Raw genomic sequence first — 144179 nt, 5'->3', positions numbered from 1 at the left:
ATCACTAGCATCACACATAATTTCAAAGGGTAAATTCCAATCAGGTGGCTGAACAATAGGTGCAGAAATCAATGCTTTCTTAAGTATTTCAAATGCTTCTACACAATCATCATCAAAGACAAATGGTATATCCTTTTGTAATAAATTAGTTAGAGGCCGAGAATTTTTTGAGAAGTCCTTAATGAACCTCCTATAAAATCCAGCATGACCCAGGAAACTTCTTATACCTTTGATGTCCTTGGGACATGGCATCTTTTCAATAGCATCAACTTTAGCTTTATCAACTTCAATACCTCTTTCAGAAATTTTATGCCCCAAGACAATACCTTCATTAACCATAAAGTGGCACTTCTCCCAATTCAAGACAAGGTTAGTTTCTTCACATCTCTGCAAAACTCGATCAAGGTTTCTTAAGCAATCATCAAAAGAGGATCCATAAATAGAGAAATCGTCCATGAAAACCTCACAAATCTTTTCACAAAAGTCAGAGAATATAGCCATCATGCATCTTTGAAAGGTAGCAGGTGCATTACATAAACCAAAAGGCATACGTCTATAAGCAAAAGTACCGAAAGGGCAGGTAAAAGTGGTCTTAGCTTGATCATCAGCTGACACAGGTATTTGAGAGAAACCAGAATAACCATCTAGAAAGCAAAAATATGTATGTTTGGATAATCTTTCTAGCATTTGATCAATAAAACGTAAGGGGTAATGATCCTTTTTAGTAGCTTTATTTAATTTGCGGAAATCAATTACCATCCTATAACCTATAATAATTCTTTGCGGAATCAATTCATCTTTATCATTAGGAACGACAGTAATACCTCCCTTCTTAGGGACACAATGGACAAGACTTACCCACTGATTATCAGCAACAGGATAGATTATACCTGCATCAAGGAGCTTTAGTATTTCCTTTCTTACCACTTCTTTCATTTTAGGATTCAGCCGTCGTTGGTGATCAATAACTGGTTTGGCATCTTTCTCCAAATTTATTTTATGTTGACATAGAGTGGGACTAATGCCCTTAAGATCATCAAGAGTATATCCAATAGCATCACAGTGCTTCTTCAGAGTTTTCAATAATTTTTCTTCCTCCTTCTCTGAAAGGTTAGCACTAATAATAACAGGATATATCTTCTTTTCATCAAGATAAGCATATTTAAGAGTATCGGGCAATGGTTTAAGCTCAAACACGGGATCACCCTTGGGTGGAGGAGGATCCCCTAGGATTTCAACAGGAAAGTTGTGTTTTAGAATAGGTCCCTGTTTAAACAACACTTCATCTATTTCCCTTCTTTCATTCATAAACATATCATTTTCATGGTCTAGCAAATATTGTTCTAAAGGATCACTAGGAGGTACGGCAATAGAAGCAAGACCAATGATTTCATCTTTACTAGGCAATTCCTCTTCACGATGTTGTCTACGAAATTTAGAAAAGTTGAACTCATGAGACATATCACCCAAACCAATAGTAACAACATCTTTTTTGCAGTCTATCCTAGCATTAACAGTGTTCAAGAAGGGTCTACCAAATATAATGGGACAAAAGCTATCTTGTGGGGAACCAAGAACAAGAAAATCAGTAGGATATTTAGTTTTCCCACACAAGACTTCTACATCTCTAATAATTCCAATGGGTGAAATAGTATCTCTATTGGCAAGCTTAATAGTGACATCAATATCTTCTAACTCAGCAGGTGCAATATCATGCATAATTTCTTTGTATAAGTCAATAGGTATTGCACTAGCACTAGCACCAGCATCACATAAGCCATGATAACAATGATCTCCTATTTTAACAGAAATAACAGGCATGCCTACCACAGGTCTATGTTCATCTTTAGCACAAGGTTTAGCAATTCTAGCAGTCTCATTACAGAAATAAATAACATGCCCATCAATATTATCAGCCAAGAGATCTTTAACAATAGCAATATTAGGTTCAACTTTAACTTGCTCGGGAGGTGTATAAGTTCTAATATTGCTTTTACGAACCACAGTTGAAGCTTTAGCATGATCCTTTATTCTAACAGGAAAAGGTGGTTTCTCTACATAAGCAGTAGGAATAATAGGATCATTATAAGTGATAGTCTTTTCTTCAACTTTAATAGGTGCAGCTACTTTTACTTCTATGGGAGGATGATATTTAAACCACTTCTCCTTAGGGAGATCAACATGAGTAGCAAAGGATTCATAGAAAGAAGCTACTATCTCAGAGTCAAGTCCATATTTAGTGATAAATTTGCGGAAAACATCGGTATCCATAAAAGATTTAACACAATCAAACTTAGGTGTCATACCTGACTCCTTACCTTCGTCGAGGTCCCAATCTTCAGAGTTGCGTTTAATTATTTCCAATAAATCCCATTTGAATTCAATAGTCTTCATCATAAAAGAGCCAGCACAAGAAGTGTCGAGCATGGTGCGATTGTTATCAGAAAGCCGAGCATAAAATTTTTGAATAATCATTTCTCTTGAGAGCTTATGATGGGGGCATGAATATAACATTGATTTAAGCCTCCCCCAAGCTTGAGCGATGCTTTCTCCTTCGCGAGGCCAAAAATTATATATATAATTGCGATCACGATGAACAAGATGCATAGGATAAAACTTCTGATGAAATTCCAATTTCAATCGTTTGTAGTTCCATGATCCCATATCATCACATTGACTATACCATGTCAATGCATCTCCCTTCAAAGATAAAGGGAAGACCTTCTTCTTGATAACATCATCGGGCATACCTGCAAGCTTAAATAATCCACAAACTTCATCCACATATATTAGGTGTTCATCAGGATGTAATGTTCCATCTCCTATAAAAGGATTAGCAAGCAGTTTTTCTACCATACCCGAAGGAATTTCAAAGTAGACATTTTCATTTTCAGTAGGTTCAGTAGGCAACTCTTTGCTCTACTGGTCGGGGTGAAGATACCCTGAATAAGCCCCTCAGAGGATTACTTTCCATAGTAACGAGTGACAGTAAATTTCAGCACACTATATAAATTTCTCCTTACCAAATTCCACCTACCAAAGGCGCTTCACTCCCCGGCAACTATGCCAAAAAAGAGTCTTGATGACCCACAAGTATAGGGGATCTATCGTAGTCCTTTCCATAAGTAAGAGTGTCGAACCCAACGAGGAGCAGAAGGAAATGATAAGCGGTTTTCAGCAAGGTATTCTCTGCAAGCACTGAAATTATAGGTAACAGATAGTTTTGTGATAAGATAATTTGTAATGAGAAACAAGTAACAAAAGTAAATAAAGTGCAGCAAGGTGGCCCAATCCTTTTTGTAGCAAAGGACAAGCCTGGACAAACTCTTATATAGAGAAAAGCGCTCCCGAGGACACATGGGAATTATCGTCAAGCTAGTTTTCATCACGTTCATATGATTCGCGTTCGGTACTTTGATAATTTGATATGTGGGTGGACCGGTGCTTGGGTGCTGTTCTTACTTGAACAAGCATCCCACTTATGATTAACCCCTATTGCAAGCATCTGCAACTACAAAAGAAGTATTAAGGTAAACCTAACCATAGCATGAAACATATGGATCCAAATCAGCCCCTTACGAAGCAACGCATAAACTATGGTTTAAGCTTCTGTCACTCTAGCAACCCATCATCGACTTATTACTTCCCAATGCCTTCCTCTAGGCCCAAACAATGGTGAAGTGTCATGTAGTCGACGTTCACATAACACCACTAGAGGAAAGACAACATACATCTCATCAAAATATCGAACGAATACCAAATTCACATGAGTACTAATAGCAAGACTTCTCCCATGTCCTCGGGAACAAACGTAACTACTCACAAAGCATATTCATGTTCATAATCAGAGGAGTATTAATATGCATAAAGGATCTGAACATATGATCTTCCACCAAATAAACCAACTAGCATCAACTACAAGGAGTAATCAACACTACTAGCAACCTACAGGTACCAATCCCAGACTTAGAGACAAGAATTGGATACAAGAGATGAACTAGGGTTTGAGAGGAGATGGTGCTGCTGAAGATGTTGATGGAGATTGGCCCCCTCCCGATGAGAGGAGCGTTGGTGATGACGATGGCGATGATTTCCCCCTCCCGGAGGGAAGTGTCCCCGGCAGAACAGCTCTGCCGGAGCCCTAGATTGGTTCCGCCTCATGGCGGCGGAGTCTCGTCCTGAAAGCTTGCTTATGATTTTTCTTCGGACGAAAGACTTCATATAGCAGAAGATGGGCACCGGAGGGCCAACAGGGGGCCCACGAGGCAGGGGGCGCGCCCAGGGGGTAGGGCGCGCCCCCACCCTCGTGGCCAGGGGGTGGGCCCCCTCTGGTGTTTCTTCCGCTCAGTATTTTTTATTATTTCCAAAAACAACTTTCGTGGAGTTTCAGGAGTTTTGGAGTTGTGTAGAATAGGTCTCTAATATTTGCTCCTTTTCCAGCCCAGAATTCCAGCTGCCGACATTCTCCCTCCTTATGTAAACCTTGTAAAATAAGAGAGAATAGGCATAAATATTGTGACATAATGTGTGATAACAACCCATAATGCAATAAATATCGATATAAAAGCATGATGCAAAATGGACATATCACGCCGCCACCACCCGCGCACCACCCCGGCGCCATCGCGGCCCCATCGCCCCCGCCTCCCAGCCAGCTCGGCGCCGCCGCTCACCACCCCCCCTGAGCTCCACCGCGCCGGAGCCCTGCGGCCCCCGTCGCCACCGCCACCCTGCCGCTGCGAAACCCAGGCCCCCATCTACTCCGGTGTGTTATGTTTTTTCTGTTTTTTCTTTTTTTGCTGTTTAATTGTTAGTGTTAGATTTAGTGCTAGATATGTGTTAGTGTTAGATTTAATGTTAGATGTAGTGTTAAATTCAGTTTAGTTTTAGTGCTAGAATATGTAGAAGGGGAAGAAGAAGAACAAGAAGAGGAGGGGAGAAGGGAGGAAGAGGAGGAGGGAGAAGAAGAAAGAAAAGAAGAGGAAACCCTAAACCCTAGTTTTAGTTATAGTTTTACTTTAGTTTTATTTTTCAGTTTAGTTTTAGTTTTATTTTTAGTTTAGTTTATTTGAGATTAGTTTTAGTTTTGGTTCAGAAGAAGAAGAAGAGTAGAAGGAGGAGGAGGAGGGAGGAAGAGGAGGAGGGAGAAGAAGAAAGAAAAGAAGAAGAAGAAGAAGAAGAAGAAGAAGAAGAAGAAGAATAAGAAGAAGAAGAAGAAGAAGAAGAAGAAGAAAGAAGAGGAAGAGGAGGAGGAGGAGGGAGGAAGAGGAGGAGAAGAAGAAGAAGAAAAGAAGAAGAAGAGGAAAAAGGAGAAGAAGAAGAAGAAGAAGAAGAAGAAGAAAAGAAGAAAAGAAGAAGAAGAGAAGAAGAAAAGGAAAAAGAGGAAAGAAGAAGAAGAAGAAGAAAAAGGCACCCTGACACCCCGACCCAGACAACCCGACACCCTGACACCCCGACACCGTGACACCACACCCCGACCCCGACCCCGACACGCCACCCCGACACCCCGGCACGACACCCCGACCCCCGACCCCCGACACCCTGACACCACACCCCGACCCCGACCCCGACACCCCGACCCCGAAACAGCACCCCGACCCCGACACGACACCCCGACCCCGACACGACACCCACAACACAGAGGCCGACGGGGTCATATATTTGTGAATTTTGAGTTAGGTCATATATTTTTCGATTTTGTTATAAAAAACATCATATATAATTGTGTTGATCGGGTAGATTTAAACATCATATATATTTTTTGATTTTGTTATGAAAAACATCATATATTATTATTCATGTCGGTATTTTTTATGTTGTAGTAATTTCGTTTACTCTTTGTCATGGCAGGTGTTGAAAGATGGTGGGCGCTGGTCTGGAGCGCTCCGAGGCCCCTTCTTCGTCGGCGCGTGGTGGGAGGTCTTCCATTCCACCCGCACAAATCTGCCGAGCGTTGCTGGACAGTATGGCGACACCGCCAGGCCCTTCTTTGTCGACCGTGGTGCCCAGCAGGGGACGAGGTAAGGGAGGGAAGAAGAGAGGAGTTGGAGCACGTGGTCGCGGGAAAGGAGGTAGGGTCATTGCTAGGGTGCCTTCCTCGCCGCCACCCCCAGCTGTTTCACCCGAGCATGTGACTGCTAGGGTGTCTTCATCACTGCCACCACCAGCTGTTTCACCCGAGCACGTGACTGCTAGGGTGGACTCGTCCGAGGAGGAGGCTACATGGACTCCGGTCCACGAGCCTCGGGTCCACGGGCCTTCGGCCCACGAGACCCCGGACGAGCACACGTCTGGATGGGGTACCTGGCCGGATCAGCCTGAGGGGCCGAGTGGCCATGCTGATGATGGCGGGGAGCCAACTAATATTGAGGAGGAGGGGGGCACCGTCTACCAGCGTGGTTGTACACGGCTCCCGTCCGCGCCGGCGACCCGCGAGCAGAGGTGGTTGATTTTCCCTGATGGGGAGAGGTAAGTGCATTTAATCTTTTTGTACCTTCTGCATTCACGTTTCTTCAAATATCTAATGCATTGGCCTTGTCATGCTACAGGGGTTGGGACCACCATGAGAAGGTCTGTCGGCCCAACTCCGTCCTTGGAGTGCTTTGCCGGCAAAACTTCCCGGGGTTTGTCATGTTTCCTGGTGAGGGTCGGCTTCCAGAGCTTGGATTGAGCTGGGAGCACTACTTGGCTGCCCCGGCCCCGCCAGGTGAGATTATCGACGGTGTCTTGTGCGACACGAGGGCAGACGTGGTGATCAGAAAGTTCTGGGTAATTTCTCCTTTACACAATTAAAAATCTTCAACTAGCTAGTTATTAATTGTACTAATCAATTTTGTCTCATTTGATTGCAGACATTCTACAGGTGTGAGGAGGGATACGAGGAGGCGGCGGCAAATGTTATCGAGAACGTCTCCGAGCGCCTACTACAGAACTTACGGCACGAGGCTCGGGTGCAGGCTGTTCGAGACTACTACGCCTTGCATGGTATCAAGAAGCCCAAGCCGGCATGCCGCGAGAAGTTCCTGAGTAATGAGTAGTACATGAAGGTAATTCTTAAGGCCTTGTACTTACTTCCTTCATTTAGTAATTCATAGCTGTAGCGCTCAAGTTTCTATTTGCTAACTTAGGCGCCTCCGAGATGGTGTGCGGATCGGATGGATTGTTGGGAGGTGTTGGTCAATGAGTGGTGCTCAAAAGAATGGCTAGCCGTCCACAACGCGGCCAAGGACAAATGTGCCCAAATGGAAGGTGTGCCACACCATCAAGGCAGCTCCAACTTATATTAGTTCGGGCGGAACTGGGTATGTGGTTTGCTTCATGATTCATGCAATTCATTCATCATGCTAGCTTGAGCCCTTTAATTACTAATTTACTTTGTTTCTCTCTTTCAGGCACGCTACAATAAGGCGGATAAGGTGCCAGAGGTGTACGACCTCTATGCCATGGCCCATACTGCCTCTTACAAGAAAGTCAAGGCATTCTCTCCGTCTGACCTCGATGATGCAAACAACTTCACCAACATCTCCTCCCACGACAAGCTCGTGAAATATAGAGATCAGGGGAAGGTGAGGAAAGGGGAGGACTTTAACCCGAGCCAGGGTCCCATTGATCCAGAGCTGGTGATGATAGCTGGTGGCGGGAGGTCCCATGGCTCGATAGCCATTGGAGATGGACTTATCCGTTGTCCTAGCACTCTCCCGGAGATCAAGGCACGCCAGTCGAGATCCGCTCCTGAGATAAGGCCTCGTGAACGGCCAGTCCAACTCACCTTCAAGTTTAGTTATACGTACTCAGCTATCTTTCTCCATTACATTGTGTGCGCTTCCATCAATGATTAGAAATGCTAACGAGGAGTGGTGTTGCAGGCTGCTATACAGAGTGAGAGAGATAGAACGGAGAAACTTCTGGCGGAGGCGGCAGAGAGGCAGCGGGAGTTGGAGGAGAGGATGACAAAGATGTTGGAGGAGGAGAGGGAACGTAATGACATGCAGGCAAGGGCCATGTACAAGCTCCTTCTGGTAAGTTTCTTCTGCTCATTAGCCAAAACATTCATGTAGTGTTTGTCTCATTACTAACTAGTATGACTGAGTCGTCAAAACCAAATGTGCAGTCTGTGTGCGAGAAGTCCGGTCAGACCGCTCCGCCGATGCTAGAGATTGCTCCTGGGACCATGGTGAGTTTAATTTGAATGGACATTACTTGCTAGTCTTAACATTTGAGTGTCATCATGCTAACGAGACATTGGAAATGATCTTTGGTGCCGCGTAACTCTAGACAAGCATCGCACGATCCTTCTCTAGCTACTGGCACGAGCCAGCCCGCTCCCACACCTCCATGATCACGGCAAGTTTCTCTAGTGTTTTGCTTAACAAATGCATAAAGACCTAGACTTAGCTTTATTTCCTCCAAAATGACTTAATAAGCTTACTGACCTCCAAAACCATCCATTTTACCTAAGTTAGCTCTAAAACGATCTATACTTAGCTTTGTTTCCTCCAAAATGACCAAAGTTAGCTCTAATATGCTTAGTTAACTAGGTTTGCTCAATAATGACATGTACTTAGCTTACTTATGTCAAAAATGGCATAATTAGCTTAGTTAGCTCATAAACGATCCATTTTACCTAAGTTAGCTCTAAGATGATCCATTTTACCTTAGTTAGCTCATAAACGATCCATTTTACCTAAGTTAGCTCTAAAATGACCCATTTTACCTTAGTTAGCTCATAAATGATCCATTTTACCCAAGTTAGCTCTAAAATGACCCATTTTACCTAGGTTAGCTCCAAAACGATCCATTTTACCGAGGTTAGCTCTAAAATGACCCATTTTACCTAGGTTAGCTCCAAAATGACCCATCTTACCTAGGTTAGCTCTAAAATGATGCATTTTACCTAAGTAAGCTCATAAACGATCCATTTCACCTAGGTTAGCTCATAAACGATCCATTTCACCTAAGTTAGCTCATAAACGATCCATTTCACCTAGGTTAGCTCATAAACGATCCATTTCACCTAAGTTAGCTCACAAACGATCCATTTCACCTGGGTTAGCTCATAAACGATCCATTTCACCTAAGTTAGCTCATAAATGACCCATTTCACCTTAGTTAGCTCATAAACGATCCATTTCAACTAAGTTAGCTCATAAATGATCCATTTCACCTTAGTTATCTCATAAACGATCCATTTCAACTAAGTTAGCTCATAAATGATCCATTTCACCTAAGTTATCCATTTCACCTATGTTAGCTCATAAATGACATATATTTCTTCTGCTAGTCTTCTTCTTCTAGTCACCTTTTTCTAACTTTCTTATTTGCCATTTTGCAGATTTCATTCACTTCACGGAAGCTAGCTTGCTATGATGGAGTGCTTGTTTTTTCTTTCATTCTCTTCTAGTATTCTTCTAGCTAGCTTGCTATGATGTGTATGTGCAACTTGCTATGTATGAATGGATGAAACTATATATGTATGAACTTGCTATGTACTTGCTATGTATGAACTTGCTATGTACAATGAAACTTATGTGCTGGATATGTCATATGTTTGCTGCGAAATAGCCCTGTGAAATATATATAAACTTGTCATATATATTTGCTGTGAAAATTGTTTAATTTAAAAAAACAGAAAAAAGAGGCAATGCAGGCTCTTTGTCGTCTGCCACCGACGGCAACGGGCTCTTTGTCGTCCGCCGCGGACGGCAAAGAAGCCACGTGGCAGCCACCTGTGTTTCCTTTGAAGCTGACCCATTTGGTCAGTTTGCCAACAGTGGCAGACGGCAAAGGATCACCGCATTTGCCTACAGCGGCGGACGGCAAAGCCTTGGAGGGCCTGATACTCTTTGCCGTCAGTCGCGGACGGCAAAGATTACCGTTAGCCACCTAATGGACTAACAACGAATTTATTGTCGTCGGCTTTCTTTGCCGTCAGCCGCTGATGGCGAAGGCCCCTTTGCCGTCCGCTGCAGAAAGTAGACGGCAAAGAAGGTCTTTACCGATCCAATCTTTGCCGGCAACTGTCCAAACCCAAACCTTCCTGGGCTTTGGCCTTTCATTAAATTTGACTCTTTCCCTAGCCCACCTGAAGAAGCTTGGGCTGAGGGAACCCTTGAGGCCTGGTTCCACTGTATTGGGCCGGCAGCACCAATTAGGCAGGTTTCGTCATTTAAGGAGCTAGTCAAGGACCATTTCCCAAATTTCCAACCGAGACCATCGCTTGCCTCCTCGCATTCCACTGCACCTTCCAAATCTGCTACTTCCTCTGCTCCCACCTTGACAAGCTCGCTTGGTTCCTCCTCGTCGCCAGTGAGAGCTGTGGTAGCCGCCTCGTCGGTGGATGATCTGATGGCCAACATTCCCATCGACCCGCTCCCGTTTGTGCCAGAAGGTTTTTAGATACAAGAAATTGAGGGAAGAACTGGGGTTTCTCGTGCCATTCTTCCTCACCGCCCTCGAAGACACGAAGATTGGGTGATAGCTTCCATCCATCCACACCCTGATGAGGTATTTTCCCCTAATGTCCGAGAGGTTCTAGAGGAATTTCTTCAAGAGGATGCTCATGTTGGGTTCAGAGAGATCCAACCCTGCCCCTTTGGAGAGGCTTACGTCCAGTTCTTGCATGTGAGAGATAGAGACAGGCTCATTAGGCAGAGCCCGCATGCATTTGGAGATGTGTTTATCTCTTTTACTAAGCACAATGAGGGCAGAAACTGGCGTAGGTTCAATTTCAATAGGATTTGTTGGCTGCTGTTCATCGGTGTTCCTTTCGATTTCTGCAATACTGAAGACATTGCTGCTGCCATTTCCAAATGGGGGAGAATCATCAGCTGGGAAAGGGAGGATGCTTTGAGGGGGGAAATTCTGGTTAAAGCAAGGGTGATAGAGCTCATTGATGTACCAAAAATTATCAGGTGGTCTGAGGGAGAGAGATTTGAAGAAGAATCATGGACCAGTTTTGTTGAAGTCCTTCTGGAGGAGATGCTAGGTGGTGGGCCAGCAGATGAGGACCCTATCCCGTCGGATGGTGTGGACCCACACCCAGTTCCTCAACATGCAAATGACTTCCCAGGTTTTCAGCCTCTCCCAGTGCACAATGTTCACATTCAGAATGAGGGTTGGGATGCTTGGGAGGAACCTGTTGAGCAGGATGATCAGGAGCAGCATTGGGCTTTTCCACAGCAAGATCCAGTGGCACCATAGCAGCAGCAGGTTGAGCTTCCTGTTCAGTAGGATGATGGACACCCTAATAGCAGCATTACTACAACTATCTCTCTGTCAGATGGTCTGCTGTCTCTCACTCATTCTGCAAGTGAAGAGGTCAGTCAGGCCATGCATATTCAGCCAATGGACATGGGACTGCTGAATGTTTCTTTGGCATACCATGCTGAAGATGAAGAAGAAGATCTGTAGATGGATAACAATCTGCAGCTAAATGATGAGGAACAAAATATCTTTGAAGGACAAGTGGTTGGCTCTGTTGCTATTAACCAATCTGCTGAGATGATACCCACTGTCAAGGAAGGGGGAGAGCCATCTGCTGTGAATCAGCATAACCAGCTGCAACAGACTCAGTCAAATGAGGGGACTGCTCTTGCTCCCTTTGAACAAACTTCTGTCCCTGCTATTAACACTGTTGCTGAAGAAACACTCACATCTCCCACACAGCCATTGTCTGCATTAGATAAAGGGAAAGAAGATGTGCCAATCCCTCAGGGGGGAACATCCTCCAATTTCAGCAACAAAGGTATTTCTGGGAATAACTTAAGCTTAGTATCTTCAACTATGTTTGATTTGCACTCAATTGCTGAGAAACATGCTCTGGATATTATTGATGGTTCTCACCTAATTTCTAAAGAAGGTCTGGACCTCTGGATTCAAAACTTTGCTCCAGCAACTCAAGGAGAGAAAAAACCTTTCAAGATTGAAATACATGTAAGTTGGTTCAACTTCATAATACATCTGCTACTGACACCAGATAAGTTTGGTTGGACAATGCATCTGCTTAAGTCTGATTTATGGAAACTGCTTACTGATAACTGTGACAATGAAGAGACTATCGTCTTCCATATTCCTGATGGCTGCATAAATTCACAGGCTCCAACATGTAAGGAGATCTTCTAGGGTGTGGGCAAAGAAAATGAAGGGATAAGCCCAGCTGCACACTCTTCAAGTGGAGCTGGTAGCCCCCTGCAGCATGCGTCTCCCAACAAAATCATTCTGCTGCCCCCTGGAGAAGCCACATCTAAGAAAAGAAGAGAGAAAGAGCCACTGGTTGAAACTCAGGTAAGAAGAAGTGATAGAATTAAGATGGATAACAATGGTTATAGGAGGAAAATTTGTGATACTCAATCTTGCTTACCATGCGATGCCATTCCTCCAGTTATTCAAAATAAAGTGGTTAAGAACCTAACCAAATCTTTCTTTAAGGTGGCTGAAGATGAACTCCGAGAGAAGTTATCCAAGAGGCCCAAGAAGAAGGAGCAAGAGGAGGTGGCCAAGGTGCCCAAGGCCACTGGATCTGGAACTCAACCAAACTTTGCATGATGATAGGGTGCTTTAATAGTTATAGGCCCTGCTGCTACATAATGCTGTGTTATTATCTTCAGACTGTCTGTGCTATGTGTAATGGGTTTAGCAGCTTTTGTAATCTGGTGAACCATGGCCCTGTGAGGCAACTTTTGTTTGAACCTGAGTTATGCCACTTCAGTAAAACTGCTGGGATTAAGCTACTTGAGAGAATTGCTATGATATCCTTCCTAGTTATGTTGAAATGGTTGCTAATGATCTCTCATTTATGGATGTTGCATACTCAAGTTCTCTGCACTCTTGCTACACAACTATGCTTACAAACTCCATGCACTATTCAGGAGGTTATCAAGGGATGGACCTTGATACAACACTATAAATTCTTACAGTTTAATAATGAATAACACCAGATCCTGGAACATTCTTAATTGGAATATTAGAGGTATTAATGCACAAGACAAATGGCTGGCTATTAGGCAAAAAGTGGAGGAAAGTGCTGCTGGAGTAGTGTGTATCCAAGAAACAAAGAGAGAGAATTTTGATCTTGCCTACATTCACAACTTTTGCCCTCAAAGATTCAATAAATTTGAATTCCTGCCTTCTATTGGGGCCTCTGGTGGCATTCTGACTGCCTGGAATGGTTCTATGTTCACAGGAGAACTACTTTTTCAGAACAAATTCTCTCTTTCAATTCAATTCACCTGTAATATTTCTGCAAACAAGTGGATTCTCTCAAACATATATGGGCCTTGCAGACATGAGGAAAAGATTGAATTTATTGACTGGTTTAGCAATATTCAAATGCCAAATGAAGTGGATTGGATAGTCATGGGTGATTTTAATTTCATCAGGTCACCAGAGAATAGAAACAAACCAGGAGGAGATGTCAATGAGATGCTTTTATTTAATGAGGCAATCAGTAACCTGGGATTGATTGAATTACCTTTGAAAGGAAGACAGTACAGCTGGAGCAACATGCAGGACTCCCCTCTCCTTGAAAAGTTGGATTGGTTCTTCACCTCTGCGGCCTGGATGACTAGTTACCCTAACTCCATGGCCCTTCCCCTGGCAAAACCTATCTCTGATCACCTTCCATGCATGATCAAGATTTGCACAAATATTCCAAAGTCCAAGGTATTCAGATTTGAAAACTTTTGGTTAAAACACAGCTCTTTTAAACAAGTGGTACAATCAGCTTGGAATATTCCAGTGGGTTTTACTGATCAGGCTAAAAAGATTAATGCCAAATTAAAAAACCTCAGAAGAGCTCTGAAGTTGTGGGCTAGAAGTCTATCTTGCTTGAAAAAACAAATTGAGGAACTCAATGCCTGCATATTTTTTTGGGACTTGATTGAAGAATTCAGGAACCTTTCTTTATTTGAGGCCAACTACAGAACTATGCTTAAGGAGTACTTATTGACTGTTCTTAATAATCAGAAGATTTATTGGAAGCAGAGAGGGAAAATTAAAGGTGTTAAGTTTGGGGATGAAAACACCAAGTTTTTCCACACAAATGCTTCCATTAATCATAGGCATAATAAAATTGCAATGTTGTTGAATAAGGACCAAGTGGAAGTTACAGATCATGAAGGAAAAGCTGCAATTTTATGGGAAGCTTTCAGAGACAGATTGGGGCAATCTACTGGACACACAATGCATTTTGATCTCCATGATCTTTATGATCACACAATTGATCCTCAAGTTTTTATTCAATTAGAGGAACAGTTCACCAAGGAGGAGATTGAGGAGGTGGTCAAAAATCTACCAATTGATAAGTCCCCAGGTCCAGATGGTTTCAACAATGAGTTCATTAAAGCTTGCTGGGATATTATTAAGGAAGATGTTATTGATCTAATCATGGCCTTCCATGCTGGTACTGTGAACCTAGAGAGTATAAATACTTCCTACATTACACTAATTCCAAAAAAAGAAGTTCCTCTCACACCAAATGATTTCAGGCCTATCTCTTTGTTAAATGGGGTGCTTAAGATCATCACAAAACTGCTGGCCAACAGACTACAAAAAATAATTCTGAAATTGGTTCACATCAACCAATATGGTTTCCTCAAGGACAAAGTGATTCAAGACTTCCTAGGATGGGCATATGAATATATACACCAATGCCATAGAGGAAATGTTGGTAATTAAGCTGGATTTTGAAAAGGCTTTTGAAACAATTGAACATCAAGCAATCATTGAGATTTTCAGAGCAAAAGGGTTTGGGGATAAATGGATTTCATGGATGCAGATGCTCTTTTCTACTGCCTCTTCTGCTGTCATGTTAAATGGAGTGCCTGGGAAGAAATTTTACATTAAGAGAGGAGTGAGACACGGAGATCCTTACTCTCCCCTAATCTTTGTTCTTGCTGCTGACTTGCTACAGACTATTTTGAACAGGGCCATGAGACTAAATCTTATTACATCTCCACTACATGTCACCTCTTGCCCAGATTTCCCAATTGTTCAGTATGCTGATGATACTTTGGTCATCATGCAAGCAAATGCCAGACACTTGATTTGTCTTAAAGCTCTTTTAAATACATTTGCCTCAGCAACCGGTCTTAAGGTCAATTATGCAAAATCTGTAATGGTACCTACGAACATTGAGGAAGACAGAGTGGACATTTTCACTAACACACTGCATTGTGCTAGGGGACAATTCCCTTTTACATACTTGGGGCTACCTTTGGGTATTCATAAACCAACAGTGGAGCAGTGTCTTCCACTAGTTAACAGAATTACAAAAAGACTTGCAGGCCTTTCTATCTTCATGACACAAGCAGGGAAAGTTCTTTTAGTCAAATCAATGCTTTCTTCCTTATCTGTCTTCTTCATGAGCTGTTTGGACATCCCTGTAACAATTAAGAAGCAGATCATCAAATATTTGAGGCACTGTCTATGGAGGAGCTCTGAGATGGAGGATAGAAGACCAGCTTTGGTGGCTTGGCACACAGTTTGCAGACCAAAAAATCAGGGAGGACTGGGCATACTGGATACATACACTCACAACAAAACCCTTCTAATGAAGAACCTGCACAAATTCTTCAAAAGACATGATATACCTTGGGTACAATTAATTTGGGAAACTTATTATTCTGATGGGTAACTTCCAGGAAATAACATGATTGGCTCTTTCTGGTGGAAATCAAACCTGGCTCTTATGGATCAATACAAAGCAATGGCAAGATGTAATGTGGGAGATGGTAGGACAGCTTTTTTCTGGGATGACCTGTGGCACACATCCATTTTCAAACATACATACCACCACCTCACTCCTTTGTCAGAAATCCACATGTTACTGTCCAAGCAGTAATCAACACTGAATACTTACAGGACTTGTTTCATTTACCACTCACAACTGAAGCTTATGAGGAATTCTTGCAAGTGGAAGACATATGCATCCAAACAAGGCAATATGAACATATAGGTTCTCTGGACACCTGGAGTTACATTTGGGGAAATGAATTCTATTCATCAATCAAGGCATACAAAGTACTGATTGGACACAAGCAAGTCCCACCACACTTCAATTGGGTTTGGAATTGCTCCTGTCAGCCAAAGCATAAGGTGTTCTTTTGGAAATTACTTCATGATAGAGTAAATACAAGGAACCTACTCAGGAGAAAAAACTTTGTGCTGGAAGTTTACAATTGTGCTGTTAGAGACTGTCAACAGGAAGAAACTCTACATCATCTTTTTTGGGGCTGTCCTTTTGCACAGCAATGCTGGGATTACATCTGTCCTACTAGAACTCCAAATTTATCAGTCCTCGAAGCTTTTCAAGATCTTAAGAATAAGCTGCATTTTCCATTCTTTACGGAGATCATCATTCTTGGATCATGGGCCATTTGGATAACCAGAAATAACAAGATATTTGAGAATATTGCTCCAACTTTCCAGGGATGGAAGTTCATATATCTAGAGGAGCTCAAACTACTGAAATATAGAATGAAGCTAAAGCATGAGAGAATGTTCTCTACCTGGTTGGATTCTTTGTTGTAATCTCCTTTCCTTTTTTCCTGCTATAGGGTTTTTTGCTAGTTTCTCTTAATGTTTTCTCTCTTTTATTTCTTCTTCTGTTTGTTCTAGGGCTTACCTCAAGCCCTTAAGACTACTATGCTTAGTTTATTTTAATAAAAGTTGCAGTGGGGTGTTTATGCTACGGTTTATAGTCAAAAAAAAAATCTTTGCCGGCGCCTTTTGCCGTCCGCGGCAGACGGCAAAGGCCTTTGTCGTCCGCCATCCATGCCTTTGCCGTCTGCCTTGGCGGATGGCAAAGTAGCTGATTCCTGTAGTGTAAGTTTGATTGTGTTAAATCTTTTATGGATACCGATGCTTCCGTGAATTTAGCACTAAATATGGACTTGACTCTGAGATAGTAGCTTCTTTCTGTGAATCATTTGCTACTCATGTTGATCTCCCTAAGGAGAAGTGGTTTAAATATAATCCTCCCATTGAAGTAAAAATAGTCGCACATATTAAAGTTGAAGAAAAGACTATCACTTATAATGATCCTATTGTTCCTACAGCTTATGTTGAGAAACCACCTTTCCCTATTAGAATAAAGGATCATGCTAAAGCTTCAACTATAGTCAACAAATGTAACATTAGGACACCCAAACCCCCTGAACAAATTAAAGTTGAAGCTAATATTGCTATGGTTAAAGATCTCTTGGCTAATAATATTGATGGGCATGTTATTTATTTCTGTGAGGAAACTGCTAGAATTGCTGAACCTGATGCTAAAGATAAACATAGACCCGTTGTAGGCATGCCTGTTATTTCTGTTAAAATAGGAGATCATTGTTATCATGGCTTATGTGATATGGGTGCTAGTGCTAGTGCAATACCTCATTCTTTATACGACGAAATTATGCATGATATTGCGCCCGCTGAGTTAGAAGGCATTGATGTTACAATTAAGCTTGCCAATAGAGATACTATATCACCGATTGGGATTGTTAGAGATGTTGAAGTCTTGTGTGGGAAGGTTAAATATCCTGCTGATTTTCTTGTTCTTGGTTCCCCACAATATAGCTTTTGTCCCATTATATTTGGTAGACCCTTCTTGAACACTGTTAATGCTAGGATAGACTGCGAAAAGGATGTTGTTACTATTGGTTTAGGGGATATTACTCATGAGTTTACTTTTGCTAAATTTCGTAGACAACCCCGTGATGAGGAATTGCCTAGTAAGGATGAAATTATAGGTCTTGCTTCTATTGTCGTGCCTCCTAATGATCCTTTAGAACAATATTTGCTCGACTATGAAAATGATATGTTTATGAATGAAAGACGGGAAATACATGAAGTATTCTTTAAACAGGGACCTATTCTGAAACACAACTTGCCTGTTGAAATCCTAGGGGATCCTCCTCCACCCAAGGGTGATCCCGTGTTTGAGCTTAAACCATCACCTGATACTCTTAAATATGCTTATCTTGATGAAAAGAAGATATATCATGTTATTATTAGTGCTAACCTTTCAGAGAAGGAGGAAGAGAAATTGTTGAAAACTCTCAAGAAGCACCGTGCTGCTATTGGATATACTCTTGATGATCTTAAGGGCATTAGTCCCACTCTCTGTCAACACAAAATAAATTTGGAGAAAGACGCCAAACCAGTTATTGATCACCAACGACGGCTAAATCGTAAGATGAAAGAAGTGGTAAGAAAGGAAATATTAAACCTCCTTGAGGCAGGTATAATTTATCCCGTTGCTGATAGTCAGTGGGTAAGTCATGTCCTTTGTGTCCCTAAGAAGGGAGCTATTATTGTCGTTCCTAATGATAAAGATGAATTGATCCCACAAAGAATTGTTACAGGTTATAGGATGGTAATTGATTTCCGCAAACTAAATAAGGCTACTAAAAAGATCATTACCCTTTGCCTTTTATTGATCAAATGCTAGAAAGATTATCCAAACATACACATTTTTGCTTTCTAGATGGTTAGTCTGGTTTCTCTCAAATACCTGTGTCAACTGAGGATCAAGAAAAGACCACTTTTACTTGCCCTTTCGGTACTTTTGCTTACAGACGTATGCCTTTTGGTTTATGTAATGCACCTGCTACCTTTCAAAGATGCATGATGGCTATATTCTCTGACTTCTGTGAAAAGATTTGTGAGGTTTTCATGGATGATTTCTCCGTTTATGGATCCTCTTTTGAAGATTGCTTGAGCAACCTTGATCGAGTTTTGCAGAGATGTGAAGAAACTAATCTTGTCTTAAATTGGGAGAAATGCCACTTTATGGTTAACGAAGGCATTGTCTTGGGGCATAAATTTTTTGAAAGAGGTATTGAAGTTGATAAAGCTAAATTTGATGCTATTGAAAAGATGCCATGTCCCAAGGACATCAAAGGTATAAGAAGTTTTCTTGGTCATGCCGGTTTTTATAGGAGGTTCATTAAGGACTTCTCAAAAATTTCTCGGCCTCTGACTAATCTATTACAAAAAGATATACCTTTTGTCTTTGATGATGATTGTGTAGAAGCATTTGAAATACTTAAGAAAGCTTTGATTTCTGCACCTATCGTTTAGCCACCTGATTGGAATTTACCCTTCGAAATTATGTGTGATGCTAGCGATTATGCTGTAGGTGCTGTCCTAGGAAAAAGAGTTGATAAGATGCTAAATGTTATCCAATATGCTAGTAAAACTCTAGATGGTGCCCAGAGAAATTATGCTACTACTGAAAAAGAATTTTTAGCAGTTGTATTTGCTTGTGATAAGTTCATACCTTATATTGTTGATTCTAAAGTAACTATTCACACTAATCATGCTGCTATTAAATATCTTATGGAAAAGAAAGATGCTAAACCTAGACTAATTAGATGGGTTCTCCTACTACAAGAATTTGATTTGCATATTATTGATAGAAAGGGAGCTGAGAACCCCGTTGCAGACAACTTGTCTAGGTTAGAGAATGTTCTTGATGACCCACTACCTATTGATGATAGCTTTCCTGATGAACAATTAGCTGTCATAAATGCTTCTCGTACTGCTCCATGGTATGCTGATTATGCTAATTACATTGTTGCTAAATTTATACCGCCTAGTTTTACATACCAGCAAAAGGAAAAGTTTTTCTATGATTTGAGACATTACTTCTGGGATGACCCACACCTTTATAAAGAAGTAGTAGATTGTGTTATTAGGCGTTGTATACCTGAGCATGAACAGGAACAGATCCTACACAAGTGTCACCCTGAGGCTTATGGAGAGCACCACGCTGGAGATAGAACTGCACATAAGGTATTGCAATCCGGTTTTTATTGGCCTACTCTCTTTAAGGATGCTCGTAAGTTTGTCTTGTCTTGTGATGAATGTCAAAGAATCGGTAATATTAGTAGACGTTAGGAAATGCCCATGAATTATTCACTTGTTATTGAACCATTTGATGTTTGGGGCTTTGATTATATGGGACCGTTTCCTTCCTCTAATGGATATACGCATACTTTAGTTGCTGTTGATTACGTTACTAAGTGGGTAGAAGCTATTCCAACTAGTAGTGCTGATCATAACACCTCTATTAAGATGCTTAAATAAGTTATTTTTCCGAGGTTTGGAGTCCCTAGATATTTGATGACTGATGGTGGTTCACATTTTATTCATGGTGCCTTTCGTAAAATGCTTGCTAAGTATGATGTTAATCATAGAATTGCATCTCCATATCACCCACAATCGAGTGGCCAAGTAGAATTCAGTAATAGAGAGCTCAAATTAATTTTTCAAAAGACTATTAATAGATCTAGAAAGAATTGGTCCAAGAAACTTGATGATGCATTATGGGCCTATAGAACTGCATATAAAAATCCTATGGGTATGTCTCCATATAAAATGGTTTATGGAAAGGCATGTCACTTACCTCTAGAACTAGAACATAAGGCATATTGGGCTATTAAAGAGCCCAATTATGATTTCAAACTTGCCGGTGAGAAGAGGCTTTTTGACATTAGCCCACTTGATGAATGGAGAACCCAGGCCTATGAGAATGCCAAATTGTTTAAGGAAAAAGTTAAAATATGGCATGACAAAAGGATACAAAAGCGTGAGTTTAATGTAGGTGATTATGTGTTGCTATTCAACTATCGTTTAAGATTTTTTGCAGTAAAACTTCTCTCAAAATGGGAAGGTCCTTACGTTATCGAGGAGGTCTATCGTTCCGGTGACATAAAAATCAACAACTTCGAAGGCACAAATCCGAAGGTGGTGAACGGTCAAAGAATCAAACATTATATCTCAGGTAATCCTATAAATGTCGAAACTAATGTTATTGAAACCGTAACCCCGGAGGAATACATAAGGGACACTTTCCAGAATGTTTCAGACTCCGAAAAGGAATAGGTATGTGGTACGGTAAGTAAACCGACTCCAAAACAGTTCTAATGGCAATTTTTCTCCGTTTTGGAATATTTAAGAAAATAGGAAATTAAGAAGTAGTCCGGGAAGAACACGAGGCTTCCACGAGGGTGGAGGGCGCGCCCCCTGCCTCGTGGGCACCTCGTGTGCTCTCCGGACTCTGTTTTCTTGCACGATATTCTTTTGGTCGGTAAAAAATCATTATATAATCTCCCGAAGGTTTTGACCACCGTATCATGCAAATACCCTCTGTTTTTGTTTAGAGCTGTTTCTGTTGCAGATTTAGAGCAAGATGTCATCTCAGGACTCCGACGGAGAGAGCTATGTCTCACATCTCATTGCTGACCCAAAGACCTATGGGGGTCTATCTCCTTGTGGTCGAACTACGGATGATGAGGAGGATGCTCATTCGAGGAGGATCAAAGATTCAAGTTCATAGGAGGAGGATGTTCCTCTACCTCAACCCGGGGATATGCACGTGAAGTTCAAGAAGTCTAGTCTCCCTAAGAGGGCTAAACTGTCTAACAACCGATCTATTCCTTCTCGTTTTCGGTAGAAAAGCAAAGGGATTTATGTGACAAGATTTTGAAGCTGGAATCTGAGGTCGATGATTTGAAGGAGGTAATTTCTCTTCTCAATTACAATATGAAAAAGCTAAAGGCACAGTTATCTTCATCATCAACAACCCCATCACCACCACTTCCGAGGAAGGATACATAATCACATGGGTATGGGCACTCCCCTTGGCAGCTGCCAAGCTTGGGGGAGGTGCCCCGATATCGTATCACCATCACACTCCTGACTTTACTGTATTTCTTAGTTCGATCCTTTTAGTAATATCTTGATCTAGTAGAATAATTTTAGTATGATCTAGTTGTGAGTTTTGCTTTATGATCCTTCTGTGTAATCGAGTCCGTGACCTATATATAATAAAGATTAGTGTTGAGTCAAGGGCTTGATTATCTTGCTATGATATTGAGTGAATAAAATAAAAAGAAACAATAAAAAGAAACAAAGAGATCATATTGATCTTATGAAGAGTAATGACTTCACATATAAAGAGTATGATGCATAAAAGTTGTTGAAAGTTGACAAACATAGCTTTGGTCATCGTTGCAATTAATAGGAAGTAATAAAGAAAGAGAGGTTCCACATATAAATATACTATCTTGGACATCTTTTATGATTGTGAGCACTCATTAAAATATGACATGCTAAAGAGTTGATGTTGGACAAGGAAGACAACTTAATGGCTTATGTTTTCTTATATCCGAAATAAAGTATATTGTCATGGATCATCCAACATGTTGAGCTTGCCTTTCCCTCTCATGCTAGCCAAATTCTTTGCACCAAGTACAAATACTACTTGTGCTTCCAAATATCCTCAAACCCAGTTTTGCCATGAGAGTCCACCATACCTACCTATGGATTGAGTAAGATCCTTCAAGTAAGTTGTCATCGATGCATGCAATAAAAATTGCTCTCTAAATATGTATGATTTATTAGTGGGGAGAAAATAAGCTTTATACGATCTTGTGATATGGAAGAAATAAAAGCACGAACTGCATAATAAAGGTCCATATCACAAGTGGCAATATAAAGTGACGTTCTTTTGCATTAAGATTTCGTGCATCCAACCATGAAAGTGCATGAAAACCTCTACTTCCCTCTGCGAAGGGCTTATCTTTTACTTTTTTCTTATTCCTTATGCAAGAGTCATGTTGATCTTCACCTTTCCTTTTTACATTTTATCCTTTGGCAAGCACATTGTGCTGGAAAGATGCTGATATATATATCCAATTGGATATTGATACATCTCCAACGTATCTATAATTTTTGATTGTTCCATGCTATATTATATTCTGTTTTGGATGTTTAATGGGCTTTATTATACACTTTTATATTATTTTTGGGACTAACCTATTAACCGGAGGCCCAGCCCGAATTGCTATTTTTTTTGCCTATTTCAGTGTTTCGAAGGAAAGAAATATCAAACGGAGTCCAAACGGCATGAAACCTTCGGGAACGTGATTTTCTGAACAAACGTGATCCAGAGGACTTGGAGTGGACGTCAAGCAACCGACGAGGAAGCCACGAGGCAGGGGGGCACGCCTACCCCCTGGGCGCGCCCTCCACCCTCGTGGGCCCCTCGTAGGTCCCCTGACCGACCTCCTTCGCCTATATATACTCATATACCCAGGAAACATCAGAGACGGAGGAAAAACTCTATTTCCACGACCGCAACCTTCTGTACCCGTGAGATCCCATCTTGGGGCCTTTTCCGGCGCTCCGCCGGAGGGGTCATTGATCACGGAGGGCTTCTACATCAACACCATAGCCTCTCCGGTGATGTGTGAGTAGTTTACTTCAGACCTTCGGGTTCATAGTAATTAGCTAGATGGCTTCTTCTCTCTCTTTGGATCTCAATACAAAGTTCTCCTCGATTCTCTTGGAGATCTATTTGATGTAACTCTTCTTTTTGCGGTGTGTTTGTCGAGATCCGATGAATTGTGGGTTTATGATCAAGATTATCTATGAACAATATTTGAGTCTCCTCTGAATTCTTTTATGTATGATTGGTTATCTTTGCAAGTCTCTTCGAATTATCAGTTTGGTTTGGCCTACTAGATTGATCTTTCTTGCAATAGGAGAAGTGCTTACCTTTGGGTTCAATCTTGCGGTGCTCGATCCCAGTGACAGTAGGGGAAACAACACGTATTGTATTGTTGCCATCGAGGATAAAAAGATGGGGTTTATATCATATTGCATGAGTTTATCCCTCTACATCATGTCATCTTGCTTAAAGCGTTACTCTGTTCTTATGAACATAATACTCTAGATGCATGCTTGATAGCGGTCGATCTGTGGAGTAATAGTAGTAAATGCAGGCAGGAGTCGGTCTACTTGTCACGGACGTGATGCCTATATACATGATCATACCTAGATATTCTCATAACTATGCTCAATTCTATCAATTGCTTGACAGTAATTTGTTTACCCACCGTAATACTTATGCTATCTTGAGAGAAGTCACTAGTGAAATCTATGCCCCCCGGGTCTATTTTCCATCATATTAATCGTCCGTTAACTAGCTATTTCTTTTACTATTTATTTTGCTTTCTTTACTTTTACTCTTTATCACAAAAATACCAAAAATATTATCTTATCATCTCTATCAGATCTCACTCTCGTAAGTGACCGTGAAGGGATTGACAACCCCTTTATCGCGTTGGTTGCGAGGTTCTTATTTGTTTGTGTAGGTGCGTGGGACTCGAGCGTGGTCTCCTACTGGATTGATACCTTGGTTCTCAAAACCTGAGGGAAATACTTACGCTACTTTACTGCATCACCCTTTCCTCTTCAAGGGAAAACCAACACAGTGCTCAAGAGGTAGCAAGAAGGATTTCTGGCGCCGTTGCCTGGGAGTCTACGCACAAGTCAAGACATACCAAGTACCCATCACAAACTCTTATCCCTCGCATTACATTATTTGCCATTTGCCTCTTGTTTTCCTCTCCCCCACTTCACCCCTGCCGTTTTATTCGCCTCTTTTTTGCTTGCCTCTTGTTTGCTTCTGTGTTGGATTGCTTGCTTGTCACGATGGCTCAAGACAATACTAAATTGTGTGACTTTACCAATACCAACAACAATGATTTTCTTAGCACTCCGATTGCTCCTATTACCGATGCTGAATTTTGTGAAATTAATGCTGCCTTGCTGAATCTTGTCATGAAAGATCAATTCGCCGGCCTTCCTAGTGAAGATGTCGCTACCCATCTAAATAGCTTTGTTGATTTGTGTGATATGCAAAAGAAGAAAGATGTGGACAATGATATTGTTAAATTGAAGCTATTTCCTTTTTCGCTTAGAGATCGTGCCAAAACTTGGTTTTCGTCTTTGCCTAACAATAGTATTGATTCATGGAATAAATGCAAAGATGCTTTTATCTCTAAGTATTTTCCTCCCGCTAAGATCATCTCTCTTAGAAACGATATTATGAATTTTAAGCAACTTGATCATGAACATGTTGCACAAGCTTGGGAGAGGATGAAATTAATGATATGTAATTGCCCTACTCATGGTTTGAATTTGTGGATGATTATACAAAAAATTTATGCCGGATTGAATTTTGCTTCTAGAAATCTTTTAGATTCGGCCGCGGGAGGCACTTTTATGGAAACCACTTTAGGAGAATCTACTCAACTCCTAGATAATATTATGGTTAATTATTCTCAATGGCATACCGAAAGATCTACTAGTAAAAAAGTGCATGCGATAGAAGAAATTAATGTTTTGAGTGGAAAGATGGATGAACTTATGAAATTGTTTGCTAATAAGAGTGTTCCTTCCGAGCCTAATGATATGCCTTTGTCTACCTTGATTGAGAATAATAATGAATCTATGGATGTGAATTTTGTTGGTAGGAATAATTTTGGTAACAACGCTTATAGAGGAAACTTTAATCCTAGGCCGTTCCCTAGTAATTCCTCTAATAAATATGGTAATTCCTACAACAATTCTTATGGAAATTTTAATAAGTTGCCCTCTGATTTTGAGACTAGAGTTAAAGAGTTTATGAATTCGCAAAAGAATTTCAATACTTTGCTTGAAGAAAAATTTCTTAAAGTTGACGAATTGGCTAAGAACCACTAGGACGCGTGCTAAGAAAGATTGCTTTGTAAAAGCGTGTTCTTCTAATTTCTACGAGAATAAAGATGAAGATCTAAAAGTTATTGATGTGTCCCCTATTAAATCTTTGTTTTGCAATATGAATCTTGATAATGATGGGACTGGAGATGAGTCAACTTTAGTTAGAAGGCGTCCCAAAAATTCGGAGTTTTTAGATCTTGATGCAAAATTTGGTAAAAGTGGGATTGAAGAGGTCAAAACTTTAGATATCAATGAACCCACTATCTTGGATTTCAAGGAATTTAATTATGATAATTGCTCTTTGATAGATTGTATTTCCTTGTTGCAATCCATGCTAAATTCTCCTCATGCTTATAGCCAAAATAAAGCTTTTACTAAACATATCATTGATGCTTTGATGCAATCTTATGAAGAAAAACTTGAGTTGGAAGTTTCTATCCCTAGAATACTTTATGATGAATGGGAACCTACAATTAAAATTAAAATTAAAGATCATGAATGCTATGCTTTGCGTGATTTGGGTGCTAGTGTTTCCACGATTCCAAAAACTTTATGTGATTTGTTAGGTTTCCGCGAAATTGATGATTGTTCTCTAAACTTGCACCTTGAAAATTCCACTATTAAGAAACCTATGGGAAGAATTGATGATGTTCCTATTGTTTCAAATAGGAACTATGTGCCCGTAGATTTCATTGTTCTTGATATAGATTGCAATCCTTCATGTCCTATTATTCTTGGTAGACCTTTCCTTAGAACGATTGGTGCAATTATTGATATGAAGGAAGGAAATATTAGATTCCAATTTCCATTAAGGAAAGGTATGGAACACTTTCCTAGAAAGAAAATAAAATTACCTTATGAATCTATTATGACAGCCACTTATGGATTGCCTCCCAAAGATGGCAATACCTAGATCTATCCTTGCTTTTACGCCTAGCTAAGGGCGTTAAACGATAGCGCTCGTTGGGAGGCAACCCAATTTTATTTTAGTTTTTTGCTTTTTTACTTCTGTTTAGGATTAAATCTTTGATCTAGCTTCTGGTTAGATGTGTTTTTATGTTTTAATTAGTGTTTGTGCCAAGTAAAACCTATAGGATCTTCTTGGATGATAGTTATTTGATCTTGCTGAAAATTCCAGAAAGTTTCTGTTCACGAAAACAATTGTTACAAATCACAAGAACGTGATAAAATACTGATTCCAATTGAAGAATATCAATAAACAAATTATCTAGGTCTTCCTATTTTGGTGGAATTTTTGGAGTTCCAGAAGTTTGCGTTAGTTACAGATTACTACAGACTGTTCTGTTTTTGACAGATTCTGTTTTTCGTGTGTTGTTTGCTTATTTTGATGAATCTATGGCTAGTAAAAGAGTTTATAAACCATAGAGAAGTTGGAATACAGTAGGTTTAACACCAATATAAATAATGAATGAGTTCAACACAGTACCTTGAAGTGGTGTTTTGTTTTCTTTCGCTAACGGAGCTCACGAGATTTTCTGCTAAGTTTTGTGTTGTGAAGTTTTCAAGTTTTGGGTAAGGATTTGATGGATTATGGAACAAGGAGTGGCAAGAGCCTAAGCTTGGGGATGCCCAAGGCACCCCAAGTAAATCCAAGGACACCAAAAAGCCAAAGCTTGGGGATGCCCCGGAAGGCATCCCCTCTTTCGTCTTCGTCCATCGGTAACTTCTATATTTTTATTCACCACATGATATGTGTTTTGCTTGGAGCGTCTTGTATGATTTGAGTCTTTGCTTTTAGTTTACCACAATCATCCTCGCTGTACACACCTTTTGAGAGACACACACATGATTCGGAATTTATTAGAATACTCTATGTGCTTCACTTATATCTTTTGAGCTATATAGTTTTTGCTCTAGTACTTCACTTATATTTTTTAGAGCACGGCGGTGGTTTGTTTTATAGAAACTATTGTTCTCTCATGCTTCACTTATATTATTTTGAGAGTCCTACAAAACAGCATGGTAATTTGCTTTAATTTTGAAATTAGTCCTAATTTGATAGGCATCCAAGATTAGTAAAAACTTTCTTATAAGTGCGTTGAAAACTAAGAGAAGTTTGATGCTTGATAATCATTTTGAGATATGAAGATGGTGATATTAGAGTCATGCTAGTTGAGTGGTTATGAATTTTAGAAATACTTGTGTTAAAGTTTGTGATTCCCGTAGCATGCACGATGGTGAACCGTTATGTGATGAAGTTGGAGCATGATTTATTTATTGATTGTCTTCCTTATGAGTGGCGGTCGGGGACGAGCGATGGTCTTTTCCTACCAATATATCCCCCTGGGAGCATGCGCGTAATACTTTGTTTTGATAACTAATAGATTTTTGCAACAAGTATATGATTTCTTTTGACTAATGTTGAGTCCATGGATTATACGCACTCTCTCCCTTCCACCATTGCTAGCCTCTCTAATACCGCGCACCTTTTCGCCGGTATCATACACCACCATATACCTTCCCCAAAACAGCCACCATACCTACCTATCATGGCATTTCCATAGTCATTCCGAGATATATTGCCATGCAACTAACCAACGTTCCGTTTACTATGACAGGCTCCGTCATTGTCATATTGCTTTGCATGATCATGTAGTTGACATCGTATTTGTGGCAAAGCCACCGTTCATAATTTTCATACATGTCACTCTTGATTCATTGCATATCCCGGTACACCGCCGGAGGCATTCACATAGAGTCATATTTTGTTCTAAGTATTGAGTTGTAATACTTGAGTTGTAAGTAAATAAAAGTATGATGATCATCATTATTAGAGCATTGTCCCAAGTGAGGAAAGGATGATGGAGACTATGATTCCCCCATAAGTCGGGATGAGACTCTGGACTAAATAAAAAAAAGAGGCCATAAAAAAGAAAGAGAAAAGGCCCAACTAAAAAAAGAGAGAAAAGAGAGAACGGACAATGCTACTATCCTTTTTCCACACTTGTGCTTCAAAGTAGCACCATGATCTTTATGATAGAGAGTCTCTTGATTTGTCACTTTCATTTAGTAGTGGGAATTTTTCATTATAGATTGATGTGAGACTATCTTCTCCTTTTTGTCTTCTCCACAACCACCATTCTATTCCACATATAGTGCTATGTCCATGGGTCACGCTCATGTATTGCGTGAAGATTGAAAAAGTTTGAGAACACAAAAAGTATGAAACAATTGCTTGGCTTGTCATCGGGGTTGTGCATGATTAAAATATTTTGTGTGGTGAAGATAGAGCATAGCCAGACTATATGATTTTGTAGGGATAACTTTCTTTGGCCATGTTATTCTGAGAAGACATGATTCCTTTATTAGTACGCTTGAAGTATTATTACTTTTATGTCAATATTAAACTTTTATCTTGAATCTTTCGGATCTGAATATTCATACCACAAATAAGAGAATTACATTGAAAATTATGCTAAGTAGCATTCCACATCAAAAATTCTGTTTTTATCATTTACCTACTCAAGGACGAGCAGGAATTAAGCTTGGGGATGCTTGATACGTCTCCAACGTATCTATAATTTTTTATCGTTCCATGCTATATTATATTCTGTTTTGGATGTTTAATGGGCTTTATTATACACTTTTATATTATTTTTGGGACTAACCTATTAACAGGAGGCCCAGCCCAAATTGCTGTTTTTTTGCCTATTTTAGTGTTTCGAAGGAAAGGAATATCAAACAGAGTCCAAACGGAATGAAACCTTCGGGAACGTGATTTTCTGAAAAAACGTGATCTAGAGGACTTGGAGTGGATGTCAAGCAACCGACGAGGAAGCCACGAGGTAGGGTGGCGCGCCCTCCACCCTCGTGGGCCCCTCGTAGCTCCCCTGACCGACCTCCTTCGCCTATATATACTCATATACCCTGGAAACATTAGAGACGGAGCAAAAACCCTATTTCCACCGCTGCAACCTTCTGTACCCGTGAGATCCGATCTTGGGGCCTTTTCCGGCGCTCCGCGGGAGGGGGCATTCATCACGGAGGGCTTCTACATCAACACCATAGCCTCTCCGATGATGTGTGAGTAGTTTACTTCAGACCTTTGGGTCCATAGTTATTAGCTAGATGGCTTCTTCTCTCTCTTTGGATCTCAATACAAAGTTCTCCTCGATTCTCTTGGAGATCTATTTGATGTAACTCTTCTTTTTGGGGTGTGTTTGTCGAGATCCGATGAATTGTGGGTTTATGATCAAGATTATCTATGAACAATATTTGAATCTCCTCTGAATTCTTTTATGTATGATTGGTTATCTTTGCAAGTCTCTTCGAATTATCAGTTTGGTTTGGCCTATTAGATTGATCTTTCTTGCAATGGGAGAAGTGCTTAGCTTTGGGTTCAATCTTGCGGTGCTCGATCCCAGTGACAGTAGGGGAAACGACACGTATTGTATTGTTGCCATCGAGGATAAAAAGATGGGGTTTATATCATATTGCATGAGTTTATCCCTCTACATCATGTCATCTTGCTTAAAGCGTTACTCTATTATTATGAACTTAATACTCTAGATGCATGCTGGATAGCGGTCGATGTGTGGAGTAATAGTAGTAGATGCTCGCAGGAGTCGGTCTACTTGTCACGGACGTGATGCCTATATACATGATCATACCTAGATATTCTGATAACTATGCTCAATTCTATCAATTGCTCGACAGTAATTTGTTTACCCACCGTAATACTTATGCTATCTTGAGAGAAGCCACTAGTGAAACCTATGGCCCCCGGGTCTATTTTCCATCATATTAATCTTCCGTCAACTAGCTATTTCTTTTACCGTTTATTTTGCTTTCTTTACTTTTACTCTTTATCAGAAAAATACCAAAAATATTATCTTATCATCTCTATCAGATCTCACTCTCGTAAGTGACCGTGAAGGGATTGACAACCCCTTTATCGCGTTGGTTGCGAGGTTCTTATTTGTTTGTGTAGGTGCGTGGGACTCGAGCGTGGTCTCCTACTGGATTGATACCTTGGTTCTCAAAAACTGAGGGAAATACTTACGCTACTTTACTGCATCACCCTTTCCTCTTCAAGGGAAAACCAACGCAGTGCTCAAGAGGTAGCAGATATAAGTTAGTATGAGCTATTATTGTTGACATTACACTTGAGGTAAAAGGTTGGGAGGCGAAACTATAAGCCCCTATCTTTCTCTGTGTCCGATTAAAACTCTGTAACCACAAGTATTGCGTGAGTGTTAGCAATTGTGAAAGACTAAATGATAGTTGAGTATGTGGACTTGCTGAAAAGCTATTATATTGACTCTTTCCGATGTTATGATAAATTGCAACTGCTTCAATGACTGAGATTATAGTTTGTTGGTTTTCAATGAAGTTTCTGATTCATACTTGACATTGTGAATAGATTATTACTTGAGCATAAGAAATCATATGACAATATCCATATATGTTGCTGTTATAAGAATGATCATGATGCCCTCATGTCCGTATTTTATTTTATCGACACCTCTGTCTCTAAACATGTGGACATATTTATCGTTATCGGCTTCCGCTTGAGGACAAGCGAGGTCTAAGCTTGGGGGAGTTGATACGTCCATTTTGCATCATGCTTTTATATCAATATTTATTGCATTATGGGCTGTTATTACATGTTATGTCACAATACTGATGCCTATTCTCTCTTATTTTACAAGGTTTACATGAAGAGGGAGAATGCCGGCAGCTGGAATTCTGGGCTGGAAAAGGAGCAAATATTAGAGACCTATTCTGCGCAACTCCAAAAGTCCTGAAACTTCACGGAAGCAGTTTTTGGAATTAATAAAAAATACTGAGCGAAGAAAGTACCAGAGGGGCCCACACCCTGGCCACGAGGGTGGGGGGCGCGCCCCCTGCCTCGTGGGCCCCCTGGTAGGCCTCCGGTGCCCATCTTTGGCTATATGGTGTCTTCTACCTGGAAAAAATCATAAGCAACCTTGCGGGAGGAAACATCGCCGCCACGAGGCGGAACCTTGGCGAAACCAATCTAGGGCTCCGGCAGAGCTGTTCTGCCGGGGAAACTTCCCTCCGGGAGGGGGAAATCATCGCCATCGTCATCACCAACGATCCTCTCATAGGGAGGGGGTCAATCTCCATCAACATCTTCACCAGCACCATCTCCTTTAAAACCCTAGTTCATCTCTTGTATCCAATCTTTGTATCCAAACCTCAGATTGGTACCTGTGCGTTACTAGTAGTGTTGATTACTCCTTGTAGTTGATGCTAGTTGGTTTATTTGGTGGAAGATCATATGTTCAGATCTATTATGCATATTAATACCCCTCTGATTATGCACATGAATATGATTTGTGAGTAGTTACGTTTGTTCCTGAGGACATGGGAGAAGTCTCGCTATAAGTAGTCATGTGAATTTGGTATTCGTTCGATATTTTGATGAGATGTATGTTGTCTTTCCTCTAGTGGTGTTATGTGAACATCGGCTACATGACACTTCACCATTGTTTGGGCCTAGAGGAAGGCATTGGGAAGTAATAAGTAGATGATGGGTTGCTAGAGTGACAGAAGCTTAAACCCTAGTTTATGCGTTGCTTCGTAAGGGGCTGATTTGGATCCATATGTTTCATGCTATGGTTAGGTTTACCTTAATACTTCTTTTGTAGTTGCGGATGCTTGCAATAGGGGTTAATCATAAGTGGGATGCTTGTCCAAGTAAGGGCAGCGCCCAAGCACCGGTCCACCCACATATCAAATTATCAAAGTAACGAACGTGAATCATATGAGCGTGATGAAAACTAGCTTGACGATAATTCCCATGTGTCCCCGGGAGCGTTTTCCTTCATATAAGAGTTTGTCCAGGCTTGTCCTTTGCTACAAAAAGGATTGGGCCATATTGCTGCACCTTATTTAATTTCATTACTTGTTACCCGTTACAAATTACCTTATCACAAAACTATCTGCTACCGATAATTTTAGTGCTTGCAGAGAATACCTTACTGAAAACCGCTTGTCATTTCCTTCTGCTCCTCGTTGGGTTCGAAACTCTTACTTATCGAAAGGACTACGATAGATCCCCTATACTTGTGGGTCATTAATATCATTCTTAGCGTGTTGGTTCTCGAATCACTATTCTAGGATTGATCGTGCTACCTTGTCCTTATTTCTGGTGCACTCTTAGATCTTTGAGTTAGGATTGAGTCCCTTGCTCTTCTGATCATGTCGTCTTGCCTTGAATAGCAAGATTGTTCTCGAGCTTAGAGACATATCGGTGGTTCATGATTTTTCGGATATCTTCACGGAAGTATCACCAGGTCGTCCCCTGACCGATATGTTGAGTTCGTGATCAAGTTGGTTTTCCAATAAACCACTCTTTCTCCAAGAATCTGTGTTGGATATCCCTGAGCTAGTTGGTTAAGCTAAACAACAACTTGGAGAGTTGGCAGATAAAGCTTTATCTGACTTAGTTCATTCCAAAGGTATATGTTGTGTGTGTGTGTATTGAAGAAAGACGATATCTTCATCAATTGGTCCTCGTGAACAGTTGTTGGGCGTCTTACCCAATCTTTGATTTGAGGATGGGCTATCGTCAAATCAAATCAGAACCAACGATGTTCGTAATGTTGTCTTACTCGTGGTTGATTCCTTGAGCATACACCGTTATATCTTTTGGGTCTGACCAATGCTATCAGCGTGTTCAATTAATTGTGGAATTCCATTTATATGGAAGCCTGGATGGATTGTTCTTGAGCCCAAGCAGCATATTTATCATCTCCGTGATTATGTTGAACATTAAAGCTAGTGTTGGAAACTTTTGTAAGCATTATCTTCATGTCCCGTTCATGAAGTATATGCTTGGTGTAAGAAGTGATTTTCTCCAAGTTCACGTGCATTACGTGCAAGTTCCCGCCGTGAATTCGAGAAAGCTTGTTTTGTTTTGCTTCTTCTGGAATCATCCCAAGTCAGTCATGCATATGTGTGCGAAGTATTCTGCGGTTTGGATACTTGCAACCTTCATTCTACAAGTATCCCTAGCACACCAAGCCTCTGATTGATTTGTCAAGGAGAAGAAGTTCCTTCTTAAGAGCATGCCTTATGTAAGGACTTCGATATCCTCGTTGATGGTTCCCAAACGGAACTCGGTAGTGTTTTATTGTAAGACTACTAGGTGGTCATGCTTGTCTTGGACAACGTGTTCACATGTATGTAGCAGAACCAGCTCATGTTTTGGAGCTTGCTATCGTAGCTCATCTCCCGAGAATCTCGCAACGCCATCTCGTCTATTTGTGTTGCAATCTTTCATTTTTCTCTCTAGACTGGATGAGTCTGGAATATCCTGGCACCAACGAGATCTGAATCTCAGGCAGATATGATGGTTGGAACGTTTCCCAAGAACTATAATATTGGTCTCTCTGTAACCCGGTGAAGTGGATGTCGTGGCCAACACACCCAGCCGGAAGACCTATTATCGTAGTATCTTGATTGAGGAAGTTGGCCACCTCCCCATAAGGATTCCGGAGGATTTACTTCCATAGTTATTCCTTATGGATTCTTGTGCTCCCGAAGTTCGACCTTTTACTTGATGTTCTAGATACCAAACCATATCTATAAATGGGTTACGCTAGCACATCAAGGAGAACATTAGAAGCGGAGTGCTAAATGTCTCTCGGTCGATCATCCAGATTTTGTTTCCTTGGCCTCACTAAGGTGAAATATGAGAAGGTGCTATCTCCCTTTGCATCTGCATCCTCCACCGATATTCATCATGGTAGTACGAGGTGTCACCAACATCTTGGCACAGATGTGGGCAAACCTTGATGGATATGGAAATGCTCAAGTTCTTGAGAGCACGCGCAAGCAAAATCATCCCTTGCGTTGTCTTCAACAAGGTAGTCCACATCCTCCATTCTAGTCTGGGTATGCCATACCTTCTGACTCCGCCAAACGATTGTTGTGAATTTCCTCAGGCTGTTATAGAGAGTTCCAATGATCTTTGTATCAAAAGTAATTCTTTTTGCCACTTAAGGGAATATTTCTACGAGCCACCTCTTCTAACGTGCCCCGTTATGGAATCATGGCAATTATCTCCTCGCTACTTTGAAACCATGCACCATCATACTCAAGCGTGGAATTGTTGCCTACCAAATTGAACCCTTGTCATCTGTTTCCTTTCACCCCTGATGTATGATTTGTGTCTCAGCTCAAGAGATGTTTCAACGTCTCACTCCATGAGTTGATCCTGAGTGCTCAACCTTCGATGAGATCGATTCCTGTAGAGTTTATTTCTTTCGTCGTCGTGTTGGATGAAGTTCTCGAAAGCAAAGACGTCAAGATCAATTTGAAGCAATGAATCAACATCTTCGAGAGATGCGATGGATCGTGAAGATTGTGTCAGTTCCGTGCCCCCTCTGTCTTCTTACCTCACGTCTTGAATCTCGGGACGAGATTCTTGTTTAGTGGGGGTGAGCTGTCACAGCCCTAGCTTTAGCCTTGTTGTGGACTAGTCTTGGTTGTTGCATCATGTTTAAATTTTGGCAAAACTTGAAATGGGGATGTTCAAACCCTAGCACCAAATGAAATCCAACTAGGATCAAAATGAAATATTTTCAATGAACCCAAAATGCCCTTTGGAAATGTTCATCATTTCCGATAAAGTTAAAAACCTCTGCCAAAAATGATGAACATATTTCTAGGTCATTTCTGGAATTTTGAATTAACTCATATTGTATTTGAATTGGGGCATTTAAATACTATAAATATTTAAATGCTCTAATAATTCTGAAACTAGTTGAGGGCTGTTGGGAATAATTTCAACAGTGCCACAAATATTTTCAGGAGTTTTCAAAATGGTTTAGTTTTAGAACTAAATCAAAACAGAGGAAAATAAATAGAAAACAGAACAGAATTAGAAAAGAGAGAGAGAAACTTACCTGGACCTACCTGCCTGTGCAGCCCACTTGGCAGGCCAGCCAACTGGCCCAGCCCACCACCGCAGCCCCCTCTGTCGTCTTCCTCCCCGCGCCAGTAGGCAGGGAGCGTGGCCGCCGCGCGCGCGCCAGCTCCTGCTTCCACCGCGACACCCCAGCTCTTCTGAACACGCCACGGAGACGCCCGAGACCTTCTCCCCCTACCCCCCCCCCCCCCGCAGCTCTCTCTTTCCCCTCCTCTGTTTCTCTCGCGCACAGTCACCCGAGAGTCGCTGTCGCCGCCGCTCGCCGTTGCCGCGCCTTGAGCCACCGCCTCGCCTCCCCGACGTATCCCTCGTCTCCGCCACGTCGTCCTGAAGCTCCATGCCTACTCCCGCAAGCCAGGGAGCACTGCTACATTGCCAGCGTCGTCGTGTTCACCGTCGGGCGCCAGAGATCATCGTCATCAATTCGTCGTCCACAGCGCATCCCCGAGCTCTCTGGTGACTCCTTCGGATCCGCTGTGAGCCACTGCGTCAATCCCCCCTCTCCCCTAGCTCGTTTCCTTCCTCTAATGCCGATGCCTGCCGGAGCCGCGAGCTCTTCGCCGCTGTTCATGTCGCCGCCGTGGCCACTGTCACCTAGGGCCGCGACCGAGCACACGACCGTGCTCAGTGCAACGCCATGACCCCAAAACCGTCACATGTTGCTCCTGCCGTGCACCGCAGCACCAAAACCGCCAACTCCCGAACTCCGGCGGCCGCAACCGAGCTCGCTGCCGTCGACTCCGGCCACCCCAGGCCAAACCACGGCCATCAATAGATGCGTCGTTGCGCCAGCTACCCGTAGAGCCCAATGACGCCTCGAACGGTGCCCCGTGGAGGAATCCCGAGCCCCTCCGCCGTCTCTGGCTCCGCATGCGACGAGCCGCCGGTCAACGCTGGCGATTTGACGCAGTTTGACCAGGGATTTGACCCCCCTGGGTCACTGACGTGTGGGCCCAGGCCCTTAACTAATCTAGTTAGGATTAGTTAGTGCTAATTAACTTACGTTAGTTAAGTTAGTCACTGACAGGCGGGCCCCACTGGTCAGGTCTGACCTGGACCACCTCTGTTGACTCACTGACGTCACAGTGACGCAATGCTGACGTAGTAAAGCATTTTCTGGACTTAAGTTTATTCAGGAAATTCCAGAAAATGCTACAAATGTCAAAAAATCATAGAAATTAATCTGTAACTCCAAATGCAAAGATTTATATATGAAAAATGATCAAAAAATCTAATCTATCCATCTGTACTGGTTTCATGCATGTTAAAGCAACTTAACCCTTCTGTTTATATCAAAATAATGATAAAGCACTATTTAAATTCATAAGATGAGTTTGGGGTTGAACCTTTGGTTCAAAATGGCTCAAACCCATCTGGTTTTAGTTCCATTAGCCCAACACACTCGTTTTGCCATGTCATGTGCATGCATCATATTGTTGCATATCGCCATTGTGTTACCGGTGTAATCTCCGTGGTAGGTTCTGCTCCCGAGGATTTTCACGAGTATCCAGTTGAAGGGCAGTACCCCTCGACCACTCTGTCAGGCAAGCAAAACCCCCCTTGTTCATTCCGATACAATCCCACTCTCTCGCTCCTGCTCTCTTTATTTGCATTAGGACAATAGCGATTCATCTGTTACATGCTGCGGTAGTTGAACCCCTTTTCCTCTACATGACCTGTCATTGCCACAGTAAATAGATGAAACCCACTAGCATGAGTAGGAGTTGTTTGAGCCCTGATGTGCCTACTCATTCATGCTTGTTTGTCATGCCTGCTACTGCATAGAGTTGAGTCAGGTCTGATTCATCGGGGATGAATTAGAATGGTGATGAACATGTCCTACTGTGTGTGAGCTAAGTGTGTGAACATGATTTGGTAAAGGTAGCGGTGAGAGGCCATGTAGGAGTACATGGTGGGTTGTCTCATTGAAACCGTCCTCAGGAACTGAGTTCTGTGTTTGTGATCCATGAACAGCTACTACCACGCGTTGGGCCCGAAACCAATGGACCCTCTCGACTTATTAACCGCAGGTAGTTTCTGGTGTTTGTAGTATGCTGGAGGCCGTGCGCAGCGCTGACCCGAGGGGTGGGCTGTGCTGCGGTAGGCACGTGGCACGGTGTACCGGGTGCCCGTTTGGTGTCTCGGGAACCCTGCACACATCGTTCGGGGCCGTATGTGGAAACCTCGGCCGACTCCCTGCGGATGGAACCTGAATAGGCGATAAACCTGGACTAGGGACTTGTGTGGTTAGGTAGGTCGTGGCCGACACCCTCGCTGGGCTTCCGCTGGAAGGTTGCCGAGTACATGTCGTGTAAACGGCGATAAGTGGTGAGAGCGTGTGTGAAGAAGTACACCCCTGCAGGGTTAACATCATCTATTCGAATAGCCGCGTCCGGGGTAAAGGACCTCTGGGTTGCCTATACAGTTCATAGACAAGTGAAAGTGGATACTCTAAAATGCGCAAGATAAGCGTGAGTGCTATGGATGGCGTTCTTGTAGGGAGACGGGAGCGGATCCATAGTGTTGTATTGATATGGTGAATATGTGGACTCGTGTGCGCCACCTCAAAAGGGTTACTTGTAGTCGTAGTTCAGGATAGCCACCGAGTCAAAGCTGGCTTGCTGCAGTTAAACTCCGCCACCCCCTTTGTTGATACTGATGCATATGTAGATAGTTCTGATGTAAGTCTTGCTGGGTACATTTGTACTCACGTTTGCTTAATTTATGTTTTTGCAGAGAGACTTCAGTCTCGCTAGTAGTTCCGCGTGGACTTCGATGTTTAGCTTGTTACCTCAGCTATGATATTGTGCCTTCGGCAGGATCTTGTAGATAGTCAGGCTTCTCAGCCTTTTTCATTTGTAGTTGTCTGTACTCAGACAAGTTAAGCTTCCGCATGTGCTTATTGCTTGTATGCTCTGTATGTGGGGTCATGAGACCCATGTTTGTAATACTTGGCTCCTCGGAGCCTAATGAATAAATACTTGTCGTAGAGTTTTGTTGTGATGCCATGTTGTATTTACACATATCGAGCATATTGTGTGTATGATTGAAATGCTTGGTATGTGTGGGATCCGACAACCTAGTTGTCTATCCTTGGTAGCCTCTCTTATGGGGAAATGTAGTCTGGTGCTTCCACTGAGCCATGGTAGTCTGCTACAGCCCGGTTTACCGGAGTCCTGTTAGCCCAGTTGCTACTGCTCCGGAACACTTAGACTGGCCGGCATTTGTCCTTCTTCGATCCTGTGTCTGTCCCTTCGGGGAAATGTCACGCGGTGTCTTTCGGAGTCCTGTTAGCCTGCTATAGCCCGGAATCCCGGAGTCCTGCTAGCCCAGTTCCTACAGCCCGAACTCACTCGCTGATGGCCGACACGTTCGTTGCTGGGTCATGTATGCCTGTCCCTGTAAGTTAGTGCCACTTTGGGTTCACGACTAGTCATGTCGGCCCGGGTTCTTTGTCATATGGATGCTAGCGACACTATCATATACGTGAGCCAAAAGGCGCAAACGGTCCCGGGCCAGGTAAGGTGGCACCCGTGGGAATACCGTGCGTGAGGCCGCAAAGCGATATGATGTGTTACATGCTAGATCGATGTGGCTTAGGATCGGGTCCTGACACTGACCTTTGTCTTTTCTTCCATCTGTGAGTCCATCCTCGACTAGTAACTGGGACCCTACTTATTTTTGTCCTAGTTGCAAGTCCACAGTCAGCTCGCAGCTGGGGCTCCAACCTTTTTTTGTTCCAATTGCAAGTCTACCCTCAACTCGCAACTAGGGTTTGACATTTTTTCTCCAGTTGCAATCCCACCCTTGACTCGCAATTCGGCCTAATTTTCTTTGTCCTAATTGCAAGTCCACCCTTGACTTGCAACTGGGGTCCGACCTTTTTTCCCCAGTTGCAAGTCCACCCTCGACTCATAATTGGGGCCCGACCTTTTCTTTGTCCTAGTTGCAAGTCACTCTCGACTCACAACTAGAGCCTGACTTTTTTTGTCTGAGTTGCAAGTGCACTCTCGACTCGCAACTAGGGCCTACCTTTTTTTGTCCGGGTTGCAAGTTTACCCTCGACTCACAATTGGGGTCCAAACTTTTTTAGTAGTTTCAAGTCCACCATACTCGCAACTGGGCCTGGCTTTTTTTCCAAGTTGCGAGTCCACTCTCGACTCGCAACTAGGGCCCGACCTTTTTTCTGTATCAGTTGCAAGTCCACCCTCGACTTGCAACTCGGGCCCAACTTTTTTTGTCCTAGTTGCAAGTCTGAACTCGACACTGAGCAAACCACACATGAGCTGGCCCTAGTAGTTAGGATACATTTTTTTGTTTTTTCTTCAGGATTTTCTTTTTTTTCATTTTTTCTTCACGAGTTTTCCTCTCCTTTTAGTTTTTCTATTTTGCAAAAGTTGATCTCATTTTTCATTATTATTTTATTTTTCATCCGTTCTGATTCTTTTTCATAAATTCACAAGTTTCAAAAAGTCCCAAAATTCATAATGTTTTTTTCCAAAAAATTCGTGTTTATATAAAAATGAAAATTTCAAAATGTGTTCATTTTTTCAAAACAAATTCGCATGTTATAAAAATGTTCATGTTTTTTCAAACAAGTATAAATGTTTGAAGCAATGTTCACGTTCCAAAATTTATTTGCAAATTCAAAAAAGTTCAACTTTTTGAAAAAGTGTACGCATTTTCAAAAAATTGTTCACATTTCCAGAAAATGTTTTGAAGTTTGTAGAAATATTCTTCTTTCCTAAAAAAAATTCTCAATTTTAATAATTTGTTCTCATTTTTGCAAAAACATATCTCCACAGTTTCAAGAAATGTTTGAAAAAATTCTGAATTGTTCGATCTGCCGCATTTTGGTGTTTCACAGTGACAAGCAGTCACTAACGTCCAATAGCTCTAGTGGCTAACTACGGGCGTGCCTTTGTACGAGGCCTTGTGTTCGATAAGCGCCGCATTTTGATTTTTGGAATGTTTACGCTGCAATATACAGAGCCAGCCCAGTCAGGGCTCCCTATGCGGCGTGTGACAGCACACAACGCCTGGCAACTACTACGTCTAAAACTCCAACAAGATTGTTTTTCTCTCGTCCCTGGTGGTTGGAACACTACCCGCCGTCAGGAGAGGCCAATCTTGTGCCGAACTCCGGCTGCTCCCCTCTGCCGGCGACCCCGGTCGTCAGCGATGAGGGGGGTCACCGGATCCACACATGTGGACTATTTTTACTCCCTCGCAGTCTAGGTTTTAGGCCGTTCATCGTCTTGGCTTCAGTGACGATGATGATGGCGCTGAATAAAGATTTTTCGGATCCTTCCTTGATGAGGTCATCGGTCCTATGGTTGGGGATGGATTTGAAAACATATCTGTTCAAGCAAGGATGGCGTGGCGGCAACGGCATCCTCGTGGTGGACCTGTGTCCTCGGACTCCGCCGTTGCGACGACGTTTGCTCCAGCGTCGACGCAGAGCTTGGGAGGTAGGTCCAGAAGCGGATACAGATTGTGGTCTGCATCGACGACATCTGGAAGACCGAACGTGTGCTGGGTTTGTGGTTCGTGGATGACAGGTCAGTAAAGCTGAATATCAGCGATGGAGCCGCATCGAGCTCGGGTGAGGAGGTGATTCGTCATTCTTTTCTTCGGTGACTGTTGTGGTGGTGCCGGAGACAGATGACGGCCGTTGGTGTCAAGCTCAGAGATGTTCTGTTACCTTTTCAGTTTTGACACATCGGTCCTTACATGATTTGTACTTTGATTTTTATGATATGAATGAGACATATATTACCATAAAAAGACTATCACGCGGCAAACCCTTCCAAACCAATCAACAAAAGATGATTCTAGAAAAACAATCAACAAATGACTGGACTAACTACCAATCAGTCGGCAGTTAGTAACAGATCCGGACGATTCCTTGAGCATCGAGATTGCGTACACGGGAACGACTTAAAAAAGCAACAGCAGCAGCATGCTACACGTATAGACGCGAACCCCCCTCCTTACCGTACGTGTGACTCTCACCGCATACGGCTCGCACAAAGACTCCAAAATCCATCCCGAGCTTTTTATTCCACCTCTCCCTCCTCTCCAATCCTCGATCAAACTAGCCTTCCCCAGCAAGAAAACGTATCCGCTTTAGCAACAAAGCGCTCATCCCTTGCTTGTTTTTGAGCGCGCAAGGCGCTCAAGACGGTGATTCTTGCTTAAAAAAGGGCTAAAGCGCTCCAGCTTCGAAGCTGGAGTTTGCAACTTCAAAACTACAGGTTTTAGCCCTCCTGCTGGGTGGGCGCTTGACATGCAAGACGTTTTATAATTCAATCCAAGTCATGCATGCATGCATGAAAAACAGAAATAATGACATCAGCAAAGATTCTAATGAATATCAAAATTCAAAATGTTTTGTAGCCTAAACCGTTGGTCTGATCGAAAATTTGTTTTCACATAAAAGAACCGTCACGACGATATCTTCGAAACAAGATCCCATATTTCGAGTAAAAAATTACCACGTCTGTGATATGTAAGTTATCACGTCCATGCAACATAAGTTACCACGATGTTTACATAGACAAATTTCGGGTATACAAATGATTTCTTCCAACTTTCTCCACACATGCAAATGCATTTAAAGTGCAAAAAAGCTAATGTCATCGTAGATTCTCTTTATTTTGATATTTCAAAATATTTTGTAGCTCAAACGGTCTGTTCGATTCAAGATCCGTTTTCACACAAAAAAACGCCATGATGAAACATTCGAAACTAGATCCTATGTTGGCATGTTCCGATGACTTTTTCTTCTAGGTCAGAAGTTATCATGCCTGGTCTAAGTAAGGTATGAGCTCTGTTGTACGTATATTACCATGTTATTTACAAAGATGTTACCGAAGTATGTTTTCTATAACTTTTTTCCCTGGGTCAAAATTATCATGGTGTCTTTACATAAGTTATCATGTCCGGAAGCCTTTATTACCATGTTATTTATAGAGTATGTTTTCGATAACTTTTTTCTACGAGTTAAAGTTATCATGATGTCTGTACATAAGTTATCAAGTCTGGTGGCGTATATTATCATATTATTTACACAGAAGTTATCGGTGACATGTTTTCAACAACTTTTTTCCATGGGTCAAAGTTTATATGGTGTTTGTACCTAGGTTTCCAGGGCGTATATTTCACCAACATCCCTCCCCTACCACCATCGCCAAAGGTTAACAGGGCTGGGGTACATAAGTTATCATGTCTGCGATGTGTGAGTTACCATGCTATTCACGCAGAAGTTAACATGGGGTATATTTCATTACCCCCCCCCCCCCCGCGCGCGCTCCCGGTCACCAAAATTACCAGGACCGGGGTACATAAGTTATCAGGTCTGCCACGTGTGAGTTACAGTGTTATTAACATCAATTTACCATGGGTATATTTCATCACTCCCCTTGCCAAAGTTAGCAGGACCATGGCACATAACTTATCAGGTCTGCAATGTGTGAGTTACCATGCTATTCACACAAAAGTTACCGGGACATATTTCATTAACCCCTCCCCACCCCATGCCAAAGTTATCAATACTGAGGTACATAAGTTATCAGGTCTATGATGTGTGAGTTACCATGTTATTCCCATAAACTTACCAGGAGGATATTTCATCAACACCCCCTCCCCCAGGTGCCCAGACCAGAGGTACGTAAGTTACCAGGTCTACTATGTTTCATGGATCAAAGTGTGTGTGGATACAACGTAATTACAACAAAGAGAAAACCGGGTCACAAAAAACACAAAAAACTGCTTTTGTTTTGTTGTCATGATTTTTAAAAGGTTGATGTAACTAATCATCATTTATTGGATAACAAATTAGGATCAGGTGAGTTTTGTTTTTCGAAACGGAGGCAAAAGTTTTGCCTCATCGATTAATTAAGAAGAAGAGAATTAATTGCACGGTTAATTAATGGAAAACCGGGCGAAAACCGATACATATAAACCACACGCGGACTACTCGCTAATAAAGAAACTCGATGATCCCCCGATCAACCCGACAAACAAACATAACACGCAACAACCATGATCCCTCGCACTTCTATGTCGCAATGAAACTCCCAACGAAACTAAGATTGAATACAACGGACACCACCCAATCCATGGAGACGAGCCAATCGGAGATGGTGATCGAAGAGACTGAGTATCATCCATTAAGCGGCCGCGGACGCCTTACCAATGACACTACTCTTCTTGCCTATGCTCCTGAGAGCCTTCTTCACCTTCTTGATATTTCCCGTAGAAGCCTCCTGGAGGCCGGCAATCGCCTTGCCAGACCCTGGGCTAGCTGCCTCCAAACCAGCGAGCAAGCGACAAAGCTTTTTCACGAAGACCATCTCATCAATATGTGCCTTCATACTTTCAGGTGAGTTGGTTGTCATAAGCACACAAGAGCCTAGCAACCTAGGTTCGATCCCTGGGTGACACACTTAATTTTTGTTCTTTTCTTTTAACAGCGCTTGCGGTAAAAAGAGCACAACTTGCATATGGAAACTTCACCATACGAAGGAAAGAAATATGGTCAAACACCCTGATTCATCACCATTAAAAGCGGTAACCCCACAAAAATCATGGTCGAATTAATGACGAAAGGAAAGAAATCAGGTGGATGCCCACGTTCCCACATGCGATCGCTATTAAAAGGGTCGATCTCATGAAAACCGCGATCCAATTAAAACGCTAACCGTCCATGCAATTGATCCTATGGATAACAGCCGCGCGATCGCGATCTGACGGCTTTCGGGGCGTTCGGATCTGTTGCTAAATTCCTGACGGCAGGAAATTAGCTTTTCCGATCAACAAAAGATAGAGGAACAAATATCTAGTGCTTGCTCGCGTGGCACCTCCAGGACAGGTAAGCGCAGAGGCAAGCGACGGCGACGAACCCTGCCGCCGCGTAACAAGCCTGCGTACATTCATCGAGAGTTCATGATCCATCTGTGACGGCCGCGATCCAAAACATGCAAACTCTGCGCGCGACCTGAAGAATGCATGCCCAGCGTGTGTACCTTGCGCGTGCGGGACGCCGGCGTTGCACCGACTCCGCCGCGACGGCATTGACCGTCCGTTCCCGGGACGAGCACGTCGTCCACCAGGCTGGCGCACAGGTCGCCATACCGTGCTTCCTCGACGAGGATGTCCGCCGTTCCGCCACCACCGCCGTCGTCGTCCTCCCTGTCGGAGTCGCTCCACGTGAGCAGCCTCCGGTCTAGGGTTGGCATCGCGAGGGCCAAGGAGGTGGTTTCTGAATTTCCGATTCCCTCGTGCCGGGAGCAAATCACACACAAAACGCATTTATGAATGCTGGAGCTTGTGCTGTAAGTACTATCATTAGGGAGGTAGACAACCACAGCGGTTAATTAAGGGAAGCCAGATCAAATTAAGGTGTTCGACAGGCTAGGAGCAGAGCATTCATCCACTTGGAACAACTCTGCGCGGGATGATCCGGGTTAGGGTCCGGATGCTCCAGGCAGGTCAACTTTGCGCGGGTGAGGCTCGGGATGAACTCGAAAACAGGGAGAACTTCGAGGATTTCGGGGATTTTTTATGGATTTCGCGGTGGAGATGGTGGGGAAAGGTTAGATCCACTTGCAACACAGCTAATCCATACATCAAAATCAACAAAACATTATCAAACCAACAAATCACAAAAAAATTGGGTCTATTTTTGTGGGGAATTTTCGAAATTTAGGACGAAGCAAAACAAGGCTAGAAAACGATAGGGGAAACCCCAAATTCGTGATCAGCGTGGCTCTGATACCAAGATGATGTAAGGTGGAACCCTAAGGCCGATCTTTCACAAATAGAGGGGATCCCACGAAGAACACGACGAATACACGAGGAAACACTCAAATCAACGAGAACAATCACACGAGGTTCCAAGAGTATTCATCCACTTGGAACACCTGAATAATACGGGGCTTTTTCGCAGAAATTTACATTACCAATATGTGTTGTTAGAACATTTCATATCTTCTTCTAAAGAACTTTCAATCTTTTCATAACCAATTAGAAATAAAAAAAATACAACTAAATGCATGAACCTTCTACCAACAACTCCAAGCACTTGAGTGAGCCGGAGACACACCGCCGTATCAATTGGTGGTCATGCCTACAAGTTCTCAAAAAATGGTTTCCTGCCTAATTACGTCCTCACATTATTCCGCGCTTGTTGGAGCGACGTCGAGGCCATCGTCGTTCCCTTTCCTCCCTCTCCCTGTCCTCGTCTTCCAAGGCGTACAACGTGGCCATGAAAAGCGACAGGAAGGTGAGCAGCACCAGCACCACAACCAGCAGCACCTGGAGCCAGCTGCTGCTCCGCGTGGCCGCTGTCACCACAAAGGCGGGTGCGGCGAACACCGTGTACGCAACCAATGCCGCCTTCGCGAGCACCCTACGCACGGGGCTTATGTGCTCCGTCGTCGTCTCTAATTCGCAGACGTCCGAGTCGTCGCCGTCCTCGTCGTCGTCGTAACCATCGGGGATATCCACTGCGACGTGGCGAGAAACGGCCAGCGGCGGGGTAGACGGGCCAACGACGGCCGCCCTGTAGCTTGCTGTGCTCGACGGCGCGGAGTCGGACAGGAGCTGCGCGCGGCGGAGCGGCTCCGGAGACACGAGCAGGCAGAACATGCTGGCGGGTTGGCCGGAGATCGACTTCGACGACAAAAAAAGTGGCGACCGATCGACCTGATTGCAATTGATCGACGTCTCTAGCTATAGGTTGTGCCTGTGCAGCGATGGATCGTGCCTGGAGCGGCGCACTCTTGCCCTTATATGGCCATGTGCGACCTCCTGGAGTTTCCCGAGTTCGAAACTGAATGCCATTGTTGTCTCGAGGCTTGCGACGAGCGAACAAACCTTTGCCATTTCGGACTCGGCGTCCGTGTCATCGGCGAGGGAGCGTACACCCCAATATACATCACGAGTCAGATGTATAATGGCGTGGCAATTACTCGTTACAGCATGACAATTGTTTTGAATCTTTTTAACATTATTACATGATAATTTTGAATTTAGAACATGACAAATCTTACACCGCAGTATGACAAATTTACCATTTCTTTTCTCTTGTGCTTATTTTTACTGTTTCCTTGAAGATCGTGCAGATGACGATGTAGCCTTGCAAGCGCCGGACGATGCGGTCTTGCTTGCACTTCAGCTTGGCAACCCTCGCCGCCTCCGTCTCCCACTCGGATTGCTCAATGTCGAGCCGGAACTGCTTGGCGTTGATCCTCCGGAGCCGCCGGGCGTCCATCTCCTCCGTGGTAAGTGACCGACGGTACATCCACTGGACGAGACACTCCGCCTCGTCTAGCACCGGCATCACGTGGCGGCGGCGGGCGGAATGCACAGCCGCTTCAGACCCGCCCCCATCTCCCTTGCCCTCTGCCTCTCGCGGCAGGTGGCGCGTGCCTCCGACTCCGAAGTCCGCATCCGTGGCGCCGACGAAGCGGGCACTAGAACCCACTGCTGCCCGCGCGGAGCAGCGGCCGGAGGTGGAGGAGGCCGTCGGGCAAGCGGAGCTGATTGGGCAGCCCGCACAGATCTGCGCGCGGGGCGGGAAGGGCCGGTGCCGACGTCGGCGCTGCAGCAACGGGCTACAGGAGGCGTCGGACGGGACCCAGAGCTGCCGCCCGTATCGACCCGCGAGCGCTCGAGCACGATACAGAGCGCCATCTCGTACTCATCTTCGGAGCTGCCGTCGGAGTGGCTGCGGGTGCTTGACATGCTCGCCGAAGCTAGGGTTTTGACGGATTGAAGAAAGAGGAGCGCCGGGGAGCGGAGTGGAGTGGAGTGAAGTGAGCTAGGATTTGCTCTGAAGGGGGATTTTGTGGGGTCGGGGTGGGCCAACGGTGAGCCGGGATGATGTGGCAGACGCACCCGGTCTGCCTCATATCCGCCCGATATTTGGGCTGGATATGAGCTGTGTCGGTCAGCCCGTGCGTTTGTCCGCGGTTTGAGAGCTCCAGTTAGGTTGGATTTTTGTGATTGGTCGGTGACCGGACGGCCTACCCGGGTGTTTGAGATGTGTTTGATAGGTCCGGCTGCATGCTCTAAGGGCCTATAGAAACTCTGAAGACCATGAAAGCCAGCGAAATCCAGACTAATCCACAAGAAACCTAAACCGACCAGCCCTGCAAGACCCTTTGGAAACACAACTACATATGCCCTATGTCGATGATAAGCTCAACAATGTAAAGAGGGGGGAGCGGGGGAAATACTATTCATACACTATAACGACATCGCTGAAAAATCAATCATGCTGCTGCACGACAGGTTAGTGTCTGATGTCGAGCTCGCCACTGTCTAGGACCACACTCCGACTTTCTCTTCTGTGGTGACCTAGCCAGGTTGAACAGCCATTGAAGATTGTTGTGCTGGATCACCAACGCCATCGTCAAGCAACACCTGACGAAGATCTCCACTCGCATCTCCTTCGTCGTTCGACAACAGTCCTCCAACTCCTCCAGAAATAGTACGCGTGAAGGAAATATGCCCTAGAGGCAATAATAAAGTTGTTATTTATATTTCCTTATATCATGATAAATGTTTATTATTCATGCTAGAATTGTATTAACCAGAAACTTAGTACATGTGTGAATACATAGACAAACAGAGTGTCACTAGTATGCCTCTACTTGACTAGCCCGTTAATCAAAGATGGTTAAGTTTCCTAGCCATAGACATGAGTTGTCATTTAATGAACGGGATCACATCATTAGAGAATGATGTGATTGACAAGACCCATCCGTTAGCTTAGCACTATGATCGTTTAGTTTGTTGCTATTGCTTTCTTCATGACTTATACATGTTCCTATGACTATGAGATTATGCAACTCCCGATTAATGGAGGAACACTTAGTGTGCTATCAAACGTCACAACGTAACTGGGTGATTATAAAGATGCTCTACATGTGTCTCCGATGGTGTTTGTTGAGTTGGCATAGATCGAGATTAGGATTTGTCACTCCGATTGTCGGAGAGGTATCTCTGGGCCCTCTCGGTAATGCACATCACCATAAGCCTTGCAAGCAATGTAAATAATGAGTTAGTTGCGGGATGATGCATTACAGAATGAGTAAAGAGACCGGCCGGTAATGAGATTGAACTAGGTATTGAGATACCGACGATCGAATCTCGGGCAAGTAACATACCGATGACAAAGGGAACAACGTATGTTGTTATGCGGTTTGATCGATAAAGATCTTCGTAGAATATGTGGGAGCCAATATGAGCATCCAGGTTCCGATATTGGTTATTGACCGGAAACGTGTCTCGGTCATGTCTACATAGTTCTCGAACCCATAGGGTCCGCACGCTTAACGTTAGGTGACGATCGGTATTATGAGATTATGTGTTTTGATGTACCTAAGGTAGTTCGGATTCCTGGATGTGATCACGGACATGACGAGGAGTCTCGAAATGGTCGAGACATGAAGATTGATATATTGGAAGGTTATATTCGGACACCGGAATAGTTCGGAGGCGTATCGGGTATTTTCCAGAGTACCGGGGGGTTACCGGAACCCCCCGGGGGGTTATTGGGCCTCATGGGCCTAGTAGTGGAAGAGAGGAGGAAGGCTAAGAGGTGGCGCGCGCCCCCCCTAGCCGAAACCGAATGGGACTAGGGGGCCGCTCCCCTTTCCTTCTCTCCTCCCTCTCGTCCCCCCTTCTCCTAGTTGGAATAGGAAAGGGGGGCCGAATCCTACTTGGAGTAGGATTGCCCCCCTTGGCGCGCCTCCTCCCCTTGGACGGCCTCCTCCTCCCTCCCCCCTTTATATACGTGGGAGGGGGGCACCCCAAAGGCACACCAAAGTTTACCTTAGCCGTGTGCGGTGCCCCCCTCCACAGAAACACACCTCGGTCATATCGTTGCAGTGCTTAGGCGAAGCACTGTGCCGGTAACTTCATCATCACCGTCACCACGCCGTCGTGCTGACAAAACTCTCCCTCGGCCTCAGCTGGATCAAGAATTCGAGGGACATCACCGAGCTGTACGTGTGCAGATCGCGGAGGTGTCGTGCGTTTGATACTTGATTGGTTGGATCGCGAAGACGTTCGACTACATCAACCGCGTTGTTTAATGCTTCCGCTTTCGGTCTACGAGGGTGCGTGGACACACTCTCCCCGCTCGTTTCTATGCTTCTCCTAGATAGATCTTGGGTGATCGTAGGATTTTTTTTTTGAAATACTACATTCCCCAACAGTGGCATCCAAGCCAGGTCTATGCGTAGATGTTATATGCACGAGTAGAACACAAAGAGTTGTGGGCGATAATAGTCATACTGCTTATCAGCATGTCATACTTTGATTCGGCGGTATTGTTGGATGAAGTGGCCCAGACCGACATTACATGACCGCGTTCATGAGACTGGTTCTACCGCCGTGCTTTGCACACAGGTGGCTAGTGGGTGTCTGTTTCCCCAACTTTAGTTGAATCGAGTGTGACTACGCCCGGTCCTTGTTGAAGGTTAAAACAACACATTTGACGAAAAATCGTTGTGGTTTTTGATGCGTAGGTAAGAACGGTTCTTGCTAAGCCCGTAGCAGCCACGTAAAATTTGCAACAACAAAGTAGAGGACGTCTAACTTGTTTTTGCAGGGCTTGCTGTGATGTGATATGATCAAGACGTGATGATATATAAATTGTTGTATGAGATGATCATGTTTTGTAACAGTTATCGGCAACTGGTAGGAGCCTTATGGTTGTCGCTTTATTGTATGAAATTCAATCGCCATGTAATTGCTTTACTTTATCACTAAGCGGTAGCGATAGTCGTAGAAGGGCGAGACGACAACGATGCTTCGATGGAGATCAAGGTGTCAAGCCGGTGACGATGGTGATCATGACGGTGCTTTGGAGATGGAGATCAAAGGCACAAGATGATGATGGCCATATCATATCACTTATATTGATTGCATGTGATGTATATCCTTTATGCATCTTATTTAGCTTAGTTCAGCGGTAGCATTATAAGATGATCTCTCACTAAATTTCAAGGTACAAGTGTTCTCCCTGAGTATGCATCGTTGCGAAAGTTCGTCATGCCGAGACACCACGCGATGATCGGGTGTGATAAGCTCTACGTTCACATACAACAGGTGCAAGCCAGTTTTGCACACGCAGAATACTCGGGTTAAACTTGACGAGCCTAGCATATGCAGATATGGCCTCGGAACACTGAGACCGAAAGGTCGAGCGTGAATCATATATATAGTAGATATGATCAACATAGTGATGTTCACCATTGAAAACTACCCCATCTCACGTGATGATCGGACATGGTTTAGTTGATTTGGATCACGTGATCACTTTGATGATTAGAGGGATGTCTATCTAAGTGGGAGTTCTTAAGTAATATGATTAATTGAACTTTAATTTATCATGAACTTAGTACCTGATAGTATTTTGCATGTCTATGTTGTTGTAGATCAATGGCCCGTGCTACTGTTCCTTTGAATTTTAATGCGTTCCTAGAGAAAGCTAAGTTGAAAGATGATGGTAGCAACTACATGGACTGGGTCCGTAACTTGAGGATTATCCTCATTGTTGCACAGAAGAATTACGTCCTGGAAGCACCGCTAGGTGTACCACCCGCGCCGGCAACTGCAGACAGTGTGAATGCCTGGCAGTCGCGTGTTGATGACTACTCGATAGTTCAGTGTGCCATGCTTTACGGCTTAGAACCGGGACTTCAACGATGTTTTGAACGTCATGGAGCATATGAGATGTTCCAGGAGTTGAAGTTAATATTTCAAGCAAATGCCCGGATTGAGAGAGATATGAAGTCTCCAATAAGTTCTACAGCTGCAAAATGGAGGAGAATAGTTCTGTTAGTGAACATATACTCAGAATGTCTGGGTACCACAACCACTTGACTCAACTGAGAGTTAATCTTCTTGATGATAGTGTCATTGACAGAGTTCTTCAATCACTGCCACCAAGCTACAAAAGCTTCGTGATGAACTATAATATGCAAGGGATGGCTAAGAAAATTCCCGAGCTCTTCGCGATGCTAAAGGCCGAGGAGGTAGAAATCAAGAAGGAGCATCAAGTGTTGATGGTCAACAAGACCACCAGTTTCAAGAAGAAGGGCAAAGGGAAGAAGGGGAACTTCAAGAAGAATGGCAAGCAAGTTGCTGCTCAAGTGAAGAAGCCCAAGTCTGGACCTAAGCCTGAGACTGAGTGCTTCTACTGCAAAGGGACTGGTCACTGGAAGCGGAACTGCCCCAAGTATTTGGCGGATAAGAAGGATGGCAAAGTGAAAGGTATATTTGATATACATGTTATTGATGTGTACTTAACTAATGCTCGCAGTAGCACCTGTGTCGTGGAATTTTCACGGCAGATGTCCTAGTGGAAGGACTTAGTTGTGGAACCATCGCGACGAGGTTAGCTTAAAGGGGTTAAACGGGACAAAGGACACAAGGAGTTTATACTGGTTCGGCCCCTTGCGGTGAAGGTAAAAGCCTAATCCAGTTTGAGATGGTATTGCTAGTGTTTCGATTACCAGGGCGCGAATACGCTTGGCCTGGCTTTCGATTTGTTGTTTCTTGCCCTAAGCCGCTGCTGGGTCGTCCCCTTATATACACGGGTTGACGCCCCGCGGCTTACAGAGTCCCGGCCGGCTCATACAAACGTGTCCGGCCCAGTGACTTATCTTACATGCCTTACAATACAAGTCATATATACATGGCGGTTTACACTTACGGGCCTTAAACCGCCTTTGGGTTTTGGGCCCTTTAGCAAGTCTACTTCATGAACCGCCATCTTCAACATATTCATGGGCTTTGTTTAGATGAACCGTCATTGGGATAACCCGACCCCTCCTCGGCGGGTCATATCCAATAGTCATATCCCCAACATTAGGCCCTAGGTTGATTTGAACTTGTTCATGTCAATCTTCAACACTTAGAAAAAATCCTTCTTCATCCTCCTGCGAGATATTGTAACCTGCCATGATGTCATCTCCTGAGATTGTGGTAACCCTCCGTGACGTCACCTGTTATTAATATTATATATGGCCCAAATCTTAATAAATCTTCTCTTTTAATGAACCTTCGAAAATCGAGGCGTTCACGCCGTCACATATCCATTTTTGTCTCCTCGATTCCCACGCATGCCACTTATCCTTCCAGCCTTATAAATAGGGCCATGGGTCCTTTTTCACTCTCCCCCTTTTGTCTTCTCGTCTTCATCCTCTTCCTCGCAATGCTCCAGCGCGCCCGAGCTCCGCCGCCGTCGATCTTCGTCCACTGCTTCAACTCCGGCCGCTGCATCACCCTGAACGAACCAGAACGCCGCGGCGCCCCTCCGCTATTCATCAGTGCCGGTAAGCATTCACCTTTCCTCTTCATAGATCTACCTTAGGGTTTCCCTGTTCGTCGGTGTTCATCACCGTTCCTCCTTCTCTTTCCTAGATTGCATAGTTTTGATCTGAAAACAACACAGATCTTGTGCGGTAGCAGTTTTAGCACATGTTTTTTAATATCAGAATATATCCTCATTGGAACAGATCTCATCTGGGCATCCCCAATTTTCTGCTGCCGCCACCTTAGGTTTAGATTTTATTTCATTTCTCTGAACTGCTGCAGATCCAGTCTTATAGGTCCAATCTGTGAAACCTGATTGTCCCAACACTTAATAAAATTTGCTCTTTGATAGATGTTGAGTACCATTGCTGCCACGGCAGCTCACATCACCAGTTATAATTATCCATATATCATTAGGCCTCATTTAAGCCGCCATTCTGAATATATACTGTAGTTTTTATTTCCGGCTTAATGAATCAATTTGAACCGGCAAAATTTTTCTTTCCTTTAGGCTTCTCTCTTCACAATGCCGCCAAAGACAGTCACTTCATGTAACTGGGTTCCCTCCATTGTCACTGAGAACACACTCAAAGACTTTGTCAAAATTGGGTACTTGCCAGCAAAAATGTCATGCATTATCGCGCCCCTGATCCAGGTGAAGAAAGACCTCAGCCGAAGGATAATGAGGTCATCGTTTTTACTGATCACATGAATCGGGGCTTCTCACCGCCCGGTTCTAAATTTTTCCGAGATGTTCTGCACTTGTTTCAACTCCATCCTCAAGACATTGGACCCAATTCCGTGTCAAACATCTACAACTTTCAAGTCTTCTGCGAAGTATACCTTCAAGAGGAGCCCAGTGTCGAACTCTTTAGGGAATATTTTTATTTAAACCGCCAAAACGAGTTTACGAATGGACCCAGCTTGGAACTTGGCAGAATCTCAATTCAACGAAGAAGAGATGCCATCTTCCCCTATGCTCGCTTGCCGAGTCACCCCAAGGATTGGAAGCAGACATGGTTTTACTGCAATGATACCTCTCCGGCTGACGAAAATCCATTGCCGGGTTATCGTGTCCAACGTCTTGACGCAAAGCATCATCTTCCTGAATAGCTTACCGCTGTTGAACGTAAAAAGCTTGCTTGTACCATTGCAAAGGTCAAGGCTCTACTGGGAAATGGGTTAACCGGCATTGACTTGGTTCGGTGCTGGGTTTCTTGGCGAATCATACCCTCGAGCCGCCGGCCCGGCTTAATGTGTACTTACACGGGCAGCATAAAGGATCCACTGCGCCACAGCTGCGTGCGTTTAACTGACTAAGCCATCAATGAGATGACAAAGTCCCTTCTAAATGAAGACCCGGAAGACTATAGCGAAGTAGGCCTGAACCCTTTTTGCAAACTTAACGCGCCACCAGATGTGAGTCTCCAACTTACTTACTTTTACCTCATCATTTAAATACTCTATTAACTCAACTTTGCTGATTTTCATAGGCTGAATCTGATTTTTGGAGGAAGAAATATGACCATGAGGCTGCCAAAAAGGCCAGGGCTACCAAGAAAGCCGCCAAAAACATAAGAAGAAACCAAGTGCCTCTGAAATGTTTGAGCTGCATGATAGCTCTGAGTTGGAGGTAGCCCTTGACTCCCTTGGCTCCCTTTTCAATTATCTTATTGACACTGATTATTATCAGGATGATACGGGGGCGAGCCAAGCAGTTGAAGAAGAGGTAACTATTATTCCCTCCGGCTCAGCACATTTGCCAAGACAGAAAATTCGACGAGTAACCCGGAAAGTAAGCTTTTCACACTCCTTAGCTCATTTGGATCGTCATTTTCTTTTGAAGCAGCAGCAGCACGAGAAACGGCGACAGACTCGGAATAGCGGAGGTGAAGAATTATCCTCCGGCTTACCAAATACTCCAGTTCGACGGAAACGTCAAAAGGAGGTCCTTCCAAACTTAAACTCTTTTTACCCGCAGGCGGGTCTCATTCGCCAACCACTTAATTCTTCCGATTCAAACTAACAGGAGGTTTCTCGCTCTTCCTCCGGTGACTCATCACAGACCCAGCTGCCAGCTTTCAAAACTGCCCCTGGGTAACAACAATTACTTTTTATTCTGTACCTCCTTATAATTTTATAATTGTACTGACTTGTCATAACCCGTGCAGTGCCAAGCAAAGCCTAGTAAGAAGGCAAAAGTGACCAAGCCGGCTGAAGATCCTAAAGTCGTAGAACCGAAGCAGCAAGTCCTAGCATCAGATGCTTCTGAAAAACAACCAGAAGAACCTGCCCATGATGTTCCGCCTGAAATTCCTGATCTCTCCCTTGACCACACAAATATCAATTCTTTGAACACTGAATCATCAAGCCCACTTAAACCATCAGAAGAGCGTAGTGAAGATGTGATGATCACTGGCACCGGTTTTAAAGAACCGGGAAATCCAACTATCTTGGCTAAGCACTCCGCCAAACAAGAGGTCATTGAAAGGCGGAAAGTGAGGTTTGATGTCGCCCGCTATGCGCAATTGAGTAGTAGTGAAATACTTTCTAGCTACCTCAATCAAGTACACACTAGCCATAATCTTGAAGTTGATATGGTGAAGCAGATGCATCAAAAATTTGAGGTATGAATTCCTGCTTGAATAAGTTATGTACATCCTGCCAACCCCAAGTCTACTGGGTATGATAAAATTGAATATGTTGTAGACTTAGAATAAGCATGAGCATCTTTAGTAGAATCCTTCCAAGGCCGGCTTTCACCATTATAGTTAAACCGGATTTTAAACAATTAACATTGCATCCGTAGGCCCTAAGGGCCGGTTTAATCAGCATGAATGAGCCGGTCCTGTTCACCATTGTTTATAAAGAGAGCTTACCTGTATAGCCCCCATAAGCCGGCTATGATTGTTTACAACACCACCGGGTTATCATAAACGAATAAGAAGATGCAAGCGATATGCATTAGCCCCCAAGTGCCAAGTGTTGTTGCTTGCAAAAGGCTTGGGACTTATATCCATGTAACCCAGATATAAATGTATTTGCAACTCTGTGTTTGTACAGGATACCACTGCTGAACTTCAATCACAATTGGCTGATGCAAAGACCCGGCTGGAGAATCAAGAATCTGAGACCCAGAAAGCTGAGTCAAAATTCCAATTTAGCGTGGCTGAAATGGAAAAGTTGAAGACCAGTTTTGAGGCGGAGAGAAATGCTTGGGCTGAAGAAAAGACTGCTTTGATGCAGCGAGCTGAAAAAGCGGAGGCGGCTCTTCAAGAGGTGACCACTGAGCTGACCGGCTTAAAACACCGTGTATCCCAGATGGTTTCTGCTATCTTTGGTGAGTCGCCTTGCTAACCATCACAGTAAATATTTTCCTTGATGGTATAAACCGCCTCTAACCAATCTATGACTATTACTTAGGTCCAGGAGCAGCAATCTTAACCAAGATATGCTTTTGAAGCTCAAGGCTGTATTCACACTTGTTGAACAGCTATACACTGGAGCTCATCGTGCACTAGCCACAATTTCTCCAACTAATCAAGCACCTACTCTCTTGATAGATGTCTTGAAAAAAAATCTGTGCTGCCTGCTAGGATGGACGAGATGAAGCGGTCGTCTGCAAGAGCCGGTGCCGTGACAGCTTTAAGCCGGGCCAAGGCATGGTTACCAGAGCTAGACCCGTCTGAGGAAGCTACTGGATATCCAAGCTTGAAAGAAAACGACACTTCGTTTGATCAAAAGGACTTCACTCCCTGTGTGAAAGAAATACGTCCTTTGGCCAGTCTGATTGCAAATGAAACGGACCTGTCAAAATACCATCCGGCTTAAAGCATGGAGAATCAGAAGATGCCGACGCCGGCTTATAAAGTGATGGATCTAATCCCCCCAATCCGTAAGCATACTTTTGCCCCTGAAGTTGAGCCGTCTGAACTTATAAATGATGAGGCTGAATTTCAAGCTTTATGTGGCATCGATTGGCCATCACCAAATTTCCAGATGGCGGAAGAGGACGAAGAACCGGAAAAGGATGATCCAGAGGCCTCAAGTCAGCAAGGCCAAGAAGAGTGAACCGCTGGGCGGTTTATATATTTGATCCTTAGAAAACACTTGATCTTGTTCTTCTCACGGAGTCATGTAATAGGATAGTGAAACTTTAATCTGCCGTGCCATCGTGCATGTTTCTGTTTTGCGCAATACTGCTGATCCGCCAGTTTAAGAAACTATCACTTTATGCTTATGATAGTGTTGATTTATGCAGATCAGATTGATCATTACCCTGCACACAAACAGATCACAAGTGCCCTGGCGGTTTTACCGCCGGGCGGGTCATGATACCCAATTGAAACCACTGGGGACGGATAGTCCATAACCAGGGCCGGTCTAACCACAATGTTGACACAATTGTTAAATAAAGAATCATACCTATGGTGTGTGCTTAGACTGTCGGCTTATGAGCTCCATGCAGTTAGTGTTTTTAGAGCTATAACTCTAAACATAAGATTATTATTCTCTGGCGACTTAGAGTCTGCCATCCTGGCGGGTTGCAACGACCCAAAGATGCTTCAAATATGAGACATAAATAGGGCAGGTTGGCCCGATTTGTAAAAACCATATGGCAAGAAAAAAGAGATTATATGAAGAAAAAATAAGAAATCAAAAAATTCAAGGCTTTTGCAGGCCGCCAAGCCAAAGTTTCTTCTTCAATGTAACTAGCCTGATGGCCATTGGAAGGTACGCGCTTTCCATGAGCCGGCTCTCACATGACCCAATCGACATTTGAACCCAGATAAGTTCAGGTCTTATTTAAAGATAGACTTATCAGGAGTACGCGCGGTCGGAGTAGCATCGTGCATCACAGGCCGATTTATCCAAGTTTCAAGGAAGGCGGCTTATGAGCCTGGATCTATCCTGACTATCTGTAAGCCGTGCTCTCACATGACAATCCAGCGTTTTAACCTTAACAAGCTAAGGATCTTTGGTGAATACACCGTAAAAGATTGATTGTTAAGAGTTCGGCGGGTCAATCAGGATTACCTGATGAAGAAGCAGCTAGTATACAGGTAGGATGACCCGGAAAGGTTATGTCCTCTTTTGTCACGACCGGTTTTTCAATAAAATATTTATTGAGAGACCAATCCCTTTTACGGACCAGCGAGGAAGAATTCCTTCTCACTGGTAGACAATATCTTGGTCACAGCAGAAAAAATACCAGGAGTACTAAATATAATACAAGGTTGAGCAGAGACTGCCCAACAATTTATTACATGCACGCCGCTAAAACAAGACGGCGGATAGGGTGGCAAACTACTAACTTATGATAATAACGATGGTGGAAATATCATCGCGAAGCGAGTGATATGATTCCAGGAGACTACAACTCATCGAGCGTCGGAGTGAGGCTCGAGAAGACTTATTGCGGGTGGCGGAAGCGTATACAATACAAGTGACCAATGTCCGGGATCGCGCAGGACTGACTGGGACTCCTCGAGGCATCGGACGCACTATCAAACTCTTCATCCAAGAGATCGCCTTCGTCAACATCTGGCCAAATCAACAAGCCAGGTGAGTACTATGAAAGTACTCGCAAGACAGTTCGGACATAAGATATAATAAATGCAAACATGAAGCATATGAACAAGTTAACCGGTGCGAATAGACATAGCGGTAATAAATACTGGGTGCCAAGCGAGGGTCTGAATGACGCCTCGAGCGGAAACTGCAGAATAGTAATACTGGTGCCAAATGAGTGTCTGAAAGATTCCTCGAGCGGAAAATGCGGAATATTAATGCGGGTGCCAAACGAGTGTCTGAAAGACTCCTCGAGCGGAAAATGCGGAATATTAATGCGGGTGCCAAACGAGTGTCTGAAAGACTCCTCGAGCGGAAAATGCGGAATAATAATGCCACAGTCGGGCGTCGGGGCAACACCACATAAAGGGCTTATAACAGAAAATAATAGACAGTGCATGCCGCAGTCGGACGTCTGAGCGACATCACATAAATGGCTTATATTTAAAGTGAAAAACGAGTACACGCCATAGTCGGACGTCTGCGCGACGTCTCATAAAGGGCTTATATCACAACTCATTAATACAATAGTTCGGGAACATAAATTATCACAAGCATGAGACAAATATAAAGTTAGTCCATCCACAGGAATAACAATAAATCTGAATTTACCACTTGAGCTTGTTCACCGGGGACAAGTTTTTCACACAGATAGATATGGATATAATACTTACACTGCTTGATCATGGATACGATGATTTGGAAAGAATTGACTCTGCAGAGTTTGTACTTAACCACAGCCAACGGATTTCAGTAGTCACGGGGACTAGTTCCGTCTACGGTGTTTTGGAAGAAACACGTCTAACCAGTACACACCCAATTCAACCATCCGAAGCCAGGGATCACCCTCGGCAACATTCAAGAAAAACCTTGAGACGGGGAGGCTACAACCTCGCGTAGCATGGGATCAAATTTCTATACGCGCGCTTTAAGGGGGTGCCCCCCCTCTCGGTCCCAACCGGAAACACCCATGCCCCCTGACCGAATGACTGGCTTTAATCCTGGGCCAAGGTACCATCATCCCAGCCTCTCTGTTTGGTGTGTACACAGAAAGAGGTTACCAACTTACTAAACCGCATCCTGGCAATGAGACATGTGGTAGCACGGAAAGGGGAAAGAACGGTAACGCGGCTCCAACCACGTTAACGTCGGAGAAAGTCGGATGACGCAAGGCTGGCATGCTACAACAGTACCACCTTGCTACCCTTCATGTCACCACATGAATAGGCCATCTCTCATCAGAGATCATCGCAACCTTGGAACATGCGGGAAAAGATCGATAACGTGGCTCCAACCACGTTAACGTCGAAGAAAGTCGGATGGCGCAAGGCTGGTATGCTACAACAGTACCACCTTGCTGCCCTTCATGTCACCACATGATTAGGCCACCTCTCATCAGAGGTCATCGCAACTTTGGAACAACCGGGTCGTTGCCTTACAAGCAACGAGGTATTTACCGACACTTATTTGCCACGCACAAACTCTCACGTGAACATGTAAAACACCTGTCATATCAAATGTTCAAAACATGCTTGCCTGGTTCGGAGAAGTCGGAGTTTAGCTCGGCGAAGTTCGCGGCGCCGTCACCTCTCCCGGAACCTACGGCAATCACGAAACGGGTACTAACGTGAAAACCAACACATGCACAGAAACTTTTCCAAATATTTTTCAAATAAATCCCATAAAAAACTAGACAAAATTTGAAGATTGTCAGAGAAAGAATCACTCAAAAATACCTTTTTATTAAAAAGTTATAAAGGTTTCTGTCCAGGGACTTATCTGTAATGAAACAGAAAAGTTCCAGGGTTTTAACTGAGAAAACAGAAAACGCTTCGGTTGGGAATGCGCAAGCGCAAAGGAGAAAACGTATTCTGCCCGAAGGCGCCAACAGAAAACGGTTCGCGAATAAAAGAACAGAGGCTGACACGCGGGGTCCACATGTCAGGTTTGAAAAGCTCGCCGGCGCTCGAAGACTGCGGTGGACGCCGGCGTCGAACCACGGCGAGTTAGGAGGAACGGAGGGTACCAAGAGCTTCAGCGTCCTCTTCCGCGTCGGTGGGTGGTGGACTCGTCCAACGGGGAGCACCACGTCGACGGCGACACTTTCTCCGGCGGACGGCGGCTCGGGTGAGGATGGGGAACTCCGGTGGAGGGCTGCAAGCTTCAAATTGAAGTGCGGGTCAGAAAGAGGGATGCATGGTGAAGCTACTGGCAAGAGAATGGAGGCGGAGGAGCACACACGGGGGCGAATCGGGCTGGATCCCGTGGCGGGTCGCGGCGGCCGGAGTCGAGGAAGGAGACCTCCTCGGGGCTCTTCCAGTGGCTAGGCGTGCTCTAGGGGGAGTGCAGTGCTGGTGGGTGCTCGAGTTGAAGCTCGGGGCCTCTATTTATAGGCAGATCGACGGGGTGGCCGTGAACGGAGAATCTCCGGCAAGCGATTACGGCGGAGCAGTGGATTGGCAGGGGGTTTGAGCGGCCGGGCAGCATCAGTGGAGGTTACTGGATTCGTTTTGCAGCTAAACGGGGTCGGTCTTGGCGTAATGGCGTCGGTCCACGGTGAGGTGACCGCACGGGCTCAACGGCGGCAGAGAGCGCGCTCTGCGCCCTGCGGTTCACGACGAGAGCGGCAGCGCGTTCGGGGGAGTGGAAGGCCACGCGGCGAGCTCCGGTGGTTTGGGCGGCGCTGGGTGGCGTCGTCGGCGCCGTGTCTCCCGCTGGCGTCCGCAAAGCCACCGCCGGCGTCGGTCACGGGGCGGCGCACCTTCTGCTGCTCGTCGCCGACGCCCGCAAGGCGCCAGGCGTTCGTGCGGTGCAGGGACAAGGGGGCGGGGACGAGGAGCAAGGCGACGCGGTGGCACTGGCGAGATCGACGTCCTCCTCTGAAGAAAACGACAGCAGCCACTGGCTGAATCTCTGAACTTTCTGAACTTTGACCAAGACAGTGCACTGCAGGTGTTCGACAGAAGGTTTTGGCTATGAGATAAATTTTTCTGGAGCTGTAACTTGGTGAGATGACCACTCAATGCACCCAGAGGCTGCCTGATTTTACTTGGAATTTTTGGAGAAGGTTTGGAATGAATTTCACCAAATTTTACAAATCTGGTCCAAACTTGCAGCAAGTGTAGTTTGAAAATTTTGAACTGAAGACCAGTGGATCTTCATGGTTCTAGGTTGAGGGTACAAAGGACCAGGGAGGAGAGTTGGTTTGGGGGCAAAAATCAAAACAGAAAATGGAGTTCCTTTGTAAATCTCCAAGTGGTAGAATAGAAGACAGAAATTTGTTTGAATATAATTTGAATGGAAATAATCACATGGGGAGGTTCATCTTGCTGGATTTGATGCAAATCATGATCCAGAGGTGAGGGAGTGGTTAGGAGAGAGGATTTGCACTAATGCCATGGCAAGAAGGAATTGCTGAAAGTGGCAAAGGATTTTCCAAAAGCCATAGTGCAAATTCAAAAAGGTTTTCAGAAGTTATTTTCCCCAAAAGAAAAACATTTTGTCTTGAGTCCAAATGAAAGGCAAGAACTTCCAAGACCAAAGGCAGATCTTGGGTGAATCCAAATAAAACTTTTGCCATAAGGAAAAATATTTGAGAGTGAGAGTTCTCTTAAAGGAAAAATTTAAATCACTCCCCTCAAGTCAAATAGAAATCTTTTGAAAAAAATCCAAATAAAAACTTGGGTGTCACATCTTTGGCGAATACACCTATGTTTGAAAAAGATAAACTGGTCAAGAGGGTAGTAATGTTATGTTCTCTTTGGTGAATACACCTATGTTTGAACAGGAATCCCCCAAGTTACATATTTATGAGTTGTGCTCGTCGGGGACCTATGTTTGAGCTGTGATGTGCATCCAACTCTCTTTGATCCCTGTAATTTGGGCGTCAAGCCTCTTAAGTGAACATGTAAGATGATGATAAAGACTTAGCTTCGAAGAAGTGAAACGACAGAGGCCCTGAATTATCAGGGATGCCGGCTTTATTATACTGTTTATAATATATACATCATCAAACTATGTGCATCATGAGAGCCGGTGGCTCAAGTATAGTAGGGCCGAAGATGAGCAATATTCCACGGCCGACGGGTCTCCTCCTCCGATGTGCGTGAGTCCTTGTGGTCTCACACGTCGATAAGATAGTATGACCCATTATGTAGATTCTTGTTGACCACAAAAGGTCCTTCCCAAGGCGGTGATAGTTTATGCATATCAGTTTGATCCTGGTTAAGCCGGAGCACCAAGTCGCCTTCTTGAAAGGTTCTGGTTTTGATCCGGCGGCTGTGATAACGACGTAGGTCTTGTTGATAAATCGCTGAACGAGCCGCTGCGAGATCACGCTCCTCATCCAACAGGTCAAGTGCATTCTGACGTGCTATTTCATTATCATCTTCAACATAAGCCGCCACACGGGGTGAATCGTGACGGACGTCACTAGGGAGAACCGCCTCTGCTCCGTAAACCATGAAGAAAGGTGTGTAACACGTGGATCTATTGGGGGTTGTATTGATACTCCATAATACTGAAGGTAACTCCTCCGCCCTGTTGGGGATCGTAGCAGAAATTTAAAATTTTCTACGCATCACCAAGATCAATCTATGGAGTCGTCTAGCAACGAGAGGGAAGGAGTGCATCTACATACCCTTGTAGATCACGAGCGGAAGCGTTCAAAAGAACGGGGTTGATGGAGTCGTACTCGTCGTGATCCAAATCACCGATGATCCTAGCGCCGAACGGACGGCACCTCCACGTTCAACACACGTACGGAGCAGCGACATCTCCTCCTTCTTGATCCAGCAAGGGGGGAGGAGAGGTTGATGGAGATCCAGCAGCACGACGGCGTGGTGGTGGAAGTAGCGGGATTCCGACAGGGCTTCGCCAAGCGCTGCGGGAGGAGGGAGATGTGTCACAGGAGGGAGAGGGAGGCGCCAGGGCTTGGGTGCTGCTGCCCTCCCTCCCCCTCTATATATAAGGCCCCTGGGGGGCGCCAGCCCTAGGGGATGCAATCTCCAAGGGGGGCGGCGGCCAAGGGGGTGGCTTGCCCACCAAGCCAAGTGGGGCGCCCCCCACCCCTAGGGTTTCCAACCCTAGGCGCAGGGGGAGGCCCAAGGGGGGCGCACCAGCCCACCAGGGGCTGGTTCCCCTCCCACTTAAGCCCATGGGGCCCTCCAGGATAGGTGGCCCCACCCGGTGGACCCTCGGGACCCTTCCGGTGGTCCCGGTACAATACCGGTGACCCCCGAAACTTTCCCGGTGGCCGAAACTGGACTTCCTGTATATAATTCTTCACCTCCGGACCATTCCGGAACTCCTCGTGACGACCGGGATCTCATCCGGGACTCCGAACAACTTTCGGATTTCCGCATACTAATACCTCTACAACCCTAGCATCACCGAACCTTAAGTGTGTAGACCCTACGGGTTCGGGAGACATGCAGACATGACCGAGACGACTCTCCGGTCAATAACCAACAGTGGGATCTGGATACCCATGTTGGCTCCCACATGTTCCACGATGATGTCATCGGATGAACCACGATGTCGAGGATTCAATCAATCCCGTATACAATTCCCTTTGTCAATCGGTACGTTACTTGCCCGAGATTCGATCGTCGGTATCCCAATACCTTGTTCAATCTCGTTACCGGCAAGTCACTTTACTCGTACCGTAATGCATGATCCCGTGACCAAACACTTGGTCACATTGAGCTCATTATGATGATGCATTACCGAGTGGGCCCAGAGTTACCTCTCCGTCATACGGAGTGACAAATCCCAGTCTCGATTCGTGCCAACCCAACAGACACTTTCGGAGATACCCATAGTGCACCTTTATAGCCACCCAGTTACATTGTGACATTTGGCACACCCAAAGCACTCCTATGGTATCCGGGAGTTGCACAATCTCATGGTCTAAGGAAATGATACTTGACATTTGGATAAGCTCTAGCAAACGAACTACACGATCTTGTGCTATGCTTAGGATTGGGTCTTGTCCATCACATCATTCTCCTAATGATGTGATCCCGTCATCAATGACATCCAATGTCCATAGTCAGGAAACCATGACTATCTGTTGATCAACGAGCTAGTCAACTAGAGGCTCACTAGGGACATGTTGTGGTCTATGTATTCACACATGTATTACGATTTCCGGATAACACAATTATAGCATGAACAATAGACAATTATCATGAACAAGGAAATATAATAATAACCATTTCATTATTGCCTCTAGGGCATATTTCCAACAGTCTCCCACTTGCACTAGAGTCAATAATCTAGTTACATTGTGATGAATCAAACACCCATAGAGTTCTGGTGTTGATCATGTTTTGCTCTAGGGAGAGGTTTAGTCAACGGATCTGCTACATTCAGGTCCGTATGTACTTTACAAATATCTATGTCTCCATTTTGAACACTTTCACGAATGGAGTTGAAGCGACGTTTGATATGCCTGGTCTTCCTATGAAACCTGGGCTCCTTGGCAAGGGCAATAGCTCCAGTGTTGTCACAGAAGAGAGTCATCGGGCCCGACGCATTGGGAATAACTCCTAGGTCGGTAATGAACTCCTTCACCCAGATTGCTTCTTGTGCTGCCTCTGAGGCCGCCATGTATTCCGCTTCACATGTAGATCCCGCCACAACGCTTTGCTTGCAACTGCACCAGCTTATTGCCCCACCATTCAAAATATACACGTATCCGGTTTGTGACTTAGAGTCATCCAGATCTGTGTCGAAGCTAGCATCGACGTAACCCTTTACGACGAGCTCTTCGTCACCTCCATAAACGAGAAACATATCCTTAGTCCTCTTCAGGTACTTCAGGATATTCTTGACCGCTGTCCAGTGTTCCATGCCGGGATTACTTTGGTACCTTCCTACCAAACTTACGGCAAGGTTTACATCAGGTCTGGTACACAGCATGGCATACATAATAGACCCTATGGCCGAGGCATAGGGGACGACACTCATCTTTTCTCTATCTTCTGCCGTGGTCGGGCATTGAGCCGTGCTCAATTGCACACCTTGCAATACAGGCAAGAACCCCTTCTTGGATTGATCCATATTGAACTTCTTCAATATCTTGTCAAGGTACGTACTTTGTGAAAGACCAATGAGGCGTCTTGATCTATCTCTATAGATCTTGATGCCTAATATATAAGCAGCTTCTCCAAGGTCCTTCATTGAAAAACACTTGTTCAAGTAGGCCTTTATGCTTCCCAAGAATTCTATATCATTTCGCATCAACAGTATGTCATCCACATATAATATGAGAAATGCTACAGAGCTCCCACTCACTTTCTTGTAAACACAGGCTTCTCCATAAGCCTGTGTAAACCCAAACGCTTTGATCATCTCATCAAATCGAATGTTCCAACTCCGAGATGCTTGCACCAGCCCATAGATGGAGCACTGGAGCTTGCATACCTTGTTAGCATTCTTAGGATCGACAAAACCTTCCGGCTGCATCATATACAATTCTTCCTTAAGAAAGCCGTTAAGGAATGCCGTTTTGACGTCCATTTGCCATATCTCATAATCATAGAATGCGGCAATTGCTAACATGATGCGGACGGACTTCAGCTTCGCTACGGGTGAGAAAGTCTCATCGTAATCAACCCCTTGAACTTGTCGATAACCCTTAGCGACAAGTCGAGCCTTATAGATGGTCACATTACCATCCGCGTCTGTCTTCTTCTTAAAGATCCATTTATTTTCTATGGCTCGCCGATCATCGGGCAAGTCAGTCAAAGTCCATACTTCGTTTTCATACATGGATCCTATCTCGGATTGCATGGCTTCAAGCCATTTGTTGGAATCCGGGCCCGCCATCGCTTCTTCATAGTTCGAAGGTTCACCGTTGTCTAACAACATGATTTCCATGACAGGGTTGCCATACCACTCTGGTGCGGAACTTGTCCTTGTGGACCTACGAAGTTCAGCAGTAACTTGATCTGAAGCTTCATGATCATCATCATTAACTTCCTCCCCAGTCGGTGCAGGCACCACAGGAACATCTCCCCGCGCTGCGCTACTTTCCGGTTCGGAGGGGTGACTATCACCTCATCAAGTTCCACTTTCCTCCCACTCACTTCTTTCGAGAGAAACTCTTTCTCCAGAAAGGACCCGTTCTTGGCAACAAAGATATTGCCTTCGGATCTGAGGTAGAAGGTATACCCAATGGTTTCCTTAGGGTATCCTATGAAGACGCATTTTTCCGACATGGGTTCGAGCTTTTCAGGTTGAAGTTTCTTGACATAAGCATCGCATCCCCAAACTTTTAGAAACGACAGCTTAGGTTTCTTCCCAAACCATAATTCATACGGTGTCGTCTCAACGGATTTCGACGGAGCCCTATTTAAAGTGAATGCGGCAGTCTCTAAAGCATAGCCCCAAAATGAGAGCGGTAGATCGGTAAGAGACATCATAGATCGCACCATATCCAATAGAGTGCGATTACGACGTTCGGACACACCATTTCGCTGAGGTGTTCCAGGCGGCGTGAGTTGTGAAACTATTCCACATTTCCTTAAGTGTGTGCCAAATTCGTGACTCAAATATTCCCCTCCACGATCTGATCGTAGGAACTTTATTTTCCTGTCACGTTGATTCTCAACCTCACTCTAAAATTCCTTGAACTTTTCAAAGGTCTCAGATTTGTGTTTCATTAGGTAGACATACCCATATCTACTCAAGTCATCAGTGAGAGTGAGAACATAACGATAGCCTCCGCGAGCCTCAACACTCATTGGGCCGCACACATCAGTATGTATGATTTCTAATAAGTTGGTTGCTCGCTCCATTGTTCCGGAGAACGGAGTCTTGGTCATTTTGCCCATGAGGCATGGTTCGCATGTGTCAAATGATTCATAATCGAGAGACTCTAAAAGTCCATCAGCATGGAGCTGCGCTTGACACCAATGTGACCAAGGCGGCAGTGCCACAAGTATGTGGGACTATCCTTATCAACTATACATCTTTTGGTATTCACACTATGAATATGTGTAACATCACGTTCGAGATTCATTAAGAATAAACCATTAACCAGCGGGGCATGACCATAAAACATATCTCTCATATAAATAGAACAACCATTATTCTAGGATTTAAATGAGTAGCCATCTCGCATTAAACGAGATCCAGATACAATGTTCATGCTCAAAGCTGGCACTAAATAACAATTATTGAGGTTTAAAACTAATCCCGTAGGTAAATGTAGAGGTAGCGTGCCGACGGCGATCACATCGACCTTCGAACCATTCCCGACGCGCATCGTCACCTCGTCCTTTGCCAGTCTCCGTTTATTCCGCAGCTCCTGCTTTGAGTTACAAATATGAGCAACCGCACCGGTATCAAATACCCAGGAGCTACTACGAGTGCTGGTAAGGTACACATCAATAACATGTATAACACATATACCTTTGGTGTTGCCGGCCTTCTTGTCCGCTAAGTACTTGGGGCAGTTCCGCTTCCAGTGACCACTTCCCTTGCAATAAAAGCACTCAGTCTCAGGCTTGGGTCCATTCTTTGGCTTCTTCCCGGCAACTGGCTTACCGGGCGCGGCAACTCCCTTGCCGTCCTTCTTGAAGTTCTTCTTACCCTTGCCTTTCTTGAACTTAGTGGTTTTATTCACCATCAACACTTGATGTTCCTTTTTGATCTCCACCTCCGCTGATTTCAGCATTGAATATACCTCAGGAATGGTCTTTTCCATCCCCTGCATATTGAAGTTCATCACAAAGCTCTTGTAGCTCCGTGGAAGCGACTGAAGGATTCTGTCAATGACCGCGTCATCCGGGAGATTAACTCTCAGCTGAGACAAGCGGTTGTGTAACCCAGACATTTTGAGTATGTGCTCACTGTCAGAACTATTTTCCTCCATCTTACAACTGAAGAACTTGTCGGAGACTTCATATCTCTCGACCCGGGCGTGAGCTTGGAAAACCATTTTCAGCTCTTCGAACATCTCATATGCTCCGTGTTGCTCAAAACGCTTTTGGAGCCCCGGTTCTAAGCTGTAAAGCATGCCGCACTGAATGAGGGAGTAATCATCAGCACGCTGCTGCCAAGCGTTCATAACGTCTTGGTTCTCTGGGATGGGTGCTTCACCTAGCGGTGCTTCTAGGACATAATCTTTCTTGGCAGCTATGAGGATGATCCTCAGGTTCCGGACCCAGTCCGTATAGTTGCTGCCATCATCTTTCAACTTGGTTTTCTCTAGGAACGCGTTGAAGTTGAGGGCAACATTAGCGTGGGCCATTTGATCTACAAGACATATTGTAAAGATTTTAGACTAAGTTCATGATAATTAAGTTCATCTAATCAAATTATTCAATGAACTCCCACTCAGATAGACATCCCTCTAGTCATCTAAGTGAAACATGATCCGAGTCAACTAGGCCGTGTCCGATCATCACGTGAGACGGACTAGTCAACATCGGCGAACATCTTCATGTTGATCGTATCTTCTATACGACTCATGCTCGACCTTTCAGTCTTCCGTGTTCCGAGGCCATGTCTATACATGCTAGGCTCGTCAAGTCAACCTAAGTGTATTGCGTGTGTAAATCTGGCTTACACCCGTTGTATTCGAACGTTAGAATCTATCACACCCGATCATCACGTGGTGCTTCGAAACAACGAACCTTCGCAACGGTGCACAGTTAGGGGGAACACTTTCTTGAAATTATTGCGAGGGATCATCTTATTTAAGCTACCGTCGTTCTAAGAAAATAAGATGTAAAACATGATAAACATCACATGCAATCAAATAGTGACATGATATGGCCAATATCATTTTGCTCCTTTTGATCTCCATCTTCGGGGCGCCATGATCATCTTCGTCACCGGCATGACACCATGATCTCCATCATCGTGTCTTCATGAAGTTGTCACGCCAACGATTACTTCTACTTCTATGGCTAACGTGTTTAGCAATAAAGTAAAGTAATTTACATGGCGTTATTCAATGACACGCAGGTCATACAAAAAATAAAGACAACTCCTATGGCTCCTTCCAGTTGTCATACTCATCGACATGCAAGTCGTGATTCCTATTACAAGAACATGATCAATCTCATACATCACATATATCATTCATCACATCCTTTTGGCCATATCACATCACACGGCATATGCTGCAAAAACAAGTTAGACGTCCTCTAATTGTTGTTGCAAGTTTTTACGTGGCTGCTATAGGTTTCTTAGCAAGAACGTTTCTTACCTACGCCAAAACCGCAACGTGATATGCCAATTTCTATTTACCCTTCATAAGGACCCTTTTCATCGAATCCGTTTCGACTAAAGTGGGAGAGACAGACACCCGCTAGCCACCTTATGCAACCAGTGCATGTCAGTCGGTGGAACCTGTCTCACGTAAGCGTACGTGTAAGGTAGGTCCGGGCCGCTTCATCCCACGATGCCGCCAAAACAAGATAAGACTAGTAGTGGCAATAAATTTGACAACATCTACGCCCACAACAAGTTTGTGTTCTACTCGTGCATAGAAACTACGCATAAACCTGGCTCTGATACCACTATTGGGGATCGTAGCAGAAATTTAAAATTTTCTACGCATCACCAAGATCAATCTATGGAGTCCTCTAGCAACGAGAGGGAAGGAGTGCATCTACATACCCTTGTAGATCGCGAGCGGAAGCCTTCAAGAGAACGGGGTTGATGGAGTCGTACTCGTCGTGATCCAAATCACCGATGATCCTAGCGCCGAACGGACGGCACCTCCGCGTTCAACACACGTACGAAGCAGCGACATCTCCTCCTTCTTGATCCAGCAAGGGGGGAGGAGAGGTTGATGGAGATCCAGCAGCACGACGGCGTGGTGATGGAAGTAGCGGGATTCCGACAGGGCTTCGCCAAGCGCTGCGGGAGGAGGGAGATGTGTCACGGGAGGGAGAGGGAGGCGCCAGGGCTTGGGTGCTGCTGCCCTCCCTCCCCCCTCTATATATAGGGCCCCTGGGGGGCGCCGGCCCTAGGGGATGCAATCTCCAAGGGGGGGTGGCGGCCAAGGGGGTGGCTTGCCCCCCAAGCCAAGTGGGGCGCCCCCACCCCTAGGGTTTCCAACCCTAGGCGCAGGGGGAAGCCCAAGGTGGGCGCACCAGCCCACCAGGGGCTGGTTCCCCTCCCACTTAAGCCCATGGGGCCATCCGGGATAGGTGGCCCCACCCGGTGGACCCCCGGGACCCTTCCGGTGGTCCCGGTACAATACCGGTGACCACCAAAACTTTCCCGGTGGCCGAAACTGGACTTCCTATATATACTTCTTCACCTCCGGACCATTCCGGAACTCCTCGTGACGTCCGGGATCTCATCTGGGACTCCGAACAACTTTCGGATTTCCGGATACTAATATCTCTACAACCCTAGCGTCACCGAACCTTAAGTGTGTAGACCCTACGGGTTCGGGAGACATGCAGACATGACCGAGACGACTCTCCGGTCAATAACCAACAGCGGGATCTGGATACCCATGTTGGCTCCCACATGTTCCACGTTGATCTCGTCGGATGAACCACGATGTCGAGGATTCAATCAATCCCGTATGCACTTCCCTTTGTCAATCGGTACGTTACTTGCCCGAGATTCGATCGTCGGTATCCCAATACCTTGTTCAATCTCGTTACCGGCAAGTCACTTTACTCGTACCGTAATGCATGATCCCGTGACCAAACACTTGGTCACATTGAGCTCATTATGATGATGCATTACCGAGTGGGCCCAGAGATACCTCTCCGTCATACGGAGTGACAAATCCCAGTCTCGATTCGTGCCAACCCAACAGACACTTTCGGAGATACCCGTAGTGCACCTTTATAGCCACCCAGTTACGTTGTGACGTTTGGGACACCCAAAGCACTCCTATGGTATCCGGGAGTTGCACAATCTCATGGTCTAAGGAAATGATACTTGACATTTGGAAAAGCTCTAGCAAACGAACTACATGATCTTGTGCTATGCTTAGGATTGGGTCTTGTCCATCACATCATTCTCCTAATGATGTGATCCCGTCATCAATGACATCCAATGTCCATAGTCAGGAAACCATGACTATCTGTTGATCAACGAGCTAGTCAACTAGAGGCTCACTAGGGACATGTTGTGGTCTATGTATTCACACATGTATTACGATTTCCGGATAACACAATTATAGCATGAACAATACAATTATCATGAACAAGGAAATATAATAATAACCATTTTATTATTGCCTCTAGGGCATATTTCCAACACACCCAACAGCCTGGCGTTCTTTGCAAAGGAACCATAAGCCGGGGCTTGATGCCTCGTAGAATTTCTTGATTAGCTCGTTCCGCTTGACCATTAGACCGGGGGTGAGCCACGGAGGAAACATCAAGTCGAATATGCTCTCGTTGACAAAATTCTTTGATAGCAACCTTAGATAGATTAGTGCCATTATCCGTTATAATGCTGTGGGGAAAGCCAAAATGGAAGATCACCTTCTTGATGAATTGAACCGTCGTTGCTGCATCACACTTGCTAACCGGCTCTGCTTCAACCCACTTAGTAAACTTATCAGCTGCCACCAAAAGGTGGGTTTTCTTATCTTTGGACCTCTTGAAAGGCTCGACCATATCAAGCCCCCAGGTCGCAAACGGCCTAGTAATTGGAATCATCCTTAACTCTTGAGCCCGAACATGAGCTCGTCGTGAAAACTTCTGACAACCGTCACATTTGCTGACCAAATCATCAGCATCAGCATGAGCCGTCAACCAATAAAACCCATGACGAAAAGCCTTGGCTACGAGAGATTTAGAGCCGGTATGATGACCACAATCTCCTTCGTGAATCTCTCACAGAATATCACAGCCTTCTTTAGGAGAGACGCAACGTTGAAACGCCCCTGTGAAACTGCAATGATGCAACTCCCCATTGACAATCGTCATTAACTTAGACCGCCGGGTTACCTGCCTGGCCAAAATCTCATCCTCAGGCAACTCGCCCCGGGTCATGTAAGCCAAATACGGAACTGTCCAATCAGGAATGGCATGAAGAGCCGGCACCAATTGTACTTCCGGGTCAGGAACAGCAAGATCCTCCTCTGTAGGTAATTTGACACAAGGGTTAAGCAGAATATCCAGGAACGTGTTAGGTGGCACCGGCTTACGCTGAGACCCTAACCGGCTTAAAGTGTTAGCCGCCTCATTCTTCCTACGATCAATATGCTCAACTTGGTAACCCTTGAAGTGACCCGCAATGGCATCAACCTCTCGACGATAAGCTGCCATGAGTGGATCCTTCGAATCCCAAGTGCTAGAAACTTGCTGAGCTACCAGATCGGAGTCGCCGAAGCACCTCGCCCGGCTTAAGTTCATCTCCTTAGCCATCCGAAGACCGTGGAGCAAGGCCTCATACTCAGCTGCATTGTTAGTACAAGGGAACATTAACCGGTGAACATAAGAAAATTTATCACCTCGTGGGGAAGTCAAGACAACTCCAGCCCCCGAGCCTTCCAACTGCCTGGATCCATCAAAGTGAATAGTCCAATATGTGTTATCCGGCTTTTCCTCAGGCGTCTGCAAATTTGTCCAATCATTGATAAAATCCATGAGTGCTTGTGACTTGATGGTCGTACGAGGCACATACTTTAAACCATGGGGTCCAAGCTCAGTGGCCCACTTGGCAACCCGACCTGTGGCTTCTCTATTTTCGATGATAACCCCTAAAGGAGCATAACTAACCACAGTAATGGGATGACCCAAAAAATATTGCTTGAGTTTTCGTCTTGCCATGAAGACCCCATACACAAGCTTCTACCAATGCGGATACCTCTACTTGGACTCAATAAGTACCTCGCTGATGTAGTAAACTGGCCGTTGAACTGGATACTCCTTGCCTGCCTCTTTCCTTTCCACCACAATGGCCACACTGACAGCCCGGCCATTGGCAACCACATATAACAACAAAGGCTCCTTATCAATAGGAGCAGCAAGAACCGGCGGCTCGGCCAGTTGCTTCTTAAGCACCTCAAATGCCTCATTAGCCGCATCACTCCAGATGAAATCATCCGTCTTCTTCATCAACTGATACAGAGGAATAGCCTTTTCTCCTAGGCGGCTTATGAATCGGCTCAAAGCTGCTATCCGACCCGCCAAGGGTTGGACGTCATTAACACACTTTGGCTTAGCCAGGGAAGTAATAGCCTTGATTTTCTCTGGGTTAGCTTTGATGCCTCGTTCTGAAACCAAAAAACCCAAAAGCTTGGCCGGGTTAAGCATCATTTTATAAACCCGGAGATTTTCAAACGTCTCCTTCAAATCATCAATCATGGTCTCCTTATTCCTAGATTTCACCACAATATCATCTACGTAAGCATGAACATTACGCCCGATCTGATTGTGAAGGCAATTCTGCACACACCACTGGTAAGTCGCCTTGGCACTCTTGAGCCCGAAAGGCATAGACACATAGCAGATGGCTCCAAATGGAGTAATGCAAGCTGTCTTCTCCTGGTCCTTAACTGCCATCTTGATCTGATGATAACCAGAATAAGCGTCAAAAAAACTCAAACGCTCACAACCCGCCGTAGCATCAATGATTTGATCAATACGAGGGAGAGCAAACGGATCAACCGGACAAGCCTTGTTTAAGTCCGTGTAGTCCACACACATTCACCAAGTGCCGTTCTTCTTAAGTACCAACACCGGGTTAGCCAACCACTCAGGATGAAAAACTTCAACGATAAACCTGGCCACCAAGAGCCGGGCCACCTCTTCACCAATGGCTTTCCGCCTCTCCTTGTTAAAACAACGAAGGAATTACTTGACCGGCTTAAACTTCAGATCAATATTAAGAGTGTGCTCAGCGAGTTCCCTCGGTACACCCGGCATGTCTAAAGGTTTCCTTGCAAAGATGTCCCGGTTCTCACGGATGAAGTCGATGAGCGCGCTTTCCTATTTCAGATCCAGATTGGCACTGATGCTGAACTGCTTAGATGAGTTGCCAGGAACAAAATCAACCATTTTAGTATCATCTGCCGACTTAAACTTTAGCAAAGGATCATGCTCTGTGGTTGGATTTTTCAAGGACGTCATGTCCGTTGGGTCAACATTATCCTTGTAAAATTTCAGCTCCTCCGTTGCACAAACAGACTCAACATAAGCAGCATCGCCTTCTTCACACTCCAAGGCCACCTTGCGAATCCCATGCACTGTGATGGTGCCCATGTAACCTAGCATCTTAAGCTACAAGTAAACATAACAAGGCCTCGACATGAATTTAGCATAAGCCGGCCGCCCAAACAGAGCATGATAAGGGCTCTTGATTTTAACCACATCGAAGGTTAGGGTCTCAGATCTGGAATCATACACATCTCCAAAAGCAACCTCCAAAGATATCTTACCCACTAGATATGCCGACTTACCCGGCACCACCCCATGAAAAACAGTGTTCAACAGCTTAAGATTTTTGTCGGCCTGTCCCATGCGACGGAAGGTTTCATAGTAAAGTATATTAATGCTGCTGCCTCCATCCATGAGCACCTTAGTAAATTTATAGGCCCCAACCTGAGGCGCCACCACTAGAGCCAGGTGACCCGGATTGTCAACCCGGGGCGGGTGATCCTCATGACTCCATACAATAGGCTGCTCCGACCACCGCAAGTAACGCGGCACCGCTAGCTCAATAACATTCACTGCCCTCTTATGAAGCTTCTGATCCCGCTTACACAAGCTAGTGGTGAAGATGTGGTACTGCCCACTATTCAATTGCTTCGGGTTGCTCTGATAACCAGACTGTTGCTGCTGCTAATTCCCCTGATTATTCTACTGTTGTAACCACCTTGATTGCCTTGGCCGTGAAACCCGGAATTTGAGCCGCCGCCTCCATGACCCAGACCATGAGGGCTGGACCCTGAACCGCCATTCGGACCATGGTTGTGTTGGAAAGACTTCCTGAATTGTCTCATAATGCTGCAATCCTTCCACAGATGGGTAGACGGCTTCTCCTGTGTTCCGTCCTTCGGACATGGCTGATTCATTATCGCTTCAAGGTCAAATTTTGTCCCTTGAGCCGGCCTACCCTTACGATGCTGGTTATAATTCCGTGCGCCGGTGTTAGCCACAAAATCATCAGCTTTGCGCTTACCGTTACCGGCTTGATTGGCCGGGTTGTGCTGCTGTCCCCTCATACCGCTACTCTTCTTTCCCTTTCCCGATCTTTCATCCTCAGAGTCGGGGTCCTTGGTACTATCAGAGTCGGCATACTTGACAAGAGCCTCAATGATCTCCCCCATGTCACTGCAATGACGTTTAAGCCGCCCAAGCTTCTGCTTGAGTGGAAGGAAACGACAATTTTTCTCCAACATTAAAACCGCTGAGCCGGCGTTGATATTATCTGAAGAATGTATGATAGTCGAGACCCGGCACACCCAGCTGGTCGTCGATTCGCCCTCGGCTTGAACATAAGAAACCAAATCCACGATTTACATAGGCTGCTTGCACGTATCTTTGAAATTTTGGATAAACCGGGCCTTCGGCTCTGCCCACGACCCAATGGAGTTGGTAGGCAGCCCTTTCAACCAGGTACGAGCCGTCCCTTCCTGCATCATGGTGAAATACTTAGCATATGCAGCCTCAAAAACATCCATCTTCTCCATAGCCATCTCATAACTCTCCACCCAAGCCTCAGGGGGCTGATCTGCTGTATAATTAGGCACCTTACGAGGGCCCTGGAAGTCCTTGGGCAAACGCTCATTTTGCAGAGCCGCCGTTAAACACGGCACACCCCAAGCTCTAGAAGTCACACCTGCCTCCACTGAAGTTGTCGGGTAAACCGGCGCGTGCTGATGAGCCGCCAGCTCGGCCTCCCGGCGTGCTCTGCCCTGGTCCACCAAATTCCGTGCATTGGCACAATTGCGCGCCGGGTCATGCCCACGAGGTTGGTTACGGCGCTGCTCAGTCCTCGAAACTGCTGGCGAGTCAATGTGCCTACTATAGCTCCGGCATGGACGAGGGGTCGAATGAATCCGGTCACGACTATAAGAATAAGCCTGCTGCTATACTAGCATTGTTTGAAGATGTTCCCTGGCCCTTCGGGTTTCAACCGCGGTCAGAGTCTCGCCCTCGACTGGCAGAGCCGCCAATCACATAGCTGCAGCAATCATATTGTCTAAAGGATTGGAATGATGACCCGACGGCATTACACATATGGAGAACCTGTCACGCGCGGCTGAACCGACGCTCCACCCCCTAGTGCTTCAGCCCTCTGGTTTATCATAGGCGGGTTACTGGTCCCTGCTCCAGATGTGTTGAAGAGATTCCTTGACTCATAAACCAAAGGCAGACGACTCCGGTGTTTTCTCCTCAAGACTTCATTTGAAGCGTTCTGATCCACCGTGAGCCGGTATGAATCTGCTTGAATACGCTTTGCTTGGGAGTTCAACACGGCCCGCTCTGCAGTCATCCTAGCATTGTCCGCCGCCAGCTCTTCCTTGGCTTGTGCTATCTCATCACGCAGCTTAGCCACATCCACCTTATGTTGTTCCTGGTTGTCCGGGGTTACCTCCACTCCCATCAGGGTTGCCAGAGCCTCCAACAAATCTGTTAAAACTTGAGCCGGCGGGCGTGCTGATCCGCCAGCACCTGCTGCCGTTACCGCCGCTGCGCTGGAAGTCATAGCCGCGGCGGCTGTCGAACCGAGAACCGGCTGGGTGCCAGCCATGAAGATCGCCACTCTATTCGGCGGCTCATGGGGGTCCGGAATACTGTCACCATCAGAACAACCCCCAAGCCATCCGTCTTGTAGTTGATACATTGAGTTGGTCTCGCCCGTGGACGATTCACCATCAGAGTAGATGGCCATCTCACCGCCAGACACAGAGCCTTCCAATTCAGCCCCATGGATAAATCCAACAAAGGCACGCTTCACGGCGGGTTGAACCCGGGCGGGTCGTGCACGCTGAGCCGTCTCGATGATGTCGGTGCAGATGTCCGGCTCAGGGCCCGGTTCACTGATCTTGCCGATGAAGATGTGGATTCCGCCGAAGGGGACCCGGTACCCATACTCAATTGAGCCGGCCTTGGGGCCCTAGCCGGCATCGTCAATGTAAAGCTTGCCGCGACGACTCTTGGTCATCCAGCCCACAGCGTATCCCTTGATCCCTTCAAAGCTTCCCTTTAAGAACTCAAAACCACCGTGTGCTGGCCCCACGGTGGGCGCCAACTGTCGTGGAATTGTCACGGCAGATGTCCTAGTGGAAGGACATAGTTGTGGAACCATCGCGACGAGGTTAGCTTAAAAGGGTTAAACAGGACAAAGGACACAAGGAGTTTATACTGGTTCAGCCCCTTGCGGTGAAGGTAAAAGCCTAATCCAGTTTGAGGTGGTATTGCTAGGGTTTCGATTACCAGGGAGCGAATACGCTTGGCCTGGCTTTTGATTCGTTGTTTCTTGCCCTAAGCCGCTGCCGGGTCGTCCCATTATATACACGGGTTGACGCCCCGTGGGTTACAGAGTCCCAGCCGACTCATACAAACGTGTCCGGCCCGGTGACTTATCTTACATGCCTTACAATACAAGTCATATATACATGGCGGTTTACACTTACGGGCCTTAAACCGCCTTTGGGATTTGGGCCCTTTAGCAAGTCTACTTCATGAACCACCATCTTCAACATATTCATGGGCTTTGTTTAGATGAACCGTCATTGGGATAACCCGGCCCCTCCTGGGCGGGTCATATCCAATAGTCATATCCCCAATAGCCTGGGTATATGATACTGGTTCTGTTGCTCGTATTTGCAACTCGAAACAGGGGCTATGGATTAAGCGAAGATTGGCTAAGGACGAGGTGACGATGCCCGTGGGAAATGGTTCCAAAGTCGGTGTGATCGCCGTCGGCACGCTACCTGACAATAAATCATAACCTCACTGCCCAAAGGAGACAAGATGTGTAACGCCCGGATAATCATGCTACAGTAATCTCACGTTAATGATGGCACGTCACCTCTGTCACTGAAATTAATCTCGGGTTAATTCGAAACCGTTTCAAATTTAAATCCTAAATAAGTCAAACGACAAAAGTTTTCAAATATTATAATAAAAATGTTCGGGCCATGTCAATTATTGCATCGGTAATTATGGTGAAGTAATCACATTTTTATAAAATGCCTAAATGCTTTTAAATGAATTAAAACAGAAAAGAAAATAAATAAATAAAGAGAAAACAGAACAAAAAGAAAAAGAAAACAAACAAGAAAAGGAACCCCCCTTCCCCTACTGGACCCTGGCCCAACTGGGCCGACCCCAGGCCCAGCCGGCCTGGCCCACCTCGCTCGACTGTGCCCTCCCCTTCCCTGTTCCCCCGACCGGGGTCGGAACAGGGGCAGGTCCCCGCCGCACCCCCTCGCCGGCGACGGGGGAGGATAAGGCCGCCCCGACGCCTCGGCCTCCGCCCATCCCTCCCACTTGCCCCTCTCGCTCGCCTCTGCGCCTCCCCTCCCCCAGATCCACCTCTCCCCTCACCTCTCCTTCGTTCTGGAGAGGAGACCGACGCGGTCGCCGCCGTTCTCCGTCGTTCACGCGACCACCGTGCTTTCCTCGCGACCTCGACGTGTCCACGAGCTCCGCCGCGTCGAGCCCGTCCTCCCCGACCACCTGCTCGAGCCGGGACCCCCTACATCACCCCCAATGCCGTCGCCTTCTTCCTCTTGTCGCCGCCGTCTTCTTCGACTCCGGCGACTGCTGCTGCTACTAAGCCTCCCACGGGCCTTTCTTGCGCCGCGCGGTGAGCCCCTCATCCTCTCCCCTCGCTCTCCTGGCCTCTTGAGCTCTCGTAGCCGCCGCTCTGCTTGCGTCTGAACGCGTCGCCGCGGAGCTCGCCACCGGCCAGGCTCCGGTGACCTTTTGGTCTCGGGCTCAAGCCCGTTGCACTCCCCACAGCGCGTAGATACTCCCCAGCCCCTCCGTTTGCTCGATAGCACGCCGTAGCTCCGTTTTCGTCGAGCACCCGTGCACGCCGCCACCTCCGCCGCTCGCCAGCGCCGATTCCGGCCAAGTCCGGCGAAGCTACGGCCACCACTGGATGCGGCGCTGCGAGCTCGTTCGAATGAGACTAGCCCCGCTCCTCCCCGAGCCCCGTAGGCGAAATCCGGCGAGATCCGAGCCGCGCCGCCGCGTTTGGCGTCGCCGGCGTTGAGCCGCCGGCCGCGCTGAGCTGGCACACCTGGGGCCACCCCCTGGGTCGCTGCCAGTGGGTCCTGGTGGCCCAGTTGACTGGGTTGACCCCAGTCAACTGCTGACTGGGCAGGCCCCAGCCACTGACATGCGGGCCCTGCCGCATAATTAAATTTCTTTTATAAATAAAACTAATTAATTAATCTAAATAGGCACTGACAGGTGGGGCCTACCTGCTAATAACCATGTTTAAGTTAATTATAAAACTCTGTTAGTGCCCTGTCAATGACATGTGGGTCCCACTGGACCCACCTGTCTGGTTTCACTGGTCAACCGACCTGTTGACCCGCTGACGTCAGCATTACCTCATGCTGACGTCATAATTCATTTTTGCTTAATTCAAATAATTCCAGAAATTCAAATAATCTTTGAAAATTCATATCTTTTAAACCGTAACTCGGATGAAAATGTTTTCTACATGAAAGTTGCTCAGAACGACGAGACGAATCCGAATACGCAGTCCGTTCGTCCACCACACCTCCCTAACCTATCGAACTCGCAACTTTCCCCCTCCGGTCCATCTGTCCGAAAACGCAAAACATCGGGAATACTTTCCCGGATGTTCCCCCCTTCGCCGGTACCACCTACTGTTGCGTTAGGACACACCTCGCACTGCTCATTGTCATGTCACGCATCGTCATGTTTATGTTTGCATTGTATTTACTATTTCTTCCCCCTCTTCTCTCCGGTAGACTACGAGACCGACACTGCTGCTGCCCAGTTCGACTACGGAGTTGACGACCCCTCCTACTTGCCAGAGCAACCAGGCAAGCCCCCCCCTTGATCACCAGATATCGCCTATTCTTCTCTATACTGCTTGCATTAGAGTAGTGTAGCATGTTACTGCTTTCCGATATCCTATCCTGATGCATAGCCTATCCTTGCTACTACTGTTGTTACCTTTACCTGCAATCCTACATGCTTAGTATAGGATGCTAGTTTTCCATCAGTGGCCCTACATTCTTGTCCGTCTGCTGTGCTATACTATCGGGCCGTGATCACCTGGGCGATGATCACGGGTATATACTTATATACTATATACATGACACATGTGATGACTAAAGTCGGGTCGGCTCGTAGGAGTACCCGCGAGTGGATCTTTGTGGCGGAGCGACAGGGCAGGTTGAGACCGCCTAGGTGAGAGGTGGGCCTGGCCCTGGTCGGCGTTCGCGGTTACTTAACACGCTTAACGAGATCTTGGTATTTGATCTGAGTCTGGCCATTTGGTCTATACGCACTAACCGTCTACGTGGGAGTAGTTATGGGTATCCCGACGTCGTGGTATCAGCCGAAGCTCTTTTGACGTCAGCAACTGAGTGGCGCGCGCTGCATTGGACCGTAAGCTCGCGCTTGTATTAAGGGGGCTAGGTCTGCTTCCGGCCGTGTACGCAACGTGCAGGTGTGCATAGGGCGATGGGCCCAGACCCCTGCGCGCATAGGTTTAGACCGGCGTGCTGACCTCTCTGTTGAGCCTAGGTGGGGCTGCGACGTGTTGATCTTACGAGGCCGGGCATGACCCAGAAAAGTGTGTCCGGCCAAATGGGATCGAGCGTGTTGGGTTATGTGGTGCACCCCTGCAGGGAAGTTTATCTATTCGAATAGCCATGTCCCTCGGTAAAAGGACGACCCGGAGTTGTACCTGGACCTTATGACAACTAGAACTGGATACTGAATAAAATACACCCTTCCAAGTGCCAGATACAACCCGGTGATCGCTCTCTAACAGGGCGACGAGGAGGGGATCGCCGGGTAGGATTATGCTATGCGATGCTACTTGGAGGACTTCAATCTACTCTCTTCTACATGCTGCAAGATGGAGATGGCCAGAAGCGTAGTCTTCGACAGGACTAGCTATCCCCCTTTTATTCTGGCATTCTGCAATTCAGTCCACTGATATGCCCCTTTACACATATACCCATGCATATGTAGTATAGCTCCTTGCTTGCGAGTACTTTGGATGACTACTCACGGTTGCTTCTCTCCCTCTTTTCCCCCTTTCCTTTCTATCTGGTTGTCGTAACCAGATGTTGGAGTCCAGGAGCCAGACGCCACCGTCGACAACGACACCTACGACACTGGAGGTGCCTACTACTACGTGCAGGCCGCTGACGACGACCAGGAGTAGTTAGGAGGATCCCAGGCAGGAGGCCTGCGCCTCGTTCGCTCTGTATCCCAGTTTGTGCTAGCCTTCTTAAGGCAAACTTGTTTAACTTATTTCTGTACTCAGATATTGTTGCTTCCGCTGACTCGTCTGTGATCGAGCACTTGTATTCGAGCCCTCGAGGCCCCTGGCTTGTATTATGATGCTTGTATGACTTATTTATGTTTTAGAGTTGTGTTGTGATATCTTCCCGTGAGTCCCTGATCTTGATCGTACACATTTGCGTGCATGATTAGTGTACGGTCAAAACGGGGGCGTCACAAGTTGGTATCAGAGCCGACTGCCTGTAGGAATCCCCCCTTTCCACACTCCTTCGCCGAAGTCGAGTCTAGACATTACAAAACTTTTACTAACATGGCTGTGTGTCTTACGGGCCCACGTCGCCATTGGGTGGTACTAGGATCTTTTACTCCTCGACCTTTACTCTGGGACTCTGAACTCTCTTCTACTTGGGTTAAACGAATTTACTAACTCTAACACTAGGATCCCGTGACCGCATTCACCCCAAAGTTGGATAAGCCATAGTTGTTTCTTAGAATAGTATTTTGAACAATTCACACATTGTCATTTGACTCCTTTGAAACGTCTTTGCTTTCAGATGGAACCCACGAGGCAGGTCGTGCGCCACACGACGGCCATTGGTGCCTCGGGATCACCTGCGGTGCTAGCTGAGATGATGACCCATCTGGGTTATCGCTGGCACCCTGAGTACACCGTCTACGAGGAGTACCAGGACTTTAACCAGGAGCAGTACCGTGCCATCGTCCACCTCTACTCGCGGGAGTATGACTCCACTACTGTGCTGCACACCGCACATGGTGTTGGTGTGACCATCGATATGGCTGTCCACGATGTTGCCTATGCTGCTCTGACACGTCTTCGTGGAGAGTATCGGGAGTTGGACACCTCCCCTTTCAGGCACATTGCTATCGCATCTGATGTTGGTGCGGAGGGATACTATACTGCTGCCTACTCCACTGTCACCCGAGAGCCCTTCTACCATCAGAACCTGGTTCTGCATGCTGATGGGCTGGATCGAGCTAACCGAGCTCTTCGCCACGAGATGTACACCACCCGTCAGCACCTTTACCGTCCTTTGACGCTGCTGCACCCCTTTGTCCGATCTGGAAAGCTACCGCGTACTGCGATCTACCCAGCCAGGACCGTGATGCCCCACGGTGTCGGTTGGCCAGTGGTGGGAGGCTACTCCCCCGCACTTGGTCCTCTTCTGCCACCTGAGCGTCGGGCTCTACACCTGAGTATCCGCGGCCCCCAGTCTGCTGACGTGGAGGGCTATCCGTTGCCTCACTACCAGCTGTCGGGCTACGATTACCTCCACAGTACCTCTTGGGACTGATGTAGGCTTGCTTGTAGTGTTAGATGCATTCGCCGCGAGCCTGTGTGCCGCCTATGTTGTTTTAGTCCATGTACTGAACTCTGTGTACTGAACTCTATGCATGACCCCTTTGTAAGTTATGCCGACTACTATGTAGTAGCTATCGTGCTGCTTTCATTATGCATGTTTCATCATGAATGATTCTTGTCTTTGCAAATTTCTCAATGCTGAACTACCCCTGTTATATATTAGCAGGATGGTTAGACCAGGTGGTCGTGGTCGTGGTGGCGATGCCCCACCACCACCTGAGTACATGGCTGGTATGATCCAACAGTTTGAACTGAACCGCCAGTTCATGGAAAATATGATGGCTCAGTTTCCTCGCCCCAATATGAACCAGCAGCCAGCCCAAGTGACTCTTCAAGATTTCATACGCCTCAACCCAACCATCTACCGCAGCTCAACTCAGCCTCTGGATGCTGATGACTGGCTCCGTGACATCACCTATGAGATGGAGTCTGCTGATGTAGCCCCTGCCAGCTATGTCACCTTTGCTTCCTTCTTCTTGAAGGGACCCGCAGCTCAATGGTGGGACAGCCACAGGCGTACTCTGCCAGCTGGAACAATCATCACATGGCCAGACTTCCAAGCAGCTTTCCGTGCCCGCTTCATTCCTCAGGGAGTCATGGACCGGAAGAAGCGTGAGTTCCGCAACCTCACTCAAGGCAACAAAACTGTTGAAGCTTATCAACGGGAGTTTCTGGACTTGTCTCGCTATGCTGAAGAGGACATTGCAACTGATGCACGCAGACAGGAGAAGTTCCGTGATGGCCTTCAAGCTGACATCAAGCTCGCACTTCTAGTGCATGACTTTGCTGATTTCGCCACCTTGGTGAACAAGGCCATCAATGTCGAAACTGGTCTGCAGGAATACCAGAGCTCTCACAGGCGCAACCGTGACACGGGCTCATCTTCGGGCTCGCCCTCACAGAAGCGTAAGATATGGATCCCGAACAGCATGTACCGTCCAAATGCATCTGCCCCAAGGCAGACCTATGCTGCACCTCGTCTGCCTCCACCACCATCTAGGCAATCAAGACTTCCAGCTCCACCATCCCAAGCTCCTGTTCCCACTCCCAATAATGGTATGTGCTTCAAGTGTGGGCAACCAGGTCACCGTGCCAGGGACTGCAATCAGAATCAGAATCAACTTGCCCTTCCAGCAACGGGCCGTGGTAACAACCAGCCCCGCAACAACAATGCTAAGTCTTATGGTCGTGCTCATGCCAACCACGTTGATCTCAACGAAGCTCAAGACCAGCCTGCTACTGTGATGGGTACACTCCTCGTAAATTCAGTACCAGCATCCGTTTTATTTGATACAGGTGCATCGCATTCATTCATGTCAGAAGATTTTGCATACAAGCACGACGTTAAATGTGAGGAGATGAACACCTCTGTATTGGTCAAAATCCCCGTGGGACAGTGTCAAACCTCCTTGGTTGGCATCGATGTCCCCGTGGAAATCGAAGGGCTGGAATTCTATGCCTCTCCCATTATCCTGAAGTCGTCTAACATCGACCTCATTTTGGGTATGGATTGGTTGAAAGCGCATACTGCTTCTATAGTTTGCGCCACTAAGACCGTGCATCTGCTACACCCTTCAGATGAGATAGTTACTTACCAAGCCCATCTGGTGCAAAATGCCGAGGCAAGGCTCTATGCATTGAATCCATTGAATGCTGCACCACTCGAGGGCATTGAAAACATTCCCGTCGTGCGTGAATTCCTCGACGTCTTCCCTGAAGAACTTCCAGGGATTCCCCCTGCTAGGGCTGTCGAATTCATCATCGACTTGAAACCAGGCACCACTCCTATAGCCAAGCGACCCTACAAAATGCCGCCGCATGAACTCCTTGAGCTTAAGGAAGAAATCGACAAATCTCTTCGCAAAGGATTCATTCGCCCAAGTTGCTCTCCTTGGGGAGCACCTTCTCTCTTTGTCAAGAAGAAGGATGGGACAAACCGGTTAGTTCAAGACTACCGTCCTATAAACCAAGCTACCATTCAGAATAAATACCCTCTTCCTCGGATCAATGATCTGTATGATCAACTGGCGGGTTCGTCAGTGTTCTCTAAGCTCGACTTGAGGTTGGGTTACCACCAGATCTGTGTTCGCGAAGAGGATATCCCAAAGACCGCCTTCGTGACTCGCTATGGTTCATACGAGTACACCGTCATGTCTTTCGGTTTAACCAATGCTCCAGCCACCTTCTCTCGACTGATGAACTATATATTCATGGATTACCTCGACAAGTTCGTTGTGGTTTATCTGGATGATATCCTGGTATTTTCCAAGAACAAAGAAGAACATGCTGAACATCTTCGACTTGTGCTGGAAAAGCTACGAGAACATCAACTATATGCCAAGTTCTCCAAATGTGAATTCTGGCTACCGGAAGTAACCTATCTTGGGCATGTCATCTCTAAGGATGGTATTGCCGTCAACCCCGAGCGAGTTCAGGCTATTCTTGATTGGACCCCTCCCAAGAACATTAAGCAAGTCAGAAGTTTTCTCGGTCTCGCCAGCTATTGTCGTCGATTCGTCGAGAACTTCTCCAAGATCGCCAGACCTCTGACTAACCTGTTGCATAAGGGCGTCAAGTTCCAATGGACAGACAAATGTCAGGAAAGTTTCCAGGCACTCAAAGACAAGTTGACTTCTGCCCCAGTTCTAGCTCCACCGGATACTAAGAAGGACTTCGTCATTTACTGCGACGCTTCCCGTCAAGGATTAGGTTGTGTCCTAATGCAAGACCGCAAAGTGATTGCTTATGCCTCTCGGCAATTGCGCCCTCACGAAGAGAACTACCCAGTTCACGACCTCGAACTTGCTGCTGTCATTCATGCGCTGAAGCAGTGGCGACATTACCTTCTCGGTAATCGTTGCGAGATCTTCACTGACCACCAAAGTCTGAAGTATCTGTTTACTCAGCCAGATCTGAACCTCCGTCAACAGAGATGGATGGAGCTTGTTGCAGAATTTGACTTGGGTATTTCCTATACGCCAGGCAAGGCTAATGTAATGGCTGATGCCTTGAGCCGCAAGTCTTACTGCAACCACCTCCAGGTTCACAAAGTTCAGCCCTCGCTTGTTGAAGAATTCAGGAAGCTGAACCTCCATATTGTCCCTCCAGGTGCACTCGCTCCCCCTCCTAAGGAGTTTTGCAAGATGAACCTCCGTGTTGTTCCCCAAGGTTCCCTCAATACCCTGGCCGTCGAACCAGATCTCCTGGACTCCATCAAGAGAATACAGGGATATGACTCTGAAGCCCACAAGATTAAGCGCTACCTCGCAGAAGGAAAGCCCTCATTCTTCACTATTGCTGAAGATGGCACCTTATACCTCAAGGGCCGCCTAGTGGTGCCATGTGCAGAGAAAAACCTGGATATGACACAGGAAGTTATGAAAGAAGCTCATGATACGCCTCTATGTATCCATCCTGGTAGTACAAAGATGTACCAAGACATCCGTCAGAGATTTTGGTGGTCTAATATGAAGCAAGACATTGCTCGTTATGTTGCTGAGTGTGACGTTTGCCGTCGTATCAAAGCAGAACATCAAAGGCCTGCTAGAACTCTGCAACCTATCTCTATTCCTGAATGGAAATGGGACCATGTTGAGATGGACTTCGTCACTGGATTTCCCAAATCACAGAAAGGTAATGATGCTATTCTTGTCGTCATTGACCGGCTTTCCAAAGTTGCACATTTTCTGGCGGTCAAAGAAACAATCACTGCTAGTCAGCTGGCAACGCTCTATATGTCCAGGATTGTTTCACTCCACGGTATTCCATTGGTTATCAGCTCAGACCGTGGTAGCTTATTCACTTCAAGATTCTGGGCAAGTTTCCAAGAAGCCATGGGAACTCATCTGTCATTCAGTACTGCGTTTCATCCTCAGTCGCAAGGGCAAGTCGAATGCGTCAACCAAGTTCTCGAAGATATGCTTCGAGCTTGTGTTATTTCCTTCGGCAAGAAATGGGAGGAATCTCTCCCGTATGCTGAGTTCTCTTATAATAATAGCTATCAAGCGAGTCTGAAGATGGCCCCCTTCGAAGTGTTATATGGACGAAAGTGCCGAACCCCTCTGAACTGGTCAGAAACTGGGGAACGTCCACTCTTTGGTCCGGATATTATCCAACATGCCGAAGAACAAGTCCGCATTATTCGCGAGAATCTCAAGACTGCTCAGTCACGTCAGAAGAGTCAGTATGACCGTCATCATAAAGACATGGTCTATCAACCTGGCGAAAAGGCTTATCTTCGAGTCACACCAATGAAGGGTGCTCACCGCTTTGGAATCAAGGGAAAACTAGCTCCTCGCTATATTGGCCCATTCACTATTCTCGAAAGGCGTGGAAAGGTGGCATACCAACTGGAACTACCGCCGAACCTTTCTCAGGTACACGATGTGTTCCATGTGTCACAGCTCCGCCGTTGCTTCAAGGACCCAATCCGAGCTGTGGATCATGAAGTGCTTGAATTGCAGCAAGACCTCTCCTATAAGGAGCATCCGGCCCGCATTCTCGACCAAGCTGAACGCCGCACACGTCAGAAACCGATCAAGTTTCTCAAAGTCCAGTGGTCGCACCATTCTGAAGATGAGGCCACTTGGGAACGAGAGGATCGTCTGCACGAAGAATACCCCGCACTGTTTCCTTCTACCTCCTAAATCTCGGGACGAGATTTCTTGTAGTGGAGGAGATTTGTAACGCCCGGATAATCATGCTACAGTAATCTCACGTTAATGATGGCACGTCACCTCTGTCACTGAAATTAATCTCGGGTTAATTCAAAACCGTTTCAAATTTAAATCCTAAATAAGTCAAACGACAAAAGTTTTCAAATATTATAATAAAAATGTTCGGGCCATGTCAATTATTGCATCGGTAATTATGGTGAAGTAATCACATTTTTATAAAATGCCTAAATGCTTTTAAATGAATTAAAACAGAAAAGAAAATAAATAAATAAATAAATAAATAAAGAGAAAACAGAACAAAAAGAAAAAGAAAACAGACAAGAAAAGGAACCCCCCCTTCCCCCACTGGACCCTGGCCCAACTGGGCCGACCCCAGGCCCAGCCGGCCTGGCCCACCTCGCTCGACCGTGCCCTCCCCTTCCCTGTTCCCCCGACCGGGGTCGGAACAGGGGCAGGTCCCCGCCGCACCCCCTCGCCGGTGACGGGGGAGAATAAGGCCGCCCTGACGCCTCGGCCTCCGCCCATCCCTCCCACTTGCCCCTCTCGCTCGCCTCTGCGCCTCCCCTCCCCCAGATCCACCTCTCCCCTCACCCTCTCCTTCGTTCTGGAGAGGAGACCGACGCGGTCGCCGCCGTTCTCCGTCGTTCACGCGACCACCGTGCTTTCCTCGCGACCTCGACGTGTCCACGAGCTCCGCCGCGTCGAGCCCGTCCTCCCCGACCACCTGCTCGAGCCGGGACCCCCTACATCACCCCCAACGCCGTCGCCTTCTTCCTCGGGTCGCCGCCGTCTTCTTCGACTCCGGCGACTGCTGCTGCTACTAAGCCTCCCACGGGCCTTTCTTGCACCGCGCGGTGAGCCCCTCATCCTCTCCCCTCGCTCTCCTGGCCTCTTGAGCTCTCGTAGCCGCCGCTCTGCTTGCGTCTGAACGCGTCGCCGCGGAGCTCGCCGCCGGCAAGGTTCCGGTGACCTTTTGGTCACGGGCTCAAGCCCGTTGCACTCCCCACAGCGCGTAGATACTCCCCAGCCCCTCCGTTTGCTCGATAGCACGCCGTAGCTCCGTTTTCGTCGAGCACCCGTGCACGCCGCTGTAACATCCCAAATTTTCAATTTGGTATGTTATAGATAGATCATCATTGCATATCATGTTTTATTGCATTTTGACAAAATCCTCGATAAATCCTAAGCAACTCAAGGACCCTCGGAGAGAGTTGGGGATTATTTCAAATTTTCATATTTGATTTTCATCAAATAATAAGACGAGGATTTTGGTTTTAATTATTTTTCTCTCCGGAAAAATATTTCACTTTAAAATAAAACGAGAGGAGAAAACATGACTTCTCCAAAACAATTGAAATACTGGAGGAAAAATGTTAAAATCATTATTTGGAATTTGTTTGGATTTTATTTGCAATTTTTATTGCATTAAAAATATTGCATGTTTTCAAATTATTTATTTTTATTTAAAAAAATGTTCACCCTATTCTAGATTTTCTAACTAGATGGGGAAAATTTAGTTCATATTTTTCCGATTTTTATTTATTTTTCTACGTATTATTTTCCGTGGAACTTATTTAAAAAAAACTGCGCGACGCCCGACCGGGCCGAAGCCCAGCCGAGCGCGGCCCGCCTCGCGCCTCTCCTCTTCCCGCACGACGCCGAGCCGCCGCCGGAGTCCGCCCCGGCCACGTCGCCGCCGGTGCCCCCTTCCCCAAGCCTAGCACCCCCCTCCTTAAATAGCCCCCCCTCTCTCTCCCTCAACCCGCAAGCCGCCGCCGCCGCCCTCACCGCCGAGCCCGCCGCCGCCCGCATCTCACCGCCGCCTCGCCGGAGTCGCGCCCGCCGCCGCCCGTTCGTCGCCGGAGCCGCCGCCCCCGCACCCCCCCGAGCCCCGAGCCCCGCGCCCGAGCCCGGAGCCCCGCCGGAGCCCTCGCCGGAGTAGCCCAACGAGGTACTGCCCGATGCCCGTTGACCGTGCCGGTTTTCGTTTTAAAAAAACCCTTCGTTTAAAAAAAAACCTATATCGGTTTTTTTCGGTTTTATTATTTTGCGAGCGTTCACCGAACTGTTCGATTTAACGAACACGTTCGTCGGTTTTTCTCTGATAACGAACGTCCGTTATTTAACTGTTCGACCGTTTTTCTTTTTCGTCGGATTTTTCTCGTTATTTTCTCAGATTCGATTTCTGATCAAATCTTCGATTCTGTTTAACTTCTCGCTCGTTTATCGGAATCAGGCGATTCAAGCGCCTAGAGTTTCGTCTCGAAATTCTCTTTCCGTTTAACCTACTCAAACAAGTTTTTGCTACAGTAAAATTTGACCTAGATCCAGATTAGCAAACGAAGTTTCTTTCTTTCGCCGTTTGACTTTCGTTGCTTCTTTCGAGTTGATTCTTTTTGCAAACCGGAGTTCTTAAGTTGAACTGTCTGGTTGGATCTTTCCTTCGAGTTTTACCTGTGCATTAGATGATTACTGATTGTATGCTTGTTTGTTTGTTTGCGATAGAGTACCCGGAGTGTGCCGCTTGTTACTTCGACTCGCTAGGTTTTGCGGATCATCAGCAAGGCAAGTAACACTTTGATCATATACCTTCCATACCCAGTTTTCATTGCATTAGATCTATTCCTCAAATACTTGCATGATTAGGATCTAATTAAACTGTGGGTACTGGGAAGTAGTTGAGGTAGTACCTATTACCTGTTTTCTATTCAAACCCTTGGGAGTTACTTCTACGTTGCTTTTATTATTGCCATGCTATGCTCGTAGACGTGGATTGGGTTTGAGAGATATTCATGACAGATGTGAGATGTTTAATAATGGTTCAACTTAAGGTGGCAACTAAAACTCACATCTGGGTGGATTGAGGCACCTGGAGAACCCAGTGTTGTCTGTATGTATAAGGTCCGCCACCGAGGCTCAAAGGGATCATAAGATTATTCATGCTAGAAACTTCCGTGTGCAGCCACAAGCTATTATGGGCTCTAGCAAAACTGTGTAGGTTACAGGATCTCTTGAAGAGGTGGACTAGCAGATGTAGGGGAAAGTAGGTGTACCGGTCCATCCAGAGTAAAGAGTGATTGTTTCTGAAAGACTGTGTCTCGGTCATCCGTTTCTCAAACATCATGCAGTGCAAGAATCAAGCGGAGGCGATCGAGTCTTGTGGGGAAAAGTGCGCAAACCTCTGCAGAGTGTACAAACTAATCATGGTTAGCCGTGTCCCCGGTTATGGACAACTTGAGTATCTAGTACCTGGATTATCATTTGAATCTCATCACCGTGATACTTATAATTAATTTTGTTGGGTTAAAGATGACACTTAATTGGGATTGAGTTGGAGGTACCTTCTCAATGTTTCAACCACCATGATAGTTAAATAAAATTTATTCCTTTGAAGTAGGATAAAATTGGCTTTTCGCAAAACTGTAACCATAGAGCTTTCCACCAGCCATATATGCATGTAGTATAGCATTATTGTTGTTCATTACTCTCTATGTGTTACTTTGCCAGCATATTCTATGTGCTGACCCATTTTCGGGCTGCAACGTTTCATGTTGCAGACTTTTCAGACGACGAGTAAGGTGCCTTAGGTCGTGGTCTTATACTCAGTGATGCCGCTGGAGTTGATGGACTCACTTATCTTCCAAGTCTTCCGCTGTTATCGTTGTTAGATGGCCTTAAGCCATGTTTATCATACTTAAACTCTTCGGAGTTATTCGATGTAATAAGTGTGTGATTGCTACTCTGTTATAAATCCTCCATTTGTACTGTGCGTGTCAGCATTACTGATCCAGGGATGACACTGGTGCACAGCAGCACAGACCATTTGAGGTCTGGGTCGCTACAAAGTTGGTATCAGAGCACACGCTGACTATAGGACACGACCACTAAGCTTAAGCCCTAGAAAGCTTCTCTCTTCTCATTTCTGACCCCTCTCCACTTTCTACTCTTTTAGGAATGGCGAATGCAAGGAGCAAGTTCATGCAACCAGATGAAGACACGCCGTTTGGTCGACACTTGAAGGAAGTCACCAAGTACTTGAACATAGGAATACCAAGCATCACCGGAACCTACAACGCCACTTTACCTGAAGAGGAGAGCTGGAAGATTCAAGTTATCATTCCAGGAAGGATATTTGTGCCAATTACGGAACCCATGAGATTGGTTTTCGAAGCACCAACTTGGAGTTTAGGGAAGAGCATGGCCGCACACATCGCCATGGGACGCATTGGAGAAGTCTATCACCAGGAACTTAAGGATACAATTTATCAGATTTGTGGACGTCGAGACGCGCAATGGGAGATGATCAAGACCAAGAAGGATGGATCAATTGCAGCTTTCATCCAGGAGCAGAACCAACATATTCGACGCCAGGAGAACCAGATGTGCACGCACAAGGAAGAATTGAAGAAGGCATTAACAAAGATCAAGGAACTCCAAGAAGAACTCAAGGCTACACGCGAAGATTATTTGGAGGAGATCAACGCACTAGTAGGGAAGAAGGACGACCTGGAGAAAAAGATTGGAGCATTCGTTGGAAATCCAGTGCCAAAAGCAGAAGTCGATGAATGCACTTGTCCGGATAACTACATCATCATCGACGACACCGACTCGGAACCAAGTGAAGATGACTGGATTGATGAAGCTGGAGCAGACATCATGGAGTCTTCAACGGATCAGAATTTCTAGTAGACCACCATATCAGTAGTAGTTTTCCCCCATTTAATAGTATAGTTCAAGCACTTTGTAGCGCTAGTTAGATCGATTGTTCTGTTTTGTTTGGATTGATTGAGTGATATTGATTGAATTTGTCTCATGAGCGTATGGGTAGTGTTTTCTCTCTAGACCTCATTCTATTCTTAACTCTCATCTTTTCTAAACCTATCAGATGCCTCCGAGACGCGACACCGGATTTGTTTTCCTGCCAGAGATCACCCAGTTGATTCAGCAACAGAATGCCCTGATGCAAGTGTTCGTTCAGAACCAAGGCAACAACAACAACAACAACAACAACCCACCGCCACTACCACCTGTTGATCACTTAGCCCGTTTCTTAAGGCTAAACCCGCCGGTGTTTTCCAGTAGCACCGAGCCGATTGTTGCAAATGATTGGCTCCGCAAAGTTGGAAGGGAGTTGACCACTGCAGGATGCACAGATGCGGAAAGAGTGCGTTTTGCCGCACATCAGCTTGATGGACCCGCAGCATCATGGTGGGAGAATTATACAGCCACGCACCCTATTGACACTGTCACATGGGACCAGTTTCAGCAAGCTTTCCGTACAGCTCATGTTTCAGCAGGAGCTATGGCTATGAAGAAGCGTGAGTTTCGTAACCTACGCCAAGGAGGACGCACTGTAGGCCAGTATGTGGAGGATTTCAGTAAGTTAGCACGTTATGCACCAGATGACGTTGCTACAGATGCTGCCAAGCAGGAGAAATTCTTGGAAGGACTGAATGATGAACTGAGTATGCAGTTGATGGTAGCAACCTTCAACAACTACCAGGAGCTGGTAGATAGAGCTCTCATGATTGAAGGGAAGCAACAACAGATTGAAAACCGTAATAGGAAGTATGGACAAGGGAAGTACAATTCTGGAGCCCAGCAGAAGCCACGATTTACCCCGAAGCCGGGAGGACAGTTTCAGCATACCCATGGAGGAGGTAGTTCGCACCACCATAATGGCTCCAAGAATGGTAACGGGAATGGAGGAGGAAACGGACAGAACCGCACCAACCCATCTACCCCAACCAAGAGAGATCTAAGTCACATTATTTGTTTCAAGTGCCAGAAGACGGGACATTATGCTACTGATTGTCCCGAAGCCCAAAATGGAAATGGCAATGGAAGCTCTGGGAAGAAGCCGAACCCGTTCAACAAAGGACATGTGAACCACGTGAGCGTGGAGGAGGTTGAAGCTCAGCCTGATGCAGTAATAGGTAAGTTTTTGGTTAAGTCATTTACTGCAACTGTTCTTTTCGATACTGGTGCATCGCATTCATACATATCAAGGGGATTCGTGAATAAGTTTAAGATGTCCACCCAAGTCCTCAAAAGCCCTATGTTAGTAACCTCGCCAGGAGCAGAGTATATGGCCACCCAAGGATGTTTTCAGATACCGTTGGCCATTGGTAGGCATGTTTTCCCCTTAGACCTCATTGTTTTGGAATCACAAGGTTTGGATGTGATTTTGGGAATGGATTGGCTATCGTTGTATGGAGGAAACATCGACTGTGCCAGCAAGACGATTTTGCTTACCACCCCGGAAGGAAAAAGGATCAAGTATGTATCCCGGCATATGCCGAAGAGGACTCGAGTGAATTCCTTATCAGGAGTTGTGCAGGAGGAAGTACCAGTGGTGAAGGATTATCCGGACGTATTTCCAGAAGAGTTGCCAGGCATGCCACCAGATAGAGACATTGAGTTTTTGATTGAACTTTTGCCAGGCACAGGACGAATATCTAAGAGACCGTACAGGATGCCCGCAAAGGATTTGGAGGAAATTAAGAAGCAGATCAAGGAGTTACTGGATAAAGGCTATATTCGCCCAAGTTCATCACCTTGGGGATCACCAGTACTTCTAGTGGAGAAGAAAGATGGATCGCTGAGGATGGTTGTTGATTACCGAGGATTGAATGAAGTGACCATCAAAAACAAGTACCCACTGCCGATGATCAATGATTTGTTTGACCGCTTGCAAGGAGCTAAAGTATTTTCCAAGATCGATCTACGATCAGGATACCATCAGTTAAAGATTCGAGAGCAAGATATACCCAAGACGGCATTTACCACCATATATGGATTGTATGAGTATACCGTTATGTCATTTGGACTGACTAACGCACCTGCCTATTTCATGAACCTGATGAACAAAGTGTTTATGGAGTTTTTGGATAAGTTCGTCGTGGTGTTCATTGATGATATTTTAATCTTTTCCAAGGATGAAGAAGAGCATGAGGAGCATTTACGATTGGTACTTGAGAAGCTCAGAGAAAATCAGTTATATGCCAAGTTCAGCAAATGTGAATTTTGGCTGAAGGAAGTTGGATTCCTTGGACATGTTATTTCTGGAGAAGGAATAGCAGTAGACCCTACCAAGGTTGACACAGTGACAAGTTGGGAATCGCCCACGACAGTTGGAGAAATCCGGAGTTTTCTTGGACTTGCAGGATACTACCGGAGATTCATCGAGAATTTCTCGAGGATTGCTAAGCCCATGACTGAGCTATTGAAGAAGGACACCAAATTCAATTGGACTGAGGAATGTGAAGCTAGTTTCCAAGAGTTGAAGAAACGATTGGTTACATCACCAGTGTTGATTCTGCCCGATCAACGCAAGGACTATGAAGTTTATTGCGACGCTTCTCGTCGAGGACTTGGAGCAGTGCTTATGCAGGAAGGAAGAGTTGTGTCATATGCTTCACGACAACTTAAACCCCATGAGAAGAATTATGCTACGCATGATTTGGAATTAGCAGCCGTGGTGCATGCATTGAAAACATGGAGACATTTTCTCATCGGAAACCATTGTGAGGTGTACACGGATCACAAGAGTTTGAAGTATATTTTCACGTAGAAGGAGTTAAATCTCAGACAGAGAAGATGCTTGGAGCTCATTAAAGATTATGATATGAGATTGCATTATCACCCTGGAAAGGCTAACGTAGTAGCAGACGCGTTGAGCCACAAGAGTCATGTCAACACCCTCATGACAGGAGAATTACCTCAGGAGATAGCCAAGGACCTTCGCGAGCTATGTTTGGAAATAGTCCCAAGAGGCTATTTAGCGACATTGGAGATTCAGTCTACCTTGATGGAAAGAATCAGAGAAGCTCAGAAGACAGACAAGGAGATTGAAGAGATAAAGGAGAAGATGAGCAAAGGAAAAGCCAAGGGATTTCGTGAGGATGAGCACGATACCTTATGGTTCGAGGACCGCGTATATGTGCCAAATGATCCGGAGATCAGGAAGTTGATTTTGCAGGAAGCCCATGATTCACCGTACTCGATTAACCCAGGGAATACCAAGATGTATTTGGATTTAAAGAATACTTTCTGGTGGACCGGAATGAAGAAGGATATTGCGGAGTATGTAGCAGTTTGTGATGTATGCCAGAGAGTGAAGGCAGAACATCAGAAGCCAGCAGGATTGCTACAGCCATTGCCGATACCCGAATGGAAGTGGGATAAAATAGGCATGGATTTTATCACCGGATTACCCAGGACTCGTTCAGGCTATGACTCGATATGGGTTGTAGTCGACCGTTTGACGAAAGTGGCTCATTTCATTCCAGTGAAGACCACTTACACCAGTGCTAAGTTGGCAAAGATATACATGACCAGGATCGTATGTTTGCATGGAGTTCCAAGGACCATTGTATCAGACAGAGGAACCCAATTTACCTCGAAGTTTTGGAAGCAGTTACATGAAACATTGGGAACCAGGCTGGAATTCAGTACAGCTTTTCACCCGCAGACAGATGGACAGACCGAGAGAGTCAACCAGATTTTGGAGGACATGTTGAGAGCATGTGCACTAGATTATGGATCTAGTTGGGACGACAATTTGCCATATGCGGAGTTTTCATATAACAACAGTTATCAAACCAGTTTGAAGATGGCCCCTTTCGAAGCTTTGTACGGAAGGAGGTGTAGAACACCGTTGTTATGGGACGAAGTTGGAGACCGTCAGTTGTTCGGACCAGATTTGATTAAGGAGTCTGAACAGAAAGTGAGGTTGATTCGCGATAGGCTCAAGGTAGCCCAGTCCAGGCAGAAGAGTTATGCTGATTCTAAACGAAAGGAGACAGTTCACGAAGTCGGAGACAGAGTGTACCTTCAAGTATCACCCCTTCGAGGAGTGAAGCGCTTTGGAGTTTAAGGAAAGTTAGCGCCCCGTTTTGTCGGACCATACAGAGTGTTGGAACGTATGGGAGAAGTTGCTTACAAGTTGGAATTGCCCGAAGGATTGTCTGGAGTACATGATGTATTTCACGTTTCGCAGTTGAAGAAGTGCCACGCAGAGATGGCTGAGATACCACTGAGAGATACTGTGCCACTGGAAGCGATTCACTTGGAAAGTGATTTGACTTATGAGGAGAAACCAGTTAAGATTCTCGAGTATGCCAGCCGAGTTACCCGCAGCAAGGTTATCAAGTTTTGCAAAGTTCAGTGGAGCCACCACACAGAAGATGAAGCCACCTGGGAGCGAGAGGAAGATCTACGGAAAGACCACTCCCACCTGTTTTCTAGCCAACCCGAATCTTGAGGGCGAGATTCATCTTAAGGGGGGTAGGTTTGTAACATCCCAAATTTTCAATTTGGTATGTTATACATAGATCATCATTGCATATCATGTTTTATTGCATTTTGACAAAATCCTCGATAAATCCTAAGCAACTCAAGGACCCTCGGAGAGAGTTGGGGATTATTTCAAATTTTCATATTTGATTTTCATCAAATAATAAGACGAGGATTTTGGTTTTAATTATTTTTCTCTCCGGAAAAATATTTCACTTTAAAATAAAACGAGAGGAGAAAACATGACTTCTCCAAAACAATTGAAATACTGGAGGAAAAATGTTAAAATCATTATTTGGAATTTGTTTGGATTTTATTTGCAATTTTTATTGCATTAAAAATATTGCATGTTTTCAAAATATTTATTTTGATTTAAAAAAATGTTCACCCTATTCTAGAGTTTCTAACTAGACGGGGAAAATTTATTTCATATTTTTCCGATTTTTATTTATTTTTCTACGTATTATTTTCCGCGGAACTTATTTAAAAAAAACTGCGCGACGCCCGACCGGGCCGAAGCCCAGCCGAGCGCCGGCCCGCCTCGCGCCTCTCCTCTTCCCGCACGACGCCGAGCCGCCACCGGAGTCCGCCCCGGCCACGTCGCCGCCGGTGCCCCCTTCCCCAAGCCTAGCACCCCCCTCCTTAAATAGCCCCCCCTGTCTCTCTCCCTCAACCCGCAAGCCGCCGCCGCCGCCCTCACCGCCGAGCCCGCCGCCGCCCGCATCTCACCGCCGCCTCGCCGGAGTCGCGCCCGCCGCCGCCCATTCTTCGCCGGAGCCGCCGCCCCCGCACCCCCCGAGCCCCGAGCCCCGCGCCCGAGCCCGGAGCCCCGCCCGAGCCCTCGCCGGAGTAGCCCGATGAGGTACTGCCCGATGCCCGTTGACCTTGCCGGTTTTCGTTTTAAAAAAAACCCTTCGTTTAAAAAAAACCCTAGATCGGTTTTTTTTCGGTTTTATTATTTTGCGAGCGTTCACCGAACCGTTCGTTTTAACGAACGCGTTCGTCGGTTTTTCTCTGATAACGAACGTCCGTTATTTAACCGTTCGACCGTTTTTCTTTTTTGTTGGATTTTTCTTGTTATTTTCTCAGATTCGATTTCTGATCAAATCTTCGATTCTGTTTAACTTCTCGCTCGTTTATCGGAATCAGGCGATTCAAGCGCCTAGAGTTTCATCTCGAAATTCTCTTTCCGTTTAACCTACTCAAACAAGTTTTTGCTACAGTAAAATTTGACCTAGATCCAGATTAGCAAACGAAGTTTCTTTCTTTCGCCGTTTGACTTTCGTTGCTTCTGTCGAGTTGATTCTTTTTGCAAACCGGAGTTCTTAAGTTGAACTTTCTGGTTGGATCTTTCCTTCGAGTTTTACCTGTGCATTAGATGAGTACTTATTGTATGCTTGTTTTTTTGCGATAGAGTACCCGGAGTGTGCCGCTTGTTGCTTCGACTCGCTAGGTTTTGCGGATCATCAGCAAGGCAAGTAACACTTTGATCATATACCTTCCATACCCAGTTTTCATTGCATTAGATCTATTCCTCAAACACTTGCATGATTAGGATCTAATTAAACTGTGGGTACTGGGAAGTAGTTGAGGTAGTACCTATTACCTGTTTTCTATTCAAACCCTTGGGAGTTACTTCTACGTTGCTTTTATTATTGCCATGCTATGCTCGTAGACGTGGATTGGGTTCGAGAGATATTCATGACAGATGTGAGATGTTTAATAATGGTTCAACTTAAGGTGGCAACTAACACTCACATCTGGGTGGATTGAGGCACCTGGAGAACCCAGTGTTGTCTGTATGTATAAGGTCCGCCACCGAGGCTCAAAGGGATCATAAGATTATTCATGCTAGAAACTTCCGTGTGCAGCCACAAGCTATTATGGGCTCTAGCATAGCTGAGTAGGTTACAGGATCTCTTGAAGAGGTGGACTAGCAGATGTAGGGGAAAGTAGGTGTACCAGTCCATCCAGAGTAAAGAGTGATTGTTTCTGAAAGACTGTGTCTCGGTCATCCGTTTCTCAAACATCATGCAGTGGGAGAATCAAGCGGAGGCGATCGAGTCTTGTGGGGAAAAGTGCGCAAACCTCTGCAGAGTGTACAAACTAATCATGGTTAGCCGTGTCCCCGGTTATGGACAACTTGAGTATCTAGTACCTGGATTATCATTTGAATCTCATCACCGTGATACTTATAATTAATTTTGTTGGGTTAAAGATGACACTTAATTGGGATTGAGTTGGAGGTACCTTCTCAATGTTTCAACCACCATGATAGTTAAATAAAATTTATTCCTTTGAAGTAGGATAAAATTGGCTTTTCGCAAAACTGTAACCATAGAGCTTTCCACCAGCCATATATGCATGTAGTATAGCATTATTGTTGTTCATTACTCTCTATGTGTTACTTTGCCAGCATATTCTATGTGCTGACCCGTTTTCGGGCTGCAACGTTTCATGTTGCAGACTTTTCAGACGACGAGTAAGGTGCCTTAGGTCGTGGTCTTATACTCAGTGATGCCGCTGGAGTTGATGGACTCACTTATCTTCCAAGCCTTCCGCTGTTATCGTTGTTAGATGGCCTTAAGCCATGTTTATCATACTTAAACTCTTCGGAGTTATTCGATGTAATAAGTGTGTGATTGCTACTCTGTTATAAATCCTCCATTTGTACTGTGCGTGTCAGCATTACTGATCCAGGGATGACACTGGTGCACAGCAGCACAGACCATTTGAGGTCTGGTCGCTACAGCCGCCACCTCCGCCGCTCGCCGGCGCCGATTCCGGCCAAGTCCGGCGAAGCTACGGCCACCACTGGATGCGGCGCTGCGAGCTCGTTCGAATGAGACTAGCCCCGCTCCTCCCCGAGCCCCGTAGGTGAAATCCGGCAAGATCCGAGCTGCGCCGCCGCGTTTGGCGTCGCCGGCGTTGAGCCGCCGGCCGTTCTGAGCTGGCACACCTGGGGCAACCCCCTGGGTCGCTGCCAGTGGGTCCTGGTGGCCCAGTTGACTGGGTTGACCCCAATCAACTGCTGACTGGGCAGGCCCCAGCCACTGACATGCGGGCCCCGCCGCATAATTAACAAAAAAAATGTTTTTATAAATAAAACTAATTAATTAATTTAAATAGGCACTGACAGGTGGGGCCTACCTGCTAATAACCTTGTTTAAGTTAATTATAAAACTCTATTAGTGCCCTGTCAATGACATGTGGGTCCCACTGGACCCACCTGTCTGGTTTGACTGGTCAGCCGACCTGTTGACCTGCTGACGTCAGCATTACCTCATGCTGACGTCATAATTCATTTTTGCTTAATTCAAATAATTCCAGAAATTCAAATAATCTTTGAAAATTCATATCTTTTAAACCGTAACTCGGATGAAAATGTTTTCTACATGAAAGTTGCTCAGAACGACGAGACGAATCCGAATACGCAGTCCGTTCGTCCACCACACCTCCCTAACCTATCGAACTCGCAACTTTCCCCCTCCGGTCCATCTGTCCGAAAACGCAAAACATCGGGAATACTTTCCCGGATGTTCCCCCCCTTCGCCGGTACCACCTACTGTCGCGTTAGGACACACCTCGCACTGCTCATTGTCATGTCACGCATCGTCATGTTTATGTTTGCATTGTATTTACTGTTTCTTCCCCCTCTTCTCTCCGGTAGACTACGAGACCGACACTGCTGCTGCCCAGTTCGACTACGGAGTTGACGACCCCTCCTACTTGCCAGAGCAACCAGGCAAGCCCCCCCTTGATCACCAGATATCGCCTATTCTTCTCTATACTGCTTGCATTAGAGTAGTGTAGCATGTTACTGCTTTTCGATATCCTATCCTGATGCATAGCCTATCCTTGCTACTACTGTTGTTACCTTTACCTGCAATCCTACATGCTTAGTATAGGATGCTAGTTTTCCATCAGTGGCCCTACATTCTTGTCCGTGTTCTGTGCTATACTATCGGGCCGTGATCACCTGGGCGGTGATCACGGGTATATACTATATACATGACACATGTGATGACTAAAGTCGGGTCGGCTCGTAGGAGTACCCGCGAGTGGATCATTGTGGCGGAGCGACAGGGCAGGTTGAGACCACCTAGGTGAGAGGTGGGCCTGGCCCTGGTCGGCGTTCGCGGTTACTTAACACGCTTAACGAGATCTTGGTATTGGATCTGAGTCTGGCCATTTGGTCTATACGCACTAACCATCTACGTGGGAGTAGTTATGGGTATCCCGACGTCGTGGTATAAGCCGAAGCTCTTTTGACGTCAGCAACTGAGTGGCGCGCGCCGCATTGGACTGTAAGCTCGCGCTTGTATTAAGGGGGCTAGGTCTGCTTCCGGCCGCGTACGCAACGTGCAGGTGTGCATAGGGCGATGGGCCCAGACCCCTGCGCGCATAGGTTTAGACCGGCGTGCTGACCTCTCTGTTGAGCCTAGGTGGGGCTGCGACGTGTTGATCTTACGAGGCCGGGCATGACCCAGAAAAGTGTGTCCGGCCAAATGGGATCGAGCGTGTTGGGTTATGTGGTGCACCCCTGCAGGGAAGTTTATCTATTCGAATAGCCGTGTCCCTCAGTAAAAGGACGACCCGGAGTTGTACCTGGACCTTATGACAACTAGAACTGGATACTGAATAAAATACACCCTTCCAAGTGCCAGATACAACCCGGTGATCGCTCTCTAACAGGGCGACGAGGAGGGGATCGCCGGGTAGGATTATGCTATGCGATGCTACTTGGAGGACTTCAATCTACTCTCTTCTACATGCTGCAAGATGGAGATGGCCAGAAGCGTAGTCTTCGACAGGACTAGCTATCCCCCTTTTATTCTGGCATTCTGCAGTTCAGTCCACTGATATGCCCCTTTACACATATACCCATGCATATGTAGTATGGCTCCTTGCTTGTGAGTATTTTGGATGAGTACTCACAGTTGCTTCTCTCCCTCTTTTCCCCCTTTCCTTTCTATCTGGTTGTCGTAACCAGATGTTGGAGTCCAGGAGCCAGACGCCACCGTCGACGACGACACCTACGACACTGGAGGTGCCTACTACTACGTGCAGGCCGCTGACGACGACCAGGAGTAGTTAGGAGGATCCCAGGCAGGAGGCCTGCGCCTCGTTCGATCTGTATCCCAGTTTGTGCTAGCCTTCTTAAGGCAAACTTGTTTAACTTATTTCTGTACTCAGATATTGTTGCTTCCGCTGACTCGTCTGTGATCGAGCACTTGTATTCGAGCCCTCGAGGCCCCTGGCTTGTATTATGATGCTTGTATGACTTATTTATGTTTTAGAGTTGTGTTGTGATATCTTCCCGTGAGTCCCTGATCTTGATCGTACACATTTGCGTGCATGATTAGTGTACGGTCAAAACGGGGGCGTCACAAGATGAATCCTGACGGACAAACTAGACGAAGATCAAAGCTCAAATTAAAGATAAACTCGTAGAAAAGGGGCCGTCGATAGATGTCCTAATTAACATAGCCGGCTTGACCTAGATGGCAGCCGAGTAGTCTTCGTGCATGTGCCCCCAATGACTAGCCCAACTCAGTTGTCGCTGCTTAACCCTCGCAGTGATCCGAAGCACATGACACCTAATTTTGCGAGATGACAAGAAACCTTTTTTTAGATGTCTCACCAGAACTACAGCCTTGTACAACACAACTTGCAGGATATGTAGACGATAGCCAATCCAGGGGTGTCTGCTGGAGTCTAGTCACATGCATGGACGAACTGATCTTCCGTGTCTTGTAGGGACCGTCCAGGTACCAACGTATGTACTTCTATTAACTCACATGACTTGCGGGGCCGGGGAGTGTGCCTATGGTCGGTTCTCAATTGCGGTCCCACATGTGTGTGCAAATGCAATATGACACGCGTTCCATTCGGAGAGCGGCGTGCCAGACCGACCGACCGTCTGGGGTGCGACGCAAACGCGACGAGCGTGCTGTATACTCCGTACATGTGTACCGCCGTTTTATTGAGGCTTTGCTCCATGGCGCAATCCATGGATACAAAATTAGTATATTCTAATATTTAAAAGTCGAGGGCGGGGCTTTTCCCGCATGGTAGGCGGGGCAGTTCCGCCTAGTCAGTTCGACAGAGACGCGAGAAGATGAGGGAGTAGGCTGCTGCAGACATAGGGCTGTGCGATTTGACAGTGAGTTACTGCTGGATAGGTGGGGCCCGGTGATTTGACATGCCATTATCATTTTAACTGCGGCGCTACGACCGGCTTGAGTCTCCCGATTCCTGACCACCTCCATACAGGTGCCTCTCCCGATGCTCCACCATGTAGAGGCTGGCTCTTGCTTGAGAGCCCACTCCTCCCCTTTTTCCTTGCCTCTTTCCCCCACATATGCAAAAATGCCATGTAAAGCGGGCTTATAGCCCACTATTGTACTTGATCCTACAGGTGCTAAGCCTGCCACATAGGCATAAAGTCTGATGTGGCAAGTTAATTAAGAAGAGAGAGACTAGTTTGGTGACCCCAGGAAGAAACGGTGTAAGCGTGTGTACCTAGATGAGGCAAACTTAGCAACAAAAAACTAAGCACCTATGCATTGGGGACTTGAGTTGCTAAGCCATTTAATGCCCATAGCACCTCATCTAAGCACCATTTCATTGGAAGAGGTCACTCCTTGGCAAATGCAATAAATACTATGAGAGATAGAGAGAAGTAAACAAAAAATACTCTTATAACCAACCTTATAGCTAACCTTGTTGTATGAGTGACTAAGTGATGACTATGTATGACATGCCAACATCAGATAGCCTAACGCACCATGTTAAATCTCCAAGGGCGCGACCGCGCGAGCGAGGCGACGGTCATGGTAGGCGCGACCATGATATGGGCTGCTGGCAGCCCTTGGATCTGAGATCGAACGGCCGCATGCTAAGTTGCTGAAAATTTGCAAAATAACCCTCCAGGATAGGATGTTCACCCATAGGTCTAGAATCACGCCATCCAACCGTTCGATCTTAGATCCAAGGGCTCTCGGAAGCCCGTATCATGGGAGAATGGAAAGCTTCGTATCACCTATAATTTTCCCGACGCTTGACATGACATCGAAAGCCATTTAATTGGGCGTCGAGTAGACATGACATCTAATTGGGCCCCCATAGTACGGTGCATGAATCCATTTATCCACCAGGCAAGCCACTACCCTGACATTCGCACGCGCCCCCACTCGACATTTTTACAATCGATAAACCGCTCCTAGTCGTCTCGTCCTTTCACATTACAGCAGTTCCACTAATCCTAACCCTCCTCCCAAATCCATGGCGTCCCAAATCTCCATGATCGGCGGTGAATACAAGGTTAGAACCATCACCGGCGATGAGTTCAACGTCATCGACACCCGTTCTTCCGCAACGGTGAAAGAATGCCTTGCTCGCTTCAAACGCATGTTCGAAAACTCAAATGATGAGTGGGTCGCTGGGCTAGATGTTGAGTACACCACAGTCCTGGGAAGCGAGAAGAAACTAAAGGAGGCAGAGAAGAAGAAGCCCGCCGTGATCCAGGTTTGCGTGCATGACTTATGCTTGGTCTACCACATATGCCATGCCGACGTTGAGTGCGAGGAATTTAAGAAGTTCCTCAAGGGCAGCCGAGTAAAATTCGTTACTGTAGACTTTAGGAACGACAAGGAAATCCTGGGTCGGATAGGCCTCGTTGTAGGCGACCCCTTCGACCTCCAGAAGGAAGGGCTGGTGCCCTCCCTTGATCAGCCTTCAATGTTGACCCTGGCAGGAGCCATGGTTCATCCTTCGTACGGTGAACTGAAGAAACCTCCGCACACGTTTCATCGTGCATGGTAGTGGACTGTACTAGATATAGACCACATCTACTACACTGCAATGGATGGCTACCTTTGTTTCAATATCTACAAGGGTTGGACGAAGAGCAAGAGCCAAGTGTGCGGTTCAAGCAAAGAAGTATCGCCCAAGAGGAAGAGGGACAAGGACGAAGTCGAGGACGTGGATGAGGACTCCGAGTAAGGTGGCAGTGTCGTTGCTCATGGTGGTTCTAATGCAGTGTCTACCGCATTAGTTGTTTAGTTTAATTTTTGGTGTGCTTAGTTTTATTCGAGGGGTGTGTTGTGCTGAGCCCCCAGCAGAACTATGTTATGTTTCTTCTCGTTATATTTCGTACATTTCATCTTTTAGTTGGTATAGTACTACCACTCGTTTCTTGACATTATATACGTACAATATATATGGCCAACATCATATAGCCAGCAGTTTAGTTGTCATAAAAATTCAGGGTGCTTAGTTTTGTCAAAGAATTCCAGGGTGCTTAGTTTTGTTTGAGGGGTGTGTTGTGCTGGACACCATTAACTTATCATTGTGAGAATCGGCTTATTTTTGTCATGTAACATGGTCCACGGGTTTGACGTGAAAAACAATGTCTAATGGCATTTCTGAGCAAACATCTAACTTAACGATGGCATTTTTTAGATATCTAATTGCATTTTTGAGCAGGCATCTCACGGATCGATGGCATTTTTTGAGTAGTTGTAACTTCTAATGGCAAAACTGAGTAGTGATACACACCTAGTGGCACAAATAATAAGAACCCAAGAATTAAATAGGTATGCTTATTTCTTTATTTCTTTATACCTTTGTGTGCGAAACAATATACGCTGCCTCCCCCCCCCAGATTTTCTTTACAGAGGAAACATAGAACTATATGAGTGCCCTGTTAAATCTTGGAATTATTCTGGTTCGTTTGGCCTTTTTTATACATTAATTGAAATTCTGGTCAATTAATGTGCATAATTCAAATTTGAACTACAACCACATGCTCCCGTGCACCAAAGTTGACTGGAAAATCACATGTGTGTCCTCGGGTGAATTTCTAGGTCCCATGCAAGAAATGTGTAACGCCCCGAGACCGACGCTCCAGACGCCTTCCATGTTTTTTGAGCTTCGTCATGTGATTTATTTGTTTGTTGCATTCATTAACGCATCATCCGCATCGCATCCGCATGTTTTCATAAAACTTGCATTCGCTCGTCGTTGTCGTTTCTCCCTTTGTCTTCATCACCTTCCCTCGGATCGCCTTGCCTGCATTGACCGTTCCAGACCAATCGGGTTTTCGCTTCCCTCTTGGCCGTGACCGCCTAACCCCTCTTTGTGCAGAGCATCGACCCCTCGCCCGTGTCCGAAACTTCCCCGAACCCGAACCGGACTTTCGTTACCGTTGGGTCCGGATCATCCCCAGACATCTATAAAATATCTCTGTTTTCTTATTTGGACTCCCTAACCTATCTATTCTCGACCGCCCGATTACGATCGGACGGACCAGATTAACCCCTACCCAAAATCAACCTACTATATAAACAGCCTAACCCTAGTCCAATCCATCCATCCCGTTTCCGCCGCCAGCCGACCAACTCCCTCCTTCCTCGGGATCCTCCCAGATCCCCTTCGCTCCAACCAGCGCAGCCAAGCCTCCACCTTCTCCTCCAAATTCCCACGCCGCCGTCACCCTCTCCATTTCCCTCGGGATCACCAACAAGCCAACAACTAGCGCTCACCTCCAGATCCACAAATCCATCCATCCCGTAGCCACCTCGCCCGATCTCCTGCTCGTTCGAGCCCCTGTCCAGGTGCTCCCGCAACGACCCAGCGCCGGCCTCCCGCGCTCAGCCGCCTCCTTGCCGGTGCTTCTCCGTCGAAGGTTCCCAGCCAGCAGCGGCAGTCACCAGGAACCGCCCGTTCCTCCTTCTCCTTTCGTTTTTCCCCTGGATCTCGCTCTCTCTCAGAATCTCTCATCTCTCTCGTTTCTCTTCGCAGGAAAGAAACCATGGCCGCCCGTCCATGGAGATGGAGCATCGCCGCCCTGGTCACCTGCCACCTCGGGTCGCCTCTGCGTCGTCCTTGCCGCCCGCTTGTGCTCCGCTGCGCCACCACCCTGCTCCGTCGTCGGCCACCTCTTCGAGCAGAGCCGCCGGACCAGCAGCCGAGCCATGGCCTCCACGACTCGCTCAAGCCCCCTTTGTTCGCCGCTTGGACGCCGCCAAGCCGTGGAGCCGTCGCCGTTCCTCCTTCGCCGCCTGGATCCGGCCCCTTCGTCCGTCCTCGCCGGAGAGCGCGCCAAGTCCACCGCCGTCGCCAAGCTCCATGGCGCCGCCTCCTCTGCTTCGTCCCGTGCGCACGAGCCCAACAGGAGAGGAGCTCCTCCATGCCGTGTCTGCCTCCCTCCGCCTCGCCAAGTCCCTGAACCGCCAGGTCCACAGGAGCCAAGCTCGCCGACGGCTTCCTCGAGGTCCGGCCGGACTCCTCCAACCGCGCCCCTCCTTGTCGCCAGGAGCTCGCGCCAAGTCCGTCGTCGTCGTTCTGCTTCACGGAGACGAGGACGAGCACGAGCCCTTGCCTCCTGCCGCGTCTGCAGCCTGCCTCCTCTACAGCGTCGCACCCAAGTACCACGTCGCCGGTAGCCGTTCCCGCCGTCCGTCGCCATAAACCTGCTGTTGTCGCCTCTGTTCTTGAGTAACGAGCAGCAGCTTGCTCGCCTCGCCTCGCGTTGACCGCGTTTTCACCAAATCCAACTCCAGGCCCAGCGCCCCCTTTCCGGCCTCACCTTCCCACCGCCCTGGGCCAGGCCCAGCTGGGTGAGCTTCCAGCGCCCATGCTCCCATCGGGCCAGTCAGATTTGGCCCGATGTAGTTTTTTTTCCTGCCTGCAATTTTATCAATTATCCAGTGATTTACCTGTTTTACAGAAAAGTCCCTCTAGATCATGCATTTAATAACTCACAAATGGTGCATCGGTTTAAAATGTTTTTAATATGTAAAATGCTTAGAATTCTGTCTAGTTTCATAATATGCAACTTTCATCTATGTTTAAAATGTTTAAAATGTTGTTTGTTTAAATTTGCTCAAATGCCATGCTAAAATGATTTATTTCATAACTAATTAACCGTAACTCGGAATTTAATAAACTTTATATGTAAATGGGGTAGAAAAATGCCTAGTTTAACATGGTGCACTTTATTTTGCTGTTTAACAACATTAAAATTGTGTTTAGGGCAGAACAGTACCAAATCCAAAATATGCATATGAGGATTTTCCGGAATTGTTGTTTGTTGTTCCGGCCTCATTTAAACTTGCCTAAATAGTCAGTTTAATTATGTTTCACCTCTTGCCATGTTAATCAACATTTAATCTTGTCTTGTTCATAAACGAGAGCAAACTAAATAACTTGAATGTGGTGTTTCGTCAATATGCAACTCGTTGCATATTGAGCTCCACTTAACTTGTAGTTTTGTTTGTGCACTTTGTCATGCCATGCCTCTTCAAACCGGGCATGCATCATACTTGATTGTGCATCATGCCATGTTTATGTGATGGTTGTTTATCATGTTGTTTGCTTCTTTCCGGTGTTGCTTCTTCGGGTTAGTTCTGATAACGTCGCGTTTGTGAGGATTCGTTCGACTACGTCCGTTTGTCTTCTTCATGGACTCGTTCTTCTTCCTAGCGGGATTTCAGGCAAGATGACCATACCCTCGAAATCACTTCTATCTTTGCTTGCTAGTTGTTCGCTCTATTGGTATGCCGCGCTACCTACCACTTGTTATATCATGCCTCCCATATTGCCATGTCAAGCCTCTACCCCACCTTTCCTAGCAAACCGTTGTTTGGCTATGTTACCGCGTTTGCTCAGCCCTTCTTATAGCGTTGCTAGTTGCAGATGAAGTTTGTTCCATGTTGGAACATGGATATCATGAACTTTGTTGGGATATCACAATATCCCTTATTTAATTAATGCATCTATATACTTGGTAAAGGGTGGAAGGCTCGGCCTTATGCCTGGTGTTTTGTTCCACTCTTGCCGCCCTAGTTTCCGTCATACCTGTGTTATGTTCCTTGATTTTGTGTTCCTTACGCGGTTGGGTGATTTATGGGACCCCCTTGACAGTTCGCTTTGAATAAAACTCCTCCAGCAAGGCCCAACCTTGGTTTTAACATTTGCCACCTGAGCCTTTTTCCCTTGGGTTCTGCAGACTCAAGGGTCATCTTTATTTTAAACCCCCGGGCCAGTGCTCCAAACTAGAGCCCTTTGCAGCGCCACCTCGGGGAAACTTGAGGCCTGGTTTTTAGTTGTACGGACTGCTCATCCGGTGTGCCCTGAGAACGAGATATGTGCAGCTCCTATCAGGATTTGTCGGCACATTCGGGCGGCTTTGCTGGTCTTGTTTTACCATTGTCGAAATGTCTTGTAAACCGGGATTCCGAGACTGATCGGATCTTCCCGGGAGAAGGAATATCCTTCGTTGACCGTGAGAATTTATAATGGGCTAAGTTGGGACACCCCTGCAGGGTATTATCTTCCGAGAGCCGTGCCCGCGGTTATATTGCAGATGGGAATTTGTTAATGTCCGGTTGTAGAGAACTTGACGCTTGACTTAATTAAAATACATCAACCGCGTGTGTAGCCGTGATGGTCTCTTTTCGGCGGAGTCCGGGAAGAGAACACGGCTTTTGGGTTATGTTTGACGTAAGTAGGAGTTCAGGATCACTTTTTGATCATTACTAGTTGACGACCGTTCCGTTGCTCCTCTTCTCACTCTTATTTGCGTATGTTAGCCACCATATATGCTTAGTGCTTGCTGCAGCTCCACCTCACTACCCCTTTCCTACCCATAAGCTTAAATAGTCTTGATCTCGCGGGTGTGAGATTGCTGAGTCCTCGTGACTCACCAGATACTTCCAAAACAGTTGCAGGTGCTGACGATACCAGTGCAGGTGATGCAACCGAGCTCAAGTGGGAGTTCAACGAGGACCTTGGTCGTTACTATGTTTCGTTTCCGGATGATCAGTAGTGGAGCCCGGTTGGGACGATCGGGGATCTAGCATTTGGGGTTGTCTTCTTTTCTTTTGGTTCCGTAGTCGGACCTATGTATGTACTCTGATTGATGTATGATTTATTTATGTATTGTGTGAAGTGGCGATTGTAAGACAACTCTTTATCCCAGTCTTGTTCATTACATGGGATTGTGTGAAGATGACCCTTCTTGCGACAAAACCACAATGCGGTTATGCCTCTAAGTCGTGGCTCCACACATGGGAGATATAGCCGCATCATGGGTGTTACAAAATGGGAATGAAATTCAAACATCTGGGCATCGTGGTTCGGCCGAGAACATTGAGAAGCTTGGTTATAAAATTCTTGTGAATCCATAACACGCCTGAAAATCATGAAACTTGGAATGGTGTCATGTCATGGTACTACCATGCTGTGGTAAAAAAATTGCAGAATAGGAACAAGTTTTGGTATAAGTTTCTTGCAAACCGGAGCTTCTCTCAAGGAGGCTCGTGGTTCTGAGAGGGAACGTGTCACCTTTGTGTGCATAATTCAAATTTTAAATACAAGCACATGCTCCAGTGCACCAAAGCTGGTTGAAAAATCACATGCGTGTCCTCAGGTAAATTTCTAGGTCCCATGCCAGAAATGGGAATGAAATTCAAACATCTGGGCGTCATGGCTCGGCTGGAAACATTGAGAAACTTGGTTTTTTAATTCCTGTAAATCCGAAACACGCATGAAAATCATGAAACTTGGCTTGGTGTCATGACATGGCACCAACATGCTGTGGTAATTTTGCTGTCCGATTTGCGAAGGCGCACACATTAACAATGAACAAAGTCATTTTGGAACAAGTGCTGTCACGTTACAATCAGAAACACAAGTATTATTGAAACCGTGGGCGTTCAATTTACCATTTACGTGCCGCCATGCGTCCCCTTTTTTTATTAGCTAGGAGGCGCCGTGCAGGGTAGCTATTTGAGTACGGGAGGCGTGCGATCAGACCCCTGCGCGTGCTTACCGGGAGAAGAGCCCTTTGACCTCCATCTGTCGTCCACCTCTCTCCCAAGGTCTCCATTAATGGCGCCCGAGCCTCTGTTTAATGGCGTGGCATTGTCTCACTCGACTGAGATTTAAGAGAGAGAAAAGAAAATCTGAAAAGAAAATTTTGCACGAATCTTGATGTAAGATCCGACGGACCTATATAGCATCTACTGCGACTTATAGCAAGACTGATGAATATATAAGGATGACGAGAGTGGATAATAATTGTCTTACATAATTAGGAAGATAATTAAAAAAGCCACATGCGGCTACGCCCGAAATACACAAGGGCAAAAGAAGAAGGAAGACACATACAATGATCTGGCTTGCTGATCTCTACTTTCTTTATGCGCTGCAGGTTACGGAGACTAGCTCTCGCGGCAGGCGATGATCTCTTTCATCAGTTTCATGTCCTTAATACGCTGCTTGGCAGCATCCATGGATACCTCCACCAGCCTATTGCGCTCGATGCGGAGCATGGCATTCTCGTCCATAAGTTTATTGATGATGACGCCCGTCCTCTGCAACAAGGCAGCGGTCTCCTCCTGCTTCGCCCTTCCGGCGATCTTCGCCCTCAGCAAGTCGCGCTCGCCCTAGAGCTTCGCATTGCCCTCCCCTAGTTGCCGGATGACGCCGGTAGGCTCGTCCTGCATCCTCGCCCACCTGGAGATCTGATCCATCTGGCTATGGACTATCGCATGCATGCGCCTGTAAGAGTCCTCGCCTGTCCGCGAGAAATTTTCCCAGGCCGCCGCGGTGCGGCGGGACCTCCCTACTGCTTCGGCAGCGCGGCAGGACATCTCTGCTGCTTCCGTGGCGTGGCCGGACCAGTCTACTACATCGACGGCGCAGCGGGACCTCTGTGCTGCTTCGGCGGCGCGGCGGGACCTCTGTGCTGCTACTGCTGCGCGGCTGGTCATGTCGGCTGCTTTCGCGGCGAGGCGGGACATCTCTCGTGCTTCCTCTTCCATGCTCACCTCTCCCTGGTGGAAATCTCTCGACCCAGAACTCACGCTGGCTATGGCTTGATTGACTTGATTGTTTTTTGTGGATGAGGAGTTGAGGAGCAACGTGCAGTCATCTTAGCATAGTAGTATTTATAACCGAGTACTACTAATACACTCCTAAGTGGGAAACCGTTTAGGTTGTGATCGGTGTGAACTGGTTTGCAATTAAATATAGCGTGGTAGTAGTAGTAATATGGAATGTGACGAGACGCGCTCAAAATTTATTGACGGTTCTAGTTTCAAAGTGCGGCACTATTCCCAGATGGCGTAACGTTGGCACGTTTTCTCGGCCGTGGTGTAGCATATGCCATGGTACTAGTTCTTTTTCTACTGCTGTGTACATGCAAAAACTGGCACCGTTGGATACATATCTTACGCTTGGCGTTTGACAGGAATAGCCTCGTGGCGAGCTATAGACTAGTCTTTTTTTCAGACGCATTACACCTATCTCTCGGGACTTCTCGCACGCACCATCACTACTCCCTAGGTCGATGCCACCCACATACAGTTGTACTCTGAGAAGAGGTGCACGCACGCACTCATCCTCTCTCACACACACATCTGTAGCAATGAATTGTAGTGTTCTCAACCATCCAATTGGCTCTATCATAGGTTTCACATTGCTCCTTGGCCTTGAGATTGAGAAGTTTAAAACGCGGAGGCTAAGATGGAGGCGCGAGGTTTTGGTTAATGTGCGGGCCGCACACGGCACCAACACGACACGAGCTTCGTCTGCCTGGTGCACATGCAGTCGGGTGAGTTTCCAAGTATAGACACAACCAGGCCCTCATTGGTATCCGTGCCTCGACTTTGGGTGGTCATAGTGGAGAGTAGCATAGACTAGTTACTAGTCTATGTTACTAGTACCTTCATAGTGGGTAGTGTCATATAGTATATGCATAATTTGGCGACGAGCGCTCTCTATATGTACCACCTTTTTTCTTTAATTACATCTTGTTAGTTTTGCTCCATGGCGCAATCCATCGATACTACTACTGTACAAATGTATACATTTTTTAAAAGGCTAGAGGGCGGGGCAGTCTAGCTTGGTCCTTTTCACAAGAGGCGAGGGCCTTTGTGATTTGACGGCTCATTACTGCTGGAAGGCGGGGCCTTGCGATTTGACTGCTCGTATAAATGTGCCGACGACCTGAGGAGGAGCAAAGAACCGTGCGGTATATACTCAAGTTTTCCACTGGAGTACGACGGAGGAGCACAAAACACGGCAGCCCAGTGCCATATCCTCTACTCTCTACTCTTATTATATATTACTAGCAAGAGGCATTGTTCTATTGGCGATAAAGAATGATCTAATTTGCTAGTCATCTCATTTTTAGCATTGTTCTATTCATGCCTCATAGAGAAGGTGACACGTGCGGCGAAACACCCGAAGCAAAATAAGAAACACAGGAGCAAAACAAGAAGGAGGATTATCACCCCAAAAAAGAAGGAAGACGCACACACAAGTCTGGGGAGCTGCTCTCACTACATGAAGGGTTGCTGGCCGCGGAGTCGTAACTGCTTCTTCATCGCCTCCACGACCTCCATCTCCTTGCGCGTCTCCTCCGCCATCTTGATCATTGTGTCCATGACGCGGGATTTCTCGAAGCGAGCCTTCATCATCTGTTCCATGGCCGCATTACGTGCCTTGACAGCAGCCGGGTGCTCGATGCGGAGCTTCGCCAACTCCTCCTTCTGTTCCATGACGAGGGCCTGCAACATCTTCATCGAGGAACTACTATTCTCATGCAGCTTCTTCCAGCCGGCGTTGTCCTCCTTCAGCAGGTCGAGCTCGTGGCAGAGCTTCGCCTTGTCCTCCTGAAGTTGCAGGATTTCGCCGGTCGCCTTCTTCTCTGAGGCAATGCTCTTCTTCAGCAGCATCACCAAGCCGGCGGTCAACTCCCCCTGCTCATTGAGCTCAGTGGGCATGTCATCGAGGCTCTCCTTCAGCAGCTCCACCAAGCCGTGGATGAACTCCTTCTGCTTATTGAGCTGATCGGGCATGCCGTCGAGGGATAACGACTCCTGCGCCGCCAGCTCGGCATGTTCGCCTCCGCGTCTAGGGCGCTCCTGGGAGCCATCGCCTGCCCGTGAGAGATCTTACGAGGTCTCTACGTGGCGGCAAGCCCTCTCTTTTTTCCGCAGGCTTGGTTGCCGCTCCCTTGTTACGAGTAGTTCTCGACCTAGAGCTCTGCACACCAGCCATGGCAAGGACGGACGAAGAAGGAGGACTTATGAGGAGGAAGCTAGAGTAATTTTTGGTTAGGTAGTTCCCCTTTTTATAACCTAAGTACTAGCACTAGTACTAAAACCTACATAGTGGGAACACGTTCAGGTTTGGTACGTTCTGGTAGGTGTGAGCAGGCTTGCACTTAATTGTAGCACTAGTACTTTCGAATGTGATGGGAACAACGTAAAGATTAATTGATGGTTTTTTGGTTTCGAGGCCCGAAACGGCTCCCGATGAGTTTAGTGGAACATAAATTTCAAGTAGACTACACTGCTCAGATGCGTAAATATTATGTTACTGTCAAAATTTGGCACAAAATAAGAAGGAGACCAATGGAAGTACTACTAGCAACCCATGATTTAACTACTCGCATGTGTGCAGTGGAGTAGTAATGTCTTTCTTCCGCCCTCACGTCAACTCAATTTGCATGCACTGTATTAATTGACCATCAATGAAGTGAAGGACTTTACACGCGTCAAATTATCACATGGAGTGGATCTTGGTACAAAATTGCGTCCGCCCGTGTACCCGCGTGTGCGTGCAAGGGAATGAGTGCGTGCATGGCGTGTGTGCACATCTTTGCTTCATGCATGTACCGCCAGTGCGGCTCAGGGAGGACGAGTACATTCTTCTGGAACCAGCAGCACGTTATTGTGATCAATCCACACAAGGATCTCGCAACAACACCTCCACATGTGCCACGTGGCTTCATGAACTATAAGAGAGACACTGTGTAGCGTGTCATTGTGTTTTGCACATACTCGAAGTACTAGTAAGGTACACGTGCATTGCACACGTCAGATTTTGCAACCAAATTATGAATAAATACCACACTGTAGCATGTAAGCTCTGAGTCATATATGCCTGATGTAGACCTTCGTTTAATTCTTATAGTTCATCTCATTCAAAATCAATTAGTTTTTATAAAAAACCTAGGGCCTCTTTGATTCGTAGCATTTCCAAAATGCGAGAATAGGAAGAACATGGGATTAGAGTGGAATGCCGTCTTGAATCCTACAGGATGGTACGAGTGTTTGATTGTGCATAGAAAAAACACAGAATTCTTTCATAGGGCAATATTCACATTAGTCCCGGTTCAGTCACGAACCGGGACTAATGTGAGCATTGGTCCCGGTTCGTGCGGCTAAGGCATTAGTCCCGGTTCACCTGGGCCCTTTAGTCCCGGTTGGTGCCACGAACCGGGACTAAAGGGTGCGATGCCCATTAGTACCGGTTCGTGGCACCAACCGGGACTAAAGGTTAGACCTTTAGTCTCGGTTGGTGCCACCAACCGGTACTAATGGGCTTTGAGGCATTAGTACCGGTTCATGCCACGAACCGGTACTAAAGGGCCCATTTTCAAACTCTACCCCCCCGGACCGCCTTTTCAGTTTTAGAAAAACAAAAGAAAATGATGGAAATGTCAAAAAAATAAAATAAAATAAGTTTCCCATGTGATATGTGGTCTAGTTGTTGGGAAAATTAACAAATATGAATTTCGACTTTATTTGCAAAATCTCTCTGGAATTTCTTAAAATGGGCATAACTTTTGCATACGAACTCGGATGAAAAAGTTTTTTATATGAAAAATGATCTACTCAAAAAGTTACATCCGAATTTAACCAGGGGAACCCCGTTAAACATTTTCAAAATCCTCAAAAACCTAACAGAAAAAAAGATACGGGGCTTTTAAGATCTGGAGAGGCAAAAAAATTCAAAAAATTTCAAATTGTGGTCAAACTGTGGTCAAACAATGGTCAAACTAATTATTCTAGAATATTAGTGTTACTAAATAATTATTTCAGTTTTTTTGAATTTTGGTCAAATCTGGTCAAACTGTGGTCAAACAGCGGTCAAACAATGGTCAAACTAATTATTCCCGAAATATTAGTGTTACTAAATAATTATTGTTTTTTAAAACAATAGTTTCAAACTCAAACAGTGAAATGTGTCACTTCATGCTCAAGCTAAATTCCTGAGGGTTAATAGAATTGACATCTTACTATTGTCAGGAAAACAACAAGTACAGACTTGGAAACGAGGGAGAATAGAACCCGGAAGTTAAGCGTGCTCAGGATGGAGTAGTGAGAGGATGGGTGACCGTCCGGGAAGTTAGATGATTTGGAATGATGAGGGGTGATTAGAGATTAGAGGATAAATTGAGCAGTGATGAGGGGTGGTGATTAGAGATTAGAGGTTAAAATAATTCAGAAATTTAAAAATCAAAAAAAATTAAAAAAATCGCAATTTTTTTTTAATATCATAAAATTTCCTTTAGTCCCGGTTGCTAACACCAACCGGGCTAAAGGTGGAGCTGCACGTGGCCGCGGCCTTTAGTCCCGATTCGTGTAAGAACCGGGACTAAAGGGGGGAGGCATTAGTAACGACCCTTTAGTCCCGGTTCAAAAACCGGGACTAAAGGCCCTTACCAACCGGGACAAAAGCCCCCTTTTCTACTAGTGGTGGATGGGATGTTTCCTATGAAATCTAGTGCAAATGAATCATATGGAAAAATTCCTATGGTTTACAATCCTACGAATCAAACAACCAAGATAGGAAAAATTCCTAAGGATTAGGATCCTCCAAAATTCCTTCGAGAATCCTTTGAATCAAAGAAGCCCTTAATCTATTTTATGATTCATGGAATTGTGCGTTGTAAAGAATAAAGTAAAAACAAATAATGGCAATTCAACTAGAAAAAAAGTTTGGGCAGTTCTGATACAGAAGATTCTAGAACAAAGGAGAACCACTGTTGTTTTGAGATTTGTGCATTATGCTTAAGTTCAACCATGGAGTCTGCTAAATTGTACTATTGGAAATATGCCCTAGAGGCAACAATAAAATGGTTATTATTGTATTTCCTTGTTCATGATAATTGTCTGTTGTTCATGCTATAATTGTATTAACTGGAAACCGTAATACATGTGTGAATACATAGACCACAACATGTCCCTAGTAAGCCTCTAGTTGACTAGCTCGTTGATCAATAGATGGTTATGGTTTCCTGACCATGGACATTGGATGTCATTGATAACGGGATCACATCATTAGGAGAATGATGTGATGGACAAGACCCAACCCTAAGCATAGCACAAGATCGTGTAGTTCGTTTGCTAGAGCTTTTCTAATGTCAAGTATCATTTCCTTAGACCATTAGATTGTGCAACTCCCGGATACCGTAGGAATGCTTTGGGTGTACCAAACGTCACAACGTAACTGGGTGGCTATAAAGGTGCACTACAGGTATCTCCGAAAGTGTCTGTTGGGTTGGCACGAATCGAGACTGGGATTTGTCACTCCGTATGACGGAGAGGTATCTCTGGGCCCACTCAGTAATGCATCATCATAATGAGCTCAATGTGACTAAGGAGTTAGCCACGGGATCATGCGTTACGGTACGAGTAAAGTGACTTGCCGGTAACGAGATTGAACAAGGTATTGGGATACCGGCGATCGAATCTCGGGCAAGTAACGTACCGATTGACAAAGGGAATTGTATACGGGATTGATTGAATATTCGACATCGTGGTTCATCCGATGACATCATCGTGGAACATGTGCGAGCCAACATGGGTATCCAGATCCCGCTGTTGGTTATTGACCGGAGAGTCGTCTCGGTCATGTCTGCATGTCTCCCGAACCCGTAGGGTCTACACACTTAAGGTTCGGTGACGCTAGAGTTGTAGAGATATTAGTATGCGGTTAACCGAAAGTTGTTCAGAGTCCCGGATGAGATCCCGGATGTCATGAGGAGTTCCGGAATGGTCCGGAGGTAAAGATTTATATATGGGAAGTCCTATTTTGGCCACCGGAAAATGTTCGGGATTGTTCGGTATTGTATCGGGAAGGTTCTAGAAGGTTCCAAAGTGGGGCCCACCTGCATGGGGGGACCCACATGAACGTGGGTAGTGGGGGCAAGGCCCCACACCCCTGGTCAAGGCGCACCAAGATCCCACCTTAGAAGGAATAAGATCATATCCCGAAGGGATAAGATCAAGATCCCTAAAAAAGGGGGATAACAATCGGTGGGGAAGGGAAATGATGGGATTTCTTTCCCCCACCTTTGCCAACACCCCAATGGACTTGGAGGGCAAGAAACCAGCCCCCTCCACCCCTATATATAGTGGGGAGGCGCATGGGAGCAGCACCCCAAGCCCTGGCGCCTCCCTCCCTCCCGTGACACCTCTTCCTCCCCGCTTGCGCTTGGCGAAGCCCTGCCGGGTTCCCGCTACTTCCACCACCACGCCGTGGTGCTGCTGGATCTCCATCAAGTTGTCCTCCCCCCTTGCTGGATCAAGAAGGAGGAGACGTCCCCGCTCCGTACGTGTGTTGAATGCGGGGGTGCCGTCTGTTCGGCGCTAGGATCATCGGTGATTTGGATCACGACGAGTACGACTCCATCAACCCCGTTCTCTTGAACTCTTCCGCGCGCGATCTACAAGGCTATGTAGATGCACTCCCCTCTCTCTCGTTGCTAGATGACTCCATAGATTGATCTTGGTGATACGTAGAAAATTTTAAATTTCTGCTACGTTCCCCAACAGTGGCATCATGAGCCAGGTCTATGCGTAGATTCTATGCACGAGTAGAACACAAAGTAGTTGTGGGCGATGATTTGTTCAATTTTCTTGCCGTTACTAGTCTTATCTTGATTCGGCGGCATTGTGGGATGAAGCGGCCCGGACCGACCTTACACGTACTCTTACGTGAGACAGGTTCCACCGACTGACATGCACTTGATGCATAAGGTGGCTAGCGGGTGTCTGTCTCTCCCACTTTAGTCGGATCGGATTCGATGAAAAGGGTCCTTATGAAGGGTAAATAGCAATTGGCATATCACCGTTGTGGCTTTTGCGTAGGTAAGAAACGTTCTTGCTAGAAACCCATAGCAGCCACGTAAAACATGCAACAACAATTAGAGGACGTCTAACTTGTTTTTGCACGGTATGCTATGTGATGTGATATGGCCAAAAGGATGTGATGAATGGTATATGTGATGTATGAGATTGATCATGTTCTTGTAATAGGAATCACGACTTGCATGTCAATGAGTATGACAACTGGTAGGAGCCATAGGAGTTGTCTTAATTTATTGTATGACCTGCGTGTCAATGAAAAACGCCATGTAATTACTTTACTTTATTGCTAACCGTTAGCCATAGTATAGAAGTAATAGTTGGCGAGACAACTTCATGAAGACACGATGATGGAGATCATGATGATGGAGATCATGGTGTCATGCCGGTGACGAAGGTGATCATGCCGCGCCTCGAAGATGGAGATCAAAAGGCGCAAGATGATATTGGCCATATCATGTCACTTTATGATTTGCATGTGATGTTTGTCATGTTTACATCTTATTTGCTTAGAACGACGGTAGCATAAATAAGATGATACCTCACCAAAATTTCAAGAGATGTGTTCCCCCTAACTGTGCACCGTTGCGAAGGTTCGTTGTTTTGAAGCACCACGTGATGATCGGGTGTGATAGATTCTAACGTTCGCATACAACGGGTGTAAGCCATATTTACACATGCGAAACACTTAGGTTGACTTGACGAGCCTAGCATGCAGACATGGCCTCGGAACACAAGAGACCGAAAGGTCGAACATGAGTCGTATAGTAGATACGATCAACATGGAGATGTTCACCGATGATGACTAGTCCGTCTCACGTGATGATCGGACACGGCCTAGTTGACTCGGATCATGTATCACTTAGATGACTAGAGGGATGTCTATCTGAGTGGGAGTTCATTAAAAATTTGATTAGATGAACTTAATTATCATGAACATAGTCCAAAGGTCTTTGCAAATTATGTCGTAGCTTACGCTTTAGTTCTACTGTTTAAGATATGTTCCTAGAGAAAATTTAGTTGAAAGTTGATAGTAGCAATTATGCGGACTGGGTCCGTAAACAGAGGATTGTCCTCATTGCTGCACAGAAGGCTTATGTCCTTAATGCACCGCTCGGTGTGCTGAACCTCGAGCGTCGTTTGTGGATGTTGCGAACATCTGACATACACGTTTTGATGACTACGTGATAGTTCAGTGCGTAATGTCTAACGGTTTAAAATTGTGGCACCAAAGACGGTTTTGAAACGTCGCAGAACATATGAGATGTTCCAAAGACTGAAATTGGGATTTCAGACTAATGCCCACGTCAAGAGGTATGAGAACTCTGACAAGTTTCTTAAGCCTGCAAACTAAGGGAGAAAAGCTCAACCGTTGAGCATGTGCTCAGATTGTCTGAGTACTACAATCGCTTGAATCGAGTGGGAGTTAATCTTCCAGATGAGATAGTGATGGTTCTCCAAAGTCACTGCCACCAAGCTACTAGAGCTTCGTGATGAACTACAACAAATCAGGGATAGATATGATGATCCTTGAGCTATTCGCGATGTTTGACACCACGAAAGTAGAAATCAAGTAGGAGCATCAATTGTTGATGGTTAGTAAAACCACTAGTTTCAAGAAGGGCAAGGGAAAGAAGGGATACTTCATGAAACGGCAAATCAGTTGCTGCTCTAGTGAAGAAACCCAAGGTTGAACCCAAACCCGAGACTAAATGCTTCTGTAATGAGGGGAATGGTCACTGAAGCAGAACTACCATAGATACTTGGTAGATGAGAAGGTAGGCAAGGTCGACAGAAGTATATTGGATATACATTATATTAATGTGTACTTTACTAGTACTCCTAGTAGCACCAGGGTATTAGATACCGATTCGGTTGCTAAGTGTTGGTAACTCGAAATAAAAGGCTACGGAATAAACGGAGACTAGCTAAAGGTGAGATGACGATATGTGTTGGAAGTGTTTCCAAGGTTGATGTGATCAAGCATCGCATGCTCCCTCTACCATCGAGATTGGTGTTAAACCTAAATAATTGTTATTTGGTGTTTGCGTTGAGCATAGACATGATTGGATTATGTTTATCGCAATACGGTTATTCATTTAAGGAGAATAATGTTTACTCTTTTTATTTGAATAATACCTTCAATGGTCTTGCACCTAAAATAAATGGTTTATTGAATCTCGATCGTAGTGATACACATGTTCATGCCAAAAGATATAAGATAGTAATGATAGTACCACATACTTGTGGCACTGCTATTTGAGTCATATTGGGATAAAACGCATGAAGAAGCTCCATGTTGATGGATCTTTGGACTCACTCATTTTTGAAAAGATTGAGACATGCGAACCATGTCTATTAGTATATATGCATGAAGAAAGTCCATACAGATGGATCATTTGGACTCACTTGATTTTGAATAACTTGAGACATGCAAATCATACCACATGGGCAAGATGACTGAAAGGCCTCGTTTTCAGTAAGATGGAACAAGAGAGCAACTTGTTGGAAGTAATACATTTGATGTGTGCAGTCCAATGAGTGCTGAGGCACGCAGTGGATATCGTTATGTTCTTACTTCCCAGATGATTTGAGTAGATGCTGAGAATATTTACTTGATGAAACACAAGTCTGAATTATTGAAAGGTTCAAGTAATTTCAGAGTGAAGTTGAAGATCGTGGTGACAAGAGGATAAAATGTTTGTGATATGATCATAGAGATGAATATCTGAGTTACGAGTTTGGCACACAATTAAGAAATTGTGGAAATTGTTTCACGATTAATACCGCCTGGAACACCATATTGTGATGGTGTGTCCGAACATCATAACTGCACCCTATTGGATATGGTGCATACCATGATGTCTCTTATCGAATTACAACTATCGTTTATGGGTTAGGCATTAGAGACAACCGCATTCACTTTAAATAGGGCACCACGCAATTCCGTTGAGACGACACCGTTTGAACTATGGTTTAGAGAAACATAAGCTGTCGTTTCTTAAAAGTTTGGGGCTGTGACGCTTATGTGAAAAAGTTTTAGGCTGATAAGCTCGAACCCAAAGCGGATAAATGCATCTTCATAGAATACCCAAAACAGTTGGGTATACCTCCTATTTCAGATCTGGAAGCAAAAGTGAGTGTTTCTAGAAACGGGTCCTTTCTCGAGGAAAAGTTTCTCTCGAAAGAATTGAGTGGGAGGATGGTGGAGACTTGATGAGGTCATTGAACCGTCACTTCAACTAATGTGTAGTAGGGCACAGGAAGTTGTTCCTGTGGCACCTACACCAATTGAAGTGGAAGCTTATGATAGTGATCATGAAACTTCAGATCAAGTCACTACCAAACCTCATAGGACGACAAGGATGCGTACTACTTCAGAGTGGTACGTAATCTTGTCTTGGAAGTCATGTTGCTAGACAACAATGAACCTACGAGCTATGGAGAAGCGATGGTGGGCCCGGATTCCGACGAATGGCTCGAGGCCATAAAATCCGAGAGGATCCATGTATGAAAACAAAGTATAGACTTTGAAAGAACTACTTGATGGTCGTAAGGCTATTGGTTACAGATGGATTTTAAAGGGAAGACAGACAATGATGGTAAGTGTCACCATTAAGAAAGCTCGACTTGTCGTTAAGATGTTTTCCGGCAAGTTCAAGGAGTTGACTGCGATGAGACTTTCTCACTCGTAGCGATGCTAAGAGTCTGTTAGAATTATACTGCAGTTACTGCATTATTTATGAAATCTTGCAGATAGGATGCCAAAACATTGTTTCCTCGTCGATTTTCTTGAGGAAAGGTTGTATGTGATACAACTAGAAGGTTTTGTCATCCTGAAAGATGCTAACAAGTATGCAAAGCTCCAGCAATCCTTCTAAGGACTGGAGTAAGCATCTCGGGGTTGGAATGTACGCTTTGATGAGATGATCAAAGATTTTGGGTTTATACAAAGTTTATGAGAAACTTGTAATTCCAAAGAAGTGAGTGGGAGCACTATAGAATTTCTGATGAGTACATGTTGTTGACATATTGTTGATCAGAAATGATGTAGAATTTCTGGAAAGCATACAAGGTTATTTGAAAAGTGTTTTTCAATGGAAAACCTGGATTAAGCTACTTGAACATTGAGCATCAAGATCTATAAGGATAGATCAAAAACGCTTAATAGTGCTTTCAAATGAATACATACCGTGACAAGATTTTGAAGGAGTTCAAAATAGATCAGCAAAGAAGGAGTTCTTGGCTGTGTTACAAGGTGTGAGTATTGAGTAAGACTCAAGACCTGACCACGGCAGAAGAGAGAGAAAGGACGAAGGTCGTCCCCTATGCTTTAGACGTAGGCTCTACAGTATGGTATGCTGTGTACCGCACCTGAAGTGTGCCTTGCCATGAGTTAGTCAAGGGGTACAATAGTGATCCAGGAAGGGATCACATGACAGCGGTCGAACTTATCCTTAGTATCTAGTGGACTAAGGAATTTTCTCGATTATGGAGGTGGAAAGGGGGTTCGTCGTAAAGGGTTACGTCGATGCAAACTTTGACACTAATCCGGATGACTCTGAGTAGTGAACCGGATTCGTATAGTAGAGTAGTTATTTGGAATAGCTCCAAGTAGCGCGTGGTAGCTGCATCTACAAGATGACATAGAGATTTGTAAAGCAGACACAGATCTGAATGTTGCAGACCCGTTGACTAAAACCTCTCTCGTAAGCAAAACATGATCAAACCCTAGAACTCATTGAGTGTTAATCACATGGTGATGTGAACTAGATTATTGACTCTAGTAAACTCTTGGGTATTAGTCACATGGCGATGTGAACTTTGAGTGTTAATCACATGGTGATGTGAACTAGATTATTGACTCTAGTGCAAGTGGGAGACTGTTGGAAATATGCCCTAGAGGCAATAATAAAATGGTTATTATTGTATTTCCTTGTTCATGATAATTGTCTGTTGTTCATGCTATAATTGTATTAACTGGAAACCGTAATACATGTGTGAATACATAGACCACAACATGTCCCTAGTAAGCCTCTAGTTGACTAGCTCATTGATCAATAGATGGTTATGGTTTCCTGACCATGGACATTGGATGTCATTGATAACGGGATCACATCATTAGGAGAATGTTGTGATGGACAAGACCCAATCCTAAGCATAGCACAAGATCGTGTAGTTCGTTTGCTAGAGCTTTTCTAATGTCAAGTATCATTTCCTTAGACCATGAGATGGTGCAACTCCCGGATACCGTAGGAATGCTTTGGGTGTACCAAACGTCACAACGTAACTGGGTGGCTATAAAGGTGCACTACAGGTATCTCCGAAAGTGTCTGTTGGGTTGGCACGAATCGAGACTGGGATTTGTCACTCCGTATGACGGAGAGGTATCTCTGGGCCCACTCGGTAATGCATCATCATAATGAGCTCAATGTGACTAAGGAGTTAGCCACGGGATCATGCGTTACGGTACGAGTAAAGTGACTTGCCGGTAACGAGATTGAACAAGGTATTGGGATACCTGCGATCGAATCTCGGGCAAGTAACGTACCGATTGACAAAGGGAATTGTATACGGGATTGATTGAATCCTCGACATCGTGGTTCATCCGATGACATCATCGTGAAACATGTGGGAGCCAACATGGGTATCCAGATCCCGCTATTGGTTATTGACCGGAGAGTCGTCTCGGTCATGTCTGCATGTCTCCCGAACCCGTAGGGTCTACACACTTAAGGTTCGGTGACGCTAGAGTTGTAGAGATATTAGTATGCGGTTAACCGAAAGTTGTTCGGAGTCCCGGATGAGATCCCGGACGTCACGAGGAGTTCCGGAATGGTCCGGAGGTAAAGATTTATATATGGGAAGTCCTATTTTGGCCACCAGAAAATGTTCGGGATTGTTCGGTATTGTACCGGGAAGGTTCTAGAAGGTTCCAAAGTGGGGCCCACCTGCATGGGGGGACCCACATGAACGTGGGTAGTGGGGGCAAGGCCCCACACCCCTGGTCAAGGCGCACCAAGATCCCACCTTAGAAGGAATAAGATCATATCCCGAAGGGATAAGATCAAGATACCTAAAAAAGGGGGATAACAATCGGTGGGGAAGGGAAATGATGGGATTTCTTTCCCCCACCTTTGCCAACACCCCAATGGACTTGGAGGGCAAGAAACCAGCCCCCTCCACCCCTATATATAGTGGGGAGAAGCATGGGAGCAGCACCCCAAGCCCTGGCGCCTCCCTCCCTCCCGTGACACCTCTTCCTCCCCGCTTGCGCTTGGCGAAGCCCTGCCGAGTTGCTGCTGGATCTCCATCAACTTGTAGATCGCGAGCGGAAGCGTTCCAATGAACGTGGATGACGGAGTCGTACTCGTCGTGATCCAAATCACCGATGACCGAGTGCCGAACGGACGGCACCTCCGCGTTCAACACACGTACGGTGCAGCGACGTCTCCTCCTTCTTGATCCAGCAAGGGAAAGGAGAGGTTGATGGAGATCCAGCAGCACGACGGCGTGGTGGTGGATGTAGCGGGATGCCGGCAGGGCTTCGCCGAGCTTCTACGAGAGAGAGAGGTGTAGCAGGGGAGGAGGGAGGCGCCCAAGGCTGTGTTACTACTGCCCTCCCTCCCCCCCTTTATATAGGCCCCCTGGGAGGGGGGGGCGCCGGCCAAGTCCCATCTAGATGGGGGGGCGGCGGCCAGGGGGGTAACTTACCCCCCAAGTCAAGTGGGGCGCCCCCCACCCTAGGGTTTCCAACCCTAGGCGCAGGGGGGGCCATGGGGGGCGCCCCAGCCCACTATGGGCTGGTTCCCTTCCCACTTCAGCCCATGCAGCCCTCCGGGACAGGTGGCCCCACCCGGTGGACCCCCGGGACCCTTCCGGTGGTCCCGGTACAATACCGATAACCCTCGAAACTTTCCCGGTGGCCGAAACTGGACTTCCTATATATAATTCTTCACCTCCGGACCATTCCGGAACTCCTCGTGACATCCCGGATCTCATCCGGGACTCCGAACAACTTTCGGGTTTCCGCATACTCATATCTCTACAACCCTAGCGTCACCGAACCTTAAGTGTGTAGACCCTACGGGTTCGGGAGACATGCAGACATGACTGAGATGCCTCTCCGGTCAATAACCAACAGCGGGATCTATATACCCATGTTGGCTCCCACATGTTCCACGATGATCTCATCGGATGAACCACGATGTCGAGGATTCAATCAATCCCGTATACAATTCCCTTTGTCAATCGGTATGTTACTTGCCCGAGATTCGATCATCGGTATCCCAATACCTTGTTCAATCTCGTTACCGGCAAGTCTCTTTACTCGTACCGCAATGCATGATCCCGTGACTAACGCCTTAGTCACATTGAGCTCATTACGATGATGCATTACCGAGTGGGCCCAGAGATACCTCTCCGTCACACGGAGTGACAAATCCCAGTCTCGATCCGTGCCAACCCAACAGACACTTTCGGAGATACCCGTAGTGCACCTTTATAGTCACCCAGTTACGTTGTGACGTTTGGCACACCCAAAGCACTCCTACGGTATCCGGGAGTTGCACGATCTCATGGTCTAAGGAAAAGATACTTGACATAGGAAAAGCTCTAGCAAACGAAACTACACGATCTTTTATGCTATGCTTAGGATTGGGTCTTGTCCATCACATCATTCTCCTAATGATGTGATCCCATTATCAATGACATCCAATGTCCATAGTCAGGAAACCATGACTATCTGTTGATCAACGAGCTAGTCAACTAGAGGCTTACTAGTGACACGTTGTGGTCTATGCATTCACACATGTATTACGATTTCCGGACAATACAATTATAGCATGAACAATAGACGATTATCATGAACAAAGAAATATAATAATAACCATTTATTATTGCCTCTAGGGCATATTTCCAACAGTGTGTGCCTTCATGGGAGACCGAACTGAAGAAAAAGATTGCATGTGTGCGATGGGTAATGCCGACTGGTAGTGTGTGTGCATGCATGCATGAGAGAAAGTTAGTGGTACAATTATAAAGAGAAGACCAATGTGTGGGTGTAAAAGACTAGGTGAGGTCATAATCAATGTAAAATTGAATTCAAATATTTGAATAAGAGATCATGATGTTTGAAACCCATGCATGCATGAATATAACGGAGATCTGGGTGGTGTGGTTTGGAAACGAGCATGTTGTAATGTATACACATTGAACAAGGTCAGACTGGTTTGAATTTGAGATACCGATGGCAGACATCGTTTGGCCACATTGCATCCGTGCATGAACACACTATTCTACTTGGAGATGATGGGTGGCTTTCGCATCACTTATCTATATCTATACCCCTATATATATATATTATATTTTATATTTTTTATATAGTGTGCAGATAACTTTAACTTTGAATGATGGTCGTTGGATGAGACCAATCCGATGGTACAGAGCTGGCAAATTTGAGCACTACTGGTCGTTGGATATCATCTAGATTCCACCAGATTTTGCCACATGTACAATCTAGAAGACTCTATGGTTGAACTTAAGCATAACGCACAAACCTCAAAACACAAGCACTTCTTCTTTGTTCTAGAATCTTCCGTATCAGAATTGCCCAAATGTTTTTCTACATGATTTGTTTTTACTTTATGCCTTACAACGCACAATTCCATGAATATTAAAATAGATTAGCTTTCTTATAAAAACTAGATGATTTTGAATGAAATGAACTATAAGAATTAAACGAACATCTACATCATGCATATATGACTCAAAGCTTACATGCTATAATGTGGTATTTATTCATAATTTGGTTGCCAAATCTCATGCGTGCAATGCACGTGTACCTTACTAGTCTAAATGGTGTCTGTGTGTGTGTTGTGCATGTTAAAAACATTGTACGTAGTATATCATACTAGTCTAAATTGTGTTTTTTTCTTTTGGGTACACGTTAAGCTTGTTGTCCCAAAATTTCAAGCCGCGCCTTGTTATGCCGAAATTTCAAGCTAGCGTCTCTGTCTATCGTGCTGCGAAACTCCCGCCTCTTCAACCCGCGCCTTGTTACCCCGAATTATTTAAGATAAATCTTTGTCTCGTTGTACTCCGACAACTCCCTCCATCTCAACCCGCTCCTTGCTATTCCAAAATTACAACGCGTGCAAAAACTCCCACCTCCTGTGAAATCCCGACACGCGAAATGCCCGTGGTACCCCTGAACCGAAAGAACCGCCTCAAATCGGTGGGGGTACTTTCGTAACTTACCCCACATTTCGGACAAGCGCGTCCCTAAGCCATGGTTCCCCACTCCCATCCCATCCGCCCACCCATTCGTACACCGAGGCCGGGAAAACCCGCGAAGCCCCACACCCTCCTCCGTCCGCCACCCAGCCGGAGCCTCTTCCCCGACGACGTCGTCCACAGCAACACCTCGACGTCCCTCATCCACCGTACCGGATGAGGATCCGTTGTTGATCTGGTCGTCCCGCCAGTTCAGCCACCCCGTCCTCCACCTCCAAGGAGCTGCCCCGATGTTCCCCTCGTCTTTCGCGCCACCTCCATTCCCACACTGCCGTCTTCACCTACACCACCGGAAGAGCATCATCATCACCGTTTCCTCGGATGAAGCTGCGGCCTAATCAGCGCCACCAAAGAGGTTGTACACTAATCGCCGCATTTTCTTCTTGATTCCATCTCACGGGTTGCTGGCGCTCGGTCCCAAGCCGACACGGCGCGGCTCCATCCACGGCGGCGTCACCGGCCACTTCCTCCACGGCGTCGCTCCCTCGGCGGCGACGTCCACATCAGTAGGAGCTGCTGCTCCTTTAGCTCTCGCTCGCGCTGCTGCTCTGCTCTTGCTCTCAGTCCCCTGCCTGGTCTGCTCTTGCTCGCGCTGCTGCTCTCGCTCTTGCTCTTGCTTGCGATGCTGCTCCGATTTAGCTACACTTCAGTCGACTGAATCGACTTTTGGGTCAGTCGATTTTCAGGGGGTGGGGGGCTCGCCGGAGTTAGGGAAGAACCAGCCGCAGCGGGGAGGGGGGCTCGCCGGAGAGGTACCCCACTATCTATCTTAGGGTTCAGGGTGGGGGCGGTGGTCGCCGGCGGTGGTGGGGCGGTGGCGTGGGGATCGCCGGAGAAAAAGCTCGGCACGGGGGGCCTAGAGGGATGGCCGGGGCGTTGGCGGACCGGCGGTGGGGAGTGTTTTCGGGGCGGGCGGGGCGGCGCACCGCCAACCGCGGGCGGCGGGGGGTGGATGTTTGGCTGGTGGTGGCTGGCGACTCAGGGGGGTGGAGGTTGAAGATGAACTACAGGCCCTTGCTTTCGTATCCAACGGCTGCAAAATCGACTGACCAGAGATGAAAATGTCAGTCGACTGACGTGTAGCCTCACCTCTAGTGCGTTCAGTTTCGACAGTAAAATTCAGTTTCGACAGCAAAATTCAGTTTCGATAGTTAAGTTCAGTTTCGACAGTTAAATTCAGTTTCGATAGTTAAGTTCAGAGATGAGCGGCTGATGTATACATCTAGCACTTTGTGGTTATGTATTTTACGTCATCTATTGGAGATGTTATTAGAATTCCACTCAGGTTAACGTTGTCTCTCTTGTCCTGCTTCAGCCTCGGCGTCGTACAACTCACCGGAGCTTCTCCAACGACGAAACCCTCCATCACAGCGGAGCAGTACCTCAGGCTCCATCTCCAGACGCCTAAGATCTTCTTCCCCTCCTCCGACAGCCAAGTCAGCCGGAGCATCCTCACCGGCCAACCCAATCACGCTAAGATCGACATGGCTTCGCCAAAGAGGTTGTACACTCCTTGTGGTTTGACTTAATCTCACCATGCTTCTTTGCATCCTGTGATCTTCCAATTCTTGTGAACCAAACACCCAGATTGGCAGAAATCATGTGTTTTTTAATTCTCTGTTTTGCACTTGCATTCCTATCCTATTCCTGTCTATTTCCTATCCCTACATTGTTAGAATCCTCAAATTGAAACAAGCCCTTACACAATTACTTCTGTTACAGATATGTGTCAAAGAAAACCTTGTGTTGTTTGTCCTGCTCCTGCGGTGTTGTGTTCCACCCCAGCTCAGCTGCTCCAACGACGGAAGGGTTCACCACAGCAGGGATCCGCTCTCCAGACTGTCTTTCGCCGCCTGAGATCTTCTTCCCCGCCGCCGGCAGCCACGACAACTGCATTACCATCATCAACTGAGCAGATGACCTTGAGGACTACACGGGTTCGCAAGAGAGGTCGCACTCTTCCGTGTCTGCTTACGTTATGCATTGCTTAATATGATGACATGCTACTTTATCGTCGTGTTCACCTATTAGACTCCGACTCAGGTCCGAACTTATGCTGAAACTTGAGTTTTTAAATGGTTGTGGGGTACATATTGGGGCAGCAATCAGTACTATCTGTCTACTATTTGGTTAATGTCGGGTGTCCACTATGAGTTTCATGTTGGGTGCAAACAAACATTAAAGGAGCCATTATCTGTATTTTTAACTAAAGCTATTATCTACCTGCTATCATTTGTTTTGGGTATATCCACAGTTTGCTACCATCACTCTGGATTTGTGCATGCACTCCTTACATAATCTCACTATGTTTTATTCCTATGCATGTCAGTTATTGTACACAGTGGAACTGAACATGTAGAGCAAAAGAGACGAGCCTTGCGTGGCAATAAAATTTCATGCAGACGACGCTCCATGGTCGGCGCAAAGGCAGCCCCCCCTCCACCCATTTCAGATCGTAATCAAGAGGAAGATAACTGTTCTGAGGGGGATTCAGAAGCAGAAGACCACTCCTATTTACTCCATGAGGTCTTCGTTCTAAGTTGGCAAGCTGATGTTGGTAAAATCATGCATATGGTGCCTTGCATTGCTTACTGTATACATCAAAGTTGTCATCTGCTTAGTTTAGACATGCTTTGTGTCAATGCCATCTGTTTAGTTTCTTTATCGTATATGTGAATCATGCAATGCCATCTTGTTTAGCCAGGCATCATATATGTGAATTTTGCAATGCCACCCTGGTTAGCCAGTCATCTTATATGTGAATTATATCATGACATCATTTTTTATTACATGTTAAATTTGTTAACAATTTTAGTACATTCAATTACTCTTCCTGCGCATCAGCCATTCGGCACGGTCATGGAAAAATCTGGAGTGGAAACAAGGTCTTCAGAGCAGACAATGCTATCTGACGAAGCGCATGTCTTGCTGGTTACAGATAGCTCCTCAGAGGAGGATTCAGATACAGATGACCAGTCGTATTCCCCCCCCCCGGGGTGCATTCTCTAACTTGGCAGGGTTATGTTGCTCATATCGTGCGTATGGTATCTTGCATTGCTATGTCATTTGCTTAGTTTAGACATGCTTTGTGTGAATGCCACCTGTTTAGTGTCTAATTATCATATATGTGAATTATGCAATGCCATCTTCTTGCAAGACATTATATATGTGAATTATGCAATGCTATCTTGTTGCAAGGCATTATATATGTGAATTACGCAATGCCATGCTGTTTAGCCAAGCGTCATATATGTGAATTATATCATGCCGTCCTTTTTTTTGTATTTCTCATTGCTTTTGTCGACAATGTTTGTATATTCAACTGCTCTTCCTGTGCATCAGCCATTTGAATTGGTGATGGAGAAATCTGGAGTGAAAACAAGGTCTTCAGAGCAGACAATGCTACCTGGTGAAGCAGATATCTTGCTGGTTACATATAGCTCTTCAGAGGAGGATTCAGAGGTAGATGACCAGTCCTATTATCCCCCTGAGGTGTATGCTCAAACTTGGTAGGGTTATATTACTCATATCATGCATATGTTGTATTGCAATGCTTAGTTTTTACATCATATACACGATATTGAATGCCATCTCCTTAGTTGACACATCATACATGTGATTGCCTTCTGCTCACTTCCTTAGTATATAAATCATATATTTGAATTATATCATGCCATGATGTTTACATAGACAACATGTATCTGAATTATGGCATGCCAACCCATTTTCTAAAGACATAATATAGTTATATCATCTCATCCTGTTCACACTTCACATAGTCATCATATTTTGAATTATGTCATTCTATCCGTGAATTATATCATGCCATCATGTTTCCATCGATGGCATGTTTGTGATTTATGGCATGCCAACCACTTTAATAGACACATCGTATAGTTATATCATGTCATCCTGTTTACATAGTCATCATATTTTGAAGTATGTCATTCTATCATGTTCAGTTAGCCATCATACATGTGAAATTGTGTCATGCTATCCTGTTTAATTAGCCATCATATATGTGAAATTATGTCCTGCTATTCTGTTTGGTTAGACATCATAAATGTGAATTATTTCATGCCCTGTTTTCTTCCCTACTATCCATTGCACCTGTCTATCTTACAATGTTTGTACATTCAATTACTTTTCTTGTTTATCAGCCATTTCAATTGGATGGGGTGATGGCGGTATATGTGGGAGTAAAAACACGGTCTTCAGAAAAGATCTAGAACCACGGTTGTACTTGCCCAAGAACCAGCCCCACCACACATAACCCAGACTCACGCAGATTGTACCCCTACCCAGTTGGACAGAGAACCAGCTACACCCCTTCTAACCCCAACCCCAGCAGATAGTAACCCAGTTCCCGTTGACACAGCACCGTCTCCACCACAGAGCACCCAAACACGAGCAGTTAGTAAGGCAACTACAGTGCCCAAAGCACGAGGACCACCACTCCGAACCCCAAGTCAATGCTTAAAGCAGAAGAAGAATTGTTCTCAGGTCAGGTTCCATAGCTATGGTTTATACTACTTTGCTCTTGCAACACTGTATTTACTCATACCAACTAATTTCAAATTTGAAGGATGCAATTGAAACTCCAATGGCGCAACAGGTATGTTTTAAACCTGTTTCTTTAACGTGTTTGCTGTTGTAACTTGCTCTATGTTGATTTCAGTTTCAATTGAATAAACAGTTATATTCTCATGCCATGCACCTTACAAGTGTTGTTATTGCTGTGTATTTTCCCACACTTATATTCTGCCTAAGCTGATTTGTCTTAAATAGATATGATTCGAACGGTATCTATCTTGATTTGGCAACATAAACTAGAATGATATAGACCATACAGTGACCATACTACATAGATATATGTTTGTTTCATGTTGTTATCCTGTCCACCTTAGTACTGAACTGGTTTACCAAAATGAGTTTCATATACTACATTGTAAACCTGTGATGTGTTTGTTTGTTTCTCTTTTAGAATGCGGATAAAATATTGGAGAAGAGTACCCTGTTATGCAATGGTACAGGAAGTAATGCAGATAAGATTCAAGATAGTGAGACATCCCTGTTGGTCTCCAAGAAAGCTGATAAAAACTATATTGAAGACACTGAGACAACCCCAAAGTCCTGTCTTGATGTAGTGTTCGAGTTACTAGCTACTACTGCAGGCACCAGCTCTTCGAACTCGCTGCCTGAATCAGTTCGGCTTCTTGAGTCTCAACTTCAAGTTGAAAGACATCGATCAGGTGTTATGCGACAGGAAGCCGAAGGACTAAGGAAGTCCCTGCATAATTCAGATGCATACTTTCTGGTGCAACAGCAAGTGCTGGAGGATTTAAGCGCCAAACAAGAGAAAGTTAATAAGCTTGCTAAGCATCTTGCCAACATTATGGGTACCCAGGATATTGTTTCTTGAGCTCTTCTGAAGTGGTTTCAGTTCTGGACTTGTTTTGCTGCGGCGTTTATATGCTGTTTTGTTCCCTATATATTCACTGGTGGCGAACTTTGATGCCCAGTGGATGTAATATGTGTAATAGCCGTGATAGCCTAGCATAAGTTGCTTGCCTATTTATTTCCTTATTGTCTTGTTTATTTGTTTTCTTGTAGTCAGTGCAGTTCTTTTTTCGCGGTTTGCGAGTGGCCGTAATAACCTATTTTTTAAAACTAGGCCACATTAACCATGGGCTACATATTTACTGTAGTTAACATGGGCCTCCTACGGGCCGTAGAAACAATGGGCCTTCTAAGGGCCGTAGAAACAATGGGCCTTCTACGCGGCGTAGAAACCATGGGCCTTATACGGGCCGTTGACACTACGGGCCTTCTATGGGTCGTATCATCAATGGGCCTTCTACGGGTCGTATGATCGGTTGGCCAAACATGGGACAATAACAAACCACGTTATGGCCGTAAATGGCTTAGAGTTGAAATCGTCCGTTCATGGGCCGACCATAACGGGCCGTCGTTAATCGGTCGTATTTGATGACGCTATGAAAACGGCCCAACGTATTAACGGGCCACAAACGGGCCGACTGTAACCATGGGCTGAATTTGGCCCACAAGCAGAAAATGACAGTAACTGGCCGAAAGTAAACGAATGCTGGAAATGAGCCCAAGAATAAATGGGCCCTGAGAAGGCCGAAAGATAACATGGGCTGGAAACGGCCCAACGGAATAATGGGCCATTAATGGGTATAAAGTGATACACTATTCATTACGGGCCAGTTTTACCACGGGCCGTTAATGGGCCGAGGGTTACTAAGGGCCTCATATGGGCCGAAAGACGTCATGGGCCATACATGGGCCGGAAGTTAAAATGGGCTGGAATTATATTGGACGGCCCAGATGACGCTACTGGGCCTAATTCGGATAGGCCGTAAACGGGCCCTAGGTTAGCGGGCTGTAAATGGGCTATATGCGAACAAGCCGTTAACAGGCTTGCCGTGGGCCGGCCCGCCACCTTTTGACCAAGTCAAACGGGCCGGCCTTTTCATAGGAACGGCCACTGTTGGGTCGTGCCATGTGTCGACATATCATAGGCGCTTTGGGTCCAATGAGTGGATGACATCTGTCCCAACGGCGAGCCGACACGTGTTCCCTCCAGCCAATGATGATTTTACACGTTGAAAATCCCCATTGGTCGGGGCTGTTAACGGGTTATCGGATCCAAAACCGGACCCGATAGCTTAACGGCGTTCCATTACGGTGGATGCCATGTGTCGGTTACCCTTGACGAAAGCACTTCTGTGACGCGCGATTTATCGTCATGGAAGTGGACACTTCCGTGATGATAGTTTTGGTAATGTCATGTAACACTTCTACGACAGTACAGGTATGACTATCTTGATTCTGTCATAAAATTGTCATGGATGTACATGCATGACAGAAAACGTGACCTACTATGACAAACACGTATCATCACGGAAGTGTATTTTTTTTGTAGTGTATATTATTAGATTCACCGTAAGATGTATTTTCATATTTTATATATTTGACATTGTATATTGCTACCTCTTGAGCACTGCGTTGGTTTTCCCTTGAAGAGGAAAGGGTGATGCAGTAAAGTAGCGTAAGTATTTCCCTCGGTTTTTGAGAACCAAGGTATCAATCCAGTAGGAGGTCATGCTCAAGTCCCTTGCACCTACACAAACAAATAAGAACCTCGCAACCAACGCAATAAAGGGGTTGTCAATCCCTTCACAGTCACTTACGAGAGTAAGATCTGATATAGATGATAAGATAATATTTTTGGTATTTTTATGATAAAGAGTAAAAGTAAAGAAAGCAAGTAAATAATAATGGAAATAACGGGAGATTAATATGATGGAAAATAGACCCGGGGGCCATAGGTTTCACTAGTGGCTTCTCTCAAGATAGCATAGGTATTACGGTGGGTGAACAAATTACTGTCGAGCAATTGATACAATTGAGCATAGTTATGAGAATATTTAGGGATAATCATGTATATAGGCATCACGTCCGTGACAAGTAGACCAAAAAGATTCTGCATCTACTACTATTACTCCACACATCGACTGCTATCCAGCAGGCATCTAGAGTATTAAATTCATAAGAACAGAGTAACGCTTTAAGCAAGATGACATGATGTAGAGGGATAAACTCATGCAATATGATATAAACCCCATCTTTTTATCCTCGATGGCAACAATACAATACGTGTCGTTTCCCCTTCTGTCACTGGGATCGAGCACCGCAAGATTGAACCCAAAGCTAAGCACTTCTCCCATTGCAAGAAAGATCAATCTAGTAGGCCAAACCAAAATGATAATTCGAAGAGACTTGCAAAGATAACCAATCATACATAAAAGAATTCAGAGAAGATTCAAATATTGTTCATAGATAATCTTGATCATAAACCCACAATTCATCGGATCTCGACAAACACACCGCAAAATAAGATTACATCGAATAGATCTCCAAGAGAATCGAGGAGAACTTTGTATTGAGATCCAAAGAGAGAGAAGAAGCCATCTAGCTAATAACTATGGACCCGCAAGTCTGAGGTAAACTACTCACACATCATCGGAGAGGCTATGGTGTTGATGTAGAAGCCCTCCGTGATCAATGCCCCCTCCGGCAGGACGCCGGAAAAGGCCCCATGATGGGATCTCACGGGTACAGAAGGTTGCGATGGTGGAATTAGGTTTTCGTGGGCGCTTCTGATGGTTTGGGGGTACGTAGGTATATATAGGAGGAAGAAGTAGGTCGGTGGAGCCACGAGGGGCCCACGAGGGTGGAGGGCGTGCCTGGGGGGTAGGCGCGCCCCCTACCTCGTGGCCTCCTCGTCTGTTGCTTGACGTCCACTCCAAGTCCTCTGGATCACGTTTGTTCCAAAAATCACGTTCCCGAAGGTTTCATTCCGTTTGGACTCCGTTTGATATTCTTTTTCTGCGAAACAATGAAATATGCAAAAAAATAGCAATTTGGGCTGGGCCTCCGGTTAATAGGTTAGTCCCCAAAATAATATAAAAGTGTATAAATAAGCCCATTAAACATCCAAAACAGAATATATAATAACATGGAACAATCAAAAATTATAGATACGTTGGAGACGTATCATATATATAAATAGTTTTCTCTATAAACTTGGTCAAAGTTTATAAAGTTTGACTTTATAAAAATCTATAGGCACTACATTATGGAACTGAGGGAGTATGTGGATGACATATTGTTGATTGGAAATGATATAGAATTTCTGGATAGCATAAAAAGATACTTGAATAAGAGTTCTTCAATGAAAGACCTCGGTGAAGACGCTTAATTGGACTATCACAAAGCACATACCTTGATAAAGTTTTGAAGAAGTTCAAAATGGATCAAGCAAAGAAAGGGTTCTTGCCTGTATTACAAGGTGTGAAGTTGAGTCAGACTCAATGCTCGACCATTGCAGAAGATAGAGAGAATATGGAAGATGTTCCCTATGCTTCAGCCATAGGCTCTATCATGTATGCAATGCTGTGTACCAGACCTGATGTGTGCCTTGCTATTAGTTTAGCATGGAGGTACCAAAGTAATCCAGGAGTGGATCACTGGACAGCGGTCAAGAACATCCTGAAATACCTGAAAAGGACTAAGGATATGTTTCTCGTTTATGGAGGTGACAAAGAGCTCGTCGTAAATGGTTACATTGATGCAAGATTTGACACTGATCCGGACGATTCTAAATCGCAAACCGGATACGTGTTTTTATTGAACGATGGTGTTGTCAGTTGGTGTAGTTCTAAGCAAAGTGTCGTGGCGGGATCTACATGCGAAGCGGAGTACATAGCTGCTTCGGAAGCAGCAAATGAAGGAGTCTGGATGAAGGAGTTCATATCCGATCTAGGTGTCATACCTAGTGCATCGGGTCCAATGAAAATCTTTTGTGACAATACTGGTGCAATTGCCTTGGCAAAGGAATCCAGATTTCACAAGAGAACCAAGCACATCAAGAGACGCTTCAATTCCATCCGCGATCAAGTCCAGGTGGGAGACATAGAGATTTGCAAGATACATACGGATCTGAATGTTGCAGACCCGTTGACTAAGCCTCTCTCACGAGCAAAACATGATCAGCACCAAGACTCCATGGGTGTTAGAATCATTACTGTGTAATCTTGATTATTGACTCTAGTGCAAGTGGGAGACTGAAGGAAATATGCCTTAGAGGCAATAATAAAGTTATTATTTATTTCCTTATTTCATGATAAATGTTTATTATTCATGCTAGAATTGTATTAACCGGAAACAGAATACATGTGTGAATACATAGATAAACAGAGTGTCACTAGTATGCCTCTACTTGACTAGCTCGTTTATCAAAGATGTTTAAGTTTCCTAACCATAGACATGAGTTGTCATTTGATAAACGGGATCACATTATTAGGAGAATGATGTGATTGACTTGACCCATTCTGTTAGCTTAGCACTTGATCGTTTTAGTTTATTGCTATTGCTTTCTTCATGACTTATACATGTTCCTATGACTATGAGATTATGCAACTCCCGATTACCGGAGGAACACTTTGTGTGCTACCAAACATCACAACGTAACTGGGTGATTATAAAGGTGCTCTACAGGTGTCTTCGATGGTACTTGTTGAGTTGGCATAGATCGAGACTAGAATTTGTCACTCCGATTGTCGGAGAGGTATCTCTGGGCCCACTCGGTAATGCACATCACTATAAGCCTTGCAAGCAATGTGACTAATGAGTTAGTTGCGGGATGATGCATTACGGAACGAGTAAAGAGACTTGCCGGTAACGAGATTGAGCTAGGTATGAGGATACCAACGATCGATTCTCGGGCAAGTAACATACCGATGACAAAGGAAACAACGTATGTTGTTATGCGGTTTGACCGATAAAGATCTTCGTAGTATATGTGGGAACCAATATGAGCATCCAGGTTCCGCTATTGGTTATTGAACAGAGACGAGTCTAGGTCATGTCTACATAGTTCTCGGACCTGTACGGTCCGCACGCTTAACGTTAGGTGACGATCGGTATTATGAGTTTATGTGATTTGATGTACCAAAGGTAGTTCGGAGTCCCGGATGTGATCACGAACATGACGAGGAGTCTCGAAATGGCTGAGACATAAAGATTGATATATTGGACGGCTATGTTCGGACACCGGAAGTGTTCCGGGTGGTTTCGGAGAAAACCGGAGTGCCGAAGGGGTTACCGGAACCCCCCGGCACTAGTACAAAACAGGGCTTTCGTCACAGGGCAATATTCACATTAGTCCCGGTTCTGTCACGAACCGGGACTAATGTGAGCATTGGTCCCGGTTCGTGCGGCTAAGGCATATAACTTTCCGAGTAGATGATTTTTCATACAAAAAACTTTTTAATCCGAGTTTGTATGCAAAAGTTATGCCCATTTTACAAATTCCAGAGAGATTTTGCAAATAAAGTCGAAATTCATATTTGTAAATTTTCCCAACAACTAGACCACATATCACATGGGAAACTTATTTTATTTTATTTTTTTGACATTTCCATCATTTTCTTTTGTCTTTTCTAAAACTGAAAAGGCGGTCCACGAGGGGGGGGTAGAGTTTGGAAATGGGACCTTTAGTACCGGTTCGTGCCATGAACCGGTACTAATGCCTCAAAGCCCATTAGTACCGGTTGGTGGCACCAACCAGGAATAAAGGTCTAACCTTTAGTCCCGGTTGGTGCCACCAACCGGTACTAATGGGCATCGCACCATTTAGTCCCGGTTCGTGGCACCAACCGGTACTAAAGGGCCTAGGTGAACCGGGACTAATGCCTTAGCCGCACGAACCGGGACCAATGCTCACATTAGTCCCGGTTCGTGACTGAACCGGGACAAATGTGAATATTGCCCTGTGACGAAAGCCCTGTTTTGTACTAGTGCCGGGGGGTTCCAGTAACCCCTTCGGCACACCGGTATTCTCCGAAACCACCCGAAACACTTCCGGTGTCCGAACATAGCCGTCCAATATATCAATCTTTATGTCTCGGCCATTTCGAGACTCCTCGTCATGTCCGTGATCACATCCGGGACTCCGAACTACCTTTGGTACATCAAATCACATAAACTCATAATACCGATCGTCACCTAACGTTAAGCGTGCGGACCCTACGGGTTCGAGAACTATGTAGACATGACCGAGACTCGTCTCTGGTCAATAACCAATACCGGAACCTGGATGCTCATATTGGTTCCCACATATACTACGAAGATCTTTATCGGTCAAACCGCATAACAACATACGTTGTTTCCTTTGTCATCGGTATGTTACTTGCCCGAGAATCGATCGTTGAATCCTCATACCTAGCTCAATCTCGTTACCGGCAAGTCTCTTTACTCGTTTCGTAATGCATCATCCCGCAACTAACTCATTACTCACATTGCTTGCAAGGCTTATAGTGATGTGCATTACCGAGAGGGCCCAGAGATACCTCTCCGACAATCGGAGTGACAAATCCTAGTCTCGATCTATGCCAACTCAACAAGTACCATTGGAGACACGTGTAGAGCACCTTTATAATCACCCAGTTACGTTGTGATGTTTGGTAGCACACAAAGTGTTCCTCCGGTAATCGGGAGTGGCATAATCTCATAGTCATAGGAACTTGTATAAGTCATGAAGAAAGCAATAGCAATAAACTAAAACGATCAAGTGCTAAGCTAACGGAATGGGTCAAGTCAATCACATCATTCTCCTAATAATGTGATCCCGTTTATCAAATGACAACTCATGTCTATGGTTAGGAAACTTAACCATCTTTGATAAACGAGCTAGTCAAGTAGAGGCATACTAGTGACACTCTGTTTATCTATGTATTCACACATGTATTCTGTTTCCAGTTAATACAATTCTAGCTTGAATAATAAACATTTATCATGAAATAAGGAAATAAATAATAACTTTATTATTGCCTCTAAGGCATATTTCTTTCAGTCTCCCACTTGCACTAGAGTCAATAATCAAGATTATACAGTAATGATTCTAACACCCATGGAGTCTTGGTGCTGATCATGTTTTGCTCGTGAGAGAGGCTTAGTCAACGGGTCTGCAACATTTAGATCCGTATGTATCTTGCAAATCTCTATGTCTCCCACCTGGACTTGATCGCGGATGGAATTGAAGCATCTCTTGATGTGCTTGGTTCTCTTGTGAAATCTGGATTCCTTTGCCAAGGCAATTGCACCAGTATTGTCACAAAAGATTTTCATTGGACCCGATGCACTAGGTATGACACCTAGATCGGATATGAACTCCTTCATCCAGACTCCTTCATTTGCTGCTTCCGAAGCAGCTATGTACTCCGCTTCACACGTAGATCCCGCACGACACTTTGCTTAGAACTGCACCAACTGACAGCACCACCGTTAAATAAAAACACGTATCCGGTTTGCGATTTAGAATCGTCCGGATCAGTGTCAAATTTTGCATCAACGTAACCATTTACGACGAGCTCTTTGTCACCTCCATAAACGAGAAACATATCCTTAGTCCTTTTCAGGTATTTCAGGATGTTCTTGACCACTGTCCAGTGATCCACTCCTGGATTACTTTGGTACTTCCCTGCTAAACTAATAGCAAGGCACACATCAGGTCCGGTACACAGCATTGCATACATGATAGAGCCTATGGCTGAAGCATAGGGAACATCTTCCATCTTCACTCTATCTTCTGCAGTGGTCGAGCATTGAGTCTGACTCAACTTCACACCTTGTAATACAGGCAAGAACCCTTTCTTTGCTTGATCCATTTTGAACTTCTTCAAAACTTTATCAAGGTATGTGCTTTGTGATAGTCCAATTAAGCGTCTTGATCTATCTCTATAGATCTTGATGCCCAATATGTAAGCAGCTTCACCGAGGTCTTTCATCGAAAAACTCTTATTCAAGTATCCTTTTATGTTATCCAGAAATTCTATATCATTTCCAATCAACAATATGTCATCCACATATAATATTAGAATTGCTACAGAGCTCCCACTCACTTTCTTGTAAATACAGGCTTCTCCAAAAGTCTGTATAAAACCATATGCTTTGATCACACTATCAAAACGTTTATTCCAACTCTAAGATGCTTGCCCCAGCCCATAGACAACTTTGTTAGCATCCTTTGGATCGATAAAACCTTCAGGTTGCATCATATACAACTCTTCTTCCAGAAATCCATTCAGGAATGCAGTCTTTACATCCATTTGTCAAATTTCATAATCATAAAATGCGGCCATTGCTAACATGATTCGGACGGACTTAAGCATCGCTACGGGTGAGAAAGTCTCATCGTAGTCAACTCCTTGAACTTGTTGAAAACCTTTTGCAACAATTCGAGCTTTGTAGACAGTAACATTACCGTCAGCGGCAGTCTTCTTCTTGAAAATCCATTTATTCTCGATGGCTTGCCGATCATCGGGAAAGTCAACCAAAGTCCATACTTTGTTCTCATACATGGATCCCATCTCAGATTTCATGGCCTCAAGCCATTTCGCGGAATCTGGGCTCATCATCGCTTCCTCATAGTTCGTAGGTTCGTCATGGTCATGTAACATGACCTCCAGAACAGGATTACCGGACCACTCTAGTGCGGATCTTACTCTGGTTGACCTACGAGGTTCGGTAGTAACTTGATCTGAAGTTACATGATCATCATCATTAGCTTCCTCACTAATTGGTGTAGTAGTCACAGGAACAGATTTATGTGATGAACTACTTTCCAATAAGGGAGCAGGTACAGTTACCTCATCAAGTTCTACTTTCCTCCCACTCACTTCTTTCGAGAGAAACTCCTTCTCTAGAAAGGATCCATTCTTAGCAACGAATGTCTTGCCTTCGGATCTGTGATAGAAGGTGTACCCAACAGTCTCCTTTGGGTATCCCACGAAGACACATTTCTCCGATTTGGTTTCGAGCTTATCAGGTTGAAGCTTTTTCACATAAGCATCGCAGCCCCAAATTTTAAGAAACGACAACTTTGGTTTCTTGCCAAACCATAGTTCATAGGGCATCATCTCAACGGATTTAGATGGTGCCCTATTTAACGTGAATGCAGCCGTCTCTAAAGCATAACCCCAAAATGATAGCGGTAAATCAGTAAGAGACATCATAGATCACACCATATCTAGTAAAGTACGATTACGACGTTCAGACACACCATTACGCTGTGGTGTTCCGGGTGGCGTGAGTTACGAAACTATTCCACATTGTTTCAAATGAAGACCAAGCTCATAACTCAAATATTCTCCTCCACGATCAGATCGTAGAAACTTTCTTTTCTTGTTACGATGATTTTCAACTTCACTCTGAAATTCTTTGAACTTTTCAAATGTTTTAGACTTATGTTTCATCAAGTAGATATACCCATATCTGCTCAAATCATCTGTGAAGGTCAGAAAATAATGATACCCGCCGCGAGCTTCAATATTCATTGGACCACATACATCAGTATGCATGATTTCCAACAAATCTGTTGCTCGCTCCATTGTTCCGGAGAACGGCGTTTTAGTCATCTTGCCCATGAGGCATGGTTCGCAAGTACCAAGTGATTCCAAAAGTCCATCAGAATGGAGTTTCTTCATGCGCTTTACACCAATATGACCCAAACGGCAGTGCCACAAATAAGTTGCACTATCATTATCAACTCTGCATCTTTTGGCTTCAACATTATGAATATGTGTATTACTACTATCGAGATTCATCAAAAATAGACAACTCTTCAAGGGTGCATGACCATAAAAGATATTACTCATATAAATAGAACAACCATTATTCTCAAATTTAAATGAATAACCGTCTCACATCAAACAAGATCTAGATATAATGTTCATGCTCAACGCTAGCACCAAATAACAATTATTCAGGTCTAAAACTAATCCCGAAGGTAGATGTAGAGGTAGCGTGCCGACGGTGATCACATCGACTTTGGAACCATTTCCCACGCGCATCGTGAAGGAAATATGCCCTAAAGGCAATAATAAAGTTGTTATTTATATTTCCTTATATCATGATAAATGTTTATTATTCATGCTAAAATTGTATTAAACCGGAAACTTAGTACATGTGTGAATATATATAGACAAACTAAGTGTCACTAGTATGCCTCTACTTGACTAGCACGTTTATCAAAGATGGTTAAGTTTCCTAACCATAGACATGAGTTGTCATTTGATAAATGGGATCACATTATTAGGAGAATGATGTGATTGACTTGACCCATTCCGTTAACTTAGCACTTGATCGTTTTAGTTTACTGCTATTGCTTTCTTCATGACTTATACATGTTCCAATGACTATTAG

Source organism: Aegilops tauschii, chromosome 6 (genome assembly GCF_002575655.3).
Source record: "Aegilops tauschii subsp. strangulata cultivar AL8/78 chromosome 6, Aet v6.0, whole genome shotgun sequence".
Classification (NCBI taxonomy): Eukaryota; Viridiplantae; Streptophyta; class Magnoliopsida; order Poales; family Poaceae; genus Aegilops; species Aegilops tauschii.
Note: the sequence above shows the minus strand (reverse complement) of the source record.